Source organism: Halichoerus grypus, chromosome 10 (genome assembly GCF_964656455.1).
Source record: "Halichoerus grypus chromosome 10, mHalGry1.hap1.1, whole genome shotgun sequence".
NCBI lineage: Eukaryota > Metazoa > Chordata > Mammalia > Carnivora > Phocidae > Halichoerus > Halichoerus grypus.
The window spans coordinates 84047311-84168269 of NC_135721.1; the positions used below are offsets into that span (position 1 = coordinate 84047311).

Here is a 120959-nt window from a genome sequence, read left to right on the forward strand (position 1 = left end):
GGGCAATAATTTCTGTGAGGTGATGAAGATTTTTATCTTCATGGCTCCTTGCCTGTTAACTCTGGGGACCGTGTTACAGCCCATTCAAGGCACGTGGCTTCAGTATTTGCAAAACGCAACCTACTGATCCCTCCTCATAAACCCCTGTCATACCCTGCTGGTCGCTACCCACCGTGGCTCTGAGCCCTTCCCGCGGCTGAACACACGCGATGTCGGAAGGTTCCTGAATCCAGTCCGGCCTAGATATTCTCACAGACACGGAGACACTTGGTCTGCAACATCAAATTGTGCCACCATTTGTACCACCACGTTTTAGTTTTTTCTGGATGGCCGGTGAAGTCTGTGCTCCAGAAGGAGGCGACGCATAGCCAGGGCCCTGCTCCTTCATCTCCCAGGCCACTTGCTCACACCACCGCCCCTACTCTTGCCCTCTTCCACGCTCGTGGATCACCACGCACTTTTGTTTCACCGAACGACAGTAGGTGAAAGAGGGATTTTTTGATGAGAATCATACCAACATCTACAGAGCTCTTCCTGTGGGCTTCATGGCTCCTCGTGATCCTCAGAGGCATGCTGCTCTTCTCCCGGCTTCACGAACGAGCAGCTGAGGTGCAGGGAGGTCAGCTGGCCTGGGCTCACACACGGACTCTACAGACTGTGTTCTGAAGCCGCCACGTACTGTCTCAGGGTGGCCTTGTACTTACTTTTACCCTGCAACAGTTCGTAATGAAAAGCCTACGTAGCCCCTTTGGAAGGGATATTAAGTGGACACCCATGGACCTGTCTCTCCACCCCTCTAGCCCCACCTGGCACAGCGCCCCTCACCAGCATCTACAACACATGCTCTGCCTCACCCACTGCTTTCAGGGCTGCACGCGAAGGCCAGGCTTATTTTTCTTAAAGAAAAAACAAAAACAAGACCAAAACCCAAAACCTTCCTTTTTTTTTTAAATTTTATTTTATTATGTTAATCACCATACATCATTAGTTTTTGATGTAGTGTTCCATGATTCATTGTTTGTGTATAACACCCAGTGCTCCATGCAGAACATGCCCTCTTTAATACCCATCACCAGGCTAACCCATCCCCCCACCCCCCTCCCCTCTAGAACCCTCAAGTTTGTTTTTCAGAGTCCATAGTCTCTCATGGTTCGTCTCCCCCTCCGATTCCCCTTCATTTTTCCCTCCCTTCTCCTAATGTCCTCCATGCTATTCCTTATGTTCCACAAATAAGTGAAACCTTATGACAATTGACTTTCGCTGCTTGACTTATTTCACTTCACATAATCTCCTCCAGTCCCATCCGTGTTGATGTAAAAGTTGGGTATTCATCTTTTCTGATGGCTGAGTAATATTCCATTGTATGTATGGACCACATCTTCTTTATCCATTCATCTGTTGAAGGGCGTCTCAGCTCTTTCCACAGTTTGGCTATTGCGGACATTGCTGCTATGAACATTGGGGTGCGTATGGCCCTTCTTTTCACTACATCTGTGTCTTTGTGGTAAATACCCAGGAGTGCAATTGCTGGGTCATAGGGTAGCTCTATTTTTAATTTTTTGAGGCACCTCCAAACTTTTCCAAAGTGGCTGTACCAACTCGCATTCCCACCAACAGTGTAAGACAGGGTTCCCCTTTCTCCACAACCTCTCCAACATTTGTTGCAAAACCCCCCTTATGTCCGTGCCATTACAGGGATGGACCCCTCTGGGAATCTCATGAGAGCGATGGACCAATGTCCAGGAAGAATTACATATCCATAAAATCTTGGGAAGGATTCTAAGGTTTCACACATGCCCTGAAGTGTGGGGAGCCAAAGAGCGAGCTCCTTAGGAGTTACACGGAGATAACCCAGTGATACTGAGAGGTGTAGGCTGGGCCATCGCAGGCAAACTGGGGGAGTCCTCGGACCTTCCTCGGGCTTCATCCCTGGACTCGCATCGCTGTTCATGCCTCACCTAGAACCTTCTCCCACAGGCACCTGGCCCACTCTTTGTCCTCCTAGTGATCCCATCTTGATGGCATGGCAGGGACACCCCTCTCTGGATGTGATGAAGGCTCAAGGTTGGCTGTCGGGCATGGCATAAATGCTAATGAATCAATGGTTACCCATCCATTACGATCTGCCGGAAACTCCACCGCCTCCGTCAAATCTCCTGACCGCACCGAGCGACAGGCTCTCCTTCCATGGACCGCGTGAGCACGGGTGGTCTGTGCGGGCTCCTGTGCTGTGTGTCCTGCCTCGGCCTCCCACAGGCTTCAGAGCACCATGCTGGAGCCAAGATTCCAGATTCCAACCTGGCTTGGCCACTCCCTCACCCTGCAACTTTGGGGAAGTTACATAATGTCCCTGGGCACTGATTTTTCTCAGGACCACCTAATAGGGTTGCTGTGAGGATTAAATACATTCTTACTTGTAAAGTACTTAGTACTTGGCACCGAGTAGGAACTACAGAAGCATTAGCACTTACTATTATCTGAAGGGAATAATCTTGTCAAATGCCTTTTTTTTTAAAAAAAAAAAAGTGCCTATCAGCCCTTCTCAATGCCGCATACACGGCTGGTGTTCAGAACCCACTTCCCGAGTTTCTGACTAAGGTGGCCGAGAAGGTCAAGAATCAGAGGCTGTAAAGGTAAATGCCTTCAGCTCCTGCCCTAAGCACTTGTTTGCAAAAGAGCCGGCCTCCAGCTGAGCAGAGAAACAAGGGTCTGGGCCTGCTTAATCCTCTTCCTTGGCTGCCTCGTCTGCACACTCCGATGGCCCAGCTCCTGAGTGGACTGCCACTGCTGTCCCGCTCTATCTTATTTTTTTTTATTTTTATTTTTTTAATTTTTTAATTTTTTTATTGTTATGTTAATCCCCATACATTACATCATTAGTTTTAGATGTAGTGTTCCATGATTCATTGTTTGTGCATAACACCCAGTGCTCCATGCAGAACATGCCCTCCTCAATACCCATCACCAGGCTAACCCATCCTCCCACCCCCCTCCCCTCTAGAACCCTCAGTTTGTTTTTCAGAGTCCATCGTCTCTCACGGTTCTTCTCCCCCTCCGATTTCCCCCCCTTCATTCTTCCCCTCCTGCTACATTCTTCTTCTTTTTTTCTTTCTTAACATATATTGCATTATTTGTTTCAGAGGTACAGATCGGAGATTCAACAATCTTGCACAATTCACAGCGCTTACCAGAACACATACCCTCCCCAGTGTCCATCACCCAGTCACCCCATCCCTCCCACCCCAGCCCCCACTCCAGCAACCCTCAGTTTGTTTCCTGAGATTAAGAATTCCTCATATCAGTGAGGTCATATGATACATGTCTTTCTCTGTTTGACTTATTTCGCTCAGCATAATACCCTCCAGTTCCATCCACGTTGTTGCAAATGGCAAGATCTCATTCCTTTTGATGGCTGCATAATATTCCATTGTATATATATACCACCTCTTCTTTATCCATTCATCTGTTGATGGACATCTTGGCTCTTTCCACAGTTTGGCTATTGTGGACATTGCTGCTATAAACATCAGGGTGCACGTACCCTTTCGGGTCCCTACTTTTGTATCTTTGGGGTAAATACCCAGGAGTGCAATTGCTGGATCATATGGTAGCTCTATTTTCAACTTTTTGAGGAACCTCCATACTGTTTTCCAGAGTGGCTGCACCCCGCTCTATCTTATTTGATCCTCACGAAAGGGCAGGTGGGACTGCCAGGGCAGACAGTGAGTGACCCCAATCTGACGTGAGGCACTGAGATGCAGAGGGGAGCGGGACCCGCTGCACACACACACAGCCCGCACTGTCTGCCAGCCTAGGGAGGGCCCTGCAGCTTCCTTCTCCAGTGGCCTCTGGTCACCCCCCAAGACTTCCTCATTCCGCCCCCACCACCGGTGCTGCTTCTGGCTCGTCTCCCTCCTTCAGGCTTTAAACGTCACTGTTTTCTCCAGAGCAGAGGCTTGGCCTTCTTCCCGCCCATGTCCCTCCCTGCTGGTTCCAGCCATGTTTCAAGTGCCCAACCAGGTATGGCCCCCCAAACCGGCCAGCGGCCTGACGCCCCTGCTCCGTTACAGTCCCTTGTTTCCAACTGTCCCCGAACATCTGAAACTCCAAGCCAGCCCCTGTGGTGTCACTGTCCCCTCCGTCGTGTTTGCAGTTCTCTCCTTTACCAGCTGCCTGCTCACTCTTCTACTTGGCATCTGCCCCTGCCTCTTACAGCCAGCTTGGGCCTGCTCTGGAACATTCTGCACACCTGCCCCGTTCTGGTCATCCTGCCTGGTCCTTCCGGTCACACAAGCCTCCTGATGGGTCCCCTACTTCGAGTCCCTCCTGTTCCTGCAACAGCTGTGATCTTCCCAAGGTAGAGGTTCTCCCTTGGAGCCCTGGATTCCTGAGAGCCGCCTCACATGAAGGTGGGACCTAACATTCAGACTGTTGTTATAGGCTGTACAATGCAGGGGTTCGGGGTGCCGATCCCTGTGCAGTAGAAAATCCGTGTAGAACTTCGGACTCTCCCAAAACGTACTAATAGCCTACTGTTGACTAGAAGCCTTACCCATAACAAAGAGTTGTTTAGCACACATTTTGTGTATTATATTTATTATATATTCCTATAATAAAGCTAGAGAAAATGTTAAGAAAATCCTAACATACATTCACAGTATTGTACTGAAAAAAATAATCCAGATATAAGTAGACCCATGCAGCTCAAAGGTCAACTGTATTGTGTGTTGTGATCCTACCTAATAGCTAAACTATTTCAGAGTCGTGTTGCTAACAGTCTGAAATCACTGTTGTAATCTCAACCCTCTTGGCTATTTTCTTGAGAGAAAGCCAGGCTCAGGCATTCTCCGGGGGCAGTAAGCACAGTCACAGCTCTGTGACCTTGTGGCCGCCACAAACCCACCCAGCACCTTCCCCACCGGTAGCAGCCCCACCTGCTGTTTCTGTCCCGCCCGAACATCCTGAACTTCTACCTTCTGCCTCTGAACTTCTGCCTTCTGCCTCTCTGCTGCTGCCGGGGTCTGCACCCCCACCTCCCGCCCCCACCGCTGTCTCCGCCAAGTCTCCCGTCCTTCAGGGCCCCCGGCTTTCCCGCACCAGCACCCTGGTTTCCCCCGAGGCGTCTCTTCCACGAGAAGCGCCGGCCGCCACGCGCTCGGGCTGGCCTGTCCTGCCAGAGCTCGCCAGGTGCGCGCCAGGTGCCGGGGGACCCACGCGCCCACCTGCAAGACCTCAGCGGACCCACACCGCACGGCAGGACCGATCGTCACTCCCCTCTCGTCAAGGTGATAGAAAGCGCGCTCTGACAGAAGCGGGACGAACCTGCCACGACTTCACAGGAGAATGCAGCACAGAGAAACCAGGGCACGTTTTCTACGATTTCGTCCGATGAATAATGCATTGGGCACGATGCGGGGATATGTATGCCCTCGATTTCATTGGGTTACCGTATGGCTTAAGGATCTGAAGTGTATGTACACATTTCAGAACTTAGCCTAGACTTTTTAAAAAACAAATTTACTGAGAAATCAGTACTAGGTAATTCCCTACAGAAAGGGCAACTAAACACTGAGGGTCTAATTTCTGAAGTATTTATTAAAACAAGTGTATTAAGATGGATTTAAAGCACCCCTGTCACCAATTACCTTTTCCCCTCAAAAACCTACTGCAAAATTATAATACAGTTAAAATCCAAGTTTCTTAGATTAAAGAACTTTAGAAACCCTGTAAGAAGCTCCTCAATTGAACACTCAGCTGACTGAGGAATGCAGCTGTTGGCCAGAAACCTTATGTGGTCTTTCAGACCCAGTGCAGGCAATTACAGAGGCTGTCCCAGGGAAGCGGCCCTCCCCACCCCTGCCCTGCGGACAGCTGGTGTGGGCAGTCTCTGGGGGACCCGTAGTCAAGGACTCGGCCCCTGGCCCCCGCCCTCGCTCTTCCACCTACGTGAACTCGTGGCCTACCCACCTTCCTTCAGAGCCTCTGTATGGCAGGCACCTCTGCGAGCCTTCCGTGGGCTGGGGGAGCGCGTCCCTGGCTTAGTCCCTGGCTTATACCATAGCAGGAAGCAGTTACAGACTTCACTATTAATTTCACTCGGCTTTCTTCCCAGCTTTACTGAGGTAGAATTCAGTGTTGTAATACATTTAAAATGTACAATGGGACGATTTGATATACAGTGGTCCCCCCTTATCTGTGCTTTCAGATCCCCGTGGTCAACCACAGTCTGGGCGCACTTGGTCCTCCTCCTGCTCTATCATCTGAGGGTCAGTAGTGGCCTAACGCCGCGTCCCGATGCCCACGTCTTTCCCCTCTCTTCATCTCCTCATCTCACACCATCATGACAAGGGTGAGTACAGCACAACAGGGTATTGTGAGAGATACCACGTTCACATAACTTTTATTACAGTATACTGTTATAACTATTCCATTTGATTATTATTGTTAATCTCTTACTATGCCTAATTTATAAATTAAACTTTATCACAGATATTTATGTATAGAAAAAAACCCCCGTTTTGTATCGGGTTCGGTGGTTTCAGGCACCCCCCCGGGGATCTTGGAATGTATACCTGTGGATAGGGGGTGGGGGACTATTGTACGCACACACGGGTTGTGAAAGGGTTCCTACCATGAAGTAAATTAACCTATCCATCACCTCATGGTTTCCCCCACACACACTTTTTTTTTTTGGTGAGAATGCTTCAGATCTACTAAGCAAATTTCCATTATATAATACAGAATTATCAGCCGTAATCCCCACATTAGATCCTCAGAACTAATTCATCTTCTAGCTGAAAGCCTGTACCCAACTTGGAGAGCATTATGCTCAGGGAAATAAGCTGGATGAAGACAAAAACCACATGGTATCACTTGTATGTAGCATCTTAAAGCTGAACTCCTACAAACAGTAGAGCGGTGGCTGCCAGGGGCCGGGGGGAGACTCGCCTGTTGTCTGAATCCGCTCCTTGAACATTTGGCAGCTCAGTCCTCTCTGGCTCCTGACAAAGACCCTCACAACTTACTTCATTTTCTTGAACAAGCATTCTCGCCCCTCATTTTGAAAAATATGTTGTAACAATGGCTGTATGGGAAAACAAGAGAATCAGGAGAAATGAGTTCCCTCATTAAATTAGCAGTGTAGCTCTGGTAGGTCCCTTCATTTTGGAGGCTGGGCCTTCTCGTCTGCAAAATGAGGTTACTTGACTAGATGTTGTTGAATGTTCCTTTCAGATCTAATATGCCAAGGTTCTATGAATCATGCTTCTAAAACGACCTTCTGAAAAATAAAGCAGCAGAATGAAGCTAAATATTTTTTAAAAATTATGTTTACAAGGTAACCTTTACAAAGTAGCATTTAAAAATAAATCATCTCACAACTCAAATGCCTGATAGTGTTGCCCTCACACTGGCCAGCAAATATTTATTGTATGTCTGCCGCATGCCAAGCACATATACACGGCGTTTCCTCTCCTCGCCCGTGAAAGAACACTTAGCGCTTCTTCCAGGTGAACTTTCTGCGGGCTCCCTCTTGGCCTGGCTTCTTCCGTTCTCTGACGCGTGGATCAGCAGTCAGCAGTCCAGCTGCGGTGTAGAAAGAGAAGCCTTTATGAAGCATGGGAGATGCACGCTGCCTACAGGAAAGCAACCAGACCTGTAATAATTTACCAGCCTGGTGTAAGTCTCACGATAGCAGTTTGCTCTCACTCTTTTAGGATAGTTCCCCCATTTCGGAGACAAACACCGGCTGCATTGTTTGAGTCTGTTCTTCTCTTCCTAGGAGGGCTGTGGTTCCTTGTAGGTTTTTAAGCCTGTTCAACTTAAGATAAGTCTGCTCATGCGTGGGTGGTCACTATTCACTGTGACGGCACTGACGCTGCCTGCTTATTATTACAGGTGTGAAAGTTCCAACAGAGACGCGAGGCAGACGAGAAACACTACATGGCTGAGTAAGAGGAAGTCTACGGACACTGTAGATTTGAGAACATGAAAAACACACAGGTACAGTATGACTTATCAAACCTATCTGAGAAAAGAGACTTCTGGAAGTTTTCACTCCCTAATCATCAAGAGCGGGTAATTTCTAGGCAATGATGAGCTACTCTCAGCATATGCCCCGAATAACGCGCCCCTGTGGTGGCTGGAACCACAGATTTCGAGAATACCAGTGATGAGAAAGCTCTTACAATGCTTTTATAAACACGTAAACAGACCATAGTTTTTCCTTGTCTTTTTTACTCTTCCAACACTAGCACTGCTTTTCCCTGTAGACAAGGTGGGGGTATCTTATTAGGAGTATCTGAATGGGCGTAAAGCAAAGGCAAACTTCAATCGCTCATTGTATACCCATTACGTTTTTGCATTTACTTGTCTTTAAAAGGGCATGGAACAAATATTTTGGACAAAATGCAGATAAGACTTGTCTAAATTCTAGTTTGGATTATAAGTAATAATGCTTTATTACTTTTCAATATGCCCACTAAGTCAAACTGGCAGAATTATGAAGTAAGGTCCTATAAGTTATTGGAATGACTAGACATGAATCGTACAAAATGGTAAATTTTTTATAAGCAAATGGATTTTTAAGAGACTTAAAGAATCAACTAGCCTAAGCCGTAAGTGGCGCTTCTCTGCAGCGCAGTATCGGACCGCAGCGGCTCACGCGGGAGGGCACAGGGCAGGCCATCTTACTTGCCCAGAGAGGAGCTGCGGGGCCAAGAGGCGCTAAGTGACGCGCCCGGGCCACACAGCTGGTCAGTAGTGCCCCCAGTGCTTTCCTCCCTTCGTAAACAGTTCGAAGACGGTCTTCAGCTAGAACCGCCCTGATTTATCGTAAGCGCTTAAAGCAGTGCCCTCATGAACAAACTCACGGCCTCTTCTTTCTCACACTGCAGACTCTCATATTCATGACGAGGTGAGAGTCACCCAGCGAATAAGACAACATAAAATTCAAAGTCACATCACAGTGGAAAAATGGAAATCTCCAATTAATGTCGGAAAGATACAGTATAGACTTCCTCATCACATCGAACAGTTACAAGTTTCTAGGATAAGACAAACACAGTCACTGATTCATCTGTTAAACACAACGGGGCAGCGCTTGTTAAGCTGGTTAAGCGGTTAGGCCCTCAAGGCCAGAAGAAGCCTTCCCTGATGCTGGGAGGGCCTCCTTTTCTTTTTCTAGCTCAAATTCACTTCACAGAAATCAGAAGTGAAGAGCACTGGTATGGTTCTGGAGCATACAAAGAGAAGCCAGCAAACTGCAATGCTGCGTATTTAACAGAGTATTTTCTGATTTCCGGGGACTGGTGCAGGAACCAGGGAACACCACAGATCGGGCGGAGACACCGCCCCCCCCGCCCCGCCACTCTCAACGCGGCTCGTACCTTGTCTCATCCACTCGACCTCTTCCTTGGTGACAAAACTGCACAAGGCTCTTGCCACCGCCAGGCGTATGGCTCCAGCCTGGGACGAGCGCCCACCCCCCGAGACTGTGCAGGTCACATCGTGTTCTCCAAGCCGGTCAAGGAAGCAGAAGGGGAACATCAACTGTTCTCTAGAACACATCACAGGGAAAGGTAGCTCACTATCGAGATGCTTGTGTTACAAACTGCTCACACGGTCCACATTCACAGAAAGCGAATCAGGCACACCGGCACGCATACTTCAGTCAACCTGTAAGAGGAACAACTCCTGGTGTCTCTGATGTCAAGAACGCTCTGCGGACAGCCACGTTTCTTCTTCTTCCTGGATAGAGCAATACACACCCTCTCACAGTTGAGCCCTTTTCTCTCATGAGAACCTTGCGAAGCTTGAAAATAACCTTGTAAAGAAGTCTCAAAGTTGGGAAATTCCACTCATCAGCAGAATCTCCTGGGATTCAGTGATCGATTATCCAATGCCACTTAGATTCACTAAACAAAATGCACCATAACACATCTGTGTAATGTAGGATGCTCATCCTGACATGGTTTTGACAGCTACTAGAACCACAGTCAACTCCGACCCCACCCCCCACCTCCGAAACACCTATTCCTATGACCAGTTCTTGAAGTGGCAGGTGCCACGTGACACTGTGCACGACACCAGCCGGGCCCACTTCCCTTGGCAGTCTGTGCCTGCGCGGGCCCCAAAGGCACCCCAGCACTGGAGAATGGAACACGGACAGAACACCGCCCGGACCTTCTCTTGCTCAACCCAGCAAGTGACTGTTGAACACCATTTATGTACCAGGTCCAATCACCACTGCCTGTCAGTTACGCTGATCTTGCTATTTTGCCCCAATATCTCTACTGAATATTTAGAAAAGCCGATTCATTTTGCATTGACTTGCTTTATCTGACAGTGTAGCTTTCTAGACCTCAAATAAAACTTATACCACAGTGATGCTGAAAGACAGATATGGACAGTTACATTCGAGTGTTACTCTTCAAGCTACACGGGCAAAATAATTGCATGCAGACAGATGGACAGAACCTTCTCTCTGAACAGGACTTTCCAAGAACACAGTTAATTAGAATCTGCAATAGTGCTGCTTCAACAGGGATGTTGTTTGAACAGGGATGAAACAACAACAAACACGGGCCTGAAACAACATAAATCCATATTGCTTTTTTGAATAAAGCAACCAAATCAAAAATAGGAATGTTATAAAAATAATACTGTTCTAAGTAATAGCCATATTATCATAATAACTAAAGAAAATTTAGAGACTGATAATGTAATTCCACCGTTCCACTTTTCCAGCAGGGCAAGATAGGCCAAGACGGAATCTATGGGATTGACATGCAGACATGCGTGGGGGGTGGGGGGGACTCTGTGTTGCCTGACACAGGTAAGTGGTTAGTGACGTAAGTGACATTACTGAGCAGCTCTGGTCACCCACTTGTTTGGGAGCTTAAACACTTACCTGTGTTAATTCCTAAAATTCTAAGATTCCCTAACAAATGCTTATATAAAGAAATAGAGACAAATTCAGAAAAAACACATTCTCTAATCTACTCCGGACACACTAGAGGGACTGAACCAGGGGTCAAGGTAAGACAGACCACCAAGAAGGGTCTGGACATTTGGGAAGTGGGTGCACGCTAAGGAAGAAAACTTAACTGATACGTAAGTGTGATCCAAAGGGTAACAACTGAAGATGATTATATATAGCTATCGATTTTAACTAATCTGGACTGCAAACAAATACGTGCAAAAACAGTCTTCATCTGCTCTCAGGCATCTCAGACAGAATCCTGAGTTAAAAGAATCAAATTTATTTTGTTCTTTATTATCTAATCAAAGTCATTTTGAAAAAAATATAAAACAATCTCCTTTTCCATCTTCTCTGAACGAACTCCTTATGGCACCAATTCAAAAGCATATAACTTAGCATATGTACAAATGCATGCTCTTTTTTATTTTTAATTGCTTAGAATGCTAACCTTATCTCCCCTATTACACGGCTAGTGCTGTGTGAGGAACGTATTTCTTTTGCACAGATGATCAGTTAAGAGTTACTTTAGTGGTTGCCTGACAGAGCAAAGGACTTTCCAAATCAGAAGGGTTATTGATCTTTGTATTCCACAGTACTAGGCACTTAGTAATAAATGTCTGTTGTGTAAGTGAACGGATGAATGAACAAACATTTTCTGATAACACTGGGAAGGCAACACAGTCAACGTTCATTCCCAATGATCTATTTGTGCAAACAGCCTGAAGAAGGGACCCTGGAAAGAGAGCTAGCCATCCAGCTGACTTGTAGGCGAGCATCTGAGAGATCAAGTCCAATTCTCCTACAAACTAGCAAAGTGACCTTTAAGTATCTGGGCTAAGGTCACACAGCTAGAAAACAGAACTCGAAGCGAGATCACCTGATTCTCAGTTTAGCTGTCTTCCTGCTGGTCAGTGGTCACCTTGCTGCTGAATCTGTAAGCTCCTGGCTGCTCCTGCACGTGGGAAGGCCAGCCTAGCACAATCCCTACAACCACTTTAAGATGACGAGACGGTCCGGGTGCCCATTTCTGCCAAGATTCTCTACTTAGGCTTCCCAATCAGAGAGGAAGTCTCTTGATGATAGAAATCATATTTAAATAGCTCTGATATCTTCACAACACCCAGAACAAGACGGTGCACACAGACCGTCCTTAGTAAATGCCTGCTGAATTCAAACTGGAGAGTAAGTTCTAAGGATACCTATTGATTTATGAGTTCAAGCCATAACTGAGATTTATGGTTAAAGCATCAGGAGTTACATCTGAAAGTAAACTAACAGGTTATTACTGGTCAAATGCCATTCCTCCAAGCAGTTTCCAGTGCTGACGTTCTGGGTCTCTCTCTGGCTTTTCTTAAAGGAAAGAAGAGCTTCCGCTACCCATTTCCCTGTGAGAAGGATGGCAGAATTAGCCTACTCCATTTGAATGGAGTTAGAGTGGGTTACTCCTCGATACAGACACACATACCAATAAAATAAACATTCATTTCCTGAAGTCATTATTCGGTCCAGAAACTTGCACGACATTAACAGGGTCCTCTCTTCCTTACATAAGCACTGGGATCAGCGGAGCTTTTGCCTCTTTTCACCTTAAATAGCGCACTACACATTCAGGAAACAGGGCCTAATCATGCAGAACTTGTGTTACTTGTGGATAATGACAGTAACTACTAGAAAAATAATAACCGCCTCCAAAAGAGTAAGCCTTTGGATAATGACTCACAGAGATCGAAGATGAGCATATTTAGAGAACGTGAATTGTAAAACTTATTTATGATTAATATCTATTTCTCCATGGGATACAAAGTTCAAAAAAATAAAACTGCCATATTTGGCACTGGGAACTAAAGCAAAGCCTGATGAGCTCTTGTTTTAACACATCAATGTCAGGTTTAGATTTGCTTGCTCAGTATGTAATCAGTTTCCTCTGAGTAGCAAAAAAAATCCAGAGCGATAAAGCAGACTTTTTCTAATATTTATGCTGGTAAGGGCCAAGGTTGGTTTCTGTTGTTTTGTGCACGTCCGCCCCCCAACTAGGGAAACAGAAGGTGGGAATCTACTTTTCTTTCATTTTGGCATAGTCTGCATTTCAGAAAGGAAGATACATCTAAAATACTCAACTTCCAGTAGGATCTGATAGAGGAGGAAGATTCAATTAACGAGGAATTCTAGAGATGCTTTTTCAAAATCTGGAAAATCACATTTAAAAAACAGTGACAGCTTCCCTCTAGCTAGTTTGATTTAATTACATTGGTAAAGAGAAACAATCATTCAGACATATATAATCAGAAAATCATAAGGCTTTTTAATATAAAGACAAAACGCAAACGCAAAATGAGAAACAAACCTGTCTTGTGTCACTGGGAAGTAAAGCAGATAATCGATTCCATTTACTTTTATTTTTCCACTTCCATGCTCATAAACAACTGCTTCCGCTTTTGCACTCTTTCTTTTACCTTTGTAAATACAGAATTTCTATTAGTAAAAATCTTCGAGGTGAATGGGGTAGGTAAAACGACGTTATGTTTTTTCCCCAGAAGGACAATATACTAGTACACTATACGTAGTAAAGTTCTATGAGTATTATAAGTCAAACAAAAATAAAACAGGCAAACTACACCATAATCAATGCAATAGAGCTTATTATGGGGTAATTTTGTTCCTCAACTCCATTTTAGGAACACCACAATGATTTAAAATTAGTTTCAGTGAGCAATGAAGTAATTCGTATTTATTTATGTTACTTTAAAAAAACAACCACTTTACAGTGTTCTTCTTTGGTAATCAGTAAGTATATCTAATCATATAACTTTTAAAAATATATGAACAGTATAATAAAATATAATTGGTAAAAAAGAAAAGAATCCTCAGGAAAGGTTCCATTTCTTTGAAAGCATTAGTTGAAATGCCAAGGAAGAATGCTCAACTGTGAAGAGTTGCAGGTTTATCATTTAATAGGTCAGGCCTTAAAAGCTGCATCATAACGAAAGTCTGCATGGCTCCAAGGAAGATGTGAGGTTGAGGACCTCAAGTTTTCACGTTTCACAGTTTCAGTATCCAACAAGCAGATTCCCTGAGCATTTTCATTTTAGATGGGAAACCTTTATCACAAACATTTTTTGTCTCTGCCAGTTGAAAATGTGAAAAAGATTTAACATAAGTCTAAAAATAAAAAGCGTCAACAAGATGGGGTAGGTACGCATCCACATTTTTTCTTGGGACACGAGAAGGTTCAGATTTTTGAAACTTCAACAGAGTCTTAAAAATCAGAAAATTCAATGTTTCGGCAGCAAAAAACAAATGGACCAACTGAATACCAGGGAGTGATAGCAAATAAAAATAATTGTTGTTTCTCAGTTTTCACAAAATTTATTTTCTCTCCACGGAATGTCATTACCTTCGCTGGTGCTGAAGGCCATTCCTTGCTCATCATACTGCACAGGTTCAATCAGCTGTTTTTTTGATTGAATAGTTACACTCCTACGGAATCTCTGCACAAATTCTTCTTCGGCACCACCGTACAGTGTCAATAACCTTTCTAGCAGCCGAATGAACTGTGCATACTACAGACAATAAAATAAAAATTCATTAGAAGATGCAAGTGTAATTGCATTTGCTAAATTTTTGCTATTTTTGTATACCTGATCTTTCCAATGTTGCTTTTCTTGATGAATTTTGACAGGATGACACTCCTGCACCTTCATGCTGCTTTTAAAACAGCATGCAGACGCAACACTTCCCCTGTGTATCCCTCAGTGCCCAATCTTTTCTTTTGAGAAACAAAAGAGACTTACCAAGCAAAGAAAAATCAGCTTCTCTGTATTTTAATTACATGAAATTGAGATTTAAATTCATTTTCAAAAAATATTTAGATGATCTTCAAGTGTAATTTCTACTCTTTTATTAACTGGATCAAGAGGAGGTTTAAAAATAATTTCCAGTTATGTATAGTAAAATGGGAAGAGTTTGATTTTGAGAAAATGTACCTCTTAAATTATATTTCATAATACATTTGGCAAATATATCTTTAGCTGTTCAAGCTGTGTTACTTTAATGTTTATGATTTCCTTTAAAACCGAACAATCAAGCTATTTAAAAATTCAAGAGATACTTGACTTAAAGGGCAACCTCTTGAAATAAATTATCCCTGCTACTCTGTGCGTTTTTTTTAATAGTTCTCGAACATGTGATTAGAAAGTAAACAACTTGGTATTAACCCCTTAAAATTAGACGCCAGAGTAATCATTCTAAAGTGTTTATGCAGAAGGAGACAACTAATACTCGAGATCCTTAATGTGGAGTGTGAGACCCAATTTTTGATAACCTTATTTGTGTTTTTGTCAACCCTAAAAATCATACTCCTCTTTGTTGCCTCTGACTTTATCGTGAACATCTGCCATTAACGATTTGAAATGTGGAGAAATCTCAACAGTAAGTTTTAAGAGACTGCTTCAATTACTGCTTCCTGTGCTGTCACAATAAAAGAGAGGGGGATTTTCTAGGTGAGGGTGACAGACTTGGCCACCTGCGGTACCTGGACTGACACAGCTCTGTTCTTCCCCTCCATTTCTGGGCCTGTGCCCTCTGCTCTCAGCTGTTCTCTCAATTCCATCACATGCTGACTATGAACGTACAGAGGGGTAGCCACGAGTCTGGCATGGCCTTTCTGATGAGCTAGGGGTAAGGTTTAAGAAGTCCCTGCCTCCCCCATCTTGATACCAGCCAGCAACTTCAGGATCTCTTCTGCTATCCAGTACCCCAAAAGTACAGCAGACTATCACCCACACATCTACTGTCTATGTATAGGAGATACATACATCATTATGTGTATGTATGGAAAATGCATATATTTGGTCTTCCCAGTTGCACACCTCTAAAAAAAAGCCCTTGGGATGTTTTCAAAATGGAAAAACAAACAAAAAAACCCCCCAAAAACAAACTTGTATTATAAAAAAATCAAAGCAGCCAGAAAACATAGGAAACAATGAAATGATACATTCAATGAAGAAGCAAAGAGATTTTTTTCAGTTAGATCCAAATGCAGCAATAGCGACTTGGCAGTTAGGATATTAGAAATTAACTCCAGATCTACCACTCACCAAATGCCTGACACCTTGTTAAGCAAGTTGCAACGTTTCCAAATCATTAATTTCTCCAATATGTTAAATGAAAAAAAGCGCAATTTAAGTACATGACTTAAAATCAACACGGGTGGCAAGGTACTAACAGTGTTAGCCAGTGTGCCGTGGGAGAAAAAGTCCTTCCTGGAACAATCTGTGAAACGTACACTCAAATCTTCTAGAAATAATCTAAATTTAGAATATCAGCATATTTAAAACATCAAATTTCCTCAGATAATATTGGCGTATATTAGAGCCTTTAGCAAAAGAGCACTCCAATGAAAACCTAAAGCAGGGGGCACAGACTTTATAGGGTATAAGACTCACCTGGGGAGTTAAAAGAAAAGAATTCCTGGGTGACACCCCTGGAAATTCTGAGCGAGGTCTGAATTCTTAGGAAACTGCATTTTCTAACCAGTTTTCTGGCTGCATTTTAAGTGATTCTGACATAGGTGGTTTCTCAGATTCCAAGATGAAAAATACCACCCTTCTAGATACTGCACACAGTAGGCCAGGGAGCAGCAAATTGCACGAGGGCGACCATGCGCTCCTTTCTTTTTCTACTTCACCTGTGAGAACTCCTTACATTAGCTTGTAAAATTAGCTATCAGCTTTACTGAAGGAGATGAAAACTGACCTCTGCTGTGCTTCCCTAGAACTGCCGGCGGAGGACACCGAGGGCACTTGTGGATAGGAGGGTCTGGCCAGGAGGCATGTCACCTTCCTGACCGCAATAAGGCCCTTTGGCAGAAACCAATATACATATGTTTTAGAAAGGAAAACTGTCTTAGGAACACCTGCCTCTGAGGAACATTACCGTGACGATCCTAAATACAGCAATTGTCTGCATTCTTACGGCACAAGTCCCCTTAAATTTAAAAGATTAATCACTCACATCTTGATCTGACAGTTTTTCCACTAACATTTCTTCTAGTTCCTCCTTAATCAGCCATCTGCTGCCAATCAGGTTTCTGTTAAAATATCACATATATTCTCTTTTAAATTAACCATGCAATTAGAGTTCTATCACAAAAGATCCCACAGGCAGTAGCGATTCTTGATTGGGAAACAAATTTTTGTATTCTAGAGCATTAAAATTTCACCTAAGTAAACTACTTTTGAGAAGTGTTATTTCATTCCCTCATTCTACTTTAGGAAAGACATCCAGTCTAGCAAATGTTTTGTTGGAGGACTTAAACACGCTCTTGTGGAACTCATGTGATACACCAAGCTACCAGGTTTCCTAAAAATTAACACTGTGCTTGTTTTTCATTATTTACTTCAAAGGAGAAGCAATGGACACAAAGGTGGCCTGCCAGAGGACTGAAGTAGTAATCAAGTCCAAATAAAGAGCTAGCAGTGGTATGCACGACTTCAGCAAGGGATTCTCAAAGACTCATGTCTTCTGCATAAGAAGTAGTGAAGCACCGGGCTGACAGATCTAACCTATCACTGTTTGCCCAATGGCAGTCCAAATCTTAACATTTACATGCCTGAATTGTTTTTGGTATTTCAGTAAATATACAGCTATATAAACAAAAATTCTGAGGATCTCCTCTTCAAAAGTAAGTGCCATTTAATACATAAATCTGGAATGAAGATAAAAATAACAGCTGTAATATCTACTTCCTCCCAAACAAAAAATCAGCCTGTTATTTTGACCCCTAACTTTAATGATCAATGCTGAAATCGGGAACACACTTCTAGGCTTTAAGTATGCCTAAACACCACCAATGACAAGTGGCATGTTTTTCATTCAAATTTTGCATGTATTTTAATGCGAGAGAAGAACTTACTTGGTTTTAGTTTTTTCTGAAAATAAACCTTTGGCTTGCAACTGGTTCTGATGCTTTTCTGCTTCTAGTAGCTTTCCATATGCTTCCTGTGGCAAATAAAATATACACGCTAAAATAAGAGCTACGGTACATTATGACTTCTACTCATATTTTCCCTGTGAGCATCCCTCATTTCAGAAGGGACCTCCTCACAGAATCTAGCTGCACAGCAAATAACACTGAAAACACTTTTTAATTATACTATTTCTCCCTCAAACTAAAGGATGGTAGTATAATTTCAATGAGAATTTACTATCATACATAATAGCATACATTAACTGATTTTTAAATAACTCTGTAAGAAATTTACTCTATAAAAAAATTCTAGTGAGGTTGGAAAACACAAAAGAAAGCTACAAACTATTTTCCTTTAAGTTCCACAAACAAACAAAAATAAAGAAATCATAATTTATATAGCAATATGCACTTTAAATTTAGGGAATTAACCAGCAAAGTTATGATATTTACAGCTGAACTACTTATCTAATATTCAATATTTACATAATATTTAAGTCCTCACCATGTTAGTCTATGTCTTAAAAAGTTTTCTATTATATTTGTTTCATTATTTGATTTGTTTCCATTAATTTACTTTCCAACAAAGTCTGTAAATGTATGTCACTTGTTAAATTGTAATGTAAACCGGGGGGAAAACTGCCATTTTGTTAGAACTTGTAAAAAGCAATAATCTGGCAATGAATAGTATCAATAAAATACATTTTCCAGGAAATGAGTTTACAAAAGTAGAATCATGCAAGTTGTCTCCCAGTTTTTTGACTGAACAAATTTTCATTGAGGACTCACATCCAATATGTGTGTATTCACTTATAATTTAACATAATCTACCATACTGATACCTAATGAGTAGACATTTTCAAAGGATGAGCCAGAGATGATATAAATGACATTTTTTTCTTGCTGATCATGACACCTTCCAATATCATCAGCTACTTACTGTCAGATAATGAAGACACAACTTGTCACTGTAGACATGTTCATCCATCTCTCAAATAGTCTTAATAATTTCAAATTTTGGAAGGGCAACTTCTTGTTGGCTGTGATTAAACTGCCAGAGGTTGCTGACGAGTTTGTTCTAAGAAAAGGGGAAGTGTCCCTTTGCATGGGTCTCTGTCTGTACCAGCGTGCATACATTAACAGTGTACATGAGGATCTCAAACAAAGTGAAACCATCACCAGGTCGGTAACTGTAAAGGTAAGTTTCCAGGGCAGCAGCGGCAGCATAAGCGTAGAACTGGTTAGAACTGTGATTTCTCAGGCCCTAACCCAGACTTTCAGATGAGCAACCTCTGGGGTGGGGCCCACTGATCTGTTTTAATGATGACCCTAAGTTACATACACTGACGTTTGGATCTAAACACTAGAAGTATCAAGAATCTAGTTCAACATAACACAGCAAAGGGACAAATTCAGTTAATTCTATTCTAGTGTCCATATTAAGTATAACAATCTCTACAACTATACCCAAAGCACAAATCCACCACCTGCAGCAGCAGTACTACAACCGTCTACCCCCCAAAAAAGCAAAAATGAATGTGAGCCATCCACGTGTAGTATGTATACCTGCTATTCAACTTAAAATTCTACAATTTATCTCCCAAGAATTGGTAAGCCTCCTTTGACTGGTTCTGTAATTTATCTCCCAAGAATGGTAAAGTCTCATTTGACTTTTAACTCATTTTAAAAGGCTAAGATACTGGATTGTGACCCCACCTGGATACCTTATCAGAACAATTTCTGTGCACCTGTTTCTAGAAAGCAATTCTCAAATGCTCTGAATAGGTAAAATAAAGGAAGAAACAAGAACCCAGAAGACGAATCCCACCCCACTTGTACAAAGTAGACAGACACAGCGCACACGGCCTCTCTCTGTGCACCGGGCCCCCCGCTGTCAGCAGGCTGGCCCCAGCCACACTGCTACACCTCGGGGCTCTGGTGAAGGAATGGCATCAGTCTCTCTGGTCTGCTCCAGAGTCTGGACGTTCTGAGGGTACGGAAGTCAGAGATGTTGTATCTTTCAAATCCAGCTAAAAAAAATGCGAATCCAAGAGAACACCAGCAACAGTAATAAGATGCCTTCTCCTGTTTGTAAGGCTGTTAGTTTCTGGAATAACTATGGCAACTAGAAATAATAATAATAATAGCTATTATTATTATTATTAACCTGCCTCATAGTCAAATTTCAAGTCAATGTGTGGACTGCTAAAGTCATCATCATTTTCCAGTGACTCTGGACCGACTTTTAAGTCCATACTCTTCTTCACATATTTTTCACTGTCATCATTACCTTCCATGGTTATATTTAGCTCCATAATCATTTGGAAGTAGTACAAGTGAAATAATGAGAAAAAAATGTGGACTATGAGAAAACCACCCATGAATGGTACATGTCAAATTTCAAACATGGTAAATTTTATTCATTTACGGCAGACGCTTACACTTTGATGGTTGTGATCCATCGAATTACATAATTCTCATTAAGCCACCCCATACATTTCTTTAAATAGGAAAACATGCATCAAGTATTTAGCGCAATGCCTGACCTGTAGTAAAGGTCAAGAAATGACAGCGGGGGGAGGTATGGCACTCAAGAGTCTAACAATTGAAACAATTTTACTGGTGTACCATTTCTATTTATTCTTTCTCTTCTATATAATAAAGCCACTCTAGAGATCCTATCTTGGTTACTTAGAGACAACAGCTCTCTGGAAAGTAGATTCTACAGCTTCAGCTCCCTGAAGAGATGTGCACGAACCTGCATCAAAAATCCCTGAGGGTATGAAATATGCCAGGAACTGTCAGCATCACAGATTATCACTGGTAGCGTCTGATATATTGTTAAGTTTCCACTTAATTTTTAAAGGACACTAGAGATTTAGTGTGACCCCACCTACACTAAGTTTATATACTGTATTTAATAGTATAATTTTCAAATACGACAGGAATAACCCAGATGTGAAATGCTGAATCATTAATCACAACTATGATTAATATTTCATAAAATCAAAGCAAGCCTATCCACCCCTCGTGTCATCAGATTTCCATAATGTATGAGTCAAATTTAGAAGGTGCCTAATTTGAAAATACCAGATGCTCAGGTTGCAGAAAAGGGATGCGTTTAAACTAAACCCTTCCAAGAGCATGAGCAATATGATTTTTTAGTATTCTTCTAAAATCTGTTTTGGCTATATTAATCATGTAGAAATTCCAATTTTAGGAAGGGTAAACAAAATTTCTTGTGGGGGTAGTATCGGAAAAGTCAACTGTATTTTGATACCCAAAACATACACTAATAAACTAATAGTAACTGTCATCTTAGATGCTAGTTAAATAACAGAATAGTAATGGACTTAAAATATGTGTTTGTCAAAAAGAAAAAAGTCACAGAAAATCAGATTTCCTAAGTAGCAATCTCCCCAATTTTTTGGCTACTGGCATATACAATGAAATAAAATGAAATAAACATAATACAGAATTCATTTATCATAGTTACTGCTATTTATCTAATGTTTTAAGTGACATACTGCTATCACACACCCTTGCTATCACTTTGTGAAGACAATATGCTGCCTTAAAAGAGCACGCAGAGATATGTCAGCACCACTCCGTAGCTTTTTAAAAATCAGCACTTTGCACAGTTTTAAAGGAGTTATTTCATAATACCTCATTGTGAGAAGGGTCACTGTTTTAACTCCATTTTTAAAGATAAGGACACTAAATCAAAAGTTTTAAATATTCACCACAAGGTTACAAAGACGATGCAAACTACGTAAGAATTCTGTGGCACTAAGTCCCCAGGACTTCTGCTCATTGGACTCTGGGATCTTCACATAGTGAAGTCACTTCGAGGGCTGTTGTTCTCAGGCTTTATGAACACAGAAGGTTAAGTCATTTAAAATAAATCAGAGACTTTCTAAATAAGCCAGCCTTTTTTCAAAAGGCAAATGAATCCCGTTTACGCATAAGTTATCAGGATTAGAATTACTTGGTTTTCTTTCAAATTTTAACTTTTTTTCCACTTCAGCAGAATAGTTTAAGTAATATATAATGATCTACTTATTCCTTAATTTCAAACTTTTTTGGGTACGGATTTCATCTGTGGCCATGTAATTCCTTCAATTCATGGAAATACTCTGAAAATATTCCATTGTTTACTGTAAAACGAGTCCTAAAATATAAATGAGGTTTATAGATTTAAGAGGCTCAATTCCCAGTGCAGTAAAAACTGCATCTAAAAAGAGATGCACAACCGTATCATAGAAATTGGGGTGAGGGAGATTATGTAAAATGTCAGCAAATGCCTAAGGTGTTTGATAAATGATTTTTTCCTAAGCACTGGTCTCATGGAACGTTAAAAGGGGCTCTGGGCAGAAAGGGTTCCGTGACCCGATGTTTGAGCAGTAGTGGGTTACTGTAACAGGCTTCTTCACTGCTGGACTTTATCATGCTATCACGCGGCTCCTGGCGGAGTTTCCCAGGACTCAATGTGCGGCACTGCCAAACTCACTTCGTGGCAGAACCTTTCTCATGCAGAATATTTTATAACCTGTGTTTCTTACCAAGCACTTCGGGAAAGGCTGCAGTAGACATGCCCGGACTTAATGAATCATATTTTACAAAGGGTTCCCACTTCAGAGTCAAATAATCACCTCCCGTAATGAATTTTAAATAATTTTTAATTCGCTTATAGTGAGTGAATGTAAAATTTTTCAAGAACGTGTATATATTAACAAATAAGCCTGAATTAACATTTTTCCCATAATTAAAGGCCCTGCCCAAACTCAACCATGGCTGTCCAGGTTGTAAATGTCTCGCTCATGGGCATAGCCTTCTTCCATCACCAGCGTGGCCGGTCTGGACAGGTACCCCCCCCACCCCCCCACCCCCCCATCAGGCTGGCAGGCCCCAGGGCACACAGACCACCCTTCTGGCCTGTCTCCTGACTGTGCACACTGGGTTTTCTCCCTCATCTAGAGCAAGGCTATTCACAGCTCAGTTGTACCATGGCATAGGATTTTCTTTTCTGCCCGCACACATATATCCTCTTTAAAAATTCTTCCCTTTCCTTCATACTTAGGCTCAGTTGTTTCAGAAACTTCTCTTTTTCTCCCTCTGTTTGTTCCTTCTGCTCCTGAAACCCTAAACTGAAACTCTAAATCATGTCTGAAAAGTATACAAGTTCTCCTCGTCACATGGCTATTATGGAAAAGGAAAGCCATCCATTTTGGGTGAGAAAAGACAGATGAGCCAGTGCCATCAAGCGTGGAGCTCCCTTTTCAGTACTCAACGATCCTTTGAGAAACTCCTTAAGTCTCTTATTTCTTCTTAAACTACTTTTTATTGTTTAAGGCACTACTTGTTTATACTGTCCTATACTTTTTACATTACATATGCACACCATATTCACTACAGTGTAAAATCAGTGGGTTTTTATTGACTTTCCCAGGAACCTGAAGACATATATCGTATCCGTAGGAAAAAGGGAGTTCCAAGGAAGGTGGTAACAACCTTTGGAAGGTAACACATTTACAAAGTCTGAGACCACCACGGATCAGCATATTTCCTCCACTTTACGCTTTCCTATCATGCTTCACTTCTGGGCAGGAACAATAAATTGCTTCTTTCTTCTCGTCCTCATCTTCCCTCAAAAACTTCCCTGCCTCTCCACAAGGAGAGGACTGATGATAGACTGGATGGACTGATGATAGGCCAACTGGAAACAGTGTTCACTAAAACACTGTATGTAAGCCACATCGGGACTCTCTTGTATTAGTTGCTGTGAGGTAATATATAAGTCTATTACACAAACAGTGACCAAATACTAAAAAGAGGAATTGGCATTATTACAGAAGATAAAAAGGTTAATTGATGTCAGAAAGGTCTCCTGGGCAGAACTGCACACATGCTCTAGATCTGTGGGTTTTTTTGTTTGTTTGTTTGTCAAAAAGCTTGGCCCATGACTGCCACGCCTGACACAATTACAGTTGGCTAATGATAAAAACCTAGTTTGGCTTATGGTCTTTTTATGCCGTCACATGGTAAGAAACTGCATCAAAGAAATGGCAAGAACAAAGATACATTTCCAAGTGTTTAGGGCCTGCCACAGTCTTTGGGGGCTGACTCCTTGCTGCAGTGGGATCACTCTCCTACAGAACGAATAGCATCTGACACCCCCCCCACACACCCCCAACCTGCCGCCAAGAGAAGGCAGACCGCCCCCCCTCCCCTGGCCAAGAGAAGGCAGAACAAAGGAGCAAGCAAACAACATGAAGCAGTTTTATCTTTTTTCTTTTTACCCAATGCCTGACTTCCCTACAAAACCACTTCTGTAAGCTGACCAGTGGATATTTAGTCACATACTATTTCAAAGTAAGAGAGAGCCTCTAGGAGGAAGCTCCTCTGCATGATCTAGGAAATGAGGCTGGTAGGACTACAGTTGTTAATTAATAACACCGGCCATAGAGGGTGCTGATTGGCATATATTTAGGAAAGCATTTGTCCTTTTCTCCACGCATAAATTTTAAGATTCCATAAAAAGAAGTTTTGCAAATACAAGGTTTTATTAATTATCTGAATTAAAATGCTCAAGTTAACCCAAAAGAGCTGTAATTCCTACGTGTAAACTGTTCCGATGAGCAATACAACAAATGCGAAGCCCCACACTTCTTGGGGAGTCAGAACACCCAACAAGATAAACTGCCCTAAATTACTGGAGTTTCACTAAAACAGAAAAGCCCAAAGAACTCTGCTCTACGTAACAGAAACTATATTACTCAAAAAGAAAAAAACAAACCTTTATTAATCAGACGTAATTTGACATTTTCAGTCAGAGTAACGGTAGCATTTTATCCACTGAGAAACCGACCGGTTTCTTGAGCAGTACCTTTCTAAAACACAGAAACCAACCGAAATCGAAGTTAGGCCCCTTCTACAATATGTAATTTCTTCATTCTGATGGAATGCAACAAAACATCTTGCCCTTGGGTTGCTCAGTTTCAGCCCAAACAAATGCAAATGGCATGTCAGCTGACAGCTGTTTGGTAAGGCTCCCCTACACGACCTGCATGCTTTACTTTTTTCCGTGAAACTCGGGATGAAAGGCAGAAGGCAGGAAGAGAATTAATGTAGCATACAGTCTAAAGGCAATGCTACAACCGTGATTAAGTAGAAAAGTTAAAAGGCACAGATTTTCCACAGCTTCGCTGCGTGCAACCCATCCGTGTAACAAGTTGACAGGCCTAGCGCGTCAGCTCCATCATCCCCTCCGACAGCTAAAACGCAGCACTGCATCCCTTTTCAGAGAAAATTTGCGTCTGCACCATGAAGCGTTGTACATTATTTCTTAGCACTGCAGGGGGCTCAAGTCCATATGGAACCTTCACAAATATTACCACAGATCAAACCAGCGGCGTTGGGAGGCAGATTTGACATACCTATTTAAATGAACAGCAGGGGTCCTCGGGCAGCCTCGGGCTGCGGGGGCAGCTCGGCGGAGCGCCAGCCGCAGCTCCATTAGTCAGCAAAGACACACTCTACATTTATCATTCATTTCATTTCTGCCAGGGCAAGAAGCTCATTTGCCCAAGGTCAACAAAAAGCGAAAAGAAGGTTTTCTTTTTTTTCCCCCAGAAATAAATGTACCTGACAAGTGGGGATTTTGTCCTTTGGGTCTGTGGAGCACAAATAAACACCAGAGAGTTCTAAAAGAGCCGAGTGAATGTGTGCCTGGGATTCAAGCAACCTGAAAGCTGACTGAGGATGGGGAAGCCCAGTGAGTGTTTTTGCAACTTTTAAAAATCATATTGTGAAGAAAATAAAACTTGACATCGTGTTCTTAAGGTAACACGGGTCCTGTTGTCAAAAATCGGGTATTAGCATCTAGCCATTTTATTCATAGCACCCTAGGGAACCCCCAAATTTGCACGCTACCAAACACAGCTCTGAAACAACAACAGAAAGCTGTTCCCAGTACACTCAAACACAGATGCAAGTCACAGTGTAATAAAACCATTTCTTAGGTCTTTTGGAGGCACAAATTCTAGACTCCTAATGCTGCACTTGCCTCTGAAAGGCAAAAACCGTGTATGAATAAACAGAAAGTACAGACGACATTTTGACTCTCTCCGTGGTCAATGCCTTACAGCCCCTGACAGCAGCACATACTCGTCCCCTTTCCTGCTTCGCACCTTACCTTCTATACGTGCATTATTACTCAGTGGAGCACTTACCTCCTAAAACAATCTCAATTTGCAAGAACCAGCATTTTAAGGTCAAACCATCCTGATACAACTTCTATGATGTTTATTTACCTTTAGCAAAAATGAATTAATAATATATACAGTCTTTCGACATACTGCCTTACCTCTAGAGGTCTTAGTTTTGCACAATAGGAAACATACTAGGTAAATCCTGAAGCCGAACAAAATATCTGGTACAGTCACTTAGCTTACAGTTCATATTATTAATCATTGATGTAATATACTTACATGCATTAATGAATAATACGACTGTTTGCCAGTATAAAAGAGAAAATGAAATGGACGGCCATCTTCTCCCCACTGGATTGCTAATAAAAAGCCAGATGAAAACAAATAAACAAAAATAAAAATTTATGCCAAGAGAGACCAAATAGCTATGTTTAACTGAAGTTAGGAGACATGTCTACAATTCTGATTAACTTTTAAAATGACAGAACAGCATTAATATTTAGAATTTTAATATTTAGTTCAGCATGTTTAATGTGCATGCAAACTATTTAGGATATTTAATATTCCACACTCATTAACATAAAACAATGTTTATATCTGATAATATTCCTGTATATTTCATCATGAGAATTCTAGAACTTGTTTTAAATAAACACACATAAAATAGCAAAAATCATCTTGTTGGAACAAAAAAATCTAGGTTTAGCTATAAATACAACACGCTCCCATATTCTTAAAAAGGGAAACTGATAAAGTAATGACGTCATACATTCAGGAAATTAGGAAAAGGCATAATAAAACAACAAAGAAAAAAAAACTAAATGGATTTTTCCATGCCACATTATTTGTTCCAACTCTGTGGTGACATACCTCCGAGAGTTTAAACGTCTGAAACAGAAGGGGCCCCCACAAGGTGTTATGTGTAATTCCTTTTGAAATACAGATGGTCATTCACATCTAATAAACACCAAACAAACTGAGGAATGAAGTCACTGTAGTAAATGAACCAAACCTGAGTCCACATCCTTTGCCCTTATTTCTACTGAGTTGTTTCTTGGTTAACCATTTGTGGGAACTTCAATATGTTAAAGGTATACTCCTCTGTCAATTACAGAAGTTGAAAACTCTTTTCTCCCAATCTGTCACTTTTTTTTAAAAAGATTATTTTTTAGAGAAAGCATCTTTCTTTTTTTTTTTTAAGGATGAGGTGCTTTATCTTTTTTTTTTTTCCCCATGGGGAGGGTGTGTGAGACAAACACAGACAGCCTTAATGTGTTGATATCCTGTGTCACCCACCTTTTAATTTGGTTTACAGTTGTCTTTCATAGTCAAGAAGTTTAAAATATATGTATACTGTAGAATCTGTCACTTTCCTCTATGGCATGGTTTATCGGCTGTTTCTCACTATCATCCCTACTAAAGAGCCTTGTTAGACATCTTTTTCCTAATTGCCTTACTCCCCATGAAACTTCAATACCACCAATATATTGTGGATCTGTTGATGTACACGGTGGCCCTTTGGAGGGCTGTAAACATTCTAACAGCTCAGACTTTTCTCATCTCCTATGAATCCATTTATGCCCCCCCGGGGACAACATCACTCCTATGGAGAGAGCATGCTTTAAGACTTTAGGCTTTCTAAAAACTATTTTCCTCTATTTTCTTCTGGAAAAAAAAATTTTTTTCATGTTCAGAAATTTCATCTATCTGAAATCTATGTTCATCAGGCAGAAATCCAAGTTATTACCTTGTCCAGCAAAGAGAAACTTTATCCCATCAGTTTTTTGATACTATGCTCTTCTGTTGAGTAAATCTTTTTTTAAAGATTAATTTGAGAGAGAGAGAGTGTGTGTGTGAGAGAGCACTCGAGCGAGCATGAGCAGAGGTAGGGGCAAAAGGAGAAGGACAGAGAATCTCAAGCAGACTCCACGCCCAGCACAGAGCCCAAAGTGGGGCTCGATCTCATGACCCCGAGATCACGAACTGAGCCAAAACCAAGAGTCCGACGCTTAACCACCCAGGCGCTCCACTACGCTCTTGTGTTGAAATACCACCTGTACAATAAATAGAATACTTCTGCTTCTGAGGATAACTGACATTACACATAGGCCACTTTAAGTGAATACATTTAAAACAAAGACCAAAATTTCATAATAAATTATGAAGAAAAGTCTTGATAGGGATTTTAGCTTAAAAAAGAAAACCAGATTCTTATATGCCAATGGTTGTGGATGAATTAAATACTTCTCCAACATCATTTTCACACACTTCATGAAATCCTGCATATTTTCCAATATTTATAACTTCACTATGCAATCCATTTGCACTGTATCGTTAAAGCAGTCAGTTAGAAAGCGCCTAAGAAAGACAAATATCATGGTTGCAGATAAGACTCTACTGTAAAAGTTGGGAGGGGTTTCTGAGTTGGGTCTCATTTCATGTGTGAGAGTGTGAGCATATATATAGAGGTGTGTGTGTATATACTTGATTTCATAATACTTCATTCAATCTAAGATGTCACAGATTTTAAGATGTCCCATCATGTATCTTATACAAAGAAGGAAGGAAAAAGTGCTGATCATCATGGTTTACATTAATTGTAAAATGAATCCTGTTGTCAAACTGTTAAAACTGAAAACTTTTAGAATTCACAAAATGTGGTATAAACAAACATGCTAATGCTGAATAATCTCGTCCACAGGTTGGTCTGTCAGAATACTGCACCACTAACACCATTTGATTAAAATAAGCTTTTGCTGGATTTTGATAGCTGGTAGGGTAAGGTTGCTACATTATCCTTACTTCTTTTTAAAAATTTTTCTCTGCTTCTTGCACATTTACTCTTTCAAATAAAGTTTATAAATATCTCCCAAAAGTCCTACCAGGACTTTGATTCAAATTATATATGTTTGTTCATAATTTTTAAGGAAATAACTTTGCAATATCTTTCTTTACAGGAACATGAAATCTTTTTCTAGCTATTCAGGCTTTCACCTATGAGCTTTAAGTTTCATAATTTTCTACATAAAAACTCTTGCATATTTTTGTAAGTTTTATCTGTATTTTAGTTTTTGTTCTTGACACTGCCCCCTCATTTAACTATGTTTTCTATAAAATTAACTTTATGCAATATACCCTTCTTTCACTATTTTTTCAACAAACTTTTTCTTTAGAGCAGTTCACAGCAAAGTTGAGAGGAAGACAGCGATTTCCCATATACCATCTTTGCCCCCACATATGCAGAGCCACCTCCATTATAAACATCCCCTAACAGTGTGGTACCTTTGTTACAAGTGATGAGCCTACTCGCTCTGGCGCATCATTATCACCCTAAGTCCATAGTTAACATTAGGGTTCACTCTTGTACACTCGGTGGGTTTGACCCCACCACTATAATACTATACAGAGTAATTTCAGTGCCCTAAGGATCCTCTGTGCTCCACCTACTCCCCTATAAACATCTGTCTGCAGGTTTCTGTGTGGCCTTAAGTGTTCAACCCCTCTGGATAAATACCAAGGAACACAAATGCTGGATCATATGGGAAGAGTTATGTTTAGTTTTGTAAGAAACCGCCAAACTCTTTAAAAGTGGCTGTACCATTTGTGTATTCCCAAGAGCTCCTGTTGCTCATCGTCCTTGGCACAATTTGGTGGTGTCAGTGTTCTGGATTTGGGCCATTCTGACAGGTATGTAGTGATACCTCACTGTTGCTTTAATCGGCATTTCCCTGATGTGAAGCATCTTGTCATGTTTGCCATGTATATATCTTCTGTGGTATCTATTAAGAACTTCGGCCAATTTTTAAATTGGGTCATTGGTTTTCTTACTGTTGAGTTTAAGAATTCCTTGTGTATTGTGGCTAACAGTCCTTTATCAATATGTCTTTTCCAAATATTTTCTACAATCTGTGACTTGTCTTTTCATTCTCTTGACAGTGTCTTTCTCACAGCAGAAAATTTGAATTTTAATGAAATCCAGCTTCTCCTTTGGTGTTGTATATAAAAAGCCATGGCCAAACCCAAGGTCTTCTGGGTTATTAACTACTGATTCAATTTCTTTAAATGATATAGGCCTATTCAAATTGTTTACTTCTGGTGTAAGTTTTGGCAGATTGTATCTAACCTACAAGGAAATGGTCCATTTCATGTAGGTTATTGTATCTGTAGGCACAGAGTTGTTCACAGTATTCCTTGATTATCCTTTTAATGTCCCTGGGATCTGTAGCGGTATCCTTTCTTTCATTTCTGGTACTAGTAATCTGTGTCCACACTCCTTTCTTTCAGTTAGCCTGACTAGAGGCTCATCGATTTTATTGATAAAACTGACATATAAAATCTATTATCAAAGAACCAGTTTTTGTTGATTTTCTCCACTGATTTCCTGTTTTCAACTTCACTGACTTCTGCTATAATTTTTATCATTTTCTCTTCTACTTACTTTGGATTTAATTTGCTCTTCTTTATCTAGTTTCCTAAGATGGAAGCTTAGATAAGTGATTTTAGATCTTCTTTTCTACTATACGCATTCACAATGCTATAAATTTCCCTCTGAACACTTCTTTTTATTCTTTTTATAAAGATTAAATATTAGAATTCCCTTGCCAGAGGCAAGGCTGAAGTTGACTGTTCTAGACTCTTTCAGTACATTTACCTATGTCTACCTACTGAAATACAGAGGCCTGTCTGCATGTTTTTTAAAAACACAAATGGTATTAAGCTGTATTTACACTACATACTTCCTATAGACAATTTGTCTTCCCCTGCCCCCAAAATTCATGTCGGAACCTAATCCTCAATGTGCTGGTATTTTGGTGTGGGGTCTTTGGGAGGTGATCAGGTCATATGGGCAAAGCCCTCATAAATAGGATGAGTGCCCTCACAGAAGGAACCCGAGATCTTGGGTCCCTTCGCCATGTGAGGACACAGGGAAAGACAGTGGTCTATGAACCAGGAAGCAGGCTCTCACCTGCTGTCTTGATTTTGGACTTCCCAGCCTCCAGAACTAGGAGAAATAAATTTCTTTGGTTTGTAAGCTACCGAGAGTATGGTAACCTGAATGGACTAGGACAACACTACACCATTTTCACTTCCTTTTCTCACCCAACAGTGTGTCTCATTTGTACCGATACAACTGGAACTACCTTTTTCTCTCTTTTTGGGGGGGATTGAGAGACAGAGGGTGGGGGAGAGAGAGAGAGAGCGGGAGTATGTGTGAATGAGGGGGGAGTAGTAGGGCAGAGGGAGAGGGAGAGAGAGGATCTTAAGCAGGCTCCAGTGTCAGTGCGGAGCCCGACACAAGGCTCGATCTCACAACCCTGAGATCATGACCTGACCCAAAAATCAAGAGCTGGCCGCTTAACCGAGACTGAGCCACTCAGGCACCCCTGAAACTACCTCTCTCTTGATTATCAGCGTTATTACTCCACAGTAGGATTCTGTGACAGTTTAGTTAGCTACCCTAATTGGTAAATGTTTAGATGGTTTCTAATTTTTTGCTGACACATAATATTTACAATTTCTAATCTGGTAAGTGTAATGATCTATCATTGTTTTATAAAACATTGTTTCTGATCTGATAATTTCCTGTGTTTACTGGTTACTTGTATTTTCATTTATGAATTGCCTATTTTGTCAGATGCTTAACTGACTGAGCCATCCAGGTACCCCTGTTCCTTGCTTTTTAAATTTATACTGTCTTCTTTCCAAAGAGAAGTTTTGAGTTTTAAAATAGATAATTTATTGATCTTTGTCCTTTTCATTTTATGACTTAAGGACATAATATTATCCATTATTTGATAGTTGTATGTTTATCCTTCAACTAGTCACTTTAATTCTATTCTAGAATATAAATTTCTTAATTCCAAAATCATAAATAAACTTTTAAGTCTTGACCCAATTCTGTCATGTTCTGGATACACTCTATTCTTTTTAAATTCCATTGAGTAGATTAAGAAATAGGACACTTCTGGGGCACCTGGGTGGCGCAGCTGGTTGGGTGCCCAGCTCTTGGTTTCAGCTCAGGCCGTGGTCTTGGAGTTGTGGGATCAAGCCCTGTGTTGGGCTTCATGCTCAGCGCAGAGTCTGCTTGATATGTTCTGTCCCTCTCTTTGCCCCTCCTGCTTGTGCTCGCTCTCTAAAGTAAATAGGTAAATCTTAAAAAAAAAAAAAAAAAAAGGACACTTCTGTCCACAGAAATGCAGACGCCTACTTCCATCTATTTTTTAAAGACTGCTACAAAAATAAAACAGAAAATGAGAATCCAAATGTTCAGCTAAAGAAAATTCATCCTTACCAAAACCAATGACAAAACAGAAGGAAAGTGAAATGCAACACTCCAAACTGAATTAAATATTTTCAAACAAGCATTTGGGTTTACTAGAGAACACTCTGAATCAAATCTTCAAAATATGAGCTCATAATGGACAACTAAAAGAAATGAAACAACTTGATTAAACTCAGGGAAAAAACAGGAAAAAAACTAAAATCATTAGAAATGTAGACTGACTTATAAACTACCCAAAGAAGAAGTAGATTAAAAACATTATAAAGGACACTGGAGAAAAAGTAGAAAAACAGTCAAGAAAATGAAGATGAGACCAAAAAAAAAAAAGGAAGATGAGTCAGAGACAGACTGCGGTTGAAGTGGAAAACAACCAAAGAAGGAATAACATTTATATAATTGGAGTCCCAAGAGGCAAAACAGAAAGTGGAACAGAACTAGTATTTATAACTATTAAAAAAAAACCTTTCTGGGTGTAAAGGACTTGAATCTATGATACTGAAAGAACTCATCGGCAGCACAGTAAGCTAACTTTTTTTTTTTTTAAAGACTTTATTTATTTGACAGAGAGATACACAGCGAGAGAGGGAACACAAGCAGGGGGAGTGGGAGAGGGAGAAGCAGGCTTCCTGCCGAGCAGGGAGCCTGATGTGGGGCTCGATCCCAGGACCCTGGGATCCCAACCTGAGCCAAAGGCAGACGCTTAATGACTGAGGCACCCAGGCGCCCCAGTAAGCTAACTCTTAATAATCAACTCAACATCGTACTTGCACAAAGCTACTAAACAAAGATAAAGAATCCTTAGGACCACCAGGGAAAAAGATTAAATGACTTATAAGGAAAGAATAACTAGACTGATCTAAGACTTCTTAAAAACAACAAAGCAAGACAACTATAGCAAGCACTTTCAGGAAACTCAAAAAAAGAAAGTGTGAACCAAAGATTTCTCCCTCCAGCCTAGCTGTCCTTCAAGTATCAAGGCTATAGGAAAATAATTTTAAACACGTAAGTGCTCAAGAAATTTTGTAATCTATGAGACCCCTTTGAAGAATCTTTTAGCAAATGAACTCCATTCAACCAAGGATGACAAGGGAAACTTTAGCAAAAGGAGTTTCATAATTTAATTATAGATGTAAAATTAGAACAAAGATGAGTAAGAAGTGTATACAAAGAAATGATGAAAAAAACAATACACACGGGATACATATTTTTCTATGTGTATATGTAGATATGTATTTTTAAAGCTGGAATTCAATGTTTTTAAAACAGTTCCTGTCCACCAAAATACATACAGGCAGAGAAAAATCACAATTTATTTGTTACCAATGTGATTATCATGTTACTTAAATCATCATTACACTCCATTCCATACTGACTTGTGTGGATTTGGCCACCAAGTTGTCAACTGGCAGGATGCTCATATCATTCTGCACAATTAGCATTTTGCCCTTTACCTATACTGTGGCATGTTTTTATGACAGTATCACTTAAGGGGCACCTGGGTGGCTCAGTTGGTTAAGCATCTGACTCTTGATTTCGGCTCAGGTCATGATCTCAGATAGAGCCCCAGGTCAGGCTCTGTGCTCAGCATGGAGTGGGCTTGAGATTCTTTCCCCTCCTCCCTCTCCTTCCCGCTCTGCTCCTCTGCCCCACTCCCTGCTCGCGTTCTCTCTCTCTTGCGTGCTCTAAAATAAAAATCTTAAAAAAAAAAAAGTATCGTTTTAAAAAAATTAGAACTCATAATTTGAATATTTTTAATATTCAGATATCCAAATAATAATATTCTATTGTAAGTCTAATATAGTTTTTAGTTTGTGGTTTGTATTTTCTGGATGGGCAATCCTAACATCTGTGAATAATAACTGACTTATTCCTAACCTCTCTACCTTTTTTAATCCCACTGGTTAAGCCTTTCAAAACAATACTGAATACCAGAGGCAAGTGTGGGCATACTTATCTTATTCCTGAACGTAAGGTAAAGTAATCCAGTGGTATGTTTTTTAATTTAATGTGTTTCTGTTTCTCCTGATAGTTTTTCTCAAACTAATAAAGTTTCTTTTTACTTCTAGATTAAGAGTTTCATCAAAAAATAAATGCTGAATTTTGTTTAATGACCTTTTTTTATCTATGAAAAGATTTATTCCCTGACTCAAATAACACACTAATAAATTCCTAATATTAAACCATCCTTATATTCCTGGGGGTAAAAAGGTCCTCTGGTATATTCTCTTAATATAATGCTTTATTTGGTTTGCTATCATTTTATTTAATGAGATGAGACTAGACTACAGGTTTTTCTGCAGTTCATGTCCAGATCCAGTAATTGTGTGAGCCTATAAAGTGAACCTGCAGGTTTTATTTTTTCTACTCTGCAACAGTTCACATAATATAAAAATTCAAGCTTTTACAAGTATGAGAGAACTCAAAGAACCTCTGGGCCTGGTGCTTCTCTGGTTAGATCTCTGATTACCTTTGACTTCTCCAGCTTTTAGTCTAACCAATATTCTCCCTAAGACAATTACTACCTGTTTTGAGAGTCAGGGAAGTGTGGCAGTGCTTCGGAGTTGAGACTGTCAGGGCCTACCTACATCCTACCTCAGCCACTTCCTTGCAGGCTTGCAGTTTTATTCTCTCAGTCAGATTGATTTCTTGGGTGTTCAGAACGATTTGATATTTATCTAGCTGTGATTGAGGGACGAAGCAAGCTTATGGTCCCCCTACTCCTCCACCATCTTAACTCCTCCCCCCTGCCTCAGCCACTTCCTAGCTGTGTGTTCTTGGAAGATTACTCTCCAGGTTTTAATTCCTTCATCTGTAAAATGGGGAACATGATAGTATCTACTTAATAAAACTGTTGTGAAGATTATGAGTAAATACATACAAAGCATTTAGAACTGTTGCCTGGCCCCCTCTACGTTTCAATAAATACTAGTTATTAATTAGGATATATATTTTTTAAAGATTTTATTTATTTATTTGTCAGAGAATGAGAGAGTGAGAGAGAGAGCTCAAGCAAGGGGAGTGGCAGGCAGAGGGAGAAGCGGGCTCCCTGCTGAGCAAGGGTCCTGGGATCATGACCTGAGCCGAAGGAAGATGCCTAACCAACTGAGACACCCAGGCGTCCCTATTAATTAGGATATTTTTCAAATTAATTAGAATAAAGCTACCCACAACAATCTTCACTTTAAAACTATCCTCTGAATGTTATTTAAAATGATTAATATTGTCCTAAATTTTATGGTTTCTTTTTTCCTTGACCAGACTTGCCAGAAGTTGATCAATTTCATTGGCTTTTTCGAAGAACTAGTTGGTTTTATTTATCCTACCTCAAAATTTCTTCATTCATCAATTTAGTTCCTTTCCTACCTTCTTGAAATGAATACTGAGTTCATTTATTTCTAGTATCTGTTAATGTCTCATAAATACGTTTGCTTCTGCATAATACCTGTCTCTGCATAATACCTGTCTATATCCCGTAGAGTTTGATATGAATTGTTCTGATCTTTCCACATTTCTAAATAATCTGTGATTTCCATTCTGATTTCCTCTTTAATCCAATAGTTTTATGGTTCTATTGATTTGAAGTCAGAAGACCTATCATTTCTACTTTTTGGAATTTGTTAGATTTTCTCTATGAACTATTACATCATAATTCTATTAATATTCCATTAGCATCCATATAGAAAAATGTATTCTTTGTACTTGTATGTGTAGCTATACAATCATACTGTGTTATTCAAATTCTTTAGAGCCTTACTTAACAGCTTTTGCTATGAACATTTCAATGCTAAATGCATGGTACAAAAAGATTCATGGTCGTCAAATCCACTTAAAGGGTATTAGATTCTATCAATATCAATTAACATTCTTGTCTCATCGAACCACTCCTCGACCCCCCTGAATTCCATTTCATCTAGTGTTAGGCGCTATTCCTTGCGTCTGTCATCAATCTAGCACATATCTTTGTTTTTTCTGATATTTTTATCACTTGCCTTAAACAGTAGAGCAGGATTTTTATGTTAACTCAACCTGGAAGCTTCCATCTTTTAATAAAGGAAGTAATGGCACTTTACAAGCATCATAATCTATTCAAATCTAAATTTCACTGATATTTTTTAACATAAAAAATTAGTTTGTCTTATGTTTACAAAGTACAGCAAAATTGGTAGGTAGGTGGCAAAAAATATTTTGCTAATTCTAAAGGAATCCTGTCTAAATATAGTTAACTGCAATATGTAATAAAATCCTACCAATACTGACATAGTTCCAAAATAACAGGAGCATTTTGCAGGGATGTCTAGACGTTTCAGTTGCTACATTCTAGCTGATAGTAATAACAAACTTCTAATACTGAGAAGCTGGTATGATTTGAAAGAAACAGTTTCAGAGGGGCAGATGTATAAGAGATGCAAAGAGACAAAGAGATCAAAGACATGTAAGTGAGGAGCCTATGAGGCTGAAAAATAGAGAAGCCACTAAAAATAAGAAAAAACAGTTACCACATTTACAGAAAAGCCATTAAGTTTCTATGCCTTGTATATACAGTTTTATTTCAAAAAGTTGAGCTGCATCTTTAAAACTGATGTACACTTGTAACACAGCCTTCATTTATTATCTCCCCAAGAGCTATCAATTGAAATGATGTTATAGTTTATAATCAGCTATGTCAAAGAAATGAGGAAATATAAAAGACAATATATTTATAGAAAGACCCCTAATTTTTATAACAAGATTCAAAATAAAACTTATCATTTCAAGCGGCGAAGTGGAGCAGCAGAATGAAAGAATGCCTAGCTCTGGGAACTCCTGGGTGGCTCAGTTGGTTAAGTGTCTGCCTTCGGCTCAAGTCATGATCCCAGGGTCCTGGGATCAAGCCCCACGTCAGGCTCCCTGCTCGGCAGGGAGTCTGCTTCTCCCTCTGCCCCTCCTCATGCCCTCTGCCTCTGCTTCTCCCTCTGCTCCTGCTCTCTCTCGCTCATTCTCAAATAAATAAATAAAATCTTAAAAAAAAAAAATGCCTAGCTTTGAACACAGGCTAAGACTTAGCAGAAATATCAGTGCAAAACAAGTACATTTTTTATTGAAATATCTGCTCTCTTACCAATCTCCACTGAATCAGCTCTAAAAGATACTGAGTAATGCCGCCTGCACAGTGAGCATCTGTGGCTACCAGGCTCTCCTCTAGGAAATCTACACATCTTTGCTGCAGAGTTACATGCTTACTAAGAGTCAGCTGTGTCCATTCCCAAACCTGTTTATTACAATTATATTTATTTCTGTAATTACATGAATTAAGTATTACATAAACAGATGAAATATGAGTGGAAACAGAAAAGACAGTTTTCGCTGCTGTGAAAACTAAGTTGAATGCTTCAGAAAAACTGAAAGGCAAGTTACTAAAAAAAAAAAAAAGTTTGCTCCACTTCAGTGTGGTTAGACGAAAAATCTGTAGAAATATAGAAATATTCTACACTCAGATTTCTTAGAAAGTTTAAGTTCTTTGCTCCACTATGAGGAAACCAAAACTAAAAAACTTTGATGATGTGTCAGTGACAGCAGGGTTATGCAAAAGAAACAGGGAGAAACAGATACCTGCTTAAAGAAAAAACCCTCTAGGGTTGTAGCAAAAGATTGATGAATAAATATAAATTTATACTGAGTGTTTTTAAGAAGTAATTTCTAGTTTTAGTACTTAAAAAAAAGGTTTTTTTTTAAAGTAGGCTCAATGCCCAGCATGGAGCCCAATGTGGGGCTTGAACTCATGACCCTCAAGATCAAGACCTGAGCTGAGATCAAGAGTCCAAGGCTTGACCCACTGAAACACCCTAGCTTTAGTACTTTCTAAATTAACTGATAACTACCACCAGTCCACATTGGCTAACAGGCTTTTAATGTAAACTGGAAAATAGTAAGTATATTATTTCCCGGCAAACTTAAAGCCTGTATATGTTTTCTTCAAAATTTAATTTTACACATTTAAGAGATAAAGAGAAAATCTTAAAAGAAGCCAGAGAAAACAGAGGGACAGGCAAGAATGATGGCTAACTGCTTATCAGAAACAATGCAAGACAAAAGACAATGTAATCATATCAATAAAGGAAAGACAAAAAAGGGGGGTCTATATTCAGTGAAAATATGCTTCCGAAATGAACAAAAATTTTAAATTTTCAAATAAAAAAAGTTGAATTAGTCTCCAGTAGATCTGTACCAACCTCTTCCTCAAAAAAGCATATTAGAATGTGAATAAATGAGTGTGACATTAGAATAGGCATAAACTCTAACCTGATCTAATTATAATATTATTTAATTAAAAAGAAATAGTCTATAAATTCCAGTCATTTATTGTTAGTTATAAAATATCACTGACCGACCTCACAACTGCCACAACACAGGGGTGTGTCTCCACCATATGTGGGCGACTGCTGATATGTAACATAACACTGCGGTAAAGGAATAATGCTCATTCATTCTTGATCAAGCTTACCTCTTTGTTTTGGAAAAATCTGTTCAGGATGCTGTAAAATAAATTACAATGAGTTAGATTATTACTGTAACATATTATAAACCTAAGTGAAATTTTAAAAAATATCAATGAAGAGAACTACCTTCATTATTGGCCTGGCTTGCTTCTCAAACAAGCCACTTGGAAAAAGGTAAGCAACAGCTCTCTGAAAACATATAACAAATATAACAAAGGTTAATTAACAACTGTTATAAACACAAGTTAACGTTATGACTAATAGTTCCTGAGTTCCTACATGCCAGATATCAAACTAAGGGTTTCATATACATTATCTCACCTTCTAATCTTTTAAACAGGAGAAAAAATTACCACATACACATCCCCCAAAGAAAAAATTATTTGTAACTATTAAACTGGTTATTAATAATTTTCAAGTATCAGTTTCAAACATGAATGTGATACCACAAATCTCTCTTTTAAAAGCAAACGAGAGGTGCTCCTATACAAACTCTGTGGTAATGTGCTCAAGAGCACCCCTTCGAACTCCCCATTGGCAGTGCAAATATCACAGACCGAATACCGAAAAGAGGAGGCTCCAAGCCTCATCCACTGTGATAGCCCCAATGTTTTTGATGCTCTTTGAACTCTTCCTAGAAGTTTTGAGAGGTTTTTATACTACATTTTTCCAACCAAGTTCTCTTAAATGTCTGTTTCTCAATGGGGATGCCATGGCATTTTGAGTGTGACAGCTCTGTTGCAGGCAGCCTTGCCCTTCCCCTGTCCTGCAGGTCACTTAACACCCCTGGCCCTTCTCCACCATCTATGCCAGTAATATCCCCAGCGCCTGGCGCACCTGGGTGGCTCAGTCGTTAAGCGTCTGCCTTCAGCTCAGGTCATGATCCCAGGGTCCTGGGATCGAGCCCCACATCGGGCTCCCTGCTCAGCAGGAAACCTGCTTCTCCCTCTCCCACTCCCCCTGCTTGTGTTCCCTCTCTCGCTGTGTCTCTCTCTGTCAAATAAATAAAATCTTTAAAAAAAAAAAAAAATCCCCAGCGCCTGTGACAAATCTCACCCCCACACATTTCCAAAAGCCCCTCACCTCCTAGTACTGCCACCAACTTGACAACAACTGTGTAAGCCATGACAGCATCTTCTCGAACACCACTCCTCACAATTAAAAGCAAACCACATGCATTTTCATTTCTCTTGAATGGTGTCAGATGAGAAGTCTGTGGCCTTGGATCTTATTAGCACTGTATCTGAACTCTAAATGAACTGGCAGCTCACATAAACCGAGTGCTGTTCTTTTAGAGAGGCTGTTCTCAGGATGGACCTCTCTGCCCACCCACACAGTAAATGCGCTAGACCGGATTTCACCCCTGAAAGTTAGGGACCTGTAACTTGGGGCTTATCAATTCAGTTATCTTAGGGAGCCCATCTCTGGGTCAAGCTTCATTCTCCCATTCGGCCTTTTGGCAATAAAACGGACACTAAAGAAACCCTTAGATCACACATCCGAGTGCTAATTTTGTGAACATTTTTTGTTTTTAAAACCAGAGACTCCTCTGCCTTTCCTTCTCTGAGGGAGAAAAGGTGGACTTTTTAGTAAGTGATGTTGAGACAACTGACTGCCATTTGGAAAAAGATAAAAGTGGATGCAAACCAGACACTGTACACGAGAATGAACTGCAGATGGGTCAGAATGCTAAACACAGAAAATCAAATCAAACAAGTACGAGAAAAAAACAGGGCGAATTCCTTTATATAAGCTATACCCCCACAGGCAAAACCAACATCATCACAGGTGATTCACTGATTTATAACAACAAAATATTAGAAACACCCCCCCTATAAGGTTGGCTGCATAAATGAGGGCACATCCATGCCATCAAGCACTCTAACCATAAAAAAAGATTGATAAAAGCAAGACGCAAAGTAAATGTACTCAGAGTGTGACCTTTGGTGTAAGAAAAAGAAATAAGAAAATACATATAGGAACAGGGGAAAATATACATAGGTTTCTTTCCACAAGGAAGGGTACAGTGGAAACTAATAAAAATCATCATTTATTAAGGGGTGGGCAGCAGCAGGGTGAGGGCCAGGGGATGAGTAAGGCTTCCCTAGGTATGCCTTTATTCAGCTGAACGTCGAAGCCTGAATATGCTTTATATATTAAAGACTAAAATTTTCAAAAACAAACTCTAAAGATTAATACAAACAAAAACAAATAAACCTCAAACAAAAACAAATAAACCTAATTTCTAATGACAAAAAAGAATAGCAAAGAAATCTTCAACTTTACTCGGAAGGCTTATTGTTAGTAATATTAATAATAAAATTCTGAAACATTCTCTGTATATTACAGCATAAAGTAAATAAATGTATTAATTGTATGGTGACCACAATGTTACTGTAGGAGAAGAGATACAAACATAAAAGAAGAAATGTAATGTTAAGTTTGAATCAGACAAATCAATACATACTTGTGATCTTTAAAAAATATTATTTCCTGGATTATTCCTATAATATTTAAAAGATAGTACTTTTTAGTTCTGTCCCCTGAAAGAGCACAGATGCAATGAAACTCTAAAAGCAATGAGTGGCCCCTAGTATCCAATCTTGGTTTCTAAATACAATTTCCTAGTATAAGGAACAGAGTATCTTAGAGAAATGATTAATTCTAGGCCTAAAGCAGGAAAAGTACAAAATAAGCCTAAGACACCTTCCTGTGTCAGGAAACAAGGAAGTGCTCAAAAGGACAGAGAAGCCAGCTTCAAGCGGCTCCCACTGGCCACATTTGGGACAATGTGAACATCAAAGAACAATGATAATGCCTGGTAACACACTCAATACATACATGTCGAAGAGTGCACCTCTACACACTCACTCACTCACTCTCTCTCCAGGGTTCTGAAGGATGGGGCAAGGAGAAAAGGAAGGCCTTTTTATGAAACAATACCAGTTAATAAAAGTAGACGGAATGGCAGAAGTAGAAAATCACTGTTTTGTAAGTTCCAAAGTAATCCAATTTCAGCCAAGGAGCACCAGTGGATGACAAAGTCATTGGCTGAAAGGTTACTAGGGAATAGAATATAGAATAGAACCCCAAATAATCACCCTACAGATAACTTAGTTACAAGGGGAAAAAATCACTTTTACAATAAAGAGGTCTACTGGTCACCAAGGGGTCAGATGTACAATCAATAGTGGGACAAACTCATTATGTACCTCCTGGTGTGAGGGAACAGGAAGTATACAATATGACATAAGTATTACCCTTTATACATTCTAAATCTAATCACAAGAAAGCAAGTAGAAAGCCACAACGTGGACAACTGTATAAGACAAGTGGTCTGGATTCTACAAAACTAGCTAGTTATAAAGACATTTTAGGGAAAACTGAGGAAATTTAAATATAGACTATAGAATATATGACATTGTAGAATTATTGTAATTGTATTAGATATAATAGTGGTATCGTGGAAAAATGGTATAAAGGATGTATGTACTTAGGGGTAAATGCTGATACATATAGGGGTTAGGTGTTATGATACTGCATTTTCAACGCTCACTCAAAATACGTTTTATATATACAGAGAAAGGAAATGTGGCGAAATATTTAACAACTGGCAAATCTATATGAAAGGTATATATGTGCGTGTGTGTTTGTATTCATTGAATATTCAAGTTTTCTGGAAATCTGAAAAATTTCAAAATAAAAAGCTGGGGAAAATGTTAAAAATTAAAAAATAAGTCAGCTGGGTCTTTCCAAACCTAACCTGTCTCAGCAGGGTTACTATGAGCCTACAGCACCTGTGGGCCAGGTGGCCTTCAGGTCTGGTTCCCACAGTCAGTCATGGCAGCCCCAAGGCTGGTCAGACATTTTAGCCAAGGGGCTACTGACTCAAGGCCTGGGTGAGAATATTAGCAGTACACTGAAGTACAACTCCGCATCCTGGGGTAAGCACGCAAGGATCACGGGGGCGGAAGTCCAATCAACTTTCAAATCAGGTTCAAGCTGTCGCTGGCATCATTTCAAATATAAAAATTACTAGTAACCTAGGTGACTACTGAAAAGAGTTCAAGAAGGCAATGAAAATGTAAAGAATTCATTCCGCAGCTAAATTTCTCATGAAAACTAAGATATAGACAAGTCACCAGGAAGTTAATCAGTAGAACTTGAAAATAAAGCATCAATTGCAAAGGGTGTCTAGGTCTTAAGGCAATCTCTGTATTAACTTAAAAACAAGTTAATAAAATATTTGGTGGAAATTAAAAAAAAAAAAAAATCTCACCTAAGAATAAATTAACACATATTTACTAATTCATAATTCCTCACCATATTAAGTGATCATGTTGATTTTATTTATTTATTTTAGAGAGAACATGCAATACAGGGGGGAGGGCAGGAGCAGAGGGGAGGGCAGGAGCAGAGGAAGAGGGACAAGCAGACTTGGTGCTGAGCGCAAGCAAGACACAGGACTCAATCTCACGACCCTGAGATCATGACCTGAGCCAAAACCAAGAGTCGGACGCTTAACCGACTAAGCCACCCAGGCGCCCCTAGGTGATAATAATAACACAACCAACTATATTATACTAACTATATCATACTATACTATACTATATACTCTATTACTAATTACTGATATGGCGTGTACAATGTACTATGCTATACAGTACCAACTATATTATATTTGTACCGAACTATATTAGGTGCTGTACTAAGTACTGTGGAGAAGGTCCATAGAGCAAGACACCATGTTAGATAAACAGCAAAATCACAAATTCAGTAAAAACAATGAAAAACAAAGGATGGCAGGAAAAGGAACAAAAGAAGAAACAGTACATAAGATAAAACCGCTTTTTTTCCCCCAAATCTGTATTACATCTTTTATACCAAATTATGAGGAATATACTTTCTAATTCCAGTGGAGTTACAACACAGTGTTCTATTAGTCATAAACTGGTTACTTTTTAACCAAACAGAAGATAGAAAACAGGAAAGGCACACTAGGAGTGTGCGTTCTGTCATCTGTTCAGCATGCATGGGACAGTGCGACCACGACCTAACCTATCACTTCCATTTATCTCCTACAGGCACTCTAAATTGATTTCTTCCAAATTCCGAGGCAAAGGACTACCTGGATTTTATGAAAAAACAATTTTGTTGGCTTTCCAGGCCTGAAACAGTTGTTAAAACTCAAGTAGGTAAATACCATTTTGAAAAAAAGTTTTTATAGGAAGAAGAGAATTCTGAGTGTGAGTATGAAGTTGAGCAGCCAGCCCACTGCCGTGTTTTGGGCAGAGCATCATGTGCTGTAACGTAGGAAAACCCTTACTCTCGCTGCACTTCAGAATTCAGAACAGAGGGAGTGATGAATGTCTAAATAACATAAGACCCTCACTATGTCCTATAACCATAAAAATATTCTCCGGTAACACCATTCCCAGTGATTCTAACTTGTAAGGACATCAGCTTTATCTAGTTGTTGTAGGGATTAAATAAGATATTTGCAAAAGCACAACATCCCGCATGCACTAGATAAATGTGAGCTATACAAAAATGTTCTATGTGAAACACTTCTCCACGTTATTTTAAGACTTAAAGTGGCAAAGCTAGAACCTGAACCTCCTGAAATTTAATATCTGAATGTGCTCTTCCCTGCTGAGGTCAGGGAGGCAACCTAGGTCTCTCGGAAAACGGATTTACTTCTACACTGGCATGAAGGACATTCAGCTAGTTAGTGGTAAAATTAGGAGAAAAGCCCAACTGTGCTCAAAGGAAAAGAAACTGACCATTTACTGTGAATCAGTTTTACCTTGATCAATTTTATTCAACAAATATTCATCGCACCTAAGTTCTAGGGACTCAGAGTTTAGGAAGCTACGGTTCCTGACGGAATTCCAGCAGCGGAGACAGATGCACACACAATCTCAAATACGGGGGTTACTGTCAGGTACACGTGAAGTAACATGGCTTGGTACAGGACCTGTGCTGCAACTATTTCTAGGTTACGCGGAGGGAAATAAGGGAAGTGGCCATGACCTTTTTTCAGCAATTACTTTTCATCTGGCTTTTCTTAGCAGTCACTTGTTCCTTGCCAAGTCAGGTCCTTTACATACTGTTTTCTCTGCCTGGAATGCCATCATTCCACTTCTCCATTTAACATATTCCTGTTTGTCTTTTGAGACCTAGCTCCAAGGCCAGCCCTCCCGAGCGACCTCCCCTGACTCCCCGGGGGCTCTGTCATTTCCCTTCTTTGTTTATACCTGTTGGAGCACTCTCCACACTTGTCTACTGCCCTACCACGTCAGTCACACCGGGCAGACAGAGCCCTCAGGTCTCTCCAGCACCACACCGTCTGGCCAGTCTATTCTCTCCCCATCCTTCTCCCCTGGCTTGAACTTCCACACTTTTTGCAGCAATCATAAAGGCTGATGCTCACCTCCTTTCCTTTACATACCAATTCTTGCCCTGTGTGTGAGCCACCTACACAAGACTTCCAGTGTCACCCAGGCCGATAAACCACTCTCAATTCCCATATCCATCCTTAGAAGCACATACCCACTTCCTCAACGACCTTACTCTTTAGCTCAAAGATTTCAATCAGGCCTCACCATAATTCCGCTCCTGTGATTGCCTGGCCTCACCAAGCCTCCCTTTGGAGCCTCATGACCTATAGGTCTCTTCCACAGAAGGTTGCTGTCTTCCCCTCACAGCCATGTTCCTACCTCTCTCCAAGTTCTTCCCTGGTCTCTTGTAAACACATCTCTGCTCCTCCCTTAAATGCTAGTTCCCTCAGAGTGCCATCTCTGATTCTCCTCCTGTTGAGCAAATTCATGTGGAGAGAGGCTAAACTTCTTTCTCTAGTTTCCAAACCATTCCCAACTGTCAGCTGTGTTTAGGATTGTTCCACTGAAGTTATCCTAATAGCACATTCATAGCTGCTCCTCAAATAACTTACTTTTGCCTTCTTACAGTTCTTTCTCCCAGGCCCTGTTACCAATTCTTTGGATTTTACCTTGGTCACATGTAGAGGGTGCTCTCGAAGGCAAAGGACCTTGGTTTCTTAGTCACCGATTTCCCACCCCAGATGGAGAACTTCGGCAGGTACCACAGTCCCCCTTATTCGCGGAGGATACATTCCAAGATCCTCAGAAGCTGCCTAAAGCCGCAGATAGTACTGATCTCTATATATACTATGCTTTTTCCTATACATACATGCCTATGATAAAGTTTAATTTATAAATTAGATACAGTAAGAGATTAACAATAAAATAATTAACAATATACTGCAATAAAAGTTATGTGAATGTGGTCTCTTTCTCAAAATGCTTTACTGTATTGTACTAACATCTTCTTGTGATGGTATGAGATGATAAAATGCCTACATGATGTGATAATGTGAAGCGAATGACGGAGGCACGGTGATGTAATGTTAGACTACTAGTGACCTTTTGATATGTCAGAAGGGGGATCATCTGCTTCTGGACAGATAACTGAAACCACAGAAAGCAAAACCACAGATAGCAGGGGAATATAGTACTCAAAGGATAAAGAAGCAAATTGATTGCAGAGTCCTTGAGTGAATCAACTAGAAAATACAACACTTTATAGATAATTGGGGACATTTAAACACAGGTTAATATATAAATGATTCCATACTGCACTACAGACTATATTCAAATTAATTTTATTAAATGTGATAATGGTATTGTGGTTATATAGGAAAGTATCCTAATTTTTTGGAGATGTATACTCAAGTATGTAGGGGTAAAGCATCATGTTTGTAATTGACTTTAAAAGAAAATAGTTCAGGGGTGCATGGGTGGCTCAGTTGGTTAGACTCAGGTCATGATCTCTGGGTCCTAGGATCAAGCCCTGGGTCAGGCTTCCTACTCAGCAGGGAGTCTACTTCTCCCTCTCCCTCTGACCCCCCCCCCCACCGGCCCCCCAGGTTCTCTAATAAATAAATAAAATCTTTGAAAAAAAAAAGAAAGAAAATAGTTCAGCCACAAAATATACAGGGGAAGCAAATATGGCAAATGTTAAGTTATTTAAACTAGGTGATGGTCATAGGGCATGCATTATACAATTATTTCTCCTTTTCTGTATGAATGAAATTTTCACAAGTATACAAATTAATGTTTACTGCTATTGCTATTAGCCTAGAATATTTCAGGTTTTCAATTTTCAATTCCTACTCCCATGTAATATACATACACATATACATATATCCACGTGTGTGTACACAGGTACATATACACACACAAGTCATGAATCTTTTGCTCTTCTATAATTGAATAACCGAACAACTGAAATTGTTTTAGTAAACCTGCTGTTTCTGTCAGATAAAAGCAATCATTTCCTACACTTCTAAATTTCCATTTATTCTTACAGTGTATTTTTGAACTGTTTTCAAAACCAATTCTTCAGGTATTTGGAACCATGTCACTGAAGAACAATATAAAAATGAAACTGCAGAATGGCAATACTTGTACTTCCCAAGTGTTCCCTTTCTTTCAAATAACACAAGGCAAGAAATGCAAATCCTTACTTTGGGGGAAATGACGGAGCAATCCTCTGGTCAACACAGTCCGAAAGAACTTTCTCCGATGATGGAAATATTCTATAATTTGTGCTGGCTGATATGACAGTCTGTAGCCCATGCGGTTGTTGTGCACTTGATATGTGGCTAGTGTGACTAAAGAACTAAACTTTAATGTTAGTTAATATTAACTACCTGCAAACAGTCCCACACAGCTAGTGGCAACCACACAGCTCTAGACTATTTTAACCAAAGCCTTCATGCAGTATGGAGAGCACTGCACTGATGTTACCACTGTGCATCTCAAACTTCATTAAACTGTTACAAAGTTATAAAGTCTGTGATTTAATTTTACTGGTCTAACCTAACAAACATATACCCACTTTCATAAGAGAGAATATCAACAACCAAAACATCTTTGAATAGAAGATTTCTATGATGAATCTGGTCATGATAGCCATTCCTCATTTTCTCTTCCATGAGGTGAGAGCATTTGAATATTCTGTGATTTGATTCCCTGGGGGTTTGAATGGGGAACTCAGTATCATGGAAACCATATGGAAAGCTGAATTTCCTGACATCTCTCTTGGCACCACTGAGGCCCTCTGCTACTAACCAGAATGACTAACTTACTTTGTCTAAGGCGAGAGCACTTGGATTCTACACCTCATTTCAGCCTGGATTTCAATGCTGGGGTAGGAAGTAGAAATATTTATATACAGGAAGTTGCAGGAAAATGTAGGTATATATACACACAAACACTCAAAAGGGGCAAAAATGAAAGTAACATCACAAAAGACTCCAGATACCCAATTAGTCTTCTTGTAGTGTTTATTAATTCAGGACAGCCCCCACTGTCCTCTCCTCACCTCCCATCCTCTGTTGTTCCTTTCCACAGTTAATCTTAACTTGCTACTGGAAAGAAAAAGATATAAATAGGGGCACCTGAGTGGCTCAGTCGTTAAGCGTCTGCCTTTGGCTCAGGTCATGATCCCAGGGTCCTGGGGTCGAGCCCCGCATTGGGCTCCCTGCTCAGCAGAAAGCCTGCTTCCCCCACTCCCACTCCCTCTGCTTGTGTTCCCTCTTAAGCTGTGTCTCTCTCTGTCAAATAAATAAATAAAATCTTAAAAAATATATATATATATATAAATATCCAGTTGTGACCAATACTGAAAACTCCTGCTTGTTTTGCACCTCTTTTCTCCCCAAAAATAAAGCAAAAGGAAGAAAAAAACAACCAAACATAACGACAAAAATGACAAGCATCCACCTCTTTCCTGTAGCCTCGGAATGCCTACCTGAAGGAACAAGGTCATCCTCCAGAGCTCCTGAAGACAGAGGCTTGTCTGCAACATGCCCTTCAGGAACACTCCAGCCAGACTTTGCAGGGCCTTCAGTCCAGGTCCACAGTAACTGTCCCCACCACCATCTTAAAGGCAAGAATGGTGAGGGGAGGAAGGTGTGCATCACCTTTCTCTCCAAAGTCTGCTGCTGGTAGTGACACGGCTTCTGGACATTCTCCACGTTTGCAAAGTATGAGAACACATGTGCTGCAGTCTGCTGCTGCAGCACCCACCTCACCAGTATGGTCTCACTGAAGTCACTGCCATCTCGCTCCTAGAAGCTCTGCATCAGCTCTGAGGGCACTGGCCCCTGCAGCGGGAGCAAGACCCACCAGGGAGCACGACAGCCTTCCTGCTTCCTGTCTTTCAGAGCGTCTTCTTATCCTAGGAGCCCCAATGGTAAGATTTCGCCTTTCCTGACCAGGATTACTCGGTGGTAATTCAAAGCCAGGCTAGAAGAAGTTAGCTCAGTGGCAGGCACATCCTACACCCATAAAGGGGTCTGTTAGGGCCTAGTGACTTCACACCTATTTTAGTAGAAAGGCATTTGTGCAAGCCCTTCCAAATATGGCATTTAACTCTCCACCTCTCTCCATACCCCCACTAATTTGCCCCTTTGGCTTCCTCAATCGGTTTCTATTAAAAGCCACAGGCTCCAGAGACTTCCTCAAGCTCTCCTTGTAGATGGCAGACAACTTCATCCTCACTCCTTACAATTGACAGCCTCTGTCCCACACTGGAAAAACATTTCATGAAAGATAAAGTCTTCCATGGGCTGATCTCTTGAGTCCTTGGGGCTTCCCAAAATACGCAATATAAAAATACTATTCCCAGTTCAATATAAAGCTATGGATGGTATTTCAAAGAAGAGAATTATAATAAAAAATAAGTAACAAAAATGGTTAGGGGCAGAAGGGCTTTTCCCATAAAATTTTAAATTAAGATAAAGATTTGGTCGGGAAAGGTTCAGAAGTACCAGAAAAGAAAATGAGAAACAAAGGCAAAGAAAGTGTTAAAATAATTCAGTCATTTTTAAGCAGTTTTCCTGATGTTATTCAAAAATATCTGTATTAGCATGGTAAAAGTGCAGAATTTAAATATTATGATAAGGTGAAATTAAGTCAACCAGAAAACCAGTGGAGGAAGGCGGTGAGAGAAAGACTTGACTCTGTTAATGTTAAACCATCAATCAACTATAATGTTCTCGGCTTCCCTGGTGCATGTGACACTTACCAGGCACCAGAGAAGTACCAGTAGGACACGGCCTAGGTCTTCAAGTATCTTCAAATTAGAGGAAACTTGGCATTTCACATGTGAATTGTGGTTTGGCCCACTTGGACCATGTTTATCAACAACAGAACTAACAGAAATTTCCTAATTATCTGAAATAAGCACCTTTTCACTTCTAAACAATCTACTTAAAACACGGTTATGTAAACTGAGAAACACCCAGTTCTTCCACAAAAACAGAAGACAAAAATAATGCATTTGACCCGTGAACAACACAGGTTTGAATTTCTGCGGGTCCATGTATGTACTGATTGTTTTTGACAAACAGCGCAGTACTGTAAATGTTATTTTCCTTATTATTTTCCTAATAACATTTTCTTTTCTCTAGCTTGCTTTATTGTAATTATACAGTATATAATAGACATCACATACAAAATCTGTGTTGATCAACTGCTTAACGTTATCGGTAAGGCTTCCAGGCAACAGTAGGCTGTTAGTAAGGAGTTAAGTGATGAGGGAGTCAAAAGTTATATGCGGATTTTCGACTATACAGGGGGTCAGCACCCCTCACCCCTGTGTTGTTCGAGGGCCAACTGTCTATCAGTTGGGACTCAATTCTTCAAGAAGCTTGAAAACAATATTACTAGCCTAATGTTATTTGTTTTAGGTTAGCATTTGTGTTTCAAGAGAAACTTTTCCCAATCTAGGAACTAGATTCTGGATGTAGCCTGTAGTTAACACACTGGTATGCAAACACTGTCAATATCTATGAATATATATACCTGAAGGAGATACCAAATCACTGCCTTACTCTGATTTTGAGGCTGTGGATGACTTATTCTTTCAGTCTGAAGTTCACTCAGAAGAAACTCTGAGCCAGAGGGAGGGAGAGAGAAAAAAAAAAAGAGCATTGTCCTATAAGTTCTAGCTTAGTATTTCCTATATTAAGTTCTGAAATTTGTATGGAATTCAGCGTAAGAAAGTTCTTAGGTGTTTTAAACTTACGTCACATTTGAAAAAATTGTTTCATATTTGAAGTAGGTTCAACGGTTGGTTGTCACAATAACAAAAAAAACCCCACAAAAGCCATGCTTCTTTTGGAAATAAAAAAGTGGAGGTATACATTTAATGGTAAGTATAGGAACTTTTAAAAATTTATTAGACCGTAGCACTGTTTATCTGGATCTAAAACAAAAAAGTGCTGACAAAAATAAAGAACGTAAATTAAAAAAAAAATTAATCCAAATAAGTCATGGAGTAAGGCAATTCTCCTTTGTAAATATGTTCCCTACATTTTCAGATTTTTAACTAGAATACCGGTAATTCAAGGGTTCCCTAAAATGAAGGCAAAGTATTTAACTACATTCTTAGGCTTAAATCAAAGTATAAAAGGATTGCAGGCTCAACCCAGGAGGAGCACTGGGTCAGGAATGCAATCTCTATTAATTAGGTATCCCAGCTGGGCAGTGGGTCTGCAGCTGTTAACTTGATCAATGACTTACCTAAATGTCATCTCTACTGATTCGCTTATAAATTACCAGCAAGTGAGACTAATGTACAGGTGCTAATTTATTTAAACTGTTCTCTACAGTTCTACATAGCTTTATAAACTGCATCTGGCACCTAATGTTAGCTGTCAGTTGTACTTAGACATGCCTGTCCTAACGACTCTGTTCATTAGAAGTGAGCACAAATTATGAAATATTGTGAAAAATGATACATCAAATGGAATGGGCACAGCAAATCAATTAGAGAAACTTCATACAGCATATTCACACTTAGGAGAATAAAACATTCTGATTTCAGAATGAGGTCTATAATACCAATTAAAAAGTAATTGGTAGACTTCAGCAGTGTTATATATCAATTTGCTGGCTTTTTTCCCGAAATTCTATAGTAATGTAGAACTTAACTTTTAATTCCCAAATAAAGACATTAGTAAATTCAAGTGCAATTTTGTATCCATAATATTTAATATAACTGAGATGTCTCCAACTTAAAATTGGTAACTGATACCACTTAATTCAAAAAGGAAAATGCAAATAGCAGTGGTTCTCAACTTTCTTCTGTGCTGACAGCATGATTTTGAAATCACTGTCACCCAGTGTCTGCTCAAGCATAACGACGTGTAACAATGTCACCGGACCAGGCTTTCCCTTGGGATCACTGAGGGAAACCGCTGCAGCCCCACCTCTGTCACAGGCTCTGGGGCTGATTTCTTTACAGTCTCCAGACACGCAGCGTCTTCCCTTGGCCAAACTGTAACTACTTTAAGTTCAATTACAGAACCCACTCAGTGCAATGTTCAATCTGGCAGTTCAATCCTCCTCATGGTAACTATATGGTGAGAGCTAAAAATATTTTTTATATGCTGATCAACATTTGGCAGTAACCTGTGAAAGGTCTGAGGAATGGGAGTTGAGAACCACAGCATTAAGATATATTTTCAAAACAGCGTGCATGTCAGTACTTGCAGCAATATATATACATATAGTATACACGTATACATGTATATATGCATGTCACCATATACACTACTTACTGACCATGAGAGGGCAGCCGCTTTCCTCCTGCCACATCTGCCACAGGTGGTCAGGAGCATCACAGTGGTTCAGTGGGGAAGTGCAATAGGTGGTTTCTTTCTTTTCAAAAAAACTTAAAATATTAGGCAAAAATGAAACTACCTTGAAATGGAGAAAATCTGTACCTGCCCATGACTAATTTCTTTCCAGTTAATTTGTTATTTCACAAGCCAAAAATAACTTTTTCATATAAATGCAATACCAAGATTGAGCATTAAATATAAAAAAGTAATTTTGCAAAAACAAATGTAGCAGATATACAATGCTGCAGCTTTAATAATAAACTTCTAAATAACGTAACTTTTAAGTAAATATTAAAAGTGACAAACAGAATTATTTTTATTCATAAAATTTTATCTGTCATACCCTTTCCATTTTACCAACCCACATCTGTACTCTTTAAAAACCTTTATAACTTAAAGAAACGCTAACATGTAAGATTAGCTAGGTGCAATTTTTACATATCTATATGCTGGACTCAGTAAGGCCAGGGGCCAGATTTCTATTCCAGTTCAACCTTCTGGAATAAAGTTCCAAACCTAGAAATCCACAAAAAAAAATGCCTATGAAGAGTTAACATAGATGACATAAATTCATGATTTTACTTAGTAGGAAGGGCACACAGGTCCTCACGCCAAGTCCAAGGGCTCTTAGTTTTAATTCACAGGCCTAACAAGTTTAGTTATGCCAGAAGGCTGGAAGGCGAGAGGGCCAGAGGCAGATGTGTGCACACAGACATCCTGACAGGAAAGGAGATGACAGGAATCAGTACTAGAGTATGGCCAGGCCATTCAGTACAGGGACAAACAGGAACTATGAGCCCCAGCCAGGGTATCAGGTTAACAACCATACTAACAGGAAAATCCTGAGGCACTGTAAGGTTAAATTATACTCACCATACTCTACTAAATAAGGCTGGGGAGAACACTATTTTAGAAAATATTACCCAAAAAATTAATCTTTGAAAGTGTGGAAAAACAGACTTTGCATATAGGAAAACCTTGTACAGCTCTGGGTTCCTCAACAATAAAGACCCCACAACATTTTTCTGACTGAATGTGGTAATGTAAATCAGACTCCCAGAAAGCATCTTGAAAGTATATAGGAGGTTTTTAATAAGTGGTGGTATTTTTCATAACCAGTAACAATTAAAAATAGGTTTCCCTTATCTGGAAACTTCACTTCTGTGGAATATCGAATTTCCTGATCATATAAAATAAGAGAAAAATTACTGTACCTGGTTTTAAATTCTGTATTAAAAGCCAAACACATTACAAAAAGCATTATAACCTCTAACTATATAAAAGCAATCATGACATTCTTCCAAAAATTATCTGGAAGCTTAAAATATTTTCCTGATTTTGGATATCAAATTATTTGGTTTTGTCTTTAGAAATAACTAAGCATTTTGTCAGTATGGAAATGCTACATAAGACTCATTAGCTATATACTCTCTTTCAGGTTATATATACAGCCAAATCTCAAACAAAAATAACAGTTTTGAAAACATACACAAAACCAGGAACCGCAATGGGTATGTAATTTTAATGCTTTGGTAACAGTTGGCTGTCACTGTCCTCTTTTGCTTTTACATCTACTTAGATGCCAACGAGAGTCCACTAAATTTAATAAAATGCCCAAAGAGTTAATTGATATAAAATGTGAGACTTAGTGAGGCAGATCAATCACTTGCAGGTAAGTCTAACACAGCAGAATTATGTCACTGGTGTGAAAGGAGCTAACACTTCCACACAGGCATTTAGGCAATGTGCTGGGTGAGACAAAATCTCAACCTGCGGGTTATGATACCACCTCCGGTGTCGATCACTCAATGATAAATCAATATACTCAAGAGTACTTCCTACTGTTCTCCTCAACACGCAGTCTTAGGTGGGATGGAAGATTTGTGTGACAAAGGCAATCAGGGAACTAGTGAAGGATTCAAATTATGGTAGATTTTACTTATTGCATTTAATAGTAATAGTAATACAATGGCACCTAATTTACCAATGTGAAAATTATACAGTAAGCCTAGGCTTTCAACCAGGTAAATGAATTAAATTATATGCCATGTCTACTACCTAGAAGTTAAATCCTCTTGAAAATATTTTTAACAACCCAAAAATATTCTGATTAAAGATCCAAGCACTGAACTAACCACTCCAAACAACATATAATTTTTAATACTAACATTATGAAAATGGTTATCTTCTCAGACAGAATTACAAAACTGTTGAACAATTCTGTTTCTTTCAATGAGTTGAGTTATCTCCATGTATACCCAAAAAGGTAGTAAACTCAGTTGGGTAGTGGGATCCTCTTGCTCAGAACAGTTACTCAGGGACACACAGGTCACAAGAAGAGAGGGAAGGGCCAGTTTTAAATGCAAACAGTAATATAAAGAAAATTACCCACAAAACGTCCCAAGGCCGAATGAATTCAACCAAACATTTAAAGAATTAATACCAACTCTTCACAAACTCTTCTAAAAAGAGAGGAAAATACCTACCAACTCATTCAATGAGGCCAAGTATTACCCTGATATCAAAATGAGACAGAGACATACAAGAAAACTACAGATTAGTATCAGTTAGATGCAAAAATCTCAACAAAATACTATCAAACCAAATCCAACAATACATTAAAAAATCATTCACCACAATTAAGTGGTAGATTTATTCCCAGATGCAAGGGTGGTTCAATAATCACAAATCAATCAACATGATATATCACATCAATAAGAGAAAGGATAAAAGCCATATGATCATCTCAATAGATACAGAAAAAGCATTTAACAAAGCATACACAGACACATATATATGTTCTTTATATATATATATATAAAGAACATATACAACTCAACACCCAAAAAGCAAATAATCCAATTAAAAATGGGCAGAAGACATGAACAGACATTTCTCCAAAGAAGACATCCAGATGGCCAAGAGACACATGAAAAGATGCTCCAACATCATCACCTCATACCTGTCACAATGGCTAAAATCAGCAACACAAGAAACAACAGATGTTGACGAGGATATGGAGAAAAAGAAACCCTTGTGCACTGTTGGTGGGAATGCAAACTGGTACAGCCACTGTGGAAAACAGTATGGAGATTCCTCAAAAAGTTAAAAACAGAACTACCCTATGATCCAGCAATCACACTACTGAGTATTTACCAAAAAAACCCAAACAAACAAACAAACAAAAAAAAACCCAAAAAAACACAACCCCAAAACACTAATTCAAAGGGATTACATGCATCCCTATGTTTATAACAGCATTACTTACAATAGCCAAATCATGGAAGCAGTCCAAATGTCAATGGATAGATGAATGGATAAAGAAGATGTGATATACACACACACATATATGCACACTGGAATATCACTCAGCCATAAAAAATAATGAAATCTTGCCATTTGCAATGACATGGATGGAGCTAGAGTATAATGCTAAGTGAAAGAAGTCAGAGAAAAACAAATACAATATGATTTCACTCACATGTGGAATTTAGGAAACCAACAAAACAAAAAATGAGCAAAGGAAAAAAAAAGAGAGAGAGACAAACCAAGAAGTAGACTCTTTAACTATATAGAACAAAATGATGGTTACCAGAGGGGAGGGGGTGAGGGGGATGGGTGAAATAAGTGATGGGGATTAAGGGCACTTGTCATGATGACCACTGGGTGATGTAGTGCTAAGTCACTATATTGTATACCTGAAACTAATATAACATTGTACATTAACTATACTGGAATTCAAAATAAAATTTAAAAAAGTTAGAACAAGCTGCAAAGTGGCTAAATTTTAAGTACCTTTGCTAGCTATATTGGGATGTCTGGCAAAAAAGTATTATTAATTATTACTACTTTTATTAGGGTTAGAAAAACTCAAGAGAGGAACAATAACAGAGTTCTAACTTTAATTCTCAAATCATTTAGAACATGCCCTGACTTTGAAAATTCAAATACATAGTTAAGATAATAAAAAACACTCAACTCAGGTTTACTTAATGGGATTTCCTGTAAACTTCACTATATTTCCATCACCATCTGTTTTATCATTTTGTAAGAAAGCTGAGTTTAAGACTCCACAATAGGTTAAGTGTTTCCACATTGTGTATGAGCATTCACAGTGGCTCCTGAGACCTTGAATCAAGAAAATTATCCATTTCTCATTAAAATCTAAAACTCACTATGCTTCATAATACTTCAAATACAGAGTAGCATCTCTCTTTGAAACCATGGTTCCAACTTGCAATACATAGTGGTTTTTGTCCTTATTCTGACAGTTTGATTAAAATTGACACAGAGCTAGGGGCGCCTGGGTAGCACAGTTGGTTAAGGGTCCAACTCTTGGTTTTGTCTCAGGTTGTGATCTCAGGGTCATGAGATTGAGCCCCGCGTCAGGCTCCGAGCCCAGCACAGAGTCTGCTTCAGTTTCCCTCACCCTCTACCCCTCCCCTCTAGTGCGCTCTCTCTCTCCGGTCTAAAATAAATAAATCATAAAAAAACAAATTCTACAGCAATTACTTTCCCAACAGAGTAATTGCACTTACGTCAATATCCTCTTGAGTAAAAGTTTCTGGATCTTCTCCCATCATGTTGGCTAAATGTCTCTTTCCTATGTTGAACTCTTCAATCTGCTTTTTAATAAAATCCACTGTGTAAGTTTCACGTCTTAAGGCTGCGACATTTTTCTTTGTTGTTACACCTGTGGTGTGCCTTAGCCTTAGTATCTAGCAGAAAATATAAACAAAAAGAGAAAAGATTTTAAGTTAAATAATGATCTTGTATGCCACGGTCTTTAAATAAAACAGGATGTTCAAACAGTTGTCTTTATTATAGTACTCAGTTGGCAAGAGTCTGGGAACAGGTAAAAGGCCTGTTAAGAAAGCTGTTAGAAATTGTCCTCCGCTAAAAGCCTCTCCTTACATAGTAGTTTAAACTACTGGCATTTCAACACATTAACACCCAAAATACCTGTAAGTAATATGCTACCTCCTTATCTACTACAAACATCCACATTTGATACCGATTGATCAATGTCAACTAGTTGTGATATGTGACACAAAGGCAATGAAGAGTAAAATGCCACTCCCTTAAAAAGAGGCAAATGCATGTGCAGACAGAACCCAGCAAGCAGAAGTCAAGGGAAGGAAGGAACATGTACTGGGGGATAGCACACTTAGGCTACTGGTAGTCACCTTGTTTAAGGGTACAAATATGGCCCATCTTTCAATGCCTTAAAATAATAGTTTAGCTTAGTTTGAGACTATTCTGTGGTCCTTATTTTAAGCTGATACAGTGAAGAAACTGCTTCACTAAGCACTGACATGATTTATCATTAATTTGGTTCAATACACTAACAGAAATAAGGGCTTTCCCATCCTTTTAAACTATCAGTAATGATATCACACTTGCTGCTGTTGATCCTTTTATGCTGTAGCACTAGGAATTTCCCCTCCAGGCATTAACAGTTCACCTACAATAAAGGGTGCTAAAGAACCAGAAAAATATTTTCAAATGACTGTTCAGCCACATTCAGTAGCTGGATATAACTAGAACAGATATTTTTGGTCCTGGCTTTTCTCAAAATCTTAATCTGTGGTTCTCAAATTTCATCCCAGCCTCAACAATTTTAAACTCTTAAGCAATTCAGACCTTAAGAACTGTAATTCTTAGTAACTCATTCACTTCCCTTTTCATTAACATAAATTCTCTTTCACGCATACCAACACCAACACCATCCCTGCCTCATCCATTCCCTAACCCTTTGAGAATCAGAGATTCAAGTAACTAATAATTTGTCACTATAGTAACAATAAAAAGCAGAAGAAAAAATACAGGACAAATATTACAATAACCTATTAATAGTAAAAATTATGTTCTTAAACTCTCACAAATCAAAATAGTGATAAAATGATTTCTTGCTACTCTTAAATGAGCAAGATAGGGCATTTTAAAATTCCATGAAACTTTATAGTTTATTTTTCCTCAGGGGAGCACAAAGGAGTTTCTCTCTTTATATTATTAATTGAGAATCTTAAGATGCTTTATAAAGATACAGTGTCACTATCAATCAGTAAAAACATGACCCAAACTTGCTTACGTATAGTTAGCCTGCCCTTATACAGCCTCTTTGTACACCCGTTACCTCTCCCCACAGCCAGTGCCAACAGCACCAAATCCTCATCTCAGGAGTTTTACCATCTTATTATATTTTTACTTTTTCCAGGGTTTTGCTTCTGTTTCTTTTTTTTTTTTATGATTTCATGTTTTCTTTGAATACGGGAAGATGCTGCTTCCCGTATTCAAAGTGAAGAGAAAATGCCTGTCTGCGCCAAGAATCATGGCAAAGCTATGGATCTAGAGAGAAAGCAGCTGTCACTCAGCAGAGGTGATCTTTCCCAATGTTCCACTGCCAAAAGGATGATTACGCTGCTGGTTTCATAAGTCACATGACAAAATGTTTTGGTCCATAACTAAACAATCCATTTGTAATACAGGTGACCCCACTACACTTCCCACCGATCACCAACCACAGCCGTCAGGAGAAATGAGTTTCCCAGTGAATATGGGAGACTTCCATTCACTGAAGTAATGAGTTCTAAAGGAAGAGTAAGATTAGGAGGAAAGTGATGAGTTCAATTTGGGGCATGACAAGTTTGAGATGCTTGATGGGCATCCTGGGAGAGATAGGTGTCCTGGAGGCAGATGGCTCTGTGGGTGTGTACACAGGAGAGATCTGAGCTGGAGATGCCGTCTGTTAATAATCAGCATGGGACATGATGTGACACCATCAAAGTAGGGGAAATGGCAGGCATTAGTGTTAGGATAAGAAACATCTATTTTACTATGCAAAGAAACAACACAGTTTGTGAGGGAAAGTAGACGGAAAGGTAAGATTACTTGTCTTATGACCATTTTTTTTTTTATGAAACAGGACAAGAGATGGGTCTGCAGAGTAAGGGGAGACGGGTTTGATGGACTGAATACTTCATATTCAAAGAGCAATGATACAGTGGTTGTAAGGTAGACAGAACAATTAAAGGAAGAAAATAAGAAAAAAATTTAAGCACCCCTTTATACTGTATGTGAGCCAGGAGAATAATACCAAAGAAATAGTTATGAATCCATATCCATACAACAGCTATAGTATTTTATTAATTATCTTCCTGTTTCCTATATATTTCCTTTGTATGTTTCAGTGGTACATTCAATGTACTAATTAGTTCAGAAGAGTTCTATCATCAGGCAAATTGTACCCTTCAAATTATCAAGTGTTCCATTCTCAAGCAATACTTTTACCTTGAATTTAATTTTGTTGAATCGTAATATTGTAACCTTTTCAAACTTCCCTTTGCCTTTCCCTGGAATATCACTGCCCATATTTTTCATTTAAATTTTGAATCACTTTAGGTTTTGAGTCAATCTGAGGTTTTTTAATACATGAGAATATCCTACTTAAATGGACTTAATAGATACTGTCTCATTTTCCATCTTATTTTATCTTGTTTTTATGCTTTCATTCCTGTTTTCTTTCTTTTGCTAGATGGTCTATAGTTTTTTTATATTTGTCTCTTGATCCGGCGATTTAGACACCAGACAGCCTGCTTTTATTTTAGTAATGATTACCTATATGTCTCCGAATAAAATGTTTAAATTATTTCTCCTGTCAACTTCAGAAAGTAACACTCATTGAATTCTCACTTACTTACTGTTTTCTTCTTCGACCATAGAAATTATCTGTTTTTCTGTCCTCCATTCATATCAGCTTCTCTTAGTCTTATTATCTCTTTGTTCTGCATCCTGTATGATTTTTAAACCTTTAATCCTTGGGATTTTTTTTGTTTTCTGTGGTGTTAATTCTGCAGCCACTCTGAATTTTTAGCTCTTAAATCACTGGTCTATCTCCAAAAATCTTTCCTTAACCATTTCTTTAATCATATTTTCTTGTCTTATCTCCTGTTTTATACAGCTCTCCCTAACCCAACCTTTTAAGAATGTCCTTGACAGTGTGAAGCAGTTATAGTAAAATAATTTGTGTTTTCTTCATCTCTCTCTCCCACACTGTTCCTTTTCTTTTGTTCCGACAACATTTTAGTATCACCTCAAGCAAAGAGTTGATTATTGGCTTGAAGATTCATTTCTTCACTTGATTTAAAATTATCTTGTGTCTGTCTATTTTCTTCAGACTTTGTGACATGTGGCGGCTTTCTTAGTTTTAACATAAATGAGGCTTAAAAAACTGTAAAAAATTTTTTATTTTTGTTCATTTAGAAAGGAATTTTTTTAAAAAGTCCCTACTTTGCTATTTTTCATAATCTCTTTAGGATCTTTAGAATCTTTTCAAAGACATTTGTATACACTGCCTAAGAATATGACATCCGATTTATTATAAAGTCATCACAGCATCAGTACCAGATTACTGAATAGATTTATAAATGTTCTAAATTATTCCAGCAATGATTCACACAAAAATATTTACATTCAAAAGAGTCCATTTTTCATTAGAACAATCCATTAAGTAAGATGATGCTGAATGTGAATCCACTAGATCTTTAGCTATGAACAGCCAGAATTCCTGGAAAGAACGTGCTTTGCTGATAAGTACAAATCTCCAACAAAATTTTCTACAGGTTCTATTTCCAACTGAAAAGCTATGACAGAGAATTTTCCTCACACTTTGTTTTTATGGACTGGTATAGATACAACTTGACAGATTTGTTTCTTTTTTAAGATAATCAGTGGGTCAGACAACTATAATTTCAATCAAGCGGGTTGCCAAAGAAGCAGACACATCCTGACAGAGCAGTGATGTCCCAAATTTGGCCAAATGCCAGGGCTACACACTACTTTAATGATATTACGAGTATTAAGGAGTTTCCTTTTTGTTCAACTGGATAAAAATGGAACAAAGAAGAATCTGCCGCTTATTTGAATAGAAAAGGCAAAAGAAAAAATACTTTGAGGAATAAAAAGAAAGGTAAAGACTAAAGTCAGATTAGAGAGAACATGGATAGAAACAATATAAGGACACCAAGTGAGAAAGGATAGTAACCTTTTTGAATTGAGTTTATATTTTTATCAGCTAGAGGTCTCTGAATGCAAGCAAAAGAAAATGGCTTTGCTTAAGCAAAAGAGACATTTCTTAGAAGACTAACAGGGGCCCAGGACTATAACTTGAAGCAGGCAGCTTAAAAACAGGAACGCCAATGATCCACAACACATTCAAGAAGTCTGTGGCCATTAAGATAAAATACTATTCCAACTGTCCTTAGCTCTCTGCTCAAGATCTCATGGGAGGGACTACCTAATGGGGCTACTTTGGGTCAGATGCCCCAGATTATAGTTCTTCCAGATTGTATCCAGTGGGGAAGAACTCATTCCTCCTGAGAAAAGAGAGTGCCCTGCTGAAAGGGAAATGGACAATTAAAAGGTTAAACAAGGAAATCTACTACACTACTTAAGCAAAATTCACCATTTATTTTCTTTACACAATCTTATAAATTTAGAGCCTTAACGTACTTACCAATCAAATAAAATATAGGGGCTTTGTTTGAATTGTGCTTTAAACAAACCAGCTATGAAAAATTATTGCTGGGACAACCAGGGAAATTTGAATATGGTATCAGATGATATTAAAATTACTGTTCATTCTGTCAGATATGTGCATAGGGGCATGGAAGCTTATGTTTGTTTTTTTAAAGATTTATTTATTCATTTGAGAGAAGAGAGACAGAGCACGAGTGGAGGGTTGGGGCAGAGGGAGAGGGAGAACAGACTTCCCACTGAGCAGGGAGCCCAATGCGGGGCTTGATCCCAGGACCCTGAGATCAGGACCTGAGCGAAGGCAGATGCTTAACGGACTGAGCCACCTAGGTGCCCCCATGTTTTGTTTTGTTTTGTTTTTTTCTTTTAAAATCTACCTGTTAGAGATGCACATTCAAGTATATACATAAGTAATATAATGGGAAGTCTGAGATTTACATAAAAGCTTACAGAAAAAAAGGTAGGGAGACAGATGAAACAGGACTATGAAAACATTAATAACTGTTGAAGCCAGTTAACATATATACATAGCGTTCATTATAGTATTCTATTTTTGTAAATGCCTGACTGAACATGCTTTATTTTTCATAATAAAATTCTCAAAAGTAAACTATTTTACAAGTTCTTTTAACAAATTTAAGCAACTACTATGGGCCACACTATCTACTGAATTTTAACAAAAATAACTGTCAAGCAGACTTGAGTGGTGTTAAAACGAGAACATTGCCATACTGAGAGAAGGAAACATGAAGCATGGTCAAACTGCAGTTTTCTTAAAGTTACTAATCTATCTGGCAAAAAGGAGTGTGGCAGGTGTTCACATGTATACACATGTGCATACACACATGTACACATGCACATATCCCTATACGTAAGAACTCTTCACAAGTTTAAATTCAGGAAATGATCAGTGAGCATCTAGGAGGTATCTGTGGGCACTGTACTAGGCATCAGAGTAGGTATACAAACGTTATGCTATTTTTCTCAAGAGGTTTACAAACCAGCTGTAGGGGAAAGACCTAAACACACAAGACACTTAGTTAATAAAAAAGAAGTAAATGTGGGTCTTTCATAGTTGCAGATAGCTTCCAAGATGGCTCCCAGTGATTCTACCGTTGGTATTCATCCTGTTGTTCAATCCCCTCCCCTTGAGTGTGGGCTTCTGTAACTTGCTTGAGTAACTTGCTTCTGATGAATAGAATACTATGAAAGCGATAGAATGTCACCTTTAAGATCATGTTACAAAAAGACTGTCTTCCCTCTTTTTCCCCCTCTCTTGATCAACCTGATGGAAGCCAGATGTGGTGAGTTGCCCTACAGAGACCCACATGACAAGAACTGAGGGTGGCCTCCACCCAGTCCAATAGCCTGGCAGGAGATGAATCCTGCTAGCACCCACACACAATGAACAAATGGGGAGGTAGATTTCCACCCTCCAGCCTTGAGACGACTGGAGCCACAGCCAACACCTGGACTGCTACGTTATGGGAGACTCTGAGGGAAAACCCAGTAAAACTGTGCCTGCAATCCTGATGCACAGAAACCATGATATAACAAACGTCTGCTGTTTTAAGCTGCTAAATTTGGGGGTAACTTGTTATGCAGCAATAAATAACTAATTAATTTATCATCCTACTTACAACAATGAAGCATAATACAAGTAGATTTAGTACACTAAATCTATCCTTAAAAGGACAGGATGAGATCTCAAAAGAAAAAACTTATCCCATCAAAGGAGTTTTAATTTCCATTGCTAATAAAATGGGATTTTAAAAAAATTCAGAAGTTACCTAGGGGAAAACGTAACTAATTTACAGAGCTGCAGACAGCATTTGATACAAATGCAAGTCAATTTTTAATTTCAAAGAGTTTTTAAGAAATTTATCAGTAAACTTTATTAAGACCCCATCATAAACCAACTGGATGCTATGATAAATACAGGACATTATAAGCTCCTAGAAGCCCATAAGATGAGAGAAGAAGAGATATTTAAGACAAGAACAACAATGTTTTTACAATAAAATCAAAATACACAAGGGCTAAGCCACCAAATGCCACTGATCATTCTTTGGCAGACAGTCCAATTTAACAAGGGGTGTACTGACTCAGTGAACACAGAAAGTTTAAGCACTAAGTGTTTAGCAGAAAATAAAATTAAGAGGACATATCATTGATAATTGGTAATATTAGCTTTGAAAATAGAAAACTGGTCTACTACTTTTCCTTATTATAAAAGTCATAGGGGCACCTGGCTGGCTCAGTCAGTAGAGCGTGCAACTCTTGATCTCGGGGATGTAAGTTCAAGCCCCATGTTGGGTGTAGAGATTACTTAAAAATAAAATCTTAAAAAAAAAAAAAAAAATCAGGGGCGCCTGGGTGGTTCAGTCGGTTAAGCATTCAACTCTTGGTTTCGCTCAGGTTATGATCTCAGGGTCCTGAGATCGAGCCCCATGTCAGGCTCTGTGCTCATCAGGGGGAGGGGGGAATCTACTTGAGGATTCTCTCTCTTCCTCTCCCTCTGCCCCCCACTCACACACACTTTCTCTCTCTATATATATAAAATAAATAAATCTTTTTTAAAAAGTCATAAATATTTCAAAAAGCTAAATTAGCATTCTTACATCATACTGACAGAGGATTTAAGAAAATCTGGGTAACTTTTGTAGTACACCGTGACTGTCAACTGCTTATAATGCCAGTGCAATGCTCATTAGTGAAAGATTAAGAAAAAAAAAAATTCAAGTACCTTAGTATAGCAAAACAAATCATAATCTGGGTCCTGTCAAACTTTCCCATCTCTCACCATTCTTGCACCAATTATTATACCAATTATAACTGCTATAACCAATTAGTTGTTGTTGCCAGATCCACTGACTCTGTACGTCTGTCTCTTCTGTACCTATTAACATCATCATAGAACAGAATACCTCTCTTTTTTCATGTAACTCCTAATTGCTCCTGAAGACTCTTATCATCTCCTTTGAGAAGCCGCCTACCACTCTACCCATTTCAACTCATTTGCATTAGACACTGCATTTCTGTGCTCTTCCGTATTTATCTCTGTAAACCTTACGGTAAACTGTGTGTAGGTCCCTGATATTCAGGGGTTTATAACCTGAAGTTCTGCCATTCACAAATAAGATTCCCTCCTCCATCCCAAATTTGGTACACTTAGATATTTGCAATTATAGCGGCATTAATACGAAACATGTAAACCACAAGATTGGTACACAAGAGGAAGTCTGCTAATGAGGGTCCCAACTGAACACACAGGAGTCACAGGTTAAAGAACTTGTTTCTTTTTCCATGTGGCATCAGTGTTTCTCACTTTTCTGTGACCCACAGTAATAACTACTATTTAGATCACCACCTAGGACACACTTATAAACAAAATGCAAAAATACCCTGTATGAGATGTATTTGATTATTATTCCATTGTTTTATGAAACATGGCCCCTAAGAAAAATATAACTATGTTTTTTTCTGAGAGAGTGAGAAAGAGAGTGTGCGTGTGTGCGCGGGAGTGGGGGGCAGAGGGAGAGAGAGAGAATCCTAAACAGGCTCCACCCCCAGCGCAGAGTCTCAGGCAGGGCTTGATCTCATGACCCTGATATCATGACCTGAGCCCAAATCTAGTTGGATGTCCAACTGACTGAGCCACCCAGGTGGGCCTGAGAAAAATATAACTATTAATGTTAGAGATGGAAGTGAAGGAGTATTAATATTTAAGACAGACAAGCTCTGTGCCAGAAAAAAAAAAGCTTTATAAATGTCTTTAACCATATATATGGTAATAGTAAGGGTCTGACTGGGGTCAGTTAAGTCTTTCAGTTATATGTGAGTTGCACTCCGTGTGGTAAAACATAAACTGTGACAATACTAAGGAATTTGGGGATTGGGCAATCTCAGGATCATCCCTAGAGAGTACTAAGGGTCAATACTGTCTGGTAATTATTTGATAATGATTTGTTTACTTCACAGTGCCTGGCTCAAGTAAAGTGCTCAGTAAACATTTGCCATATGGAGGGGAAAAAAGCTTTATTTCAAGTCAGGGAGATGAAAATTAAAGTAGCAAGAAAAAATCACTGTTCACCCATCTTACTGAAAAAAATACCTAATGCCAGTAGGAAAAGGGGCACTCTCATACATCAATGATGGAGTGTGGATTGCTACTGTCTTCCTGGAAAGCTATGTGGAAATATCTATTCAAATGTAACATGTACACATACTTTGTAGCGATAAACTCCCAACTGGAACTCTCTCCTACACAAATAAAAGCAACAGTACCTAAGAATTATTACAGGATGTTTACTGAACATTTTATTAATGGTAAGAAAATGGAAACAAAATAAATGTGCATCAACTATTACCACTGACACATATGGGTGCATATGATAGAACATAGAGAAAGACAGGGGATACATAGATTCTGGAGTTTGAGGGAGGGAGAGAAAGTTAGCACCCCTCCCTCCACACACACACTTAAAGTGTCAGCAATAAAAACATTCTATATGCTACAGCCCCTTTTATAGCTAACTACGCATATACAGGGAAAATATACTCAAAACAGATGCATGAAAAAATAAAATTTTCCAACATACTTTCCAATGATAAAGTATTAAGGGGCAGCCAGGTGACTCGGTCAGTTAAGCATCCCACTCTTGGTTTTGGCTCAGGCCATGATCTCAGGATCCTGGGATGGAGCCCCAGGTAGGGCTCCCCTGCTGAGTGCTTCCCGCTCAGCCAAGAGTCTGCTTCTCCCTCTCCCTCTGCCCTTCCCTATGCTCATGCTCTCTCTCTCAAATAAATAAATAAAATCTTTTAAAAAAAGTATTAAAAAATAAATGATGGGTAAATGAATAGATGGACTGGTTGATTTAGGTTAAAATATAAAAGATTAAAAATATACAGCATTCCTTTTCTCAATAGTTTTTATTTCATAATATTTGACTTCTTTGCAATATTTGGTACTTGTTTATCACTTTCCCTACTTAAAACATTCACCTGTTTTCCATAACACCACACTGTCTGGTTCATTGAATGAACTTTGGCAGTTCATTCTCAATCTCTGGGAGGCTCTTCTTCCTTGACTGTTTCCTTCAGGGCCCTGTCCCTCTATTTATTCCAATTCAGGACACCTTCACTAGGTGTCTGAATTCACTTCCAAGGCCTTAATTAACATCTACAAGTTAACAGAGAACTTGTAAATCAGATTTCTTCTTGAACAATAAACCTGTCAATCTTTGGGCCTACTGGAAGTCTCCACTTGGACATCCCAATTATAACTGTATAATAAACAGAATTATAGCCAAAATTAAACTCGTTTTCTTCCCTCTCAAAACTTTTCCCTCCTTTTGAAATCCCATGTCAGCAAATGGCACCATCATCCAACTGAGTCCCGTGAAGCTAGAATCTTGGCTTCTCACTGCCCTCAGGAGTAAAGGAAAAGGACAAGTTCTGGTTTCCATCTCTCCAGAGACAAGGTGTCGGGAAAATTAAGAAAACAGAAACTGCACAGATGCAAGGCACTTTTAAAGTCACTATCAGGGGGCGCCTGGGTGGCTCAGTCGTTAAGCGTCTGCCTTCGGCTCAGGTCATGGTCTCAGGATCCTGGGATCGAGCCCCGCATCGGGCTCCCTGCTCGGCGGGGAGCCTGCTTCTCCCTCTCCCACTCCCCCTGCTTGTGTTCCCTCTCTCGCTGTGTCTCTCTCTGTCAAATAAATAAATAAAATCTTTAAAAAAAAAAAAAAAAAGTCACTATCAGGGCGCCTGGGTGGCTCAGTTGGTTAAGCGACTGCCTTCGGCTCAGGTCATGGTCCTGGAGTCCCGGGATCGAGTCCCGCATCGGGCTCCCTGCTCAGCAGAGAGTCTGCTTCTCCCTCTGACCCTCCTCCCTCTCATGCTCTCTGTCTCTCGTTCTCTCTCTCTCAAATAAATAAATAAAATCTTTAAAAAAATAAAATAAAATAAAATAAAGTCACTATCAAACCTATCCACTGTGACTTTCTCCATTAAGTCTTCCAGACTACTGCAGGAGTCCAGTTCTCATTCACCTCCTCTGGCGCGGCATTCCTCCCCACTGGACCGTGGAGCAAGCGGGAAGGACTGGACCCTACACCACACCTAAGGCACGGACTCCCCTTAGCTTGGCAGCCAACTTAAGGAAGGGGGGGTCGCTCTAGTTCCGTCTGCAGATAACTTCCTCCCTCACTGCACCTGAGAAAACCAGAAACAACCTCAAGTGGCCGCTGCAAACCAATACCCATTCCTCCTCTCTCAACCTCAGACCTCTACTAGATACCCCAAACCCTTAAGTCCCTGTCTGAGGGCACGCGAAACGCCAGGGGAAGGTAGCGGCGCCGGCTCCACATCTTCGCGCTACACGGACCAGTGCTTCCACTTCTCCCTTACCTGGAATCCAGCACCTGTCTGCAACTCAGCAGCCGCTGCTTTCCAGACGCCTTGTCTCCGGGCGAGGCTAACCCCACCTCCGAGAAAAAGCCGGTAGGAAGCCGCTGCGCCGCAAGACACACAGGGAGCCGCCATATTGGCTGCCGGAGACCGGGGCAAGAGGGTGAAGAGGCGGGGCCTGAGGCCTGCGCAGGCGCCGGTGGGAGCTAGGTTCCGGGGGCTGTCGGGAAGAAGCAGGGGGCGTGTTCCGCGGTCCGGGGCGGCTCGTCGCTGGTTGGGTGTGTGAGCCCCCGGGGCGTGTCCGACTCCACCCCCTGGTTCGTAGTAGCCCCAAGCTGAAGCTCCAAGCTGTACCTCATGGCCTCTTTCGCCTTCTACAGCTGATGAATTCTGTTGTTGTCTAAGTCTTGGTATGACTTCCACGTGGCTCTTTAACCAACCCTTCCTTCCCTTGCCCAGCGCTGCACCTCGAGCTGGCTCTCCCTGAACCGCAGAACCCGCGCCGCTCCCCCGCACCTCCTTCTACAGTCTGACTTCATCACACTCCAACGCGGAGGCTGCTCTCTTTGCTCACGCCAGAATGGACCCCAAGCCTTGCCTCCTATACGTCTTTCTACTATGGGTTTCCCCTTCTCTCTACCTTTCCACATTTTCAGGGTCCAGGGTCTCCACCTCCCTCCAGCAACTGCCAGCCCACTCTACCTTCCATGGCGCTCACACTCCTATTGTTTAACTGTGTAACGCGCAGGCTAAACCATTCACAGGTGAGGATGAAACAGTCTTAGCCATGTTTACGCGCCTCTCCGCATGGTGTTAGCGCTAAGCCTTAACTTGAAACCCAATCAGAATTAAATGCACCGTCATGGAATAGAAATGAGTACACCTTGCTTTCTGAGACTTGTGTGCCCTTGAGAGTAACTCCCAGGGTGCTTTCTACAAAATACATTTTAAATGATGCAGAAAGCCGCTCTGAAAGGGTTTCCAAACATTTAGAATGGAAGGATCAGTAAAATTAAAACACAAACACACAAAGTTGTCAAGCAAATATATACACCATCATTTCTTAAAACACATTTAGTCATTAAAAAGGTAGAAATGACATAATCCCAGAAAAAAAAAAAAAGTGTTCCTTTAAATGGAATGCACTTCACTGTATTGAAAACTCACTCTGTTGTTCTGTTATTACCTTTTAGGCTAGTAAAACTTTCATCAGAAATTGGCAGAGGTTCACAAACCAGGATTTGGGAACCAAAACTTTATAGCTCATTAAAATAGATGCCTTTAGACAGCAGTTCCTACACATTGTCACAAAAGTGTTTTTAACTTAATTGTGGATATTTAATTAAAAAGAAAACAACCAAATAAGTATGTGAAAGCAGAATTTTTACTATTTCTTTAAAAATTTTGGAACATATAAGAACTAAATAAGTTTGGAAATTAAGGTTAGGAATTGTAGAGGTTTCTCTTCTATTTTTTTTTTTTTCTTTAAAATTCATGTTACAATCTTTCATTAGATTACAGTAAAGTGAATGTAATACATTTCCCACCTCTAGGGGCAACACTTGGACTGCTGCATGAAATTTCTTGTGTAGCCTTTGAGTTTGGAACAAATATACCACTATAGGTTGACATTAGGTACATAATTTGGAGTCAGAAGGAAAGACTGGGATCAGGAATGTGCTGGTAAACATTTAAAATATGAAAAAAAAAAAGCGGGCGCCTGGGTGGCTCAGTTGGTTAAGCGACTGCCTTCGGCTCAGGTCATGATCCTGGAGTCCCGGGATCGAGTCCCGCATCGGGCTCCCTGCTGGGTGGGGAGTCTGCTTCTCCCTCTGACCCTCCCCCCTCTCATGTGCTCTCTCTCATTCTCTCTCTCTCAAATAAATAAATAAAATCTTTAAAAAAAAAATAAATAAATAAAATATGAAAAAAAATGTAGTTTTACCACACAGCTAAAGCTTAGATTCATTTAATTTTCCTCTCATTTACTGAGCACCTACTATGTCAGAGGCATCAGGCATCCTAGGCACAAGGATCATAAAGTCCCCAAAGTCCAATATGGTGGGGTCACATCTAATGTGAGGGTTTAGTTCTAAAGTCAGCTTGTAGTCAAAATGTTGAACTAAAAAGTGCTGCTGAGACATGAGATAGCAATAACTTCTAGATGCTTCTGGTGGGAGTATACTAGTTCAGCTCTCCTGAAATCAACCAACCAATCCATGATGTTAAGGGGAGTACACCCTACAATCCATCAGTTACAATCCTAGGTATATACCCTGCAGAAATTCTTGCACAGTGTACCAGAAGACATGTATCGTCATCATCAGTGAGACCCCTGAACTGAGGAACTCCTAGAAGCTTCTGCCTAACTATAAATATTATCTTTTAGAAACTAACGAATTGCTGGAACAAGAAAAAAACATTTGAATATGACCTCCCAGGACAGACACCTGTGCAGATGAATCATAAAGTGTCTGAGCTTCATTATAATGTTAAAATCCCCACCCTGAGGGCGCCTGGGTGGCTCAGTTGGTTAAGCGACTGCCTTCGGCTCAGGTCATGGTCCCGGAGTCCTGGGATCGAGTCCCACATCGGGCTCCCGGCTCAGCAGGGAGCCTGCTTCTCCCTCTGACCCTCTCCCCTGTCATGCTGTTTCTCTCTCTCTCTCTCTCTCAAATAATAAAAAAAAAAAATCCCCACCCTGAGAGGGACATGAGCCTCATTGGCATGACATACAACGTATGTATAGGCATGTTTTCTGAGTGGGAATGTGTAACTCTATGCCTGACCATTGCATGCGATGCATCCCCCTCTGAATATTCATCCCAAACCCTAATAAAAGGAAGCTGCTTACCCCTGCTCTGGGAGACACAGCTTTGGGAAGATTCCCATGATCTCAGGCAACTCTACCTCGTGTAGTCTCTGTGGCTAACTCACCAAGGAGCAGACACACATCAGGACACAAACATAAGAATGTTCATAACATTATTGTTTTTGTAACAACAAAAGTAACCTATCTATTGATCCGAGGATGGATGGACGTCAATGAATGAATCACAACCACTCGATAATCACCAGATAGAGGAAAAAAAGGAAGTCACATATGCTTACCTAGTCTGATTCCATTTACATAAAGTTCAAAACCAGGTAAAATGAAGCAACATATTGTTTAAGGATCTATCCCTCTGTAGTAAAACCATAAAGAAAAACAAGAGCATGATCAACACCAACTTGGGAATAGTAAATAACCCAGGAAGGAGGGAGAGGGTGCTGTGAACAGGGCACATGGAGGTGTCAGTGCTCCTGCCAATGTTCTTGGTCTTTAGATAACTGATGGATATATAGGTGTTCATTTTATCCTTGAATTTCTAAAAATATAGGTACATATAACAGGTAGAGCTGATTTCATCTCACCTCCCACCATGACTCACACCGGGAGATATGGCAGGCTATGGCAGGAATGTAAATTGGTACAATGGTTATTTCTTTTTTCTGTATTTCTCACACCCCATTTCCTTTCTCTTCTCTCCTTCATTATCTCCTCTTCATCCCCTACCCTCTCTTTTCTCCTTCCCTGTGTAGATAACTTAATGATGAATGATGTAGTTTCCAAAAAATTCACACACACACACACCTTTAAAGGATTCCTGGAACTACAGAGTTTTGTGAGTCAGAGTGAAAAACCATAACCTAGAAAAAGCACAAAGGCTTCATGGGCCCACAGATAACTGAGCTCTTCAGAGAACTTTGGGTCAAAGATGACCAAACACTCTGTGGTTCATGGAAAGTGCACTGAGTGTAGATCAAGAAATATGTGTTATCGTCTGAACTCTGCCATAAACTCACTCTTTGACACTTAGTAGTTCGTTTAGCTTATGGAAAACCTACATTTCTCATTAGTGTAACCAAGGGGTGGATTAGACCAGTGATTCTCAAAAGTATGATCCCCAGAGCAGGAACCTCAGCATTACCTGATTATATTGTGTGTTAAATTAGATCCAGTTCAGAAGATGTTGATGTCCTAACACCCAGTACCTCATAACATGAACTTATTTGGAAATAAGGGTTATCTAGAGGTAATCAGGTAAAAAAGAGATCAGTGGAGTGGGTCCTGATCCAAAATGACAATATTATAGGGAAATTTTGATTTAGAGATAGACCATGTACAAAGGGAAAACAATGTAAAGACACAGGAAGAAGATGACCATCCGTAAGCTGTAAGCCATGCAACATGTGAGGCTACCAGAAGCAAGGAAAGAGATCAGGAACAAATTTTCCCTCACAGGCCTCAGAAGAAACTAGCTCTACTAACACCTTGATCTCAGCCTTCCAGCCTCCAGAATTGTGAGACAATAAATTTCTGTTGTTTAAGTCACCCAGTTTATGGCACTTTCTTACAGCAGCCTCAAGAATAAACCCAGTATATTGTTTTTTTAAAACGTCTACAATTTTTTGGTACTTCTTTTTTTTTTTAAGATTTTATTTATTTGAGGGAGAGAGAGCACAAGAGAGAGCATGAGTGAGAAGAGCGGCAGAGGGAGAAGCAGACTCCCCGCTGAGCAGGGAGCCTGATGCGGGACTCGATCCCAGGACCCTGGGATCATGACCCAAGCTGAAGGCAGATGCTTAACCAACTGAGCCACCCAGGTGCCCCAGTACTCTTCCTTTTAAAAGGTGGAGCCCTTCCTTTTGAATATGAGCTGGATTTAATGACCTGTCTCTCAAGATTAGACTTTAGAACTAGTCACAAATGCTGGCTTCCTGCTTGCTCTCTGTCTCGTGAAGCACCCACTCTGGGGAACTCAGATGCCGTGTGGTCAGACAGCCATACCGAGAGATCTGCCTAGGGAGGAACTAAAGTCTCTAGCTAACAATGGTGGGAGTGAGCCATCCTAAAAGTGGGTCCTCCATCCAAGTCTTCATTTGACTTCAGCCCCCGGTCAACAGCTTGATTACAACCTCATGAGAGATCCTGAGCCAGAACCACTAATCTCAGACTCCTGGGCCACAGAAATTATGAGATAATAAATGTACATTTTTTCAAGCCACTAAAATATGGGTTAATTTGTTATGCAGCAATAGATAACAAACACACCTGGGAATTCGTTAGAAATGCAAATTTTTGGGTCCCAGTCCAGACCTACTACATCTCTGAGTGAGACCCAGCATAAAGCCTTCCAAATCATTCACAGTTCCTGCTAAGGTCAGATTCCATTACATTTCATCAGGTGTCGATACTCTTTCATCTTACCATCTGGTCTGACCGTGCAGATTCATACGTGTCTTTTGTGTGCATGTGTGGTTAAAAAATACACAACATAAAGTTTACCATTTTAACACTTTGTAAGTGTATAGTTCAGTAGCATTAAGAATGTTCACATTGGGGCGCCTGGGTGGCTCAGTTGGTTAAGCAACTGCCTTCGGCTCAGGTCATGATCCTGGAGTCCTGGGATTGAGTCCCACATCGGGCTCCCTGCTCAGCAGGGGGTCTGCTTCTCCCTCTGCCCTCTTCCCTCTAGTGCTCTCTGTCTCTCATTCTCTCTCTCAAATAGATAAATAAAATCTTTAAAAAAAAAAAAAAAAAAGAATGTTCACATTGTTGTGCCACCATCACCCCCATCCATCTCCAGAATGTGTCAATCTTCCCAAACTGAAACTCTGTCCCCATTAAACACCTCCCAATCACCCTCTTCCCAATCCCTGGTAACCACCATCCTACTTTCTGTCATTATGAATTTGACTATTTTAAGTACCACAGATAAGGGCAATCACAAAATATTTGTCCGTTTAGGCCTGGCTTATTTTACTTAGCATAACGTTTTCAAGTTTCATCCATCTGGTAGCATGTTTCAGGATTTCATTCCTTTTTAAGGATCAATAATATTCCATTGTTGCATTGTTTCGTTGTTCCACATTTGGTTTATCCATCCATCCATCGAGGGACATATGAGTTATTTCCACCTCCTGGCTTTTGTGAATAATGGTGCTATGAAAATGAGTGCACAAGTATTTATTTCAATCCCTGCTTTCAATTCTTTTGGGTATATACCTAGAAGTGGCATTGCAGGATTCTTGTTTTTAATGGGGGCAGACTTTTAACTTAACCTACCCAGGCAGGTGCCCACACAACTTCAGTGAAATTTAAATCTACAACTTAAAATGTTTTTATTATCTAGAACAGCTAAATAAGCAGTGTATGTGGAGTAAGGAAATGAGTAATGCAAATTTCACTGAAGTGTAAAAATATTTATGAGAGGTAATTTTAGTACATTATCGCTATATATGAAGCTTCTGTAACAGTTTAAAAACTGAATCTGTCTCAGCCTACAAGTAAATCTATTCTCCCCGAATGCATATATTTTGCAATATTAATTGGATTTTAATTAATAACAAATAGAACAAATACCTTCTTTGGTATTTTCCCCCACTGTGTTCAATGTGGACCCAATCCATCTACATATGCTCTTTACCTACGAGCTGTCAATTATGCTTGCTATAAAAGACACAGAACTTAGGGAGCTGTCAGTCAATGCTGTTATGATGCTTCAAGAATCATTTCTCCAGGCTTCGTTATCAAAAATAAAACAAATTTACATGGAACATAAAGGTGGATCGATCACACCATTTGCTGTGCATTGAAAATGATTTCCAACATACATAGTTTCAGGGGCAGTGTGCTTAGGGCCAGTGTCTTCTTGACCATATTTGTAATTATTTTGCATAGATTAAGTCATTTTTTTAAGTGCATGTAGACAGTAGAAGTAGTTACTCTGATTGGGTGGTGGAATTATAAGTGGTTTCCCTACTAGGAATAGTAGTGCGTACAAAATGTTCTATGACGTTATGGCTATTTCTTTCATCCATGCCCTCCCTTGGCATGGATTTGGCTCGATACAGGATTCCCTTGTGATGAGCCCTGAACAGAAGTAAAGAAGATCTAGAAAAGGGGAGCTAAATAGCCAAGATTATAGATTGGATATAGTCAAGATACTAGGATTTCAGAGCAAAAAAAAAAAAAAAAAAAAAGTTAAGAAAGAATATAATTGAAATCAATAAAATCAGTGAGGGCCTGGCTAAAATAAATACAGACTTAATAATCAAATTCCAGAACACTAGAGCCAAAATAAACTTCTTGAGGCATGAAGAGACTATTTTAGGACAAAGAGAGGAGGTGCCACTTTACACAGCAGGGAGGCGATTTAAAAAGTGCATTGTGGGGAAGAATTTGATGCAGCCTGAAAATGTAAATAAGTAGAAGATTGTCATCTGGGCCTGGAAAAAAAAGAGATGTTCTGAAGTATAATCTTCATTCTTACACTTTTGAGGAAGTGAAGGTAAGAGCAACATATTTCTAGCATCTCTGAGAAAGCGTATGCATTTAGATGGACCATGAGATATAATTCCAAGAAATATGGAAGAGAGTTGTATAAATTATACAGCATATGCAAGTGAACACACACAAAATATTAATTGAAAGAGCATTATATAACATTATATGGCAGTCACTGAGGGCTGTTCTAAGTTTTGCCTCATTGAATCATAACACCATCCTTATGAGGGAGACACTGTTATTATCCTCGTATTAGAAATAAGGAAGTTGAAGCGTGGGTGTGTTAAGTAACTTGCATAGGGTGCCACAGCTAGGAAGGCATGGAGCCAAGCAACATGGCACCGGAAGACACTCACCTAACCACACTTTCATATTATGTCCAGTCCCAGGAGAACTGAGTTAGTTAACCAGGGTGTCTTTAGAATCCCCGCTTTCCCCTTTATACATTGTATTTGCTTGCTGTTAACCATTCTCTCCTGGGACCCAGTTCCCTTGTCCTCTTGCGTTAGCATCCAACCCCACGTAATTCTGTCTGCCGCTCTCAGACTTCTCACCCATCCCATCTCCTGTGTAAGGACATGAGAATACTTCTGTCTAAGTTGCTCTTTAGCAGTCAAAAATTGGCTGCCCTTCAGATACGTTTTCTTTGTCTGCACAGTGGTGTGTGTGTGTATGTGTGTGTGTGTGTCTGTGAAGTTTAAATGTGGATACTCTAGGTTGACCACATACCCTCCATACCCTCCACTCACCATGTCCCCTCCACTCTTGGGGTCCCACTTCAGGCTGTTCCCACACATGTTCTTATTCCATCTTGCCTTCTGCACTGCCCACCATGACTGCGACACACATGAACTTGAAAAATGTTTCCTGATATAAACACGAACCCCAGAACTATTCAGATTTTGCAGACTCAGAGATAGCTAGAAATGCTGGGGCCCTAGGGCTCAAAGGATTCTTCCAGAAGGGCCAACCAAGGAACTGGTTATTTCATAATTTGGAGACATAGATAAACCCGCCTAGTGTCTCTGCTGACTTCACTGCCCAGCTGAAAAGTGGAAATTTAGTACTTTAGGAATTGAAGTAAGAAATTCAATCTAGACAAAAACTATTGTGTCTTTATCACCCAGTATTTATTGATACCTATTTTGCAATGTTCTGTGATAGGAACCATCTGAATATTAATATGATACCTGTCTTTCAGGAGCTTATAAACTTATAAGGGGAAAAAGATATTTACACAAATATGATCATTCTAGAAAGATTGTGATATAGTCATGAAAGAATTGCTAAGTAATTTGGGAGTTTGAGAAGGAAAACATTACTTCCTGCCAAATGGATCAAGATGGTTTTATTTCCTAAATGTTTTATAGAGCTGCAAATCAAAATAAGAAAACCATCTAACTCATTTCTTTACCATTATGCAGAACCACTTCCAAACCCTCTCTGAAAGCAATTAACCTACCCCATTTTATAATACCTACCAAGTAGAATTTTCTATCTCAATTTATCAAATCAGGCGATTAAAAATTATTCTTCACTATCCTTAAATGACGCTTAAGCATTTGCATGCCCCCTTTCCGATTTCCACTGAAGACACATTGCTGGCCCATTTTCCAACTGTTTTCCAAAATCAAGTATCATATCTGAAATCTGAAATTGTGTCCAATTGCAAGAAGCATATCACAGCCTAGTGTCTGATTAAACGATCTCATCTCTTTATGAATAGTTTGCTATGATTAGATTGTAAACACCTGCATGGTGTTAACTTGACTTTAGACTCAAAGGAACATTTTATCCTGGGAAATACAGATTCCTGAAATAAGCATATCAGTTTTCAAACCAAGCTTTTAGAGTTGCATTCTTAATGACCTTTGAAACTTACAAATATTTATGCTTCTGTGGTCAATCCATGATTTCCTGTCATCTTATATACATTTGTCTAGCACTTTTTAGACATAGGTGGCTGACCTCAAGGCACGCACTTGTCAAATATTCGTATTTCTTAAACCTTCTTATCCAATCAGGGCAATGTGTTTCTTTATGTAGTCAGAATCAAGAGTTCAATTTAAAAATTCAACAACTCATGCAGTTATGCCAGAGAAGGTAGAATTGATAGTACGAGGTAGCACGACTTCCAGATTTTTTAAAAATATATTTTGCCTATGGTTGGAAAGAGAGAATGTGAGAAAAGAAACAAAACTTTAGTTTTGATCTTCTGTCTTTTGTGTGTCCATAATCACACACACACACACACACACACACACACACACACACACACACATGTATTGTAGATTTGCAGCTTCCCAGCAGCAGGGAGGGATTCCTTCTAGACAACAATAGGTACAAGTTTTGGGTTAAAAACACTGTGTCAGTGTGTGTTCCATTTCAGGCAATGGTATCCACTCTTAACTGGTTTCAATAGGAGGTACTTATTACCAGGTATTCAAAAAAATCATTGAAAGGGACAGTGGATCAAGCCACAGCTGCACTTTGAGGAACATCTCCCTGAGGACTACACAGCTACTATGTGCACCAGCCAGCTGAATATGCCTCATGCTCTGCTCGTCTTTTCCCACTTAAACCAGTTACAAATTCAGTCTCACATGGATACCTCTGATCAGCAGAAACTAAACTGTACCTGGAACTCAAGCTGCAGGGGAGTCTTTAACTTTCCTGCTTTAGCAGTACAGGAGAAAAGTAATTTTTTAATTGTTTTGCTCATTGCCCTACTCCTAGCAGTTTTTCAGACAGTACCCAGGACCTGGAATATACATGTTGGTCGAAGGAAGGAAATTGGAAGGGATGTTGAGCAAGCTAATCCACGGTTTTTGCAACAACCATTTAATAGGGATATTACAATACGGGGTTTAAGGCTCTAGTAGATGCTTACATGAGATGAATCTGAAGTCCTTGTCAAATCCCTTGAGCGCAGGGTCCATGTCTGTTTCGTTCATGGTGTATCCTCAGCTGGACTGTGCCTGGCACAATACTAGGCAATCAATAAATGCTTGTTGGTTAAATGAATGATTACATGAAACATAAAATTGCCTTTTTTTTTTTCCCCCTATCACCACCATCCTTCAGGGGTCAAGGTTCATATACAGATTGTTCTCCAATTTTTGTTTGATGTCAGATAGATGTCTTTGATAATTCTGTCATTTGAGTTCCTTTTCCTAAGTTAAGGAGGTGTACAAATTGAGAATTTGTGAACACCTTTGGGTGCACCTTCTCTTTATACTGTCAACTACATTTATTTTGATGCCTGGGTAGCTCAGCGTAAGTTTACCTGCCATTACAGTAACGGTGTGGTTGCCCGTTGGGTCCATTTCTACTTTTATTACACAGAAAAGGACCATTGATGATTTTTACCCCTCAGAAAATGCCTTCCTTCTAACCTTAGAAAGTGGCATCTTAGACCTTGAAGCAAGGCAAGCACAACATGATGAGTTAGAAAATAATGATCATCAGATCAGTTTTCCAAATAGCATGTCCTCCATGTGGCTTTGTGTCTGTGATTTGGGATGAAGGATAAGGAGAACTGCCAGTTTCTTGGCAAATGCTTCTCCCTTTTATTTCATATTCATAATACTTGGGTTTTTTTTTTTAACTTATTTTCTATCCCTTATATTAGAAACCCTGATTTTTTCATTTCCTAAAAAACTTCACTGATGCTTCATTTTCTATCCACACATCTCCATTATCTTCTGCATGCAGACCCAGCGTGTACATATCTCCATAAATTAGTTATTGTAATGATTATTTAATTGAGGTACCCAAAGTTCAGCACCTTTAGGAATTAAAGTGAATGGATTGCACATCACACACAACTCCATGTTTTATTTTACAAATTTCCACTTTGTAAGATTTGTCTTTCTCCAAAACTAGACTTATAACCTTATCTATACCAAAATGTATACCTTAACTTTATTCAATAATTTATATTTTTCAAGGGTTGTTATATATTTTACCTCATTTGATTCTCACAGCAATCTAATTAGCGTTTAAGCATACCAGGAACTATCAAGTTTGGATACACTGGCTTGCATATTTTAAGTGTTAAAAGCACATATTAACATTGGAAAAGTGCTATTTGATCTTTAGAAAGAAAAAAAAATACCTATTAACGCTATGAAAATAAAATACTTCAAAGGAAAAATAAAACATTATCTAGGTAGATTGGTTGTGAAAATGGAATTGCCTCTTAAATTTCGTAGATGTTCTTAATTTCTTCACACACACACACACACACACACACACACAGAATCAAAATACCCTGAATAATGTGAAAAAATCCTTTAATGATTTTTGAAATAATTTCATGACTGCAAACACTAATTTGCCCTAAATATTGGTATCCAGGTTTCATGACTACTCCCTTGACCAGGAATTCAAGCTTATTCTCCAAGTTCATAGTAACAGTGAATAAGTAAGGATTTAGAAAAACAATTGGCTGAGATATCTCTTCTATTTTTTCCTTGCCATTTTCCTTCTTTGACTTATAATCCTTTCCACATAAACCCTTTCTCTCATAGCTTGATATTAACATCTCTCTTTTTTTGTCATTGTGGTAACATACATATATCATAATATTTACCATCTTAACTATTTAAAGTGTATGGTCCAGTACATCTGTACTGTTGTGTGACCATCACCAGCGTCCATCTCCAGAACTCTTTTCATCTTGCAAACCTGAAACTGTGAACCTATAGAAAAACATTCTCCCCTCTCCCAAACCCTAACAACCACCATTCTCTTTTCTGTCCTTATTAATTTGATGACTTAAGGAAACTTATAAAAGTGGAGTCTGACATATATGCCTTTTAGTGATCTGCTTATCTCACTTAGCATAATGTCCTCAACATTAATCCATGTTGTAGCCTATGCCAGAATTTCTTTTCTTTTTTTAAGGCTGAAAACATTCCATTTTATGAATGTACCAGATTTTTCTTATGGCTTTATCTGCCAATAGACACTTGGGTTGCTTCCACATTCTTTCTATTGTGAATAATGCCACTATGTGGTTACTATTTGCACAGAATATCTTTTTCCACACTTTCACTTTCAACCTATTTGTGTCTTTGATCTAAAGCAAGTCTCTTGTAGACAGCATATAGTTGTATCATATTTTTAAAGCTATACTGTCAATCTCTGTCTTTTGACTGTAGAGTTTAATCCATTTACATTTAAAGTAATTACTGAGGAGGAAGGTCTTACTTCTGTCACTTTGCTATCTGTTTTCTATATGCCTTATCACTTTTTGTCTCTCATTGTTGCCCACATTACTATCTTTTTTATGTGTTTAGTTGATGTTTTCATGGTGAAATGTATTAATTTCCTTCTCATTTCCTTTTGTATATTCCATATTTTCTTTGTGATTACCATGAGGATTACACTTGACATCACAAAGTCGTAACACTTTAATTTGAATTTATACCAGCTTAACTTCAATAACACAGAAAACTTCTCCTATACAGCTCCATCCCCACCACTTTCAGTTATCAATGTCACAAAATTACATCTTTATGCATTATCTGTCCAAAACATAAACTAAAATTGTATTTTTTATGTATTAGTCTCTTCAATTATGCACAAAACAAAATATGGAGTTATAAACCAAAGTTAAAGTAATACTAGCTTTTAGACTAATAACTTTTAAAATATATTTGTGTCTTAAATCCTGCAGAGAACAAAAAGTGGAATTACCAATCAAAATTACATTAATACTAGCTTTTATAATTGCCCATGTATTTCACTTCACTGTGATCTTTACTTCTTCATATGGCTTTGACTTGTCTGGTGTCCAAGAATTTCAACCTGCAGGATTCCTTTTTGATTTTCTCATAGGGCAAGTCTAGTGGTGATGAACTCCCTCAGCTTTTGTTTATCTGGGAATGTCTTAATACCTCCCTCATTTCTCAAGGACAGTTTTGCTGAATCTAGGATTCTTGATCAACGATTTTTTCTTTCAGCACTTTGAATACATCAGCCCACTGCCTCTGGTTCCAAAGTTTCTGAAGACAAGTCTGCCGATTATTCTATTGAGGATTCTTCTTTGTTAAGAGCCGCTTCTCTTGCTGTTGTCAAGATTCTCTCTTCATCTTTGGCTTTCAACAGCTTGATTGCAATGTGTCTTGGTGTGGGTCCCTTCGAGTTTGTTCTGCATGGAGTTCATTGAACTTCTTGTCTATATTTATGTCTTTCATTACATTTGGGGAATTGGGGCCCATTATTTTTTTAAATAATCTCTCTTCCCCTTTCTCTCTTTTCTCTCTTTTGAGATGCCCACAATGTGTATGCTGACTGGCTTATGGTGTCCCATCAGTCCCTTAGCCTCTGTTCACTTCTCTTCAATCTTTTTTTCTTCCTTAGACTTGATATTTTCCATTTTTCCATATTGACGCTCACTGATTCTTTCTTCTGCCTGCTCAAATCTGCCTCTGAATCCCTCTAGTGAATTTTTCGTTTCAGTTATTGTACTTCTCAGCTCCAGAATTTCTGTTCTTTCTTTTTTTAGGTTTTCAAATCTCTTTTTTGTTATTTGCATTTTGTTTACACATCATTTTCTTTATTTTCTCCATGTCTGCCATTAGTTCTTTGAACATCTTTAAAACAGATGTTTTAGAGTCTTTGTCTAGTAGGCCCGTCATGTGGTCTTTCTCAGGGACAGTTTTTGTTGTCTTTATCCCCCCTTGAAATGAGCCACCCTTTTCTGTTTCATTGAATGCCTTGTGGTTTTGTTTTATTGAAAACTGGGTATTTGAATAAAACACTGAGGTAACTCTGGAAAGCAGTTTCTCCCTTTTCCCAGGGTTTGCTGATTTTGGTTTTTGCTTTTATTTTTTTATTGTTGTAGGCTGCTCTGTGCTGGGGATCAGCCTGAGGTATAAACTAAAGGTCTTCTCAAGTTTTTTTCTGAGCCTGCACTTTTCCCTGGGTATGCATGATGACTTTCTAAATTCCCCACCATATATGTGGTTGCTTTTGAATATCCTAGAGCTTAACTATCTGGCTCCCAAAGGAGGAAATGGGGTGGGGGGTGGGGAACAAAAAAAATTTTAAAAGACACTGGCCCTTTAAATCCTCTGACAGTCATTTCAGCCTGAAGAGAAGAGGCTTGCAACAGTTGAGGGATGAAGGCAACAATGCCTCTCTGTGTCTGCACTCTGCGCCTGTTTTTCTGTGATCAGAAACAGCAATCAGCGATCAGAGCGCCGATCCCTGATATTTGGAGGCAGAGTCCTTATTATCCACCCTGGCTCCCTCAAGCTGTATGCAAGCTGCTCCTGAAACATGTGCACAGCTGTCTATTGTGGGGCCAGAGGATGGGAGATGGGTAGTTGCTACAATGAAATTGACTGAAATTAAGTGCAATTTACCATCCAGAAAATTTACTTCCCCTGGAAGTAGCAAGCCTTCAATAGACTCCAGAGTTCCAAAATAGTGATAGCAGACAGAATCTGCCCAGTACAATTACTGTCTAGGTGGGGAGACAGATTCCTAGTGCTCCCTGCTCTGCCATCTCCCCAGAATCCTCCCTTTATTTTTATAAGATAAAAGGTGGCTTTCTTATTATTTCTTAAAATAGTTCTCTTTGTTTTGTATTTTTAAGACAATAAAATGTTTCCCTGTAGATTACTGCAAAACTCTGAATAGCTTGTCCCTGCACCAATTAAACAATTTTTAAATAAATACCAAATAACATATTAATAGGCAAATTGTCTGATATCTTCGCCCAAAGCAAGACATATTCCTACTAACATGGTATCATATTAAGGAGCAGATTTTTCTGTGTTTGCTTGTTTTTTTTTTTATAGACTGTGAAGAAAAGCCATTTTAGGAAAGGCAACGGACATCCTTTTGCAAGTGCCATCAATATTGAGACCATTTCTATGCCAAAGTTTCTTTACATTGACTGCATGTTGAAAAAACACTGCTGTCTGGCCCTAGGCCCAGAGATTGTGCTTGAATGGTCCGGGGTATGTCCTGGGCTTTGGGAGTTCCAAAAGCTCCCATGTGATTCTAATGAGCATGGGAATCTCTGCTCTATGCTTTCTTTCTCTTGTGGCAGTGAGCATGCTACTCCAAATATGACTGCTCAGACATTTTTGTATTCTTTCAGGATGAAGCTCATGATTTCTGAATGAGCACTGTCCTCACTTCACAATTCCAGGATATTGTCTAATGTTCCTATGTGTATTGGACACTGTTGGGGCTCAGCCAGATTCAGTTGAATCTCTTTTATTCTTATGCACCCCTCCTTTGGCTTCTGTAGGCTTTTGCTTGTAATTGTCCACACCTGTGTCTTTCTTTGGAGGTCTGCCCAAGGTCTGCTGAAGTCACTTTGGGCACAAGCACAGAAAGCAGGAAATGCCTGGGAGGTCTTGCCTTCTCAGGGAAGCCCCTAGCCAATGGCTGACTGATGCAGCCAATGAAAGCCCAGCTCTCTTGCCTGCAATTGGGATAAACTGAGGAAAACTTGTAACCCAGTTCCCCTGCCAGGTCAGGCTAGTTCTTCTCTTCAGCAAACTTTGCCTGAGATCATACCCTTGCTTGCCTTTTCCCTTTCCCTGTCTTGCTTCCCCCGTCCCTTATTAGTTTCTCCTGGGAGCAGTTCCAGAATAAATCATTTGCACGCTTATCTTTGTCTCAATATATGCTTCTGGTGGCTCCATGGTAACTAACCCTAGAAGTAGGTTAGTTAAGAGAGGAAAGAGAAACTAAGAGAGAGTGAAACATAGATTAGAAAGAAACAAACCAACTTTTATTCTGCAATGCTTGAAGAAATTCCAGGGTCAACAAAGAGGACCGTCTATGTTTAATCATTTGAAAGTTAAAAGATTATTTTGTGTGTTTTTAAAAACTGCCCAGGACTATCATGCCATGACTGCTGATGTATTCATCTATTAGGGAACCGCACCAATAGCAAAATATTTTCATATATGTGATCATCAGTATCGAATTTGCAGAGATGAGTATACGTATTCTGCCAGCATCACTTAACCAGGCAGACTTTTGCAAAGTTACACATCCTAATTATATTCTTTGGTTTCTGGCATGAAAAATTACTACATGCCCATACAGGGACATAGTTCCATGAAAAGTCAGGGCAGACAGGATTTCTCTTCCACTCATGCAAACAAAACATTGGGTTACTTTTAAATAGGTCATGATAGTTCAAGAATCATTTTGGACCAGTTGCAGGTGGAAAGGCAGAGTGGGCTTCAATCTTTCTGACACATGAGGCTCCAGAAAGCACTTCTATACCCGATGCTCATTTTCCCCCTGAAGACTGTAACCTTAGCAAAGAAGCAAATGCGACCTGAAGGTTAAAAGTGACCTGAGTCTTCAAGTCTCAGTAAGGAATTGAGGCCAAGAGGAGCATGAAGCTAGTGCTTTTCTAAATACACAGATTCTGAGCCTGAATAAAAGGCTTCATTTTCCAGAGCTGTCAGTCTGATGCATTTCTTGACAATTAGATTTACTAAAGAATTTTATAGAGAAAAAAAAGAGAGAGAAATCAAGCAAAATGTCCAGATGTCATCTGTTAAAAATGTTTTATTGAGACAATAAACAAATAACATCAACGAGTACTAAAATTTTAATTAAAATATGATTTACAATGTTGCTATACACCACTAGAAGTGTTTTTATTGATAGGAAATAAGATTGCATTGCTTGTATCCTTAGGACACTCAAACATCCCATTTGACTTTGTGGGTCTCCCCCCAAGTAGGGCGCTCTTATGATGTACTTTCCATGCCCATGAGCATGAAAATTTTCTTGAACATTTTAAAACACAGTAGCAGTATCAGTCGTTTCCTTTCATTGCTGGCTACATCGCTAAATAGATGTATATGATGTTCTTGTGCCTTCTGCTCAGAAAAATCTAAGTATTGCATTTCTGTCAATTCATTGATTGAAGAGCTTCCCCCTCAGAATGTTGACAGCTGTTTCAGACGTTTATAAAATAACTTGGATAACAGCTGCAAACGGGATTGGCTAAAGAAGATTTGGAAGCATGTAATTAGCATTCATCAAATGCACACATTCCCATTGAAAACCCTCTTCAACCCAAAAGTTGACTATCAGGAAGCTGATGACTCTTGTTCAATCTGGGAACAGGCCCCGCTAACACTTAACTTTCCATTAGCTGATTTAAAAAGGAGCGTATTAATATAGTTACTATTGAATACTATTGAATAAGTTATTGGTGAATGCCGTCTGTAACTGACACTGCTTTAATTTTTGTCCTTTATCCATCAGACAAGCATCTGTGTGAGAGTGGCAGGCCATCTCTTAATAATGTAAATAATTGATAAATTCCTTTACTTGAGCAGATGTAATTCCCAGATATAAAGTAGAAATACACCCAGCTAATTAATTAGCTTTATGGACCAAAAAATACTCTTCGCAAGAAACAACAACATAAATATCTTAGTCACCCCTGTGTTAAAAGTGCATTAAAAGCCTCAAAGTAGAGGCGCCTGGGTGGCTCTGTCGGTTAAGCGTCTGCCTTGGGTTCAGGTCAGGATCTCTGGGTCCTGGGATCAAGCCCCACTTCCAGCTTCGTGCTCAGCGGGGAGCCTACTTCTTCCTCTCCCTCTGCCCCGCCCCCCGCTTGTGCACAGGCTCTCGCTCGTGCTCTCTCTCGCTCTCTCTCTCTCAAATAAATAAAATCTTAAAAAAAAACAAGCCTCAAAGTAAATGCCAAAATGTTAACAGTGATGGTTAGTGCGGCACGACTGTGGGAGTGTTTCCCTTCTTCCTGTATATTGTAGGTATTTTATTTGAACCTGTGATTCTTATATGACTGAGAAAATAAACTTTATATGAAAAGGCTTTGAGTACTTCAAGGACGCTACAAGTGTACCTTCCGAGCCAAAAGGAGCACTAGTTTTTCAAGACTTAACTGTCTTGAAAGGACCTTCAGTTTAAAAAGAACTTCCCCAGGCACTGGGTTCCTATGGATATATGAGTAGATACCGCAGTGCTTGCAACATAACAGTGAAGTGCTTATAAAAGGGTCCTACAAAGAATGAGGACACTCAAATGGGGCTCATGTTAAGAAAGAAACTATTTTATCTGATTAGTAATATGAGTACAGATCTGAATATCCATACAGCAAAACATATGCTATCTAGGGGAGGTGATACTGCTCTTGAGCCCCGCCCAAAAGCATACCCAAATCTGTGCATTTGTTCAGACTCTTCAGTCTCTCTGGCATTCATTCCTTCTTCCTCACTCAGTTTGACTTCTTCGGGGTTCATTTGGATTGTTGGCTTCTTCCCTGAGCTCTTCCTTCACTCCTGGACTAGTGTACATTCTCCTTCTTGACCCCATCTTCTATCTTCTCTAATACAATGATTTGGCTCTGGCTTCATTCTTAGAGACCACGAATAGCTCTCTCACCAGAGCTAGAAGTTTTTACAGACGGGATTGACTTCTTCATCACTCACCACAATGAGATATCATCATTTTTATTTTTGTGTATGATGCATGTATTTATTTTAATTTTTTACCTGATATTAATGTCTAATATTTTTTACAGCTTCATTGAGGTGTAATTGACATATGTAAATTGCACATCTTTAAAGTGTACAACCTGATAAATTATTTTATATATATATATGTACACATCTGTAAAACCACCACCACAATCACAATAATGAACAGATCCACATGCCCAAAAGTTTCTTTGTGCCCCTTTGTTATCCCTCCATTCAGCCCCAGTTCCAGGTGACCACTGAGTTGCTTTCTGTCACTAGAGTTGAGTTTGAATTTTCTAGAATTTTATGTAAATGCAATTATGCAGTATGTACTCCTTTTTCAGTGGCAGAACTCTGATTGCTTTTTTTTTTACTTTTTTATTGTTATGTTAATCACCATACATTACATAATTAGTTTTTGTTGTAGTGTTCCATGATTCATTGTTTGTGCGTAACACTCCATGCCCTATGCAGACGTGCCCTCTTTAATACCCATCACCAGGCTAACCCATCCTCCCACCCACGCACCCCTCTAGAACCCTCAGTTTGTTTTTCAGAGTCCATCGTCTCTCATGGTTCGTCTCCCCTCCGATTTCGCCCCCTTCATTCTTCCCCTCCTACTATCTTCTTCTTTTTTTTTTCTTAACATATATTGCATTATTTCTTTCAGAAGTACAGATCTGTGATTCAACAGTCTTGCACAATTCACAGCGCTCACCATAGCACATACCCCCCCCGATGTCTATCACCCAGCCACCCCATCCCTCCCACCCCACCCCCCACTCCAGCAACCCTCAGTTTGATTCCTGAGATTAAGAATTCCTCATATCAGTGAGGTCATATGATACATGTCTTTCTCTTTTTGACTTATTTCGCTCAGCATAACCCCCGCCAGTTCCATCCACGTTGTTGCAAATGGCAAGATCTCATTCCTTTTGATGGCTGCATAATATTCCATTGTATATGTATACCACTTCTTCTTTATCCATTCATCTGTCAATGGACATCTTGGCTCTTTCCACAGTTTGGCTATTGTGGACATTGCTGCTATAAACATCAGGGTGCACATACCCCTTCGGATCCCTACATTTGTACCTTTGGGGTAAATACCCAGTAGTGCAATTGCTGGATCATATAGTAGCTCTATTTTCAACTTTTTGAGGAACCTCCATACTGTTTTCCAGAGTGGTTGCACCAGCTTGCATTCCCACCAACAGTGTAGGAGGGTTCCCCTTTCTCCGCATCCCTGCCAACATCTGTCATTACCTGACTTGTTAATTTTAGCCATTCTGACTAGTGTGAGGTGGTATCTCATTGAGGTTTTGATTGGGATTTCCCTGATGCTGAGCGATGTTGAGCACTTTTTCATGTGTCTGTTGGCCATTTGGATGTCTTCTTTGCAGCAATGTCTGTTCATGTCTTCTGTCCATTTCTTGATTGGATTCTTTGTTCTTTGGGTGTTGAGTTTGATAAGTTCTTTATAGATTTTGGATACTAGCCCTTTATCTGATACATCATTTGCAAATATCTTCTCCCATTCTGTCGGTTGTCTTTTGGTTTTGTTGACTGTTTCTTTTGCTGTGCAAAAGCTTTTTATCTTGATGAAGTCCCAATAGTTCATTTTTGCCCTTGCTTCCCTTGCCTTTGGTGATGTTTCTAGGAAGAAGTTGCTGTGGCTGAGGTCGAAGAGGTTGCTGCCTGTGTTCTCCTTTCGGACTTTCATGGACTCCTGTCTCACATTGAGGTCTTTCAACCATTTTGAGTTTATTTTTGTGTGTGGTGTAAGGAAATGGTCCAGTTTCATTCTTCTGCATGTGGCTGTCCAATTTTCCCAACACCATTTGTTGAAGAGACTGTCTTTTTTCCATTGGACATTCTTTCCTGCTTTGTCAAAGATTAGTTGACCATAGAGTTAAGGGTCCATTTCTGGGCTCTCTATTCTGTTCCATTGATCTATGTGTCTGTTTTTGTGCCAGTACCATACTGTCTTGATGATGACAGCTTTGAAATAGAGCTGGAAGTCCAGAATTGTGATGCCACCAGCTTTGCTTTTCTTTTTCAACATTCCTCTGGCTATTCGGGGTCTTTTCTGGTTCCATACAAATTTTAGGATTATTTGTTCCATTTCTTTGAAAAAAGTGGATGGTATTTTGATGGGGATTGCATTGAATGTGTAGATTGCTCTAGGTAGCATTGACATCTTCACAATATTTGTTCTTCCAATCCATGAGCATGGAACGTTTTTCCATTTCTTTGTGTCTTCCTCAATTTGTTTCATGAGTGTTTTATAGTTTTCTGAGTACAGATCCTTTGCCTCTTTGGTTAGATTTATTCCTAGGTGTCTTATGGTTTTGGGTGCAATTGTAAATGGGATTGACTCCTTAATTTCTCTTTCTTCTGTCTTGTTGTTGGTGTATAGGAATGCCACTGATTTCTGTGCATTGATTTTATATCCTGCTACTTTACTGAATTCCTGTCTGAGTTCTAGCAGTTTTGGGGTGGAGTCTTTTGGGTTTTCCACATCAAGTATCATATCATCTGCAAAGAGTGAGAGTTTGACTTCTTCTTTGATGATTTGGATGATTTTGATTTCTTTTTGTTGTCTGATTCCTGTGGCTAGGACTTCTAATACTATGTTGAATAGCAGTGGTGATAGTGGACATCCCTGCCGCATTCCTGACCTTAGGGGGAAAGCTCTCAGTTTTTCCCCATTGAGAATGATATTTGCTATGGGTTTTTCATAGATGGCTTTTATGATATTGAGGTATGTACCCTCTATCCCTATACTCTGAAGAGTTTTGATCAAGAAAGGATGCTGTACTTTGTCAAATGCTTTTTCTGCATCTATTGAGAGGATCATATGATTCTTGTTCTTTCTTTTGTTAATGTATTGTATCACGTTGATTGATTTGCGGATGTCGAACCAACCTTGCAGCCCAGGGATAAATCCCACTTGGTCGTGGTGAATAATCCTTTTAATGTACTGTTGGATCCTATTGGCTAGTATTTTGGTGAGAATTTTTGCATCCATGTTCATCAAAGATATTGGTCTGTAATTCTCCTTTTTGATGGGGTCTTTGTCTGGTTTGGGGATCAAGGTAATGGTGGCCTCATAAAACGAGTTTGGAAGTTTTCCTTCCATTTCTATTTTTTGGAACAGTTTCAGAAGAATAGGTATTAATTCTTCTTTAAATGTTTGGTAGAATTCCCCTGGGAAGCCCTCTGGCCCTGGGATTTTGTTTGGAGATTTTTGATGACTGCTTCAATTTCCTTAGTGGTTATAGGTCTGTTCAGGTTTTCTATTTCTTCCTGGTTCAATTTTGGTAGTTGATACATCTCTAGGAATGCACCCATTTCTTCCAGGTTATCTAATTTGCTGGCATAGAGTTGCTCATAATATCTTCTTATAATTGTTTGTATTGCTTTGGTGTTGGTTGTGATCGCTCCTCTTTCATTCATGATTTTGTTGAGTTGGGTCATTTCTCTTTTCTTTTTGATAAGTCTGGCCAGAGGTTTATCAATCTTGTTAATTCTTTCAAAGAACCATCTCCTAGTTTCGTTGATCTGTTCTACTGTTCTTTTGGTTTCTATTTCATTGATTTCTGCTCTGATCTTTATTATTTCTTTTCTCCTGCTGGGTTTAGGCTTTATTTGCTGTTCTTTCTCCAGCTCCTTTAGGTGTAGGGTTAGGTTGTGTACTTGGGACCTTTCTTGTTTCTTGAGAAAGGCTTGTATTGCTATATACTTTCCTCTTAGGACTGCCTTTGCTGCATCCCAAAGATTCTGAACAGTTGTGTTTTCATTTTCATTGGTTTCCATGAATTTTTTTAATTCTTCTTTAATTTCCTGGTTGACCCATTCATTCTTTAGTAGGATGCTCTTTAGCCTCCATGTATTTGAGTTCTTTCCAACTTTCCTCTTGTGATTGAGTTCTAGTTTCAAAGCATTGTGGTCTGAAAATATGCAGGGAATGATCCCAATCTTTTGGTACCAGTTGAGACCTGATTTGTGACCTAGGATGTGATCTATTCTGGAGAATGTTCCATGGGCACTAGAGAAGAATGTGTATTCCATTGCTTTGGGATGGAATGTTCTGAATATGTCTGTGAAGTCCATTTGGTCCAGTGTGTCATTTAAAGTCTTTATTTCCTTGTTGATCTTTTGCTTAGATGATCTGTCCATTTCAGTGAGGGGGGTGTTAAAGTCCCCCACTATTGTTGTATTGTTGTCAATGTGTTTCTTTGCCTTTGTTATTAATTGCCTTATATAATTGGCCACTCCCATGTTAGGGGCATAGATATTTACAATTGTTAGATCTTGTTGGATAGACCCTTTAAGTAGGATATAGTGTCCTTCCTCATCTCTTATTAGTCTTTGGTTTAAAATCTAATTTGTCTGATATAAGGATTGCCACCCCAGCTTTCTTTTGGTGTCCATTAGCATGGTACATGGTTTTCCACCCCCTCACTTTCAATCTGGGGGTGTCTTTGGGTCTAAAATGAGTCTCTTGCAGACAGCATATCGATGGGTCTTGTTTTTTCATCTAATCTGATAGCCTGTGTCTTTTGATTGGGGCATTTAGCCCATTTACATTCAGGGTAACTATTGAAAGATAGGAATTTAGTGCCATTGTATTGCCTGTAAGGTGACTGTTACTGTATATTGTCTGTGTTCCTTTCTGGTCTATGTTGCTTTTAGGCTCTCTCTTTGCTTAGAGGACCCCTTTCAAGATTTCTTGTAGGGCTGGGTTCGTGTTTGCAAATTCCTTTAGTTTTTGTTTGTCCTGAAAGCTTTTTATCTCTCCTTCTATGGCAGCCTAGCTGGATATAGTATTCTTGGCTGCATATTTTTCTCGTTTAGTGTTCTGAAGATATCATGCCAGTCCTTTCTAGCCTGCCAGGTCTCTGTGGATAGGTCTGTTGCCAGTCTAATGTTTCTACCATTGTAGGTTACATATCTCTTCTCCCGAGCTGCTTTCAGGATTTTCTCTCTGTCTCTGAGACTTGTAAGTTTTACTATTAGATGTCGGGGTGTTGACCTATTTTTATTGATTTTGAGAGGGGTTCTCTGTGCCTCCTGGATTTTGATGCCTGTTTCCTTCCCCAAATTAGGGAAGTTCTCTGCTATAATTTGCTCTAATATACCTTCTGCCCCTCTCTCTCTTTCTTCTTCTTCTGGGATCCCAATTATTCTAATGTTGTTTTGTCTTATGGTATCGCTTATCTCTCGAATTCTGCCCTTGTGATCCAGTAGTTGTTTATCTCTCTTTTTCTCAGCTTCTTTATTTTCCATCATTTGGTCTTCTATCTCACTGATTCTTTCTTCTGCCTCATTTATCCTAGCAGTTAGTGCCCCCATTTTTGATTGCACCTCATTAATAGCCTTTTTGATTTCTAGTGGTTAGATTTTAGTTCTTTTATTTCTCCGGAAAGGGTTTCTCTAATAACTGCCGTGCTTTTTTCAATCCCAGCTAGTATCTTTAAAGTCATGATTCTGAACTCTAGATCCGACATCGTACTAGTGTCCGTATTGAGTAGGTCCCTGGCAGTCGGTACTACCTCTTGTTCTTTTTGTTGAGGTGATTTTTTCCATCTTCTCATTTTGTCCAGAGGAGAATAGATGAATGAGAGAACAAAATGCTAACACGGTAACAACGTCTGCAGAAAATATACTCTAAACAAATCAGAAAAGACCTGAAGCTGGGGGAAAAGAAAGGGAAAGAAAGAAAAAAGAAAAAGAAAAAAAAAAAAGATAAAAACAAACAAAAACAGGACAAAACAAAAAAAAACAGAATATGATCAAATATGATCAGGCTGGTGCATAGATCAGTGCCACATGCTAGATTTTGGGTGTATTTTGGTCTATTAGAAGAAAGTGTCTCCCAAAATTTTAAAGAAAGAAAAACTTATATATGTACAAAAATAAGGCTTGATATGATGAAGGGATGGAATATGACTGTAATGATGAAAATTATAAAAAATTTTGTAAAAGGAATTGATAAGTTGTTTGAAAAAAGAAAGAAGAGGATTTTAAAAAAAAGAAAAAAAAGGGAGAGAATGTGATCAGGCAGGAGAGTAGAACAAAGCCATACACTAGAGATTTAGGGTATATTTTGATCTGTTAGAAGAAACTGTATCTCAAAATTTTAAAGAGAACAACTTATATATATATGCCAAAAATAAGGGTAACTACTATGAAGGGATAGAATATGACTCTAAAAATGAAAAATAAAAATGTTTTTTTAAAAAAGGGATTGATAAGATGTTGGTTGAAAAAGGGAAAAAGAAAAATTAAAAAAAAAAATTTAAAAAAAATTAACTTTGAAAGACTAAAGAATCATGGGAAAAAAGCCATGGATTCTATGTGCAGTATTCCCCTAGCGCTGGAGTTCTGCTGTTCTCATTGATGGGTATACTCGGTCTTGGCTGGCTGTTCTCGCTGATCTTCTGGGGGCGGGGCCTGTTGCCGTGGTTCCCAAATGTCTTTGCCGGAGGTGGAATTGCCCCACCCTTGCCGGTCCAGGCTAAATAATCTGCTCGGGTTTGCTCTCAGGAGCTTTTGTTCCCTTCAAGCTTTCCGTACAGCTTTGGAGGCCGAGAGTGAAAATGGCGGCCTCCCAAGCTCCGCCTCGGAGGAGCCGAGAACTCGGGGCCCCGCTCCTCAGTGAGCCCCCAGAGAAAAGCAGTCACTCACTCCCCTCTCCCCGGTCTCCCGCCGCACTCCGTGCTCACCCGGCCTGTGACCGTGGGTTTCTATCTCTGGCACCCGACTCGGTGTGGAGTCTCCAAACCCAGCAGATCCCTGCAGTGTGCTCCCGCGCCTCTCCTCCTGGGGGAAGAAGGTGAGTCTCCCCGGATCTGCCACTTGTTAGGTCCCTGCTGGAGGAGCAGTGGCTCGACTGTGCCGCGGATCACGGTTTATGACAACCCTGAGCTGAGAGCCCGCACCTCGGTCCGTCTCTGCAGCCGGCTTCCCTGCTCCGATACCTGGGAGCTCTGCCGCACTCAGGCACCCCCAGTCTTTCTGTGACCCCGAGGGTCCTGAGACCACACTGTCCCATGAGGGTTCCACCCCCTACTTAGCCAGTGGAGTGACATCCCTCAGCAGAGCAGACTTCTAAAAAGTTGGCTCTATCACCTGCCAGAAGCGGCCGAAGGAGGCCCCCTCCCCCGCTGTCTATCTTCCCGAATATCGCCTCGGATTCACTTCTCCGCATGTCCTACCTTCCAGAAAGTGGTCGCTTTTCTGTTCAGAGAGTTGTTGCTATTCTTTTCTTCGATCTCCTGTTGAGTTTGTAGGTGTTCAGAATGGTTTGATCCCTATCCAGCTGAATTCCTGAGACCAGATGAAATTCAGGTCTCCTACTCCCCCGCCATCTTGCTCCGCCCCCCTAAATAAAATCAGAACTCTGATTGCTTTAACTCAGTTCTTTAAACATTCTTCCACATACTTTTGTATCAATAGTTCATTTGTTTTTATTTCTGAGTAATATTCCTTGGTATAGAGGTTTATCCATTCACTAGTTAATGGACACTTGGGTTGTATCCAGTTTGGGGTCATTTATAAATACAGTGCAAGTTCTTGTGCAGACATATGCTTCCATTTCTCCTGATTAGATAAATATCTAAGAGTGGAATAGCTGGGTCATAGGGTAGATGTATGTTTAGCTTTTTAAGAAAGTGAGTGTTGCTCTGGATCCTTGCCAACACTTGGTGTAGTCAGTCTCTTTATGGTTAGCTATGTGGCGGGTATGCAGGTGTGTCTCATGGTTTTAATTTGCAATTCTCTAAAAACTAATGATACGGAGCATCTTTTCATGTGCTTATTAGCCATCTATGTGTTCTTCTGTTCAAATCTTTGCCCACTTAAAAAATTGGCTTGTCTTATTCTTGAGTTATGAGGTCTTTATCCTTTATCCTTTATAGGATATATGTTTTGCAAATAATTTCTTCCAGTACATGGCTTGCTTTTTCATTTTCTTAATATTGCCTTTAAGAAGAACGAAAGCTTTTCATGTCAATGAAGTCCAATTGTTTTGATTTTTCCTTTTATAATTCATACCTTTAGTGTCATATTTAAGAACTCCTTGTTGAACCCAAGGTCACTAGGTTTTTTCTTATTTCTTATTCTGGATATGTTTTAGTTTTTGCTCTTATGTGTAAATATATGATTTCAAGTTAATATTTTTATATGGTGTGACATAAAGATTGAGGCTATTTTCTGCATATGGCTATCCAATTATTCTAGCACCATTTGGTGAAAAGATTATCTTTTTGTTGACGAATTGCCTTGGCACTTTTGTTGAAAATAAATCTACCATATATATGTAATTCTATTTCTAGAATCTCTATTTCATTGATCTATTTGTCTAACACCAATACCACACTATCTTTTACTGTGACTTTATTATAAAGATTAAAAACAGATAATTTAAGGGGTGCCTGGGTGGCTCAGTTGGTTGGGTATCTGACTCTTGCTTTTGGCCCAAGTCATGATCTCAGAGTTGTGAGATTTGAGCCTTATATCAGGCTCTGCGCTGAGCATGGAGACTGCTTGGGATTCTCTCTCTCCTTCTCCCTCTGCCCCTCCCTGCTGGTGTGCTCTCTCTCTCTAAAAAAAAAATAATTAATTCTAAAAAAACCCCAGATAATTTAGGTCCTTTATCTTTGCTCATCTTTTCCAATATCATTTTGGTTATTCTAGGTCCAATGAATTCTAGGACACCCACTCAAGCTTCAGTGTCCAGGGTCTTTGTTGGGTCTTCATCACATAGGCATGATTGATTGATTGTCATGTGATTGACCTCAATCTTCAGGCCAACTGTGTGACCACATCCAGAAGGAAGGAGGTAAAGATTTGGGAAAAGGGGGCAAATAAAAGGAATGCTAGTTGGATGGTGAAAATCTAGACACCACTTGGGAAACAGAGACTGATTAAAATCCAGAGTGGCAGAGTGGTCAAAAAAGGCTTTTACCATCTTGTACTGTTGGTGGGAATGCTAACTGGTATGGCCATAGTGAAAAGAGTACGGAGTTTTCTCAGAAAGTTAAAAATAGAACTACCCTACAATGCAGTCCTACTAGGTATTTACCCGAAGAATGTAAATGTACTAATTTGGGGTGCCTGGAATGCCCAGTCAGTTAAGTGTCTGACTCTTGGTTTCCGTTCAGGTCATGATCTCAGGGTCCTGAGATCAAGACCCACGTTTGGCATTGTGCTCAACGTGGAGTCTGCTTGTCCCTCTCCCTCTGCTCCTCCCCCTGCTCGCTCTCTCATAAATAAATTAAATCTTTAAAAATAAAGAATACAAAAATATTAATTCAAATGGATACATGCACCCTGATGTTTATAGCAACATTATCTACAATAGCCAAATCATGGAAGCAGCTTAAGTGTCCATCAACAGATGAATGGATAAAGATGTGGTCCTTTCTGCCTGTGGATGCCATGGAGTAAGCATTGTTAAAGTCTCCCCTCCTACTGCAGTCACATCTAAGTCAGAGTCTCTCAAAGAGCCTGAACAGCTGCGGAAGCTCTTCATCAGAGGTTTGAGCTTGAAACAACCCATGAGAGTCTGAGGAGCCATTTTAAGCAATGGGGAACACTTATGGACTATGTGGTAATGAGAGATCCGAACACCAAACACTCCAGATGCTTTGGGAGTATGCCACTGTGGAGAAGGTGGATGCAGCCACGAATGCAAGGCCACACAAGGTGGATGGAAGACTTGTGGAACCAAAAAGGGCAGTGTCAAGATTCTTTTTATTTTTAAAATTTTTTTAATCTTTTAAATTTTTTAAAGATTTTATATATTTATTTGAGAGAGAAAGAGAATGAGAGAGAGAGCACGAGAGGGGGAGGATCAAAGGGAGAAGCAGACTCCCCGCTGAGCAGGGAGCCCGATGTGGGACTCGATCCTGGGACTCCAGGATCATGACCTGAGCCCAAGACAGTCACTTAACCAACTGAGCCACCCAGGCGCCCTCAAGAGAATATTCTTAAAGACCTGGTACCCACTTAACTGAAAAAGATTTTTGTTGGTGGCATTAAAGAAGACTCTGAAGGACATCATCTAAGAGATTGTTTTGAATAGTATGGGAAAATTAAAGTGACTGAAATCATGACTGACCAAGGCAGTGGCAAGAAGAGTGGTTTTGCTTTTGTAACATTTGATGACCATGACTCTGTAGACAAGATTGTCATTCAAAAAGCCCATACTGTGAATGGCCACGACAGTGAAGTAAGGAAAGCCCTGTCTAAGCAAGAGATAGCTGGGGCTTCCTCCAGCCAAAGAGGTTGAAGTGGTTCTGGAAACTCTGGTGGTGGTCGTGGAGGTGGTTTGGGTGGGAATGACAATTTTGGTCGTGGAGGGAACTTCAATGGGCAAGGTGGCTTTGGTGGCAGTCTAAGTGGTGGCGGATATGGTGGCAGCGGGGATGGCTATAATGGGTTTGGTAATGATGGAAGCAACTTTGGAGGTGGTGGAAGCTATGATGATTTTGGCAACTACAACAATCAATCCTCAAATTTTGGACCCATGATCGGAAGAAATTTTGGAGGCAGAGCTCTGACCCTTACAGTGGTGGAGGCCAATACCTTGCCAAACCACGAAACCAAGGTGGCTGTGGCAGTTCCAGCAGCAGCAGTAGCTACAACAGTGGCAGGAGGTTTTAATCACTGCCAGGAACCAAAGCTTAGCAGGAGAGGAGAGCCAGAGAAGGGACAGAAAAGCTATCGGTTATGATGGATTTGGACCTCAGCCAAGCACAGTGAGGGCAGGGCCGAGCTGCTACAAAAAAGACAGATTTGAGACAATACTCACATGCTCCAGCAAAAAACTTGAGGACTGGATTTGTGACTAATTGTATAACAAGTTATTTTAGTTTCTGTTCTGTGGAAAGTGTAATGCATTCCAACAAAGGGTTTTAATGTAGATTTTTTTTTTCTTTTTCTACCCATGCTGTTGATTGCTAAATATAATAGTCTGATCATGATGCTGAATAAATGTTTTTTTTAAAAAAAAATATACACACATGTGTGTGTATAATGGAATATTACTCAGTCATGAAAAAGAATGAAATCTTGCCTCTTGCAATGATGTGGATGGAGCTAGGGAGTATTATGCTAAGTGAAGTAAGTCAGACAGAGAAAGACAAATACCATATGATTTCACTCATATGTGGAATTTAAGTAACAAAACAAAATGAGCAAAGAAAAAAAAAAGAGAGAGACAAACCAAGAAACAGACTCTTAACTACAGAGAACAAACTGGTGGTGACCAGAGGGGAGATGGGTGGGGGTGGTGGGTTAAAGAGATGATGGGGATTAAGGAGGGTACTTGTGATGAGTACTGGGTGTTACATGGAAGTGTTGAATCACTACATTGTACACCTGAAACTAATATTACACTGACTGTTGACTAACTGGAATTTAAATTTTATTTAAATTTAACTTTTTAAAGAAGCCTCAGAAGACTTGAACCCTGCTGGCACCTTGATCTTGGACTTCCAGCCTCCAGAATTTTGAGAAAATAAATTTCTGTTGTTTAAGCCACCCAGTGCGTGGTACTTTGTTGTGATAGCCCTAGCAAAATGATACCATTGCCAAAATATAGTGTGAATAGTTTAATAAATACTAACATCAGTGATGCCTTATGTACACAAACCAGGGCAGACCAGGTACAGAACAGAGGCAACCCCATGCAAAGTCAAGGTCTAGAGCTAAAATTCACCTTGAGAAATCTTGAAATCCATAAAACCCTTGGGGGAAGGATTGGACACCCACAGGGAAATCTGGCCAGTATTACCCAGATCCAGCCATCTATAGGGGCCTGGTATTCATTTTGGCAAGTGCTTGCTTACATCATACTCAGGCCTGTGGGCCAACTCCTTCCCACTGGCTGTTTTTGTAAATAAAATGTCATTGGCACACAGCCATAACTATTTGTTTACATATCGTCTATGGCTGCTTTCGTGCAAAATGGCAGAACGGCACGGTTGCTACGGAGGCCATATGGCCTGTGAAATCTAAAATAGTTCCTAAACTTTACAGAAGAAGTTTGAAAAGTTCGAAATGAAGTGAATATTACAACAAAGTATTTCCAAATGCATGATGAACTTGCAGCCGTTGAGGCCCCTCAAGTTCAAGGTGATTCATGTATGCCTACAATGGAACTCTGGGAGCCGTGGCTTCCGGGGTGACCTCAGGGATCGGTGAGCCGGAGAAAGTAGAAGAGGTGTGCTCGGGGCACTTCGGAAAATGCCATTTGGACAAAAGGAAGGAAGGAAAGGCGAGCTAATAAAGAAGACAGGCTGACTACAGGGGACTGAACTGAGGAAGTTTTGAGAACCCAGAGGTACGGAAGACATTTGTCAGGGGATTCACGCAGAGAGCACCCCAGGCGCAGGAACCATCCTGGAGAGTACCTTTTTGTTCTGGAAGCAGAAGTGCTAGTCATCCAGATGTCAGCTGGAATGAAGTCTCCCAGACCCTGGCTGTCCCGACAGGCTTGACTCAAAGCTTTGTGGATGTCCTACCCTCCCTGCCTTCCAAGATTTCTAAAAATTCCTGGGACCTTACGTCCCTTTGGTCGCTTTTGTCTCCAAGCTCCTCATTTCAGTGAGGCTGTATTACCTATTACACATCAATCTGGATGGACCATCCAACCTCTTCCGTGAGTTTGTTTCATGGGCATGCATGTACACACACACACACACACACACACACACACACACACACTCCTAGAAAGCATTCAGCAGAAGAAAATATTTTACATAAATTTCTGAACCGTGGCTCACATTGTTCTTCAAAAGCGTTGTCCTTAAATAGTCTCTGGCTATTTCACCAACTGGGACATTTCTTCCAGCTGCATTTCCCAGCATCCTCTGCAGCCTCAGGCCAGCCCACTCTCCCCCACCATCTCCATCCACATCCTTTCCCTTCTCCTCTCCTCCTGCCTCTCAGAGTCAGGAAGAAATGCAGGCCCAGTTAGCTATCCTCTTTGGGTGTCTTTAATGTGTTACCACTGTCTTCTTGATGCCAGTGATATTGAAAGTCTGATTTATTTTGGTCCTTTGTGATTTGCTTTTTCTCTGTAAAGTTCTGAGAATTTTCAGTCATTATAATTTTTTTCAAATGCTTCCTCCCATCTGTTTTCCCCTGTCCTTTTGGCACTACTATTATCAGCACATTGACTCTTTACTACTTTCTTTCTTTCTTTTTTTTAAAATTAGTTTCAGAGGTAGAATTACTACTTTCTGCTGGGAGGGTTCCTCGGCCTGATTTTCTGCTCATAAAAATCTGCTTTTGGTGGGACCCATGCTGACTTTCATCCCACCCACTCAATTCTTGATTTCAGCAATTACAGTTTTCAATTATTATTTCCACTTGGTTTCTTTTTTAAAAATAACTGCCTGTTATTAAATAGAATTTAATATTCCATTTTCTAGAAGGAAAGGAATAATGAAAGACCGCAGGTTGGAAAAGTTCACAGGCTAGGTAATAAAATCAATTCTACCTCCGAGTACAGTATGGTAAAATTGAGAATCTCAAAGACAAGGAGAAAGGTTAGTGTGTTTTCTTGGTTTTCCTTTTAAATGGGAGAAATCTGTAGATAGCAGCCATCTTTGACCTCTTATTTATTTAATAATGATAATCTCTTGGACGACTTGTTCAAGTATGGTGTTGGCTATGATTTTAAGTTAGATAATCGTTTTCATAAGAAGTTTTATTTATTTATTTTTTAGTAATCTCTGCACCCAGCGTGGGGCTCAAACTCATGACCCCCAAGATCAAGAGTTGCGCGCTCTTCTGACAGAGCCAGCCAGGCACCCCTTAAGTTAGATATTCTTTATCGTGTCTAGGAGATAGCATTTTGTTTTTAGTTTTCCAAGAGTTTTTATTTTTCCATCATAATTAGATGTTAGTTTTAACCATATACTTTCTAAAGCATATAAAACCTGCACATTATAGACTAATGTTGTTTGTAAGTACTATTGGTACCGATTGCTTGCCATGAGCAACTTTCAACTCACACTCTTCAATTTACTAGACAATAAATGTCTTGAATTCTCTTGTAGGAAAGTGCCAAAACTCTTACTTAGTCTGCCTTTTTCCTTGAAGCCTGATTGAAATTTGACATTTTGGGGCGCCTGGGTGGCTCAGTCAGTTAGCGTCTGCCTTTGGCTCAGGTCATGATCTTAGGGCCCTGGGATGGAGCCCCACCTCAGGCTCCCCGCTCAGCGGGGAGTCTGCTTCTCCCTCTCCCTCTGCCCTTCCCCCACTCCTGCGTGTGCTCTCTCTCTCTCTCAAATAAAGAAATAAAATCTTTTATTTTTATTTATTTATTTTTAGAAGACATTATTTATTTATTTGAGAGAGAGAGAGAAAGAGAGCTGGCCTGCTGCTAAATGGATCAATTGAATTTTAAATTCTGTTTACCGTATTTTTCACTTCTGAAAGCCCTGGTTGGCTTCATTCAGAATTGTTTGCTCTGTTGTCGTATTTCCAAGCCTCTCTTGAGCAACACATCAAACACATTTGCACCATACACTGGTTCTTTAAATTTAATATTTATTGATTTATTTGAGAGAGAGAGCACAAGTAGGGTGAGGGGCAGAAGGAGAGGCAGGCTTAAATTAAATATTTAATTTAAATATTAAATTTAATATTTAAAGCCATGGTTCCTAAACTTGAATGTACATCAGAATGACGTGAGAACTTTTTAAATCGCACGTGGCTGGGCCTCACACCTAGAGTTTGTGATTAGCAGGTCTGGGGCAGAACCCAGGAATTTCTATTTCCAACAAGTTCCCAGGTGATGCGGATGCTGCTTAGTTTAGGGACTGTGTTTTGAGAATAACTCATCTAAACTATTTGTAGATCAGATTTTTCTAGCTCTGGTTGGTGCTCTCATGATGCTTGTCTTTTCGTGGTTTGGTTTTGTTTTGACTAAAAGCTACTCATTTTACTTGTTGTTTTTTTTTTTGCTTTTGTTTTTGTTTTTGTTTGTTTGTTTGTTTGAAGGGGGAGGGAAATACTTGGGACCTGGGATAAAGGTGTATTTCTGAAGAAAGGATTTGTGTTTGCTTTTGCCAGATTTCTGGGGACACTCCCAGACCATTCTAGATTAAATTCTTGCTTGAGGTTTTTTGAAACCCCTAGTGAAGTTGAATTCAGGCTGTTTCATTCATTGCCTTAAGGGTGGGTGATAGTTTTGCTACTCAACAACCGGTTTTGAGATTGGCCATGTCTTTCCACTCTGATGGAATAGAGGACGTGTTATTTCTAGTTTAACTTTACTGTGAGAGTGTTGCCCTTTCATGTTCTAAGTTTGTGGGGTGGGGGATAGGGTCCTACTTAGCCCCCACTTTGGGCCTTTTCTTCTACCCCTACTCTGCTAAACTGTTGAAAATTGGTGATTAGGCTCACTAGGTCACCAAAACTCTCAGGTTGAAAGTGAATGCGACACCCTGCTGGCCCCTCTGTGTTCTCTGAGTTGTAACCATTCTCTCTTAATCTGTTTCATCTTTTCACTTTGTTTATGGTATTTTTTCAACATAGAGCAAATTTAAATTTTAGTAGGACAATCTAGGAATTATCCAATTTTCTCTGGCTTCTGGACTTTATGTAGAAGGTCATTCTCCAATAAAGATTTTAAAAAATTTTTCTTTAAATTTTTCTCTAATAGTTTGTAAACCATCACTGATATATATATATCTACATATAGATATATTATCTCACAATGCAGGAATCTAAGTTTGATTTACTCAAAATGGATATTCAGTTGTTCCATATCCATATACTGAATAATTCATTCTTTACCTGATTTAAAGAGGGTAACTTTAAAGACGGTGACTGATTTAAAATGTCACACTTTTCATGTATCAAATGGCTGTATATTTCTGGATTATATTCTGATATAATAAACTATTTGTCTATTACTGGCATAATAACATGCTAGTTTAATTATAATAGTTTTTAAGGACATTTTCATATCTGATAAGATACATCTCTACTCATTATTCTGTTTTTCAAACATTTCTTGGCAATTTTTTTCTTTTGTTAAACATTTTTTATAATGGATATAGAATTTTATTCACATTTTGTACCTATAAAGATCACTACCAGTTATTTGGCTTTTATTTTTGATTTATTAATGTAATATCTTACATTTTTTTTAGAGGGAGAGACAGAAAGAGAGGGTGGGGATGGGGGGCAGAGGGAGAGGGAGAGAGAGAGAATCTTAAGCAGGCTCCATGCCCAGCACAGTACGGATGTGGGACTTGATCTCATGACCCTGAGATCATGACCTGAGCAAAAATCAAGAGGCCAGATGCTTAACCAACCGAGCCACCCAGGCACCCCACATTTTAAATTTTTTAATGCTGAAGCATCTTATCAATCCAAAAAATAAATCTTACTTAGTTATTTTATGTCATTGTAAAATTTACTGCTTGACTCTTATTTATTCTTATGCTATTGTTTTCTCACGTAGAACCTGGTATGTGTCTGCATATAATTTATGGCAAGTTCAATTTGGATTGTTGCTCACCTTTGAATGAGATGAGTTCTTCCCGGGCCAGTTGTCTATGGCAGCTACATGTCAGGGTCATGTTCCAGGCTGGCAAGATTCCTGTGACAGGAGCCTGTGTGAGCATCCTCTTGGCTGTGACTTCTCCCCAGACAAGGACATAAGCCCTACGGTCAGTTCATGAGGCTGAGCCCCTGTCCTCCCCTCCCACTTCACCAAGACACCTCTTTCTGTAACGGCGATCTATGCGATGGTTTATCCAGCATCACCCTCCCTGCTTCTGGAAGCGTCCCAACAAAACAAGGCCAGGGACACTGCAACAAGCAGCTCTCAAGAATGATTAATTTTGCCCTCGGAGTGTGTTACTTACTTCTGAGGATGGTGATTTTATTTCAGTCAAGATCCAGTGGGGAAAGCAGAATGCCACCAGTTATTTTAGTAGAGTGAGTTTAATATATGAGCTTGATTAAACAGATACTGGAAGATGGAAAATGAGAAAAAGGACACCGACTTAACATAGCGATAGGAACTGCAGGAGGCAGCTACCACTCTTAGCCCCCGGGGGAAGTCAGGAGAGAGCCTGGGGTCGTTACAACACAGGAGCTTGGTGTGGGGGGGACACAGACCTCTGGGACGGATGTCAGCCAGTTGGTCGCTATTTCAGAGGGCATAAGATGATGTTCTAGGAATGTAGGAAAATCTGGAAACTGAGATCAACTGTTTGTGGACCCATTGGCCACTCCTGGGATGAACCCCAGCCCTGGACTGACCCTCTCCTCCCTCCTTCTGTTCCTCTTCTAGCACCCCCTACTGGCAGACTCTGGCAGGAGAAATGTGCCGGCAGCACAGGGAGAGGGAAGGAAGGGCCTTTGAGGGGGAGGCTGAGAGTAGCTTCACGATCGGCTTGGGTCCCTGGGGACCTGGGGACACCTACCACTTTTTGTTTCACCTTCCCCACCTTTGCCAGCCCTTCCTCATAGCCTGTGGTTCAGGGTTATAGATGTCTCCTCATTTCAGTGAAAATGGATCTTGCTTCTGCTTTTTGTGCTTTTAATATTCTTGTAGGTACTTTTTCTTCTAGTCCTCCAGTATGATTTTTGAGGAGTGGGAAGAGCAATCCTCTTTACCCCACCATTTGAAAACTTGAAGTCATAAATGTGCTGTTGGCTCTTTAAGTTGCTTTTAACAAATCCTTTTCTCTCCCGGCCTTCTGGATAGCATTTTATTATGACTTTCTTTTTCTTGTGTCATTGAGAACATGGTTGTCTTTCTCACCCTAATAAGGTGCAAAATTGTTACTTAAACTTTCTTCTGATTTCTACAGTCATTTTCAGAACTAGGTTTTCCTTCTATAGCCTGAGAATGATGAGCAATAGGAAGGTATGTATAGACACACACGCACACATGCACACACACACACTAGACTCGAATGACGAAGAATCCATCTAAGACTTGGTTTCTACCAGTTAACGGGGTGCGTAGATTTCCCTAGGCCCCGGGCATCGGTCATTTTTATTTTGCTGTATTCTCCTCATTTATATTCCCGAGTTCAGATTGAATTCACTGCCCGGCCCAGTTCTGAGTGTTTGGCAGCTATCTGTAATTGTCACTTTGTGGTATTGCAGTAGTGGAAGGATAGGGAGCAGCTCATTGTGTGGCCTTTCCTCTAGCTTCCCCTAGGGATGCCAGAGGTGTTGATCGAATGCCCTTTCCAATACATAGAGGAATCCATCAAGATTACAGATCCAAGATAAATAGAATTGAGCCTAGGTCTACGTACCAGGCCAGCACCCGTGCCTTGTTGTTGAGATTGGTTACTGAGTGATGAGTAACCAACATGGGTGAAATGGAGAATGGGAGGCACACGTCTAACCAGCTGAAGGCTTCTCTGACCCCCACTCAGCCCCATCTCTGGTGACCCATCCCGACTGAATGACCAGGATCTGGGAACCTGTGCCTGGCAGTCACGAGACCTCATCTCAGCTCTTACTGCGTGTGCTGTATTACCCGTCCTGCAATCTTCTTTGTTAGTTTTGTTGGAAGTTTTTTTTTTTGAGGGGCACCTGGGTGGCTCAGTCGGTTAAGTGTCCGACTCTTGATTTCGGCTCAGGTCAAGATCTTAGGGTCATGAGATCGAACCCCCCCGGTGGAGCCTGCTTGGGATTCTCCCTCTGCCTCTCACTCACTCTCTCTCCCTCCCCCTCTCTAAAAATAACAACAACAAAAAACCCACAAAAGCTTAAAATTTTTATTTTGAAATCGTTATAGAGTGGCCAAAATTTAAGATATAATTACAGATTAAGCATTAAAAGATTGAAAATAGTTATCAATTACAGAGTTGCAAAAAACGTTCTTGCGGGTTTCAGGTACCCTTCTCCCAGTTCCTCTCAATGGTAACATCTTACATAACTATAGAATAATGTCACACCAGGAAATGGACAAGCCACAGAGCTTATCATATTTTACCAGTTCTACATGCATTTTGAGGAATGGGGATCTTGGAGGGAGAGAGACAGAGGGGTGGGGGAGTGTGTAATGTCCAAATGTATGGCCTGTGTAGACTCATGTACTCACCACCACAGTGAAGATACACAAGAGTTCCATAACCACAAAGGCTCTCTCCTGCTATCTTTTTATAGCCTCCCCTCACAACTACCACCCCTTAACCTCTGGCAATGGCCAATCTAGTCTGTCTCTATAATTATGTTAGTTTAAGGATGTTATATAAATGGAATGATGCGAAGATTTTGAGTTTTGTTTTGTTTTGGTTTGGTTTTCTTTTAGTCAGCATAAATCCCAGAGATTTATGCAAGTCATGTGTGGGTCAAAACTTTGTTCCTCGTCATTGCTGACTAGTATTCCATGGCGTGGATGTGCCACAGGTGGCTCACCATTTGCTCATTGACGGTCATCTGGTTTGTTTCCAATTTTCAACTATTATGAACAAAACAGCTATGAACATTTATGTACAGGTTTTTGTGTGGACATAAATTTTTATCTCTCCGGGATAAATGCTCAGGAATGTCATTACTGGTTGTTTGATAGTTACAGGTTTAGTTTTACTAAAAACCACCAAACTGTTTTCCAGAGCAGTGGTACCATTTTACATTACCACCAGCAATGTCTGAGTAATCCAGTTTCTCTACATCTTCACCAGCATTTGGTGTCAACATTATTTTTTTATTATTATTTTAAACATCTAATTGGTATGTAATGGTATTTTGTGTTGATTTTAATTTGCAATTCCCTGATGACTAATGAAATTGAATAGTTTTCTATGTGCTTATTTGCCATCTGTGTATCCTCTTCCATAAAATGTTCATGTATTTTGCCCATTTTCTAACAAGAATTTTTTTTTTAAGATGAGTTTTGGGACTTCCTTACATATTCCAGATATAAGTCCTTTGTTGGATATGTGGTTTTCAAATATTTTCTCCTGTTATGTAGCTCGTCTTTTCATACTCTTTTTTCTTTTTTAAAGATTTAGCCCATGGCTATTAGTGCTAGTAGAACATACTGGGCATCCACACTACCTTCTCCTTCCTCTTACTGCCTAGTTCTCTAACATACAGGACTGATGTGGTATATGGTGACATATAGCTCCTAGGAATGTTTTATTTTTATTTATTCATTTTAAGTAATCTCTATACCCAACATGGGGCTGGAGCTCATGATCCCGCGATAAAGAGTTGAATGAGTGCTCCTCTGCCCGAGCCAGCCAGGCACACCCCCCCTTGGAAATGTTAGAAACTACTAAGCTGAGAAATAATTTGCCATCTCTGAGCCAGGTGATTTTCTGATTCTTTTTAAGTTGTATTTTTAGGACACCAAAAGGAAAAGCTGAGTCAAAGTGGTGAGCACACCAGTTGCTCCCTTCTGAATGTAATACCTCACCTACGCAAATTCTGGCCCTCTACGGGGAAACTTGTCGCTTCAAGGTGAGGATTAGAGCCCTCTGATGTACCACCCTATCTGCAGTAATCCAGTCTTTAAACTTGACTTAGCTGAAAACTGCTCTCCCACACAGCTGGTGTCTTCTGTAGGAGGCCCAAGGAAATGGAGTGTGGCCCTTTCTCTCTTCCCTTGGCTCTGCTCCCCATTTGCCCATCAAAACCAAGTGGAGGAGAAAGCAGAAGAGTGGTAAGTGAGGAGAAACATCTGACTGCTACTTTCCTAGGACAGTGTGGTGCCCTCTGATCCTGGCAGTTGTCAAATTTAGTCTTTATTTTGGGGGCATTTCTGTTGATTCTTTGGAGATTCTTGTCACTGGGGACCTTTAATCTATAGTTTCAACCCATGGGAATGCTTTTCTTTTGGCTTAATTTGTAGAATAGACTAGAGTTAATTTCTTTGTTGGCCAGCATATCTTATCTAGAGAAACCTTTTGATTTTTGCAATGAAGTTTGTCTTCTTAAGGCAGATAAAGTAGTTGTTGATATAATCACTGTTGGCAGATAAAGATCTGTTAGAAACAATCTCCCTTCAGTGGAAAGGATTGAGGAAAGAGAATCACTGTTGAAAGGGCTGTGATGGCCTACAGCACTTGTAATGGTTAGCTTTCGCTGTGTAACAAATGACCCCAAACTTGGGCAATTTGGGCTGAGCTCACTGGGGTGCCTCTCTGGTTTCTTCCCAGCTTGACTTTTCTTGGCCAGGCTCCCTCCCATGTCTGGCCCTCAGCTGGGAAGCCTGGGACAGCTGTGAGGCCAGCTCCCGGTGCTGTTTCATTGTCTAACAGGCCAGGCTGGGCTTGTCCACATGGTGGCAAAAGGGCTCCTAGCAGCAAGAAAAGCAGCAACAAGTCCTCTTGACACCTGGGCTTGGAATGCACACAACCTCACTTCCCCTGCATTCTGTTGTTCAGAGCATGTCACACACAGCCCGAATTTAAGAGCTGGAGAGACAGACTTTAGGTCTTGATGAGCAGAGTTACAAATTATGACTACATTTAGTAATCTACCATAATGCTTTAACCTAAATGCCTCCTTCTCATCTTCCCCAAGAGAATAAGCCAAGGGACAGAAAATAGGGAACCAGGAGTAGCCAAGCTAGTCTATTAGGTCATTAAATAACTTCTCTGACCACTTACAACCATCCTGAGTAAGAGTACTCAGATCATGAAGACAGTGCTTCTTTGGACCAGGGGAGTGAGAATAGAAAGACGGGAGATTAATGCAATATATGTCTTCTCTTTCTGGTGCACAATATCGGATAAATAGGCCCTTTGTTTCCTTTTATAAGTACCGCATTCTAAGACTGTTTAATTTGGGCTCAGGAGAACTGAAATAGGCTTTCTGTAAATAGCCCAAGCTGTGACCAAAGCCATTTTGTAATGAAATTCAAGTTCAACAACTGATACCGTATGCAGATGCTATATACTACTTCCCATTTGTCTGACACGGAGTGTGGGGAGAGGAGGCATACGCAGCATGATTACCATCTCCCATCCATGTTTTTTGAAATTCTTTGGTTGCCACAAATTTATTGTGCTTGAGTTTAAGAAGATATTTGCTTTTTCCTTGCATCCACAGCAAGTAACTTTTTGAAAAGACAAGTTCCAAATGTACTGAAATGGTCTTAATCTAATTTTTCTGTGTACAAGTGAAGGTTCAATGCAAAACAATAAGTATGACAAACATTTTGGTTTATTAGCGTAACTGTTTAGGGCTGTTGCTTTTGAACTCTTTTCAATAACATAAACATATCAGCTGGAAATGATATATTTCTACTGATTTCCATCTGCCCACTCAGATGGAAAAGCCAGTATATTTTTACAACTTAAAAAATCAGTTATTTTTCCCAGGCAAATGCATGAGTGAAATTTTCAAGGCATTTTCCAACATTACACCTGCATTCTGGAGAACAGAATAAGCTTCTTTGTGTCTCAGGAAGGGGGAAAACACCAACCACTGAATACCTCTTGGCTTTGCACAGTGACACTATTTAGTATGATATGTACTTAAATTATAGATGCGAATCAGGATTTAGGCACTTAGCCAATATCTAATTACTGACACTATTGCTGAAATGGCAATATAATGTGATGTAAGATGATGATGGAAACTTGACCCATTCTGTCTAGATTGTTGGTATGCTGCTGAATATTATCGATGTTTGTTTCTCTGGGTAGATGACGGAATCGTGCAAAGTGTTAAAAAATATATAACAAAGGCATACTTTGCTCCTTTGGCTCCGACGTGGTCACACTTCAGAGTAATCTTAGAATGAAACTGTCCAAACACCTACAATCTTACCAGCTGAGTTCATAAAGTATTTGAACATCTCCTTGTGAGCCACTGTGTCTGGGACCTCTTTTGAGCTGTCTTGTGTTCTCCAGAAAGAACGGAATGCATTCAGCACTACAGACTGCTGAATTACCCTTGTCCATTTGCCTTTAGGTAGTATTTTATTCTTAAATGTGCAATTCTCATTTTTCCAGGAAGATTTTTGTGAGTTACAAACGGAGTTACTTATTTCTGTTTTGGGTTTTTTTTTTTTTTTTTTTTTTAGGTGAGATACCAGGGTGCGAGGGAAAAAACACGGGCTTTGCTGTCAGACATCAACAATTTGGTCCAGAATCCACCACGGCCACTTTCTAGCTCCTTGAACTTCAGCCTCGGCATCTGTGTAATTGGGACGATCACCCCAACAATGCAAGTGGTTGGTGATAATTAGCAACAAGGAATGTAAGTTTCTTAGCAGATAGTAAGTGTGTCATAAATAGTAGATATTGTTATAATTGTACTTTGTACATATAAATATGCCTGTATTTATATGTATAATTCATCTTTTAGTTGTGTACTCTGAAATTTTCTTTTACTATATAAAACATTTTGTTTATACATTGAACTAGTTCCCACATTCTGTTAGACTCATTAGTATTCCTGATAACCACTTAGCCAGAAGCACTTTATATCAGTCCCACACCTAAGTGGGTTCTGTGGGGACAGAGCGTGGTTAACTGCGTTGTCTGCTTATTTATGGTGTCAGGGGAAAAGCACTGTCTTTGGAGGCAGGATGCTTGTACTTTTGTTTTTTGAAATTATAAACTCTAGTTGATGACATTTATCCTGATTAGCCCACAGAACAGTGTATGAAAAAATGACCACTTTTTAAAGTGTTATTATTTGATTTTTTATTAAAAATTTTTTTTTAAAGATTTAATTTATTTCAAGAGAGACAGGTTGCAAGTGGGGGGAGGAGCAGAGGGAGAGGGACAAGCAGATTCTGCACTGAGCTCAGAGCTCACCGTGGGGCTCGATCCCTCAACCCTGAGATCACCACCTGAGCCGAAACCGAGTTGGACGCTTAACTGACTGAGCCACCCAGGTGTCCCTAAAATGTTATTATTTTAAATGCTATCTTAAATTATTTAAAAATGTTTTTAATTATTTAAAAATGATACTTTGAATATTATTATTTTAGAAACCTCCTGTCAGTGGAATTATGCAGTATTTGTCTTTTTGTAACTGGCTTATTTTACTTAACCATAGTGTCCTCAAGGTTCATCTACATTGTTGCAAATGGCAAGATTTCCTTCTTTTTTAAGGCTAAATAGTATTCCACTGCTTGTATATACTGCATATGCTTTATCCATTCATCCATCAATGGACATTTAGGTTTTTTCCACACCTTGGCTTGCTGCAATGGACATAGGAGTGCTACTTTTTAGAGATCCTGATTTTGATTTGGGGAGATATAAACCCAAAAGTGGGATTACTGGATCCTATGGAAGTTCTATTTTTAATTTTTTGGGAAACCTCCATACTGTTTTCCACAGAGGCTGCACCCTTTTTACATAAAATGTTAGTACATTTGTGAAAAACTCATAGAATGTACAACACCAAGAACAAACCCCCAACTAGGGATTTGGGGTGAGAATGTCGTGTCAGTGCTGGTGCCTTGATTGTAACAAATGTACCACAGGGCGTGGAATGTTAATAGTGGGGAAGCTCTGCACGTGTGGGGGCAGGAATGTATGGAAGCTCTCTGTACTTCTGTTCGATCTTGTTGTGAATGTAAAACTGCTCTAAAAAATAAAGTCTGTATTTTAAAAATGTTATTAGTACATCAACTCCTTGGTTCCATCCACATCAGAGTATCATACCGAAATCTCCGTGAAGCTCTCATGGAGACTTAATATAGGCAGTATTACATATACAATCCCCTGCCTGGGACCCACTTCCCTGTGGGCCACTGTGTCGTTTTTCTGCTCTCTTTCGCTGGATCATTTGCCGAATGCTCTCCTCCTGTCCTGTCTTAAACCCATTCTACTGGCAAGGCCCAAGCTGATTTCCACTTGGCTAAATGCATTACTGATTCTCAGTGGTTACATGTCATAGCATCTGGCACAGATGATTGGCCCATCCTTGAAACACATCCTTCATTTGGCTTCCAGCTTGCCACAAGTTCCCGATTTTCCTCCTACTTTTGCCCATTCTTCCTCATTTCTCTGCTTCTGGAGTGCTCAGAGCATAGCCCTGGGACTTCCATGCCTTTCCAGCTTCACTCACCTCCCTTGATAATCTCATGCAGTTTTATGGCTTCAAATTTCAAATTAGGATCTTTAGTTCTGAACACCCCTGGAAAATCCCACTGTCTGCATGGCCCCTCACTTGGGTGTCCCGTAGGCATCTCTACCTTACCATTCCCTAGAGTGGGATGACCTTGACCCCTCTCCCAGCCCTGCTGCACTGCCACTCTTCCCAGACACCTGCAGGCACTCCTGACTTCTTGTCTCACAGCCCACATCCAACCCATCTGGAAATCCTTTTGCGTCTACCTTAAAAACATACCTAGAACTGACTCATGTCTCACCACCTCCACTGCCCCCAAACTGGCTGAAACTACTCTCCTATCTCATCTAGATGGTTGCAGTAACCTCCTGAGTGACCTTCCTACTTCCACTTCTGTTGTTTTGAAATGTCAGTGAGGTCCTGCCATTCCCGTACTCAAAACCTTCCGGTGGCTCCCATTTCACCCAGAGTAAAAGGAAAGTCTTTACAATGTCTACAAAAGCCCCACAGGATCTGCCTGCCCCACTCCTTACCCCCACCAACCTGCGCTTTCCTCTCAGCCCACATATTCACGCCTTGCCACAGTTACTCATATGACATGCCCAAGAATATTTTCAAATGTCCCCTTCTCAATGACACGTCCTTGACCACATTATTTAAATTGTAACCCCCAGCCTTTATCCTCCTTCTCCTCTTCATCTTTCTCCAAAACACTCATCATCTTTTTTTTTTTTTTTTTTTTTTTTTTGAGAGAGAGAGAGAAAGAGAGTAGGAGCAGGGTGGGGAGAGGGGGAGAGAGAGACTCTTCAGCAGGCTCCATGCCTAGTGCAGATCCTGACACAGGGCTCCATCTCACGACCCTGAGATCACGACCTGAGCTGAAATCAAGAGTTGGACGTTTAACCCACTGAGCCACCAGGAGCCCCCATCATCTTCTTATATACTTTTTGTTCTGTTTATTGCCTGTCTCCCCATCTAGAATGTAGGGCACAAGACTGAATGTACATGATTTTTCCCCCCACTGCCATAGCCTTAGCCCCTAGTGGGCACAGTAGACACTCAGCTAATACATGAATGAGCGGATTCGTGAATGAAAGCACCTTTCCTTTGACTGAAGTGACAGCCCCTCCTCATGCGAGTGAGAGATAAGTAGCTAACTGTGCTCTTGAAAACGTCTCCAATGCTAGAAAAATGTAAGTCAAAATCTTTAGAACGATTGTTGCTGTAAATATAACCGACATATTATGCTACAGCGTGAAATGTAAAGTAAACATCATTTTCATCAGAAAGAAAGGTAGTTATTTGCACTGAATCCTGCTCAGCTAGGTGTTGAAGGGTAATTAAAGAGGCACAGGAGGTATGTCTGTAGACCTTGAAAGGCAAGGTAAGTCTTATTTTTGAGTTTATGGCTTGATTATATCAATTTGTCTTCCCTCTACTTTTATTACTTAATGAATGAAAAGCGAGCGGAAACATTTTTTACAATTCTTCGCGTTTAGGAAGTTTTTAACTTTAGAAGGAAATGTGTCTTAATTTTTCAAAGCTCTCCCTAAGCGTAGACTTCTTCATTTTATGTTAACTTGAGTTCAGCATGGAATTTCAATGATGTGATTAGTGTTGAAGGCAAGGTTCACTGGTGGAAAGGAATTTTTGCTTCTTTGGTTTGGGTTTATCCCCATCTGCCTTTGTCAATAGTTTGCTCTGAAATTTCAAGGAACTCCCATCACTCTTCAGTTTTCAGGCTGCAAAATATGAAGAAGAAAAATTACAGCTCTTTTGTAAGAATGCTGCCATGTTTTATAAACTGATGTTAAGAAAGGTAAAAATATTTTAAAATCTGTTGAAAGAAATTTACAGTGTAATGTCAAGTGTACTCAACATGTATTCTAAGAGTGGAAACAGTGGTCAAGGTTTCTGCCGGAAACACCTCTGCAAGGTACCACCCTGTCCACACTGATGCCCAGATCCACCCCTATGGCTTCACTGAGGTGGTCTGGCTCCACCCCAAAGGGCCAGCTTTACGTGAATGATGAAACATCATAAGAGCCCAACTTCTGGTCTCCATATTTAGACATATTTTAGAAATGGGTAGAAAATTAATTCATCAGTGAAGGAAGCCCATTGACAAAAGTGGGGCACCTGGGTGGCTCAGTCGGTTAAGCATCCAACTCTTGATTTCGGCTCAGGTCACGATCTCAGGGTCGTGAGATCGAGCCCTGAGTCTGCTCAGCAGGAGTCTGTTTGGGATTCTCTCTTCCTCTCCCTCTGCCCCTCCCCTACTCGCTCGTACTCTCTCAAATGATTAAATAAAATCTTTAAAAAAAATGACTTTTTAAAACTGAGTAAATTATCTAAACTAACTGGAAGTTTCTGATTAATGAAGTCATGCTTTGTATTTGACACCAAGGCTGTTTTTTTATATCCTCATTTGTTCTTTTTCTCTCATTTCCTTTTGCTTACTCTCCTTTTCTCTCTTTCATTTACTGAGTAATAAGAAATAAACTGATGTCGATAAAATTTGCCTCTTATCTCATCTGCTTGATCAGTATGTGTTCTCCCCTCTCCGCGAGTCTTGTGGGTTTTTAGCTGTAAAAAAGCTCTTCCCCATCAGTCTGTTACTGAAATGGTTCATTCTTGGCTTAGGCCAAGATGTGGATATTATTTAAGTTTATATAGACTGAGAAGTAGCTATTATCTCAATCTGGCTGTATAACAGTTGATTACTTCCTGAAGTACCTCTTTAGATCAAGAATCCTCCTAATAAAAAATCTTTAAAAAATGCTTTTAAATTGCAGAATGTGCAATTAACCAGCCTCCATGTACCACTCAGGCCTCTCCTGGGCTCAATTGTGGAAGGCCCCCTTTCTCCTCCTGGAATGCCACCGAACAATGGCCACGGCATTTGCTTAAAGATGACAGCTGTGGGTTCAGCCTATAACCGATGACCTGGGCAAGACCATTGGTTTTCTCTCTGCTCATCTTGCCGACACAGAGCTCAGAATAGCGTAAAGAAAGCAAAAAAGCCTTGGGAAAAAAAAGGCGCCTATGGAAGTTCCAAATATGATTATCCCATTCGGATCAGACTTCTCTGTTTTAAGTATTTCAGCTTAAAAAAGAAAGCCAAACTGCTTACATTTGGGAGGGAGTGAAAACTCCCTGGCTTTTTTTATGTTGCTGCACCAAACGTTTCTATTTTATAGCGGCTTCCTGATGGCATATCCTTTTTCTGTTTTTAGGTATGACAGATGCCGGTGTTGTCTCCGCTGCGCTTGGGATCGGGGACCACAGCAATGAGCTAGCAGCTTTCTCACGGAGGGACTTGCTCCTATCACTGCGAGTACAGGATTGCATTCCATTTGCAACCTGCTTGTGGTCAGCAGAGGAGAGCTCGTCTGATTCTCGCTGAAGTGATGATTACTCGTTTAGTGTTAGGTAATACTGAGGTGTGAATTCTGCCTTGGCTACTAATTTATAAAACCTTAAACTCATGACCTTAACCTCTTCTTTCTGGAGGTGTAATCATCCTGCCAACCCACGCACAGAACCAGAGATATTGCTGTCGTTGTTAAGGTAAAAGAGGCTCTCTTGGGTATTTTCGGTATTTTTTTTCTTTATGTGTATTCATGGAACTGTAAATCTCTTTATCTGGTGTCGAATATTCTCCACAGCATCTATATTAACTAGAATATTTGGAAATAAGAAGGAAAATATTCATGAAATAAAGCATAGGGCCCTTAATTTTTAAATATTTTGGCATGTTTTAGGGAATTTTAACTGTGAGATCAATTCCTTGCGGAAAAATCAGAATTTTCATTCTTACCAAGTCCCCAGGAGAGGGAAGCTTCTCTCCTTATCCCATCATCCACTGGAATACATGGTTCACGTGGCAGTGGTCAGGTCTGTGGGGTTTATCAGCATCGTGCCTGGCACCTTGAATGAGTGAGCCAGACTCCACCTTCAAATGGTTAAGCTTTTCTCAGTTCAGAGACAAAATCCCTGTCCTCTGACCAGCATCTAGCTGACTGGTTTAGACACCACATGGAGCACACGTGTAATGGGAAGGTAAAATTTTTTCATGACTTCAAGAGGTTGCTCTGGGGATTGCAAAAGGGAAAGATCTTTAAAAAAACATACAAACAATAACCCATTTCCCCTTTACTTACAGAAACAGTGTTAGAGGAAACTCAGCTAGAGGATAAGCTCTCAGTGTGGGGGTTTCTGCCAGTGCTGGTAATGGGTAGAGGCCGGAAGAGTAAGCTGTTAACTTGGCAGATCACCTTCATCAATTTTTTTAAAGATGTTATTTATTTATTTTGGGGTGTGGGGGGCATGAACGGTGAGGGAGGGGCAGAGGGAGAAGCAGACTTCCTGCCGATCAGGGAGCCTGACATGGGGCTCGATCCCAGGACCCTGGGATCGTGACCTGAGCTAAAGGCAGATGCTCAACCAACTGAGCCCCCCAGGCTCCCCTCCTTCATCAGTTTTTTAATGTGGAAAGGCAGGTTGGGTGCTTTGTGTAGGGTCCACTTAAGCGCAAAGCTTATCTGAGGCAGAGAATAAATTAGTATGACTTTGGATATTAGCAGCCAGCAGCCGTGAGGAGAGGGAAGGCATCAGGATGCCTGAGAGGGAAAGTGGTCTGAAAAGATACTAACAAGATGGGGCCAAAGGGATAAACTTGGCCTTCTCCACGTCAGTAGATGACAAGACTTTTGAGGACAGCTAAGTCAAGCTATATGTCATTACTCCCAATAATTCGTTCAGTAAGTATTTATCGAGCACCTGTTGCATGCCGGGCCTTTGGGTCAGGCACCAGGGATACAATAATCAATTTAAAAAAGAAAAAGAGGGATGCCCGGGTGGCTCAGTCAGTTAAGTGTCTGCCTTCAGCTCAGGTCATGATCTCAGGGTCCTGGGATTGAGCCCCGTGTCGGGCTCCTTGCTCAGCGGGAAGCCTGCTTCTCCCTCTCCCTCTGTCTGCTGCTCCCCCTGCTTGCGCTCTCTCGCTCTCAAATACATAAATAAAATCTAAAAAATAAATAAAGAAAAAAGAAAAAAACAAGGTCTTTACCTTCCTGGGACTTACCATCTAGTGGGAAATAGGATATTCACTAGATAAATGCATTTGGATTATGAGTTATAATTAAGACCCGGAAGAAAAGGAACAATGTGGGAGATCTTCTCTAAACTGGGTAAAAGGTGGAACGAAGGAAGCTTTTCTGAGGAAGTGACTTCTGAGCTCAGGGATGAAGAACGTGTAAGAGTCATATGTGCAAAACCTGGAAGAAAGAACATTTTGGAAAGCTGGGAAGTGGGGGGGGGGGGGGGGGGAGCGGCAGGCACACAGCTAGAGCAGCTTGAGCCGGAAGGAGAATGGCACTAAGTAAAGTCATCAGGGTCAGCAGCGATGAGATCATGCAGGGCCTTGGAAGTTCTGCTAAAAAAATTTTTATTTCAGTCTCAATGAAATGGAAACTTCTGAAAGCTTTTAAATGAGAGAAGGGCACGATCCAACTAGAGCTTTCAAAAGCTCGCTCTGGCTGCATTATGGAGCATTAATTAGAAGGGGGGAGAACAGGATGATGACGCAATAGGCAAGAATCATGACACACGGACTGGGTCGTGGCCGTGGACACAGACAGATGGCTCAGGGGGGTGTGTGTTCCCGCATGACCCACCAGATCTCCTGTGATCTGAGGAGGTAGGCAGACACCCGTCCCTGACATGCTGAGTGGAGAAGAGACAGCAGGCGCGGGTCCAGGCTTCTGGGTGGTGAGTGAGTCAATACAGTTGACTTCTTTCTTGATGAGCCATTGTCCATGGGCAACCCTGCCCTCACGCCCACGTTCCTTTTAGAACAGATGCACCCAGAGAAGGCCTGTGGTTGGTCGATCCATTTCAGCTTGGCACTGTTTGAGCCGCTCTGCTGGCCTACACCTTTTTCAGGAGCCACCACCTTTGATCACCACTTGCCAGGCTGGCCTGAGTGGGTGTGGTTCCCGCGGCGTGGCCCCGCCCTGTTCCCATCACGCCTCAGGGCCCCCTTACAGGATTGACCCAGAGAGGGCCAAGAGATTCCCCAGTAAGAACTTGGAATTGAAGCAGGGAGAAGTGAGAGCGAGGCTGTGAATAGACCCTGCTAATAGTAGGAGAAATGTAAATGAAAACCACTTACCAGAAGATGCCTTTTATAGCTTCTACATTATTATACTAACAGAAGTAAATTGTATTTTGATTGTGGCCAGTTGAAAACCACATCCTACATGTATGAGGTATATAATCAGCTTAATCAGTTGCTGATCCCAGGACAATTTCGTCCCAGTGTATTGGGAGAGTGCAAATAACATAGAGTTTATTCCATTCTTCTTAGTAATTTAAATGTCACTTTGTTAAATGAACTTGAAGACAGATTTGCATTACTTCAATGCAGGGTTTCCAATAATAATGTAACACTTTTTTTTTCCCCTTCCAGTACCAAGGCAATGGCTTAATGTAAAAAGCAAGCGGTTAAATTCAAAACATTTTCCCGAATGAGTGTCTTTTAGTGCTGTGATTTTTTGGGGGGGGGGGGCGGGGGCGTGGGGCACGGGGTCAACTGTATTTTCAAAGTCTCACTAAATGTGCCAGGTGTTAAGCTATTGTGTCTTGACCCACCTCTCTCAAACCCACTTGTTAATATTTTATGACACTGGGGCTGGAACTCTACACATCACACTATTGCTTCAGCCAGGGGCTGCTGGGATAGACTCTGCCAACAGGGGGCGCTCGGGGTGGGGGGAAGGTGAGCTTTGGAGGTGGAGGGGGTTACTGGTCCCGCGGCATTTGCCGCCTGCTCCTGTCGCCTCGCCCAGGCTCACCTCTCTGCTCACACGACAGTGTTCATTCAAATAGTAACAGTTGAATCAAATCAATGGCTGACACTCCCAGGACCAGCTTCACCGCCCCCGCCAGTCGGTGATGTATCAGCACCTTCTCAGACCACCAGGTCCCAGCTCTGCACAGCCTCTTCTTGGAGCCTCTAGCTCTAAATCGTCTCAACCCCCAGCCCTGGGGGAGGGGGCTGCATCCTGCCGTTGCTACCACTGTCATATCTTAATGTTTCCTTTTTGCTTTTTCAACTCTCAATAGCTAGCTAACGGTTCTGTATGTTAAATGATCTCTGTTAATGTGAAAAAGTCTCTGATGTAGTTTTGTCTCCTGGCTGGATGCTGAGTGACGCATAAGTTACCGTGGGCCACGGAGAGTGACTGCTTTCTGTGGGGCTTTGAGAGTTCAGCCTCCTTCTGAATCCCGAGACTACATGGACCAGGACTTGGTGTCGCGGAGATGTGACCTGCACGGATCCGTGACGATGGAGACTGTGCAGCCTGGTGCGGTCGCTGCTGGCTGAGAACCTCTGGTCCTGCCAAGCTTTGTTTTTTATTTAACAGGCTGAAAAAGTCCATGCCTTAGGAGCATTGTAGGAATGATAGAAACAGAAACCATAGGAGGAGCACCTGCCGATTTTTCCAGCTGGACACTGCTGAGAATTCTTAAATAGTAGAATAGAGAGATCTCCTTTCCTAAAGGAAACTGATAGTATAAAAGAATTTTCAGCTCTGCTCCAGATTACCCTTTAGAAGCTCTTACTATACTTGTGGCCAGAGTTCCATCTGGAACTCAGGGAACCATGGTCAGCTGTAAAGTCCTTTTCTTCTTCATTTACACACACTCTGGCAACAAAATGTTAAAAAGGAGCTTATAAAAAAAACCATACAATCCATAGCATGGAGGTGGGGTCAGAAAGCCATGGTTTCTATCTTTGGCTCCAGTGTTTATAAGATGAGTGATCTTGGGTGAGTTATGTTCCGACTTCCTCATCTTCAAAAACACCATGGTGATTCCTGCCTTGGCTGACCGTCTGAAAATTAAATAAGATAATGTCTGTAAGGAGGTGAGCCAAGGCTTGGCATCCAATGCACGCATGGCGTTGTTGGCAGCCTCTCTCCTCTCCCGAGCATCCGCTCCTCCAAAGCAAAACCGACCGGGTTGGTGTGAGGATGGGGTGTACTCTCGTCGTGTGATAGGGGTCACAATTACCCTTTGTGTTCCTGGTTTAGCTTAGCTCCCCCGGCCCCAGCCCAGGTCCCCATAACTATGGTGTTCATACTAGCCAGCAACAAAGAAAACCAAGACAAGCCTTTTACACTTTATGCAGCTGGTTCCACATCCTACTTTGTTTCCAACTCTCATCCATTTCTAGGCTTCCTCTGGGACATTAGGAAGTTACATTGCAATGTGACAGAGAGAATTCAGTCATACTGAAGCTTCTCTATCCGGGCAGCTCTGACTGTCCGATTTATATGGGCCGAGACTTTCTGCTGAGGGGGCCATGGGATTTCCAGCTGTCTGGACCTTCTCTGGGCATTTCAGAGGTCTCCAAGCCATGGTGTCACCCAGAAGAGAAACAGGTCATTTCCTCCTGATCTAGTCCACTGATCCCAGAATCAGTGCTTTGTTTTTGTTTTTTTTTTTTTTTTG

General features: G+C 40.2%; 1 protein-coding gene across 2 annotated transcripts; it reads right to left on the minus strand.

Moving 5' to 3' along the window:
- Positions 1 to 7392: 7392 nt before the first annotated feature.
- On the minus strand, positions 7393 to 68756 carry MRPS9 (mitochondrial ribosomal protein S9). Of its 2 annotated transcripts, XM_036096551.2 has the most exons (11): positions 68577 to 68756; positions 57170 to 57349; positions 39044 to 39106; positions 38923 to 38953; positions 26438 to 26517; positions 17895 to 17980; positions 16994 to 17069; positions 14376 to 14541; positions 13326 to 13434; positions 9387 to 9556; positions 7393 to 7584 (listed from the first exon to the last, which is right to left on the minus strand). In XM_036096551.2, the coding sequence occupies exons 1-11, from the start codon at positions 68709 to 68711 to the stop codon at positions 7493 to 7495; spliced, it is 1188 nt and encodes a 395-aa protein (XP_035952444.1). In that variant the 5' UTR covers positions 68712 to 68756; the 3' UTR covers positions 7393 to 7492. The 2 variants fall into 2 exon arrangements, with proteins under 2 accessions (XP_035952444.1, XP_077912845.1); XM_078056719.1 differs by lacking the exons at positions 26438 to 26517; positions 38923 to 38953; positions 39044 to 39106.
- Positions 68757 to 120959: the final 52203 nt, after the last annotated feature.

Excerpts from the sequence above, each read along its gene's own strand:
- MRPS9 (XM_036096551.2), bottom strand. The coding sequence starts at position 68,711 with ATGGCGGCTCCCTGTGTGTCTTGCGGCGCAGCGGCTTCCTACCGGCTT. Across the intron at positions 17,070-17,894 it reads TCAGAAAAAACTAAAACCAA|AAACCTGATTGGCAGCAGAT; the intron begins GTAAGTTCTTCT and ends ATATTTTAACAG. Across the intron at positions 14,542-16,993 it reads AAAAACTGTCAGATCAAGAT|TATGCACAGTTCATTCGGCT; the intron begins GTGAGTGATTAA and ends TATTGTCTGTAG.